This window comes from Melanotaenia boesemani, chromosome 2 (genome assembly GCF_017639745.1).
Source record: "Melanotaenia boesemani isolate fMelBoe1 chromosome 2, fMelBoe1.pri, whole genome shotgun sequence".
NCBI classification, from domain to species: domain Eukaryota; kingdom Metazoa; phylum Chordata; class Actinopteri; order Atheriniformes; family Melanotaeniidae; genus Melanotaenia; species Melanotaenia boesemani.
In genome coordinates, this window is record NC_055683.1 from 2,320,652 (window position 1) to 2,453,148 (window position 132,497).

A 132,497-nucleotide genomic window follows, 5' to 3' on the forward strand; every position below is an offset into this window, starting at 1 on the left:
TGAATGAATGATGACGTCCTGATGAAATCCTGAAAAGAGAAAGAGAACACATAAAATAATTAATAAACAAATAAAAACATTAAAATAAAATAGATGAATGAATTAAACATTAAACCAATAGAAGAGTGAAGGATACACATTGTCTTATGAGTGAATGAATGATGATGTCCTGATGAAATCCTGAAAAGAGAAAGAGAACACATAAAATAATTAATAAACAAATAAAAACATTAAAATAAAATAGATGAACAAATAAAACATCAAACCAACAGAAGAGTGAAGGATACACATCGTCTTATGAATGAATGAATGATGATGGAATCCTGATGAAATCCTGAAAAGAGACAGAGAACACATAAAATAATAAATAAACAAATAAAAAAATTAAGATTAAAACAGATGAATGAATGATGACGTCCTGATGAAATCCTGAAAAGAGAGAGAGAACACATAAAATAATAAATAAACAAATAAAAGCATTAAATTAAAACAAATTGAAAAATGATGACGTCCTGATGAAATCCTGAAAAGAGAGAGAGAACACATAAAATAATTAATAAACAAATAAAAACATTAAAATAAAATAGATGAATGACTTAAACATCAAACCAATAGAAGAGTGAAGGATGCATATTGTCTTGTGAATGAATGAATGATAAAGTCCTGATGAAATCCTGAAAAGAGACAGAGAACACATAAAATAATTAATAAACAAATAAAAACATTAAAATAAAATAGATGAATGAATTAAACATTAAACCAACGGAAGAGTGAATGATACACATCGTCTTATGAATGAATGAATGATGATGTCCTGATGAAATCCTGAAAAGAGAGAGAGAACACATAAAATAATTAATAAACAAATAAAAACATTAAAATAAAATAGATGAATTACTTAAACATCAAACCAATAGAAGAGTGAAGGATACATATTGTCTTGTGAATGAATGAATGATTACGTCCTGATGAAATCCTGAAAAGAGAGAGAGAACACATAAAATAATTAATGAACAAATAAAAACATTAAAATAAAATAGATGAATGAATTAAACATCAAGCCAATAGAAGAGTGAAGGATACATATTGTCTTGTGAATGAATGAATGATAAAGTCCTGATGAAATCCTGAAAAGAGAGAGAGAACACATAAAATAATAAATAAACAAATAAAAACATTAAAATAAAATAGATGAACAAATAAAACATCAAACCAACAGAAGAGTGAAGGATACATATCGTCTTATGAATGCATGAATGATGATGTCCTGATGAAATCCTGAAAAGAGAGAGAGAACACATAAAATAGTAAATAAACAAATAAAAGCATTAAATTAAAACAAATTTGACAAATGATGCTGTCCTGATGAAATCCTGAAAAGAGAAAGAGAACACATAAAATAATGAATAAACAAATAAAAACATTAAAATAAAAATAGATGAACAAATAAAACATCAAACCAACAGAAGAGTGAAGGATACATATCGTCTTATCAATGAATGAATGATGACGTCCTGATGAAATCCTGAAAAGAGAAAGAGAACACATAAAATAATAAATAAACAAATAAAAACATTAAAATAAAATAGATGAATGAATTAAACATTAAACCAACACAAGAGTGAATGATACACATCGTCTTATGAGTGAATGAATGATGATGTCCTGATGAAATCCTGAAACGAGAAAGAGAAGACATAAAATAATAAATAAACAAATAAAAACATAAAAATAAACATAGATGAACAAATAAAACATTAAACCAACAGAAGAGTGAAGGATACATATCGTCTTATGAATGAATGAATGATGACGTCCTGATGAAATCCTGAAAAGAGAAAGAGAACACATAAAATAATAAATAAACAAATAAAAACATTAAAATAAACATAGATGAATGAATTAAACATCAAACCAACAGAAGAGTGAAGGATACATATCGTCTTATGAATGAATGAATGATGACGTCCTGATGAAATCCTGAAAAGAGAAAGAGAACACATAAAATAATTAATAAACAAATAAAAACATTAAAATAAAATAGATGAATGAATTAAACATTAAACCAACAGAAGAGTGAATGATACATACGTCTTATGAGTGAATGAATGATGATGTCCTGATGAAATCCTGAAAAGAGAAAGAGAACACATAAAATAATAAATAAACAAATAAAAACATTAAAATAAAATAGATGAACAAATAAAACATTAAACCAACAGAAGAGTGAAGGATACATACCGTCTTATGAATGAATGAATGATGACGTCCTGATGAAATCCTGAAAAGAGAAAGAGAACACATAAAATAATAAATAAACAAATAAAAACATTAAAATAAACATAGATGAATGAATTAAACATTAAACCAACAGAAGAGTGAATGATACACATCGTCTTATGAGTGAATGAATGATGATGTCCTGATGAAATCCTGAAAAGAGAAAGAGAACACAAAAAAAATAAATGAACATATAAAAACATTAAAATTGAAACAGATGGATGGATGGATGGATGGATGGATGGATGGACGGACGGACGGATGGACGGATGGATGGGTGGATGGAGGGATGGATGGACTAATGGATGGATGGATGGATGAAGGGATGGATGGAAGGAGGGATGGATGGATGGATGGATGGATGGATCGATGGATGGATCGATGGACGGACGGACGGACGGACGGATGGATGGATGGATGGATGGAGGGATGGATGGACTAATGGATGGATGGATGGAAGGATGGATGAAGGGATGGATGGAAGGAGGGAAGGATGGATGGATGGATGGATGGATGGATGGATGGATGGATGGATGGACGGACGGACGGATGGACGGATGGATGGATGGAGGGATGGATGGACTAATGGACGGACGGACGGACGGATGGATGGATGGACTAATGGATGGATGGATGGATGGATGGATGGATGGATGAAGGGATGGATGGAAGGAGGGAAGGATGGATGGATGGATGGATGGATGGAAGGATGGATTACCACTATATAACCATTCTGTATTTGCTGTTACCGTTTAGGATCAAATTAGCAGGATTTATGTGGATGCGAAGTTTCTTCTAATTAGAGTAAAAAACAATCTATTACCCTATAATAAAAACAAATTAAATAAATAAAATAAAATAAATATATATAATAAATATACTAAATACATTATATATAATATATAATAAATATATATGAAATATTATAAAATAATATTATAATAAAAACATTAAAATAAAATAGATGAATGAATTAAACATTAAACCAACAGTAGAGTGAAGGATACATACCGTCTTCTGGTTCAAATCAAAGGTTATGGATTAAAACCATCGAAGACGTTCAGGCTTTCCTGCTCCTCTGTTCTGATGGTCAGTGACAGTTTTGGTAAAGATGGAGATGTTTTCTCTTCCACTCTGAGAGTCACTGTGGATCTGATGTTTGTGGAAAGTTAATACAGAAGATGTTGCCATAATCAGAGCTATAACCAAAGATATGGGCTAAAATCTTTTAGCATTTGTGAATTAATTTACTACACTTAAGAAAACTTTTCCACTTCCAAAATCTGCTATAAAACTAGTAAAAAGTAGTTTTTTTTCCCCACTTTTTTGGGTTCAATCTTTTGATAAAATCTGATCAAAACTATCATCTATTAAATACCTTTAAATGCCAATAATGTGGAAAACATCTAATTTTTATGTTTTTAGTCATAACTAATAGTGGCACCGAGTAACTGGCATTTATAAAGGTTACAATTTTTAATGTTAGTTTTGAGCCGAACAAATGATCCAACATATTTATGGGGAAAAAAGTATGAAAAATATGAAACTGTGAGGTTTTTTCTCACTGATCCAGCAGAAAAACTGAAACGTGAATTTAAAAATTGTCAAAAGAGACTAAAGTTTATAAAGAAGTTATGCACTGACAAAGCTAACACAATGGAAAAACTGTAAAGCATTAGATGTCTGACATTACATTATCTCTTAAAACCAGACAGACACAAACTGAACTCCACTTTCTCAGGTGGGTTTCTGACTTTTTCTTAACAATAAACTTCTGAACAAAGGCTTAAAGAGAAAGTTCCAAATGTCCTGTTTAGCTGCTGAGTTTCCACACATGAAGAGTTAAAACCGACCTAAAAAGAGGGACGTTTGACTCTCCTGCTAAAAACAATTTGGAGACAACTTCTCTCTCCGAAGGTTGAGTAAAGCTGTGTAAGGAGCCAAGGCATTGTTGCGTCACGTTCCACGTGACTGATCAAAGCGTGGGAGAGGAGGAGGCTCCGCCCACTACCCCAGCGTACGAAAGGGGCGGGTTTCAAAGTGCAGCCCGAGAAACCACGCCCATCTCCAGATAGGCACGCTATACGCAGGTGAAGGAAATACGCTATACACACACACACACACCTGTCCCGCGCGCGCACGCGCGCACGCGCGTTACGTAGCGTCATGCTAACATCAGGTTAATAGCCTCATTTAACATCAGTAGTTCTACCTGCACAGGGACTAAATCTCTTCTAGAAATGTGCAGCCACATCAAAGTTTTCATAGGATGCAAAAATAGAAACTACTACAAACTGGTGAAGTGATACTGGTGACATCTCTGTTCAGTTGATACCCCAAAGCTTCATCTAATGTTGACTTCCGAGTTCTGGGGAGGCTCCATCTCTCCATCAGAACCACAATTATGTCCTCTTCAATTAACCCTTTACTGCTGTATGTACCATATTTGATACCTGTTGAACAGTCTGATACTGGTTTCCTGCTCTCTGGTGGGTACCTTTAGCACTACAATAAATTTGACATATCACATAGTAAATATACACTTTTTTATATATACATATATAGTATACAACAATAAATATACTTTTTTTTCTTTAAAAAAAATCCAGTTCAAGGGTCAAATAAAGACTTCAGATTAAAAGATATGACTTTTCTCCCTATTTTTACTTGGGTCGGGCTATAAAGGGTATGCAAGTAATTAGAGGTCATTTATTGGATGAAACTTTGCACTTTTACCATGAGAGCTCAGTAATAGTTTAAATTACTCAGTACTACTTTTTGAAAGTACATTTTAATTTAATTTATTTGGTTGATCGATAATTCGCATATTAAGACTTTATAATTTCTGTAAGATGTTAAAAAAGAAAAAAATAATAAACTCTAATGTCCATTTTCCATCATACAAACTAAAATGTCTCAAAGATTCTCTTGTTTAGTTATCTAGTTATTTTTTAGTGTTATTTCAGACCACAGGGTCTGAAGTCTTCTACCCACACGTGCCGCAGGGTTTTTGATGGCCAAACCAAAGTCAATGACTTTGACTCTCAGAGGCTGCTTTAAATGGTCCACCATCATGATGTTTTCTGGCTTTAGATCAGCATGAACAACGCCTGCATGCTTCAGGAAGTTGAGAGCTTTGGCCAGCTGGGATGATGGAAAATAAACTGTTAGACTGTAGAAATATTTAAAAACTTCATTTCTTCATCCATTAACATGTCCCACCAATAACACGAACTGTTAACTTTGACTGTTTTAGACTCTACTGGGACTTTGTAGTATACATGCATTAGTACTTTGCATTAGAAAACTAACCTGGTGGACAATGGGGCGAATCTCCATCGCTTTAAGAGATTCAAGTTTGCTCCTCTTCAGAAAGTCTAACAGATTTATGTCCAGTTTTTCCAACTCTAGGCAGTAGAATCCTTCATAGCTGAAGGAGTCTTTCCACACGACAATGCTAAACCTCTCCGAGCCGAGTTCCTTCATGAATTTCAAGATGGCTTCCTAGGGGGTCAGTTAAGGTGTTTGAGAGGTGTCATGTCAAAGTTTCTGAATGATTGTCCAACTATGTGAAATGTGTACTGAAATAGTTTTTACTGCACCTCTTCCTTCCCATCTTGACTGCTTGTGCTGTTCCTGAGTATTTTTAAGGCCACTGTTTGATTGGTGGCCACCTTTCTGCCCTGGCTGACAGCTCCGAAGCTGCCAGAGCCCAGGAGATGCTGCACCTCGTAGTCCCAGGATGCAGATGAGATCAGTTTTCCCACCGGGATCTCAGAGTTTTTGTGACTGTACACGGTGTTAGTTTTTATTTCTGGAAGATCTGAGGTAAAAACGTAAAAACGTTCTTGCTGATTTAGAGATAAAGCTGACAATCAGTTATATAACTGATCATTTTCATCTTAAAGATGGATAAAGATACTGAATCCAGACATTAAACTACATATAGTTTAATTAAAGACCAACAAATGTTGCTCACTGATATAATCTTCTAATGAAATAAATGTTTATAGTGAACATTATTCAATAAAAATGAATTTGCATATTTAAACATGTTTAAATGTTAATTATGAATAGAAATAATATCGAAAGTATTTTTTCCACTGTTGAGCATATAAATGCTCACATACCTGCCAACACCTTAGCTTGTGTTTATTGTTGTTATTCTTTCTATATTTACAAATGCCATGTTCATGGAAAAAGAGGTTAAAGAGTTTTTTATTTTTATTTTTTTCCTCTCTCTTTTTTAGTAATAAAACTGAATTTTCTTCAGGTTTTTTTAGTTTAACTTCTGAACAAGCAACTTCTGAGCTTCACATTCAGAATTAATTGTGATTTATTTCAGCAAACATATAAATTTATGTCAACATTGTGACATTAATAAAATCTTGACTCTGGGTCTGATATTTTCCCGTGTCAGTAGGAAAAATGATTAAACTTACCGAGGTGTCAAACCAGGTCACGTGATGTAAAGTGTTAAATTAAATCAGTGTTTAATGACTGTTCTTAGTAAAAATCTGTACTGTTATCTGCGACTTAATGTGTTCACAAACAAGACTGAAATGAATAAATTATGTGTAGAACTTCTCTGTCTTATGAACTCTGCCAACATTCTATTCCGTCTTTATTTCATCACAGTCACTGAAAACGATGGAATGGAGGCTTTCCACAGGATGCAAGGTGTCATGTTTATAAAATGCACACAGAAAGACATTAATTATAAAATGTATGTAAATGATTTCTTATGCATGCCAACCTGTGATGCTTAAACACGGCAAACGCTGCAGCAATAACAAACACATTCTGATGAATCTGGGCCAAAATGTCCACCAGATGAACCCTGATTTTACTGAAATGAAATTTACACTTGTATTGTTTTATTTATGCTAAAACATGTATTGATAATCATTAATTTGCATATAACTCTGTTCATTCATTTATTCTTTCATTCATGTATTTTTTGTTTATGTACATGAATGTGTACAGTCACTGTATTGTGTAAAGACTTGTCCGTGATATTCAGCAGCTCGTGCATCACTGTTCTCTGGACAATCAGCTCCAGCAGCTCCAGAGTTATACCCAGCACAGAAACAGCCTTCTTCATGACTTTAGTATCGGCTCTGACGGATCTGTCAGCTCCATCAGGTTGGCTATGCCTATGAATAACAGCTGATAAACAACACGTCACAGTGGTTAAATAAAACGTCTGAGGACGAGTGCAGCCAGAACAGTCTCTATGTAGGAAAGAAGATTAAATAATTATTTTTCAGCCAGAAGAACCACAAGAGAAGCCAGCATTATGTATTATCTTGTATTTTTGACACAATTAACAAGGTCTGAATTCTTAATAATAAACAGCACTGAGCAGTTAAATAATTCAGTTTATTTAATAAATCACCAATAAATCATATCAATTAAACTTTACAGTCTAAACACAAGCAGCCAAAACAGTAAAGCAGCAACATGCTTGATATCGTTTCTGATTACAGCAAACCTCTTCATCTGCACTTGTAGCTAATCCGTTAAAGCACTATGTTCCAACATCATACTTCCTCTGTTAACATGGACATAATGTCAGGTGTGTGTGCTGTTATGTTGACTTGATGCTGAGAGGGACAGATCTGACCAGAAACCTAAAAAACTGAGCAAAACGGTTTTCAACTTTTGCTGCACAAACACTTCTACTCCATGAAACAGAAGAAAAACCTGCTGTGAACCAAATCTTAAGTTTTATCTGTGTTTCTTCAGCATTATTGATCCTTGCCTGTTAGTCTGAACTTATTCCCATGCATGTGGCGTGTTAAATGTTCCGTCTATACATGTGTCTGCTATTCTGAATTGATCAATTTAAGCACATTATATTCTTATGACACTTTGACTTGTATGAATAAATGCATCAACTCCAAACATCATCAGAATACTTTATTAATCCTGGAGGAAGCTGTGTGCACACAGTGGCTCCATACCAAATAAAGAATGGATAAGATAAAGATAAAAATCACAATAAGAAAAATCAATAAAATCCCAAATTAGTTACAATATCTATATAAACAGATAGAGGATAGATCCTGCCAGTGAGTAATATGTACAGTATTATCAATATGATAAACAGTAAACATGTAAATGTAGTGCAAAGTGTAAATGTATAACAGTGGATGTTGTTGCTCTATGGAGGAGTTGTACAGTTTGAAGGTAAGAAGGATTCCCTTTCTATCACGGTTCAGCAGATTGGACCCACAAAATGCCAGAGACCTTGGGATCGGATGAATAAGACTTTATTGTACATAAGAAGGTGTCTCAGGGTTGTTGAATCTGGTCCTCGGCAGTGGGCTCGTCTGTGGATGTGGGAGAACAGAGGTGAGAACTGAGTAACTGTAGAGCAATGTTTCAGCTATATTACTGACGTACCGGCAGGAGTGAAGTGATCCAGATCTGGAATCTCCACCGGGAGGCTGCGAGCACAAGCTAACGAAGTCCCACTGGATAGCAGCTAGCAGCAATAGCCAAGTGGCAGCAATGAGATTTGATTGTGTAATTCAAAGTAGTGTTTAAGATTTGACAGCATAATGAATAAGATGGCTTACCTGTATAGTGGGCTTTGTTTTGTCTGTTTGTGTCCTTGTGCAGCAGAGGGTTTGGAGCACCTTTTCATCATGCCCAGGTAAACAGGGTAAGAGGTAATTATTATACAATTATTATACAAGGTGGACCACGGCAGGTAGAACAAGGTGGACCACGGCAGGTAGAACAAGGTAGACCACGGCAGGTAGAACAAGGTGGACCACGGCAGGTAGAACAAGGTGGACCACGGCAGGTAGAACAAGGTGGACCACGGCAGGTAGAACAAGGTGGACCACGGCAGGTAGAACAAGGTGGACCACGGCAGGTAGAACAAGGTGGACCACGGCAGGTAGAACAAGGTGGACCACGGCAGGTAGAACAAGGTGGACCACGGCAGGTAGAACAAGGTGGACCACGGCAGGTAGAACAAGGTGGACCACGGCAGGTAGAACAAGGTGGACCATGGCAGGTAGAACAAGGTGGACCACGGCAGGTAGAACAAGGTGGACCACGGCAGGTAGAACAAGGTAGACCATGGCAGGTAGAACAAGGTGGACCACGGCAGGTAGAACAAATACATTATAAATACAAGTAAATAACCTTACACTAAATAGTGTAGTTATGATAATATACATTTTCTTGTGTTCATATATCTCTTGTACCTGATTTCTATTTTTCTATCAATTGCTGATTGATGTTTAGGCCCTTTAGAAATATTTAGGCTATATGCAAATTCAATAGATTTTGTGTGTTTTAAGATAAATGAAGCTACAATTGTTGTTTTAGAGTTTTTCACTGACAAGTTTAGTATTCTTAAATGAATTAACTGCTTCTAAAATATATCATTCTTTTAAGACGTTTGATATAAAAAAACAAGGCTAATCAATAACAAAGGGATACACTAAGCTAAAAATGTACCAGTGGGGAAAAAATAAATAAAAATTCCATTCTTACTTGGACAGTACACTGTCTTCAGTCATCTTTACTGGTCCAGAACAATATAAGACAGTTTCTGTTGCAGCCCAGCAATATGTGCTTCAACACGTGAAAAAAAAAACACTGATGACAATATTCTAGACCCCTCTGGTTTGTTTTTTTTACAATACCATACCATACTATATCATACCATACTATATCATACCATACCATACCATACCATACCATACCATTTTATTTCTAACACACTTTATAAACAACATAACAGCTGACCAAAGTGTTGGAACAATTAAATAAAAAAAAAAAATAAAAAAAAGAGCGAGGATAAAAATGCAAATAATGTTAAAATGGAACAATAAAACATTTGGAATTCAGTAGAATCACTAGGAAATGTATAAAATGTAAAACTATTTCATACTTTCACGGTAACATATACATGCAGAGTAAACCTGAAGCTTCGATCTACTTCTGATGTCACCATGTCATGATTTTAAAGAACAGAAAACCCACAGAGGACTTTAACTTATGAGCTAAAATATACACGAGCAGGAAAAGATGGAGACAAAAATGTTTCTTATTGCATCGATGAGATTTCTTAGAAAATGAGGTTTTGAAATGTTGGTGGATCCGTCACTCACGCTGATGGAGTAAATATAGCTGCCATACAAACATCCATCATTTTCAAGCTACTTTTACAAATGAGAGCATAACTATAATTTTTTCCTTAATATGACTGTAAGTTATTCATCAGCACACGTGAAATGATTTCTTATGCATTGACAGTTTTCAGTAGCTGCCAAAAAAAAAAAAAGTACCAGAGTTATGTTCTCAAGAAGATTTTTATGTAGTTGGCACTATGAACAGAATGGTACGTATGGTGACCCATGAGAGAAGACGTCAGAAAAGCCGAAGAAAGAAAAAGAGAAAATTACTTTAAAGTGCCCCAGTCTCCTTGTTCACTCATTGAAAACCATGATCGTGTCTTTATGTACGACATTCTGAAGAGCTTACCTAAAGTGTCCCATGTTTCAGATACCAGGCAAGTTCAGTTTTTATATCACCGTGTATCTACAAGATATCTACAAACTGTACAAATGAAGGAATAAATAAATCAGGATGACTATAACATGAAAGTAAAGTGAATGACTGTGCTAATTAAACAGTTTTCATGCAGGATGTGTGAGGAACGCCGCCTCTATAAACCGTATGGGAGTCCTCAGTTCTCAGTCCATTTGTTAGTGGTTTGCATCAACATAATTCTGCTGGTAAAGCTGTATTAAAACCAAATAAAGGTTTATATGTGATGACAACAGATCATGTCATACTGTAATTTTCAAACTGCCAACAGCTCGACCGAGACCTTTTCTCAATGGTCATTAACAGAAGACTTAGCCATGACTGAATCATAGATGTAATGATCGAGTCAAGAGCATCAATCCAAACTTAAAATATGAATCAAACCCTCATTAGTTATTAGTAACGAATTGGATTGCTGAATCCTCAATTAAATTTGTGTTTGAATTGGGGATGTCAGAAAACAGTTGTTTTTAGCTGAATTTATATAAAACCACAATTCTAAAAAAGTTGTGTAAATATGTAAATAAACGGAAAATATTAGCTCTTTAATTTGATGGCAGCAACACAGTGATTTCTGTTAGTGCTCCTGAGTCCTTGCAGTCATTTCCAGCAGAGAATTGTGTCTGTTTTTAATGCAGGGCTGCCTGAGGACCCCAGGATCACCAGCATCCAGTCTGACCTTCAGTCTTGTCCCATGCGCACAGAGATTCCTCCTGATTCTTGTAAGCTTTTGATGATGTTACACATGGTGGTGGTGGGATCTTCGAAGTCTAAAGAACATTTTTCTATAATTGTTCCACAATTTTTAGACCTAGTTTGTCTTGAACGTCCGTCCATCTTTCCATCTGAGAGACTCTGCCTCTCTGAAGTCCTCCTTTTATACCCAGTCATGTTACTGACCTGTTGCCAATTAATCCAATTAGTTGTGAAATGCTCTTCCAGTTGTTACTTTTCCAGCCTTTTGTTGCCCCTGTTCTAACTCTTTACAGATGTGTTGCTGTCATCAGCTTCAAAATGAGCTCATATTTTCCATGAAATGGTAAAATGTCTCACTTTCAACATTAGATATGTTGTTTACGTTCTACTGGGAATAAAATATGGGTTGACGAGATTTGTAAGTTATTTTATTCTGTTCTTATCTACATTTTATCCAATGTTTAAACTGGGGCTGTAATATCAGATCCTGATCAAACTTGTGATTTCTATCCCTAACTAGCAGTTTGTTTCTAAGAATGTTTTGTGGTTTTCAGGAGTTAAATCTGTCAAATGTGATAGATGTTTGAATACATGCGGTTCTTCACAGGACTCTCCAACATGGTTCAGGATTAGGCGTTCCCTTGTCTATGTCTCTTGTTTGTTATGTATGTGTGTGTGTGTATGACTACGCTGGAAAAAGAACACAACTGGATTGCTGGACTACATTTAAAAATGTCCCAGGGAACAAATAAAAGGTGAGGTTTGCTTGTCGTCGACGGCCCCCGTCATGCCTCATTTGCCACATACTAATTCACAAGTAAACAAGAGACATTGGGCTTGAATCTGCTGGATTCACCTTTATACATCTGTTTTTAAGCTGGAGCTGAGATGTTAGCTGTAAAAAATGAAGTAATAATGAGAAATGTTTATGTTTTGACTGTGTTAGAAAGAAATGGGCAGATTTCAGACGTTTAAATGTGACCGCGACGTAAACACTGACAGTCTGCTGTGGATCATCAGTAATGGCACAGGAATTTAAAAACATATAAAAGTCTGGAGTCCATGCTCCTGCATGCGCACACAGTCTTACTGAGAGGAATCTGAACTGATTAACATTCATTTCTTAGAGAATCATCTGGACCTAGAACCAGACCTTTACTCAAATGGAACATGGATTTAAAATGGGAATGTTTTTGGTCCCTGTGTGTAGATACGTATAAACACGGAGTTCTCCATGTATCCAGGTATAGATTTTCTTCTACTTCCTTCTGTCTTTTCATGTTTCCTGCACTGAAAACTAGAAGAGTCATTGAATAATGAATGTCTAATCTATTCTAAGCTGATGCTGAGGTTAGATGTCAGCGGGAACTGATGAAAATCTAGAATCTATATTTAGAGAACAAGTCATTTTCAGCACTTTTTTTTCTCAAGCAGACTCCGTCCTGCAGCCTCCAAAACCTCTTTCTAGAAGACCCAGTTTACGGGGACCCACTGGGGATTTTTAGAAACCGTTTCCAGTGCAGCTTTGACTGTGCGGTAGGTCTCGTCGAGGTTCTCGTTGATGATACTGAGGTCAAAGTAGTGACCGTAAGCTGCCTGAATTTTAGCGCTCTCGTCGCACGTCCTCTGCAGCTCCTCGTCCTGCGAAGGGAACGTACATGCGTTATCTTACTGCTCTGTGGCAGAAAAACATTGAAGGATTGAATTCTTTGTACCGTCAGAGTCTTGGTTTCCACCCCCGCCTCTACAGCTGAGCAATTCATAGCCTTGAGGACCTCAAAGTCCGGAGACTGAAGGAAGACCACGTACGGCAAGAACTCAGAGGTCCGCAGCACTTTGAGAGACTGCAAGCAACACACACACGCACGCACACACACACACACACAGTGTGATTAGATGGGTGTCACATGACTTGGCTTTTACATGTTACCATGAAAACGTTCAGAATCCACGTTTACCATGTACAAAATATGCATTTCACACGTGTTCCTCACATGCTGCAAATGTGGAGTGCATGTGAAAAGTTGTAAAAGTGCTGTAAAATTGTCCCCTTTGTATGGTCATGGTAAAACATCGTCATACAAAAACACATTGATTTCACATGTAACCCCACACCTTCCATATGCAATATGGGTTTCACGAGGGAATTTACTAAATTTCCCATCTGCTCGCTGCCGGTGACCTTGGCAGGACACAACACCAGCGTTTCTTAGGCTATGCCAATTTCTATCATCGCTTCATCCGTAGCTTTAGTTCCATGGCCGCCCCGCTCCATGCCTTGACTTCTTCCAAGATACCTTTCCAGTGGTTAGCCTCCGCTGCAGCGACCTTCCAGACCCTCGAGAAGGATTTCACCTCTTCACCCATCCACCACCTGCCTGACCCTGACCGACAGCTCATGGTGGAAGTGGACACTTCTGTTTTCAGGGTGGGTCAGCAAGTGTGGTTGTTCACTCAGAACTTGCCTTGGCGTGTGAACTCCCAGAAGCTGGTTCTGCAGTTAATCAGGCCTTACGCTATCCAGAAGATTGTGAATCTGGTGACAGTCCGGTTGGCTCAGCCACGTTCTCTGTGTGTTCATCTGACTTTCATGTGTCCAAGGTGAAGCCGGTACACGACAGTCCCTTGGTATCTGCTACATGCCCCCTCCCATGCTTGATGCTGGCCCTGTCTATACTGTTCACCACCCGCTTCGATCTCATCGACAGGGTAGGGGTCTTCAGTACATACATATATGTACATAGTTTATATATATATATTAGTGCTGGGCACGTTAACGCGTTAATCGCGCGTTAACGCAACGCTTAATTAACGCAGTTAATTTTTTTAATCGTGCGTTAATTTTTTTTTTTTTTTTGCTGGCCGCTGGCTTTGATGACAGAAACATGGCGTCCATGTCTCTCTTCCCTGCTGCAGCGGTGCGTCTGACGTGATCGGAAGAGAGCAGGTTTATTAAAATAAAGAGATGTTTTCTGTCTGGAACAGGAAGAAGAAAAAAAGAACCGACGTTTCAAAATACATGCAGATGGACAGAACATCGTCATTTTTGGACGGGAAACTTTTTCATTATTTTTTTTTAATAAATACGGTTTTAATTTATGTAAGACAGCAAAGGTAAGACGTGTTTTCTGACTTTTACAAACGTGAAGCATAAATCGGGTCTTCTTCTGCCTCTGGTTCGGTGAATCTTGGTCTTAGCGAGATGAAACTTCCAGCTGTGGAATCTGTGAGATGTGAGCTTTCAGTAGAGGAGTCGTTTGTTCGTGTTCATGCCGTGGGGTGGACACGGGGAGACGTCATTTGTGTTTACATGTTTTTCGGACTTTGTGTAGCTGCTCTTTAAATAATTTGTTGTCTTAACTGTGTTTGTTGGTGATAGAAATGGTTTTACTGAGCTGGTAGCTGAGATTCTGGACTTTCTGTGGATACCACACATGTTTATAGTTACATCTACAGACCTGAAGCTACACCCGGAAACGAGATGTTAACCCCTTAACTCCCGGTAGCGGAGGCTGAAAATGAAAGTTTAGAGAAATTATAGACCAGAAACCTGGATAATGAAGCAGTGAAGGTGCATGGATGGAAGTTATTGTGCATATTGTGAATATTTCTCTCTCCTCACCATCTAGAAGCTGTGAGATTCTCATCCTGCTTTCTGTCTGTTCACCTGATGCTGATATTCATCACATATTGTTCCTTCTGTGTTTAGAAGGAAGCAGCTTCACAGCTTTAAATTCATCCTGCTGACTTTTTACCTTTTAGTTAGTAAATCCTGAACATTTCATCCTTCTTTCTCATAAATATTTGATTTTATATGAAGAAATATTTTAACTATTGGTGTTTAAAGAGAAAACTGCTGCTAAACCTGTTTATGTGTTTAGTGCAGGGGTCTGCAGCCTTTCCAATCCAAAGAGACATTTTTCCCTCAGCCAGCTAAATAAAACTCCTTTAGAGACGCAGATGTTACCAAACTTTTCAAAAAGGAAACTTAATATATATTTTAATAAAGAGCCACCATAGGATATTTGTTATTTTTAAAGAACCCCATTTTTATTTCCATTTTTAAGGTTTTAAAATAAAGAAAAACATAAAACCTTTTTTAAAAAAAGAGGATAGACAGACTTTCTGCTAAGGAATGTAGATATTTGTGGAAAATGACGTAAAAGTCCCTGGTTTCCAACCTAATGACAAGAAAGATAGATTTAAAAAAAATATTTTAGCCACGTATTTAGAGGCTTTGTGGAAGGTCCAGAGAGACACTTGCAGCTCCAGAGTCACAGGTTGGAAAACCCCTGATGTCGTGATTGTAAACCAAAACTTACTGCATTTTCTTTTTGTAGCTGTAGGCCTTTTTTTAAAGGAAAGAGACATTTTGCACATAACAATGCGATTAATCGCGATCAAAAATTTTAATCGTTGCCCAGCACTAGTTTAAAGCTTTAAATGGACTGGCCTCCAAATACATTACTGATTGCCTCCATATTTACTGTCCAGCATGCACTGTGAGGTCCGAGGGCCAGTCCCAGCTCGTGGTGCCTAAGATGAGACTTAAAACTAGAGGGGACAGGGCCTTCTTTATAGTCGGCCCCTGACTCTACAAGGCTCTGCCCCTCCATGTCTAATCTGTCCCCACAGTGGAAGCTTTAAGTGTGGTCTAAAGACCCACTTTTATTCACTGACCTTTAACACCACGCCAGTTGTGTGGTCCTCTTTTTATTTATTTTATCTTTTCACTTCATTTATTTTATATTTTTCCTTGTTTTTATTGTTTTAGAAGAGCTGGTGGAGCTTAACAGAGAAACAGTTCGTTATTGTTTTTATTTTATTCATCATCATCAATATAATTTTTTTTCCAAATCAGAATCCCTGGGTTAACGGTGAAGTCCGTGCTAAACTTAAAGCACGGACAGACGCCTATAATCGTTGCCCAGCACTAATATATATGTATATATATATATATATATATATATATATATGTATATATATATATATATTTATACTTTGTACCTTGAAAACTCAGGTGAAAAAGGGTTTGTTGACAATAGCAACACGAATCAGCTTTAAATAACAAGAAATTCAGGTCTCTACTGACTGTTTTTGGAGAATCAAACATTCTTCCTTGTGAAAATCAAGAACCGTAGAGGAACCAGTAACTACTGTCATACCTGTGGGTTGGCGTCCAGTATGCAGACGCGTCCTGCCTCCACCACCTCATGGATGGAGTCGATCTTTAATCCGTACAGGTTGCCCTCAAATTCTCCGTATTCCAGATAACGTCCATTCTTGATGTCGGTCTCCATCTTGCTGCGGCTTGTGAAAGCGTACATTCGACTTTCACGCTCACCTTTTTTGGACTTCCTGGAGGTGTCTGAACAGAAACAACAGCACAGTCTGCCATCATGTCTCAATCATTTCAAGATTTAAAAAGAAAAAAAGTTCAAACTTTAACAGTGTCCTTTAAGCGATGATCAATTAGACAGATTTCATACATGGGATGGTGGTGCCGAAGAGTTGTGGATCCCTCAGTAGAAGCTTGGTCTTAAGTCTACGTCTGCCAACACCCTGGGCTCCAATTAAAATCAGTGTTTTCCTCTTAAAAGGAGGAACTTTGGCCACTTCTTCATACAGCAGAATCTCATGCCGGTCAAACTCTGAAAGAGGAAGGATGGATAACAAGGAGCATATTTATTTCTGTACACATGTATTGGACTGCATTGGCCTGTCTGCCTGTCTGTCGGTTAACAGATGGACAGATTTTGATAAAATTTTTAGGAAATAGGACACAAGTGATTAGATTTTGGGGTGATTCGGATCACCGCCTGGATCTAGGAATTTTTAAAAGGATGCTTTATTATAGGGAAATAGAAACTCTTATTGGCAAATCAAAACTACAATGGCTTGGTGGAGGTCTCTCTGGATGCTTATTATTGCTATTAATGCAACAGTTAACATTAACATGTAGGATGTTAACTGTTAATGTAGGACTTGCCAAACGTGAATTCCTTTACCTTTTACAGTGTTTTTCTTTCAATTTGGTTTAATTTTGTTTTGTTTAGTCTTTCTCTTGCACTACTGATTTGTGTTTTTATACACAGCTTTGTAAATACTAGCACTATGTCCAATAAAAAGCAAAATGAAAGCTTGACCGGCTCAGACAGGAAGAAACTGACCATGGAGCTACAGAGCTCGTTCAGCAACTGTGCTGTTACCTGCATTTTTTGTTGTCACATACATCATTTTCTTCTTCTTCCTCCCTCCAATACCAGAACAAAGATTTCCTGGAACAGTAAAAAAAAACAGCAGTAAGCTTCAGGATTTTATCCAGTTTATCATCAAACTGCTGCAAAGACAGAAAATAGGCAAAGGTGTCAAAAACGTTTCCTGCAACCAACGACTTAAAATGAATCAAAACTTCCTGTTGATCTTGTTTTTCTCCAATCCAATCCACTTTATTTTATAAATAATATAATTATTATAAAGTACACTTTAAAAACAAAAACATGCCTCCAAAGTGCTGCACATAAAAAAATCAGCAATATTGAATGAATGAATTTTTATTGTCATTGCACAACAGTTACATCAATAATCATTGGCAGTGAAATTCTTAGATCCCAGGCTCTCCTAAAAATGTTAAAAAGAATATAAACCACATGAAAATAGCAAGAATACTACAAATAAGTTATACAGTGAAATATATAAAAAGCAATAAGAAGATGATATTTAAAGGCGGCGTTGCTGCTGACAGCATTAAGAAGTCTTATGTCCTGCGGTATGAAGCTGCCCTGAGCTGGTGGGACGGCCTGGAATGCTGCCAAACCGTCGGCCAGACGGTAGCAGACAAAACAGTTTGTGACTGGGGTGGGTGGGGTTCTTAATGATTTTGGTGGCCTTCCTCCTACACCGCTGGGTGTAGAGGTGCTCCATGGATGGCAGGATCGTCCCGGTGATGTGCTGAGCAGTTTTCACCACCCTCTGTAGAGCCTTGCGGTGGAGGGCGGTGCAGCTGCTGTACCAGGCAGTGATGCAGCCAGTCAGGATATTCTCTATGGTGCATCTATAAAAGTTGCAGAGGATCCTTGAGCCCATGTTGAGCCTCCGTAGCCTGCAGAGGAAGAAGAGCCTCTGTCTGGCTGACTTTGTAATACAGTCAGGGTGATGAGTCCAGGTGAGGTCCTCACTGATGTGAACCCCAAGAACCTGAAGCTGTTGACTCTTTCCACCGTAGCCCCGTTGATGGAAAGGGGGCGTGGTCCTCCCTCTACCTCCTCCTTAAGTCCACAATCAGTTCCTTAGTTTTGTTGATGTTAAGATGGAGATTGTTGTCCTGACACCAAGATGCCATGCCTCTGACCTCCTCTCTGTAGGCCGGCTCGTCATTACCGGTGATCAGGCCAATGACGGTTGTATCGTCAGCAAATTTAACGATGGTATTGGAGCTGTGGGTGGCTACGCAATCATGCGTGAATAAGTAGTACAGCAGAGGACTGAGCACACAGACCCGGGAGGCGCCGGAGTTTAGAGTCAGGGTGGAGAAGGTGGTGCCGCCCGTCTGCACCGCCTGTCGTCCGCCTGTCAAGAAGTTCAGGATCCAGTCACAGAGGATGCTGTTGAGCCCGAGGTCTCTGAGCTTGGTGACGAGTTTGGAGGACAAAATGGTGTTAAATGCTGAGCTGTAGTCAATAAACAGCACTCTCACTTATGTGTCCATCTGGTCCAGGTGGGAAAGGGCTGTGTGGAGGGTGAAGGTGATGGCATCTTCATTGACCTGTTGGGCCGGTAGGCAAACTGAGGTGGGTCTAATGCAGGGGTAGCCAACATTGGTCCTCGAGGGCCCCAATCCGGCAGGTTTTCCAGAATTCTGTGCTCCAACACACCTGACTTAAACTAACGAGTCATTGTGGAGATCCTTATAGGCTGTTGGATCCATTTAATTTGAGTCAGGTGTGCTGGAGCAGGGAAATCTGGAAAACCTGCCGGATTGGGGCCCTCGAGGACCAATGTTGGCTACCCCTGGTCTAATGAATCTGGGACGGAGGAAGTGATGAATGATTTGACTAACCACTCAAAGCACTTCATGATGGTGGAAGTGAGTGCTACTGGGCGGTAGTCATTCAGGGAAAGGATTTTGGTTTTCTTGGGGAAAGGGACAGCGATGGTCTTTTTGAAGCATGTGGGAACTACAAACTGGAGCAGTGACATATTGAAAATGTCTGAAAAGACATCTGCCAGCTGGTCTGCATGCACCTTGAGAGCTCTGCTGGGGATGCAGCCAGGTCCAGTAGCCTTATGTGTGTTTATCCTTTTTAAAGTTCTGCACACGTCTGCCCTGGTTATCACAGGTGGGCAGTGGTCCTCCTGAGCCTTTTGTACCTCTGTATCTGTAGAGGTGCTCTCAAAGAGGCAGAAAAGGTGTTCAGATCTTCAGGCAGAAATACAGATATCCCCTCAGTACTGCTGGTCTTCTTTTTGTTTTCAGTAAGAGTCTTTAATCTGGCCCACATGCTCCTGGTGTTGGAGCCCTTGTAATAAGACTCTACTTTGTCCTTTTACTGTCTCTTTGCATTACATATAGCTCTCCAAAGCGCGTACCTGGACTTCCTGTACTCATCCAAGTCACCTGAGTTATAGGCGTCTGTCCGTGCTTTAAGTTTAGCACGGACTTCACCGTTAACCCAGGGATTCTGATTTGGAAAAAAAAATTATATTGATGATGATGAATAAAATAAAAACAATAACCAACTGTTTCTCTGTTAAGCTCCACCAGCTCTTCTAAAACAATAAAAACAAGAAAAAATATAAAATAAATGAAGTGAAAAGATAAAATAAATAAAAAGAGGACCACACAACTGACGTGGTGTTAAAGGTCAGTGAATAAAAGTGGGTCTTTAGACCACACTTAAAGCCTCCACTGTGGGGACAGATTAGACATGGAGGGGCAGAGCCTTGTAGAGTCAGGGGCCGACTATAAAGAAGGCCCTGTCCCCTCTAGTTTTAAGTCTCATCTTAGGCACCACGAGCTGGGACTGGCCCTCGGACCTCACAGTGCATGCTGGACAGTAAATATGGAGGCAATCAGTAATGTATTTGGAGGCCGGTCCATTTAAAGCTTTAAACTAGTGCTGGGCAACGATTAAAATTTTTGATCGCGATTAATCGCATTGTTATGTGCAAAATGTCTCTTTCCCTTTAAAAGAAGGCCTACGGTTATATAAAGAAACTGAAGTAAATTCTGGTTTACAAACACTACATCAGGGGTCTCCAACCTGCGACTCTGGAGATGCAAGTGTCTCTCTAGACCAGGGGTGCCCAAGTCCGGTCCTTGAGATCTAACATCCTGCAACCCTTGTCCAACACACCTGAATCAAATGACTGGCTCGTTACCAGGCCACTGCAGAGCTGAATAACATGCAGGTGACATTTGATTCAGGTGTGTTGGAGAAGGGTTGCATCTAAAAGTTGCAGGTTGGTAGATCTCGAGGACCGGACTTGGGCACCCCTGTCCTAAACTGAACAAAATGATAGAAAAAGTGTTATTTGTCACCATGCTGAATTATCACTTAAAACAACACCATGCACATGTAGAGTATAAAGCTAGTTGCATCTAAATTTTAAGAAAGGATTCATGAACTGATCTCTTTCGGGTGTACAAATCTTTCTTTTCAGGTGACTTTAGATTCGATTGAGATGAAGTCCCTGTTACTGCAGATTATGAAGCTTTTTACTGGAGCCTGAGTTTTTGTTTTGCTATGTTTTGAATCATTGTCCATGTGTGAAGCTCCATCTCAGGAGCTTTGTTGCATCTGTGTGGATCTGAGGAGAATATGGAGCCCTGTACGCTCATTTCACCTGTCTGTCATGTTATCACCAACACACACGCCACCCTTTAAAGCCAGACATATGTGTCCTGTGATATTAATTATTGTCTTTTACAAAACAAACACATATAATCATACTGGGCATCTCTGTGAGAACGTTTTATACTATTTACTCAAACTATGATGGTTATTTTCTCTGTGTGAGAATTATAATTTAAGATGTTTTTTGTGCTAATTTTTGTTCTTTGGTTTCTGTTTTTGTCTTCTGTACTCATTGCATATTTGTTAGTGGTTGCATTTCTTTATTTTCATTTTAGATGATATATATATATTATATAATTTTGTGTTCATTTTTTAGTGTGTGCTTATGTCTCTTGTAGCTGTTGCATGTGTGTTACTGGTTGATTTTATTTTATTTGTTTTATGTTAATTTTACATGTTTTGGAGGTTATGCTTCCGGGTTACCAAGGGATGGTGGCATAAAACGTAATCTCCCGACCAAAAGCAAGAAAATACACCGAAAGTCAAGATAACATAAGTAAAATCTGTGGTTTTAAACTTCTAGAAAGGGGAGAGGATGGCATCAAAACAGAAAAATAGGAAACCCGCTCTGGTAGCAGCTAAAAACAGCGATGTGCTGCAACACAAGGAGGCTAATGCTAGCAATAATAATAATAATAATAATAATAATAATAATAATGGATTAGATTTATATAGCTCTTTTCAAGGCACCCAAAGCGCTTTACATTGTGAATCCATTATTCATCCACTCCTCACTCATACCTGGTGATGGTAAGCTACGTGTGTAGCCACAGCTGCCCTGGGGCAGGCTGACGGAAAAGTGGCTGCCAGTCTGTGCCTACGGCCTCTCCGAGGACACGGCAAATGATAAGGAGGACCCGGCGAGCCTGACGCTAATACTAAAAGAATTACGGTAATTAAGGCAAGATAATAACCAAAAACTTGAAGACATCAGAGAGGAGATTGCAAAGACCAACTCGAGACTTGATGATGCAGAAGAAAGAATTGTGGGGAACGAGGAGAAGATGCAAAGTGTTGAGGAGGTGCTAGCCAAAATGCTAAAAATACAAGAACAACTCCAGCTAAAGTTAATAGAGTAAGAAAGCCGTTCGAGGAGAGAAAACGTGAGGATATATGGCATTCCTGAAGGAGCAGAAGGGAGCCCAAAGGCACTGATTCCTTTCAAAGAGAAGTTACTCAGAGAAAACCTTGGTATTCCCACAACGAAGGATCTGCAGATAGAAAGAGCCCACCGGGCGCTTGCACCGCAACCCCCACCTGATGCTCAACCCAGAGCCATCCTAGTTAGATTCCTGAGCTTCAGAATGAAGGAAGAAGTGATTCGTTTGGCATGGCAGAAGAAAGGCTTTATTCTGGAAAATAATAAGATCAGCCTTGATCATGACTACGCTCCGGGAATACTAATCAGAAGAAGAGAATATGCTGAGGCCAGGAGAGTACTAAAAGAAAACAAACTATGGTTCCAGACCCTCTACCCAGCTCGTTTAAAGGTTTTCTACGAAGAGGGGACAACGACCTAAGAGACGGTGGAGGAGGCGACTGCGGACGTTGCGAGGCGAGGCCTGCTGGTGAAAGTGATCACGCAACCGTCATCGCTAATGGAGAGGATTCAGCGAGGAACGTGGCAACCACTGCGGGCCAGGCGGACAACCGGGGCCAGGAAAACAATGAGCTACAAGGAAAGGCTGCAAGTATAGACGTCCAGAAGCAGACATTACAGACTAAAATTCTCATTGCAGGGTCAAATACCTACACTGGCCTTAGGGGTTATAAAATAAATAAATAAGCCGGATTTAATAATTTCATCATAAAAGACTTTGGTCAAACAGTGAAGAGGAATGACCAGGGGAAATTGTTCCTCTATGGCTGCCTTCACGGTAGAGGGCCCCCTAGCCCCCACGGGGGGCAGAGGCGATCCCTCAGATTTGGAACAGGTCAGTAAAGAGACCTTGAGGTTGGAGGTTGGGAAAGATGGTCACTGTGCTTTGTTCTTCTTACTGTTTTTTGTGGTTTTGGTATCATTGTTCAGTTACCACGATAAAAGGGATTTGCTTACAGTCTATCAGGAGAGGAAAATTAACACATATTGTTATTAAGTTAAAATAACATGCAAGGGGAACCAGTTGAAATCATTTCATTCAATGTAAATGGAGTCTTGAATCCCATCAAGAGGAGCAAGATCTTGTCAAAATTAAAAAAGTAAAGGGCTCAGGTAGCCTTTCTCCAGGAAACCCATTTGAGTCAAGCTGAACACACAAAATTGAAAAAGAGAGGCTTCAAGCATGTATTTTCATCCTCCTATAAACTAGGTCATAAGAGAGGGGTCGCTATATTAATATCGAGCACACTTAATTACGAACATATGTCAGAACTAAAGGATGATGAGGGTCGATTTATAAAGATCACAGGGAAAATAGAGGGATTTGAAATAACTTTTATAAATGTCTATATTCCCCCTGGTAATAATTGGCAAATTTATAGACATATATTTGACCTAATGGTAAATTCCCAAGGGGTTGTGATCTGTGGAGGAGATTTCAACATCAGGTTGAACCCTAACCTAGATGCATCAGGAACGCCCCAACAAGAAACTCCATTAATTAAGAAGGTGAAATCCTTAATGACAGAGCTAGGCATAATAGATGTCTGGAGGGAGCTATATCCCAAATGCAGAGATTATACACATTATTCTTATGCACACTGTCTATTCCAGAATAGATTACTTCTTTATGTTTAGTACTGACAGGTTTAGAATAAGAGAGTGTAATATTAAGACAGTTGACCTTTCTGACCACAGCCCAATCTCTATAACCATTAATTTGTAAAAAAAAATTAGGAGGGTATTATGGAAACTAAATGCAAATATACTAAATGATAAAAAAAATAAAAGAGGGATTAAAGAAAGAAATGAAAGACTTTCTAGAATTTAACGACTCAGGTGAAGTGTCCCAGACAATTCTATGGGACACGTTGAAAGCAGTAATGAGGGGGAAAATTATATCGGTAACCTCTCATTTAAAGAAACTAAAGGGACAACGATTGGCCGACCTTCAGGGAAGACTAAAACGACTACAGTTAATTGATAGTAATAAAGTAAATCTGAAGGTAAACGAAGAAATTAAGAAAATATGAGGTGAAATTGACAATATTTATACCCAAGACATTCAGAAAAAATAGTCTTCTTGAAACAAAAATATTATGAAATTGGCAGCAAATCAGCGAAACTATTAGCATATAAATTATGTAAACAGAGAGTAGAAAATACTATTCACAAAATAAAAAACCCCCAGACCAGGGCTGTGGAAAGTAAACTGGAGAAAATCCAGGAGAGTTTTGAGCTATTCTATCAGGCTCTATACTCACAACCTCAGGAGCCGAATGAGGCTCAGATTGAAACCTTTCTAAAATCATTAGATCTACCTGTGCTAACAAGCTCACAAGGTGAGAAATTAGTGCAACCAATAACAACCAGGGAACTACAATTGGCGATCTCTAAATTAAAGGTGAGAAAGTCTCCAGGCCCTGATGGTTATACCGCAGAATGGTATAGAGCCCTAAAGGAAGAACTCTCCCCTCTTTTATTAAACACGTTTAACTGCATTATACAAAAAGGTGAAATCCCCCCATCATGGAGAGACGCAATTATTTCGGTTATCCCTAAAGAGGGCAAAGACAAACAAGATTGCAGCAACTACAGACCCATTAGCGTCCTTAACCTAGATTATAAATTGTTCACATAGATACTAGCGCGTAGATTAGAAAAGGTTTTACCTGACCTGATACACTTAGACCAAACTGGTTTTATTCAACAAAGACAAACACTAGACAATATCAGGAGATCACTACATGTAATAGGACAAACAGCTAAAGATAAAACTAAGTCTATAATTGTGGGATTAGATGCCGAGAAGGCGTTCGACTCAGTCAGATGGCTATTTCTCTACAAAGCACTGGAAAAATTTGGATTTAAAGACAATTTTATATCATTAATAAAGTCTCTGTACCATAAGCCAAGAGCCCGCATAAAGATAAATGGGGATCTCTCGGACTCTTTTATCCTGGAGAGGGGAACACGGCAGGGCTGCCCAATCTCTCCCCTCCTTTTTGCCCTATACATTGAACCCCTCGGTCAGTTAATACGGCAGTGTGGAAATGTTAAAGGTATTACGGTATCTGGTAAAGAACAAAAGGTCGCAATGTTTGCGGATGATGTCTTGGTCTTCTTGGAGGAGCCTGAAAACTCGTTTACAGAGCTGATGTCATTGCTGTCTGATTTTGGGAAGCTGTCAGGCTATAAATTAAACACAATTGAACTACAATGGCCCTGAATCTCTACAAATTAAATTTAACCTTAACTGGGGAGCAGATTCCCTAAAATACTTAGGAATAACCCTGCCAAAAGATCTTACTAAATTGTCTGAAGTAAACTATGGACCACTGTCCTCCATTATAAAATCTGATTTGCATAGATGGAACCTTGTCCCCTTCCTTAACTTAAATTCAAGGATAAATGCAGTAAAAATGAATATCCTCCCGAGATTATTATATTTATTTAGGACCTTACCAGTTGGGGAATGGGATAAATGGATATCACGTTTCATATGGCAGGGAAAGAGACCTAGAGTCCGCTTCTCTGTCTTACAATTAAAAAAAAGAAGTAGAGGAACAACCCTGCCATGTTTAAGATATTACTACTATGCTGCACAACTAATTCCCATGTTACACTGGTGTAATCAAGAATACGTAGCTAATTGGAAGATGTTGGAATCTGGGGTGACTTCTAATTTCCCTTTACAGGCTGCAATTGCAGATAAAGGGCTTGCGGACCAATTGACAGGCCTGAATCCATGGATAAACCACACTCTAGAAATATGGCACAAAGTGGTCAAAACATGTGGAATTGGTAATATGCTGAAAATCTTTAGGTGGTGCGCATACGACACGGACTTCCAACCAAATAAAAGCGACAGAAAATTTAAATCTTGGATAAGTAAAGAACTAACGACATACCTCTCATTTACACACAAAAACACACTACAGAGTTTTCAGTCCTTACAAACCAAACATGACTTTTTCAGGTTCCTCCAGATGCAAACTTATTTTAATAAACATTGCAAAAATATAAATTTAACATCAAATGAATCCAGTTTTTTCAAAATCCTAAAACTTGCCTATAGTTCAACTATAAATAAAGGTATTTCAAGGTTATACAAGGCTCTGCTTCATGCCAGAAAAGATGACACTCTACATATAAAGAAAAAGTGGGAAAGTGAAGCAGGAATCAGCATAGGGGAGGTAGAGTGGGAGGAAATCTGTGACTTCCAGTGGACATCTACTAATTCACTGGAGTGGAGAGAACATTGCTGGAAAAATATCATCAGGTTCTTTAAAAATCCTCTTCAGGGTAAATACAGAAATGCGACTTCAGAGTGTTGGAGACAGTGTGGCTCAGTGGAAGCTAACCATTACCATGTGTTTTGGGACTGCACTAGACTGTACCGTTACTGGAGTGAGATTCATAAAACTCTGAATTCAGTGTTTAAGGTACAAATAACTTTTGACTTTGTAAATCTAAACCTTGGACATGTAACAACTCTGGAGAGGAGGACAGACACAAAGCTGCTGCAGGCCCTTCTAGCTGCCAGTAAAAAATCTATCATGAGAAGGTGGTTAAACCCAGCCCCACCAACATTAGAGGATTGGTATGGAACGACGCTTGAAATTTTTAAAATGGAAAAATGACATATGCTCTCAGAACTCAGAAGGATAAGTTTTACCAAATTTGGAACAAATGGATCACCTATATACAGTGATGCCACAGATTACTTGAAAAAGTAATCTGACCACTGATTACTGATTACTTCTTTAAAAAGTAATCTAGTTACTTTACTGATTACTAAGGTTTAGAAGTAACTAAGTTAGATTACTAGTTACTTTATTAGTTAAAACCCCCCAAACAAAAAAATGACAATCGATTTTTTTTCGCATATACTTTACTGAAAGTGCATTAGTTACGAATGGTGACTTTACAATGTTTTGCAACTTGTAACTTTTAATTGTTTTTCACCTTCTATGAACATAGTCAGTCTCTTATTAACTTTGTAAATCATTCAGTGCTTCTTCCCTACCATCATATACATTAATTCAAATGAATAACAATAAAATAAAGCAACATCTCTCGTTAAGCATAAGACAAATCTGCATTATGTTTTACGTTTACACATGAGAAAATAATGAAATAGTAACGGACTTATTAAAAAAAAAAAAATCAATTCGGTTTGGAATAGGTTCTGATGAGGGAAGTGGAGAGGCGGACCTCCCATCATGCACCAGGGTAATAAGTTTCTATATCATATTTTTTTCTAAAGTCATGTGCAGTGAATGATTTGTGTTTGTCGATTTAAAAAAGGTCAAGTTTCAGCGAAGAAAGGTAGCTGCATGCTTACGAGTACATACAATTTCTGTACCACCGTTAATGAGAAGGTGTGTTGAGTTAGATAAATACACTTTCGTCCACGGCGCTTGATTTCAAATCATATGTGAAAGGAGTGGGGAGTGCCGAAGTAACGCAGGACGAATATGAAGAGTAACGGTAATTTGATTACATTGTAGGACATCCTAACGCGTTAGATTATATTTTGTTAAAATATGTAGTCAGATTACTACTGGCATCTCTGCCTATATATCCCCCCACCAAGTGAACTTTGCGTGACTCCTCCAGAGTATCTCTTCTCTCCATTTATGGCACAACCCATGTTTTTGTTTTCCTTCTTTCTTCTCTCTTTTTCTTGTCCAGTGGAAAATGGAAAAACTGTAAGCACCCTAGTTCATATGTTTTGTTATTTTATGATTAAAAATGTAAGTACGAAAAAGTATAAAAACTGTAAAAGGATTTAGTTTGAATTTTTAGAAGAATACTGTATTGTTTTGTACTTTGTATCCTTTTCCAATAAAAAAAAATTAAAAAAAACTTTTTTTTACATGTTTTAGTATTTCATTTTACATTTGTATAAAGCCATTTAATATCTTAGCTGTATTTTGCATGCCTTCTTGTGAATGGCTTGTGCCTTATTCTCTTACATATTTTTATTTATTTATTTAGTCCAGGGGTGCCCAAAGTCGGTCCTCGAGGGCAGCTGTCCTGCAGATTTTTCATTGTTTCCTGCTTCAACACACCCATCTCAAATGAAATAGATCCAACAGCCTATTATGTTTTTCACAATGACTCATCAATTTGAGTCAGGTGGTTTTGGAGCAGGGACACATCGAAATCCTGCAGGATGGTGGCCCTTGAGGACCGGAGCTGGACACCCCTGCTCTAGACCTTCCACAATGCCTCTAAATACGTGGCTAAAATATTTTTTTAAATCTATCTTTCTTGTCATCAGGTTGGAAACCAGGGACTTTTTTTCTTTACATCATTTCCCACAAATATCTACATCCCTTTGAAGAAAGTCTGTTTATCCTCTTTTTATAAAGGTTTGATGTTTTTATTTATTTTAAAACCTAAAAATGGAAATAAAAATGTGGTTCTTTAAGAATAACAAATATCCTAAATATAAAAAATATATATATTAAGTTGTCTTTTTGAAAAGTTTGGTAACATTTGCATCTCTAAAGTAGTTTTATTTAGCTGGCTGAGGGGAAAATGGCTCTTTGGATTGGAAAGGCTGCAGACCCCTGCACTAAACACAAAACAGGTTTAGCAGCAGTTTTCTCTTTAAACAGCAACAGTTAAAATATTTTATCATATATATTTATAAAATCAAATATTTATGAGAAAGAAGGATGAAATGTTCAGGATTTACTAACTAAAAGGTAAAAAGTCAGCAGGATGAATTTAAAGCTGTGAAGCTGCTTCCTTCTAAACACAGAAGGAACAATATGTGATGAATATCAGCATCAGGTGAACAGACAGAAAGCAGGATGAGAATCTCACAGCTTCTAGATGGTGAGGAGAGAGAAATATTCACAATATAAACAATAACTTCCATCCATGCACCTTCAGTGTTTCATTATCCACATTTCTGGCCTATATATTCTCTAATGTTTCATTTTTAGCTTGACTGTTTAGATTAAAAAAAGTTAACAGCATTAATTAAACGTTGTGTTAACGCGTGATTAACGTGTGATTAATGCATAACCACTGCCAAGGCAGAGGTTATGTTTTCGGCTGCATCTGTCTGCCTGTTAGCAACGTAACTCAAAAACTTATGGAGAGATTTTAGTTCAAATTTAAGGAAATATCAGAAATAGAATAAGTGTTTACATTTTTGGGGTAATCGAGATCACCGCCTGGATCTAAGAATTTTTTTAAAAATTCTTTACTATGGGGAGATGGGGATAATTTTGCCATTAGAGCTTCTAACTAAAAATTAATGTCCACAATTGTTGGCTATAAATAAATAAATAAATATTAAAATGGCTTGGTGGAGGTCTGTGTTGTCAGTCCTTCTAGTTTCCAATGAATTCTTTAGAGGCTCATTTGTGTTGGAATATTAATTCCTCGCCATGACCACATAACCATAAATTCATGGTTCTACAGTTCTGACATGTGTGAGCTTTATTACTTAGTTCATTATTTCAGATGCAGCCTTGGTGGAGCTAAACGGACTTGGAAACAAGTCAAGAACAAGGACCAAAACATACTTCAAAGCGCTCAGTGACGAGGCTTTATTTCTTCATCTAAAGGATGCATCTATTCCTTAAAACTCTTTTTCTCCTAAACGCTGCTCTTACAATCAGGATCTTCTAAAAATGGGCCGGCCATTTTCCAAGTGATCTGATTGGTCAGGAGGTGGCACTTTTATACTTCTTGAGCTCCTATCCAGTTAGCCATTCAGCACAGGTTACCATGGTGATTGACCCTGGTAAGAAATTAACCAGCTTTGAATTACAGAAAACCCCAGGTTAACCCTGAAGTTACCTGGATAAGAGAAAATCCAGCTTTGTCGTGCACACCTCAGGTGTGTACTGAACAGAAAGTAGAGAGAACAGAACATACAAGATTTTACCTGCATCATGTGATTTTATTGTAGATAATTTTAACAATAGACTAAAATCAGCTATTGACTTAGCAGCTCCACTTAAAACTAAAACCTTAAAAAGAACATCCAAAACACCATGGAGAAATGAGGAAATTGTGAAGCTGAAAAGAAATTGCAGGAGTGGAGAGGGAAATGTAGAAAAACTAAACTAACAATCCATTTTGAAATTTTATGTGAACAACTCAATAATAATACACTTAAAAGGGCCAGAACGCTCCACTTCTCAAACCTCACCACAGAAAACAGAAATAACCCCAAATTTCTTTAAAAACCTTTGATGTTTTAATAAATGCTGATTTTAACAAGTCCTCCATGCCTGCATCAGATGCTGGATGTGAGGACTTTGGAGACCACTTCAGAGGTAAAATCGATATTATCAGATCCAGTCTTTTATCTTAACATGTTGTTGATTTTAACAGATCTGAACCTCTGCTTTTATCTGAGGAAACACTGCAGAGTTTTGTCCTGGTTGATGCGAATGTGCTTGGTTGAGTTTTCTCCAACTAAACCCAACAACCTGCCTTTTAGATCCAATTCCCACATTTCTTTAAAAACATTTCATGGTTTCTTTGAGTATGAACTTTTAAATATTGTGAATTACTCTCTTCAGACGGGTGTTTTCCCATCTGGGGTCTAAAGAGTAACTTAGACTCCACTGTTTTTAATAATTACTGACCTGTACCCAACCTCCCATTTTTAAGTCAAATCATCGAAAAAGTTGTTTTTATTCAGTTAAATGACTTCTTGGATGAAAACAATATTGTGGAAAAATGTAAATCTGGTTTTAGGAGGAGCCACAGTACTGAGACGGCCCTTTTTGTTAATGACCTCAGGTGTAATTTTGATGAATGGAAACTTTTAGTTCTGGTTCTACTGGATCTAACCGCTGCCTTTGACATAGTAGATCACCAGATTTTATTAAACAGACACAGAAGTCTGCTGGGCCTCTCAGGTACTGGTCTTAAATGTTTTTACTCATATCTCACAGATTGTCAGTTTTATTTAAATATGGATACATCCTTTTCAACAATCCATAAAATGCAGTGTGGGATTCCCCAAGGATCAATTCTAGGCCCACTTCTTTGTAATCTGTCCATGTTGCCTTTTGGGGATGTCATCAGGAGACACAGCATTGATCAGCTATGCTGGTGATAAGCAACTTTACATCGCTGTGTCTCCTGATGACCTGGAGGCAGTTAACATCCTTTTAAACTGTATTTTAGATATTAAATTATGGATGGATGGAAACTTCATACAGCTCAATCAGTACAAAACTGAAGTTTTAATTATTGGTCCTGAAGATAAGAGAGAGATCATTTTATCAAAATTACAAAACGTTAAACATTCTCAGTGTGGGAGAAATCTGGGTGTCCTTTTTGACTCTGAACTGGATTTTATTCCACATATTAGAAATGTCACAAAGACAGGATTTTATCATCTTAAAACATCACCAGAGTCCGCCCTTTGCTCTCTCTTGCCATCACTGAGGTGCTGATGCTTTTATTTCTAGTTACTGCAATGCCATGCGCTCTGGTCTTCCCAAAAAGTCTGTCACTAACCTGCAATTACTCCAGAACTCAGCAGCACGTGTTCTGACGAGGACCAGAGGGCGGGAACACATTACACCCATTTTAAAATTGCTGCATTTGTGTGTTTCAGGATTGAATTTAAGGTTATTACAGTTATTTATAAATGTCTTAATGGTCTTGGGCCTTCTTATTTTACCAAACCTGCTTTTAAATTATGAACCCTAGCGGACCCTGAGGTCCTCTGGTACCGGCCTCTTGGTTGTTCCCAAAGTCAGAACCAAGACTTATGGCGAGGCCTCGTTCCACCACTGCAGGCCTCGACTGTGGACCAGCCTACCAGAGAAAACAGGCTTAAGACCTTTTTTTTCAGTCTAGCTTATAGCTGAATTTTATTTGCTATTGTTTAGAATTTTACTTATTTAATCATATATTCTTATATTTTTATTGCCTATTTATATGGCTTTCTGATTTTGTTTAAACCAAAGTAGTTTTTATAAATACTTTTATTTATTTATTTTTTTATCTCACTTTATTTTATATTTTTCCTGAACTCCTTTATTTATATCTTTATTTTTGTCACTCTTATCAGTTCTTAGTGTTTCTAAGTGTATTTATTCTTGTTTTTACTGTTTAACTCCAGTGTTTCCTCCTGGGGATCCTTCACACTGGTAGCTCTACCTGCTCTGTCTGCGGGGTTGTTGCCATGGTGACTGCCCTTGTCTACGTGGCTGGGGGTCCTGCACTGCAGCCCTGTGGCTGTGGTTTGGACCCCTGCCCTGGCCTGGGTGGTTCCTGTGGTGGCGCCCTCTGTGGTCATGGGTGGGCTGGCTTCTGGTGGGACTGGATCCCCAAGATATCGTTTCCTCAAAGCTTAGTTTGTATGTGTGTGACTGTGTGTGAACATTTATGAGGTGTGCCTTTTTATTTTTTGTTATAATTTTGATGCGAAGGCTTTCGAATCTTGTTTTAAATATGCATGATTTATAAAATGTGATTGATTGAACTTGATTTGATAAAACCTGAGGAACTTATCATTTTGCAGCGGTCTTTTATTTGTCATCCAGACTTGTATATTTGTAGATGTGGAATTTGTGGCAGTGATTCGCCCTCATCTAACACTTCCTGTGTGGGTTACCTGCAGGTGCCAGCTCCACATCTCTCTTGACAAAAGCTTTCCTTTTCTCCTCCAAGAGCTGACTGGGAATCAGCCCTGTATTCCCTCCCTCTACATGACGGGCCTGCACAACATTTGCAAACGCAAAACAAACATCAAAGAAGGTTTTGTTACTCTTTTAATATTATTATCTAAATAAGTTGCCACCTGCTGTGTGATCAGCAAAAACAAAGAAAACATAGTCAGACATGTTTCTGTCACCTGCCACCAGTTGACATCGTCCTGGTTGACTATCTGCAGGATGTCTCCTGTTTCAAACCTCAGTCCCGCCTGCTTACATGGAATCAGGTTATCATTGGCTGGATCGTAGTCGTAGTGACACTTGAAGTACACCTGGAGGAATGCAACATGTCTTTATCACACTGAGCCTTCAGTATTGGAGCTGGCTTGGTTTCTTTCTTACTAATTAGAATTTTCTGCCACTTCAGTTCCCCAAATAACCATATTTAGTGTTGCTATGTATCACCTGTCTTGGAGGAATGGCCTCGTGGTAGCTGGGCAGAATCTTCAGAAACACAATGCCGCTGGCTGCCTGCAGCTCCTCCTGCAACACTCTGGGGTCCTGGCCCACCTCTCGCCCGTTTATCTGACAGCCAAAGGATAAGAAAACATTACAACCTTTAATCTAAATAACTCTTCCTGTAACAGAGCTATTACCTGTTTCAAAAGTGTATGAACACATAAAATAAATGTTTATTTGGATGCATTGCAAACTGTACAAACAGTATTTTACACAGATTTTTACCCTCAGGGACATTATCGTTCCTGAGCTCAAAAGCTTCTATGGGGACACATGGCCCGACACAGTGCTGAGACCACCCTGAGTTTTAAGACTCCTTTAACAGCTCCTTACACTTCCACGAAGACACAACGCATTTAAGTGCTGGAGGAAAGCTGGATCATCTGGACGTTAATCACAAGTGAGTGCCATTTCTCTCTACAGTTAGTTTTTCTTCGTCGCTCTGGTGCATTTCTCACATCAGAATTAACATCTGCACAGCAGTTAATACGATTCTCAAAACAATTAGTTCAAACTGCAGAACCTGGAGGATAACCTGCAAAAGCGTGTCACTTGCTAAAAATAAAGCTCATTCTTTAAAAGTAAACTGTCAGAGCCCTCAAAATGAAGGGTCCTGTCACCACTGAGTATGAACAAGACACTCAAACGGCATGGTCCCATTTTTATTATGACATCTTACATCTGTAAGTGTTTTTAAATACTAAAAGTCAGATCTTTGAGACACGTCATAAAAATGCCCAAGAAAGCACTACACACCAGATTTTACAGCCATTTGAAAACGACAGGAAATTCCACGTTACTGTTGTTAGTAGGATTACTGAATACATGACAGAGAACACATTTGGTTCATATTTTCCATCTTTTTTGCCATCTTACAGTAATTTGTTCACAGTATTATGCACAAAAGCATGCCCTTCAGTCACATATACAACAAACTCGAAGGAAGAATCAACACTAGCGTAAGACAGACAGACAGACAGACAGACAGACAGACAGATAGACAGATAGATAGATAGATAGATAGATAGATAGATAGATAGATAGATAGATAGATAGATAGATAGATAGATAGATAGATAGATAGATAGATAGATAGATAGATAGATAGATAGATAGATAGATCTTCTTCACTAGCATATCTGCTGTATTGGGAGTGTGTGTAGGTCAACATTAGCACACACACCAAGTTCTTAAATTGTCTCTTTTCATGATCTGTTTATTTTTTGTTTATAAAAGCTACAAAGTCCTGGAGCCCTGAAGGTTATCCTGTCTGCAAGTGTGTCTCAGACTCACACCTGGTTGTGTTCTGCAGGTGTTTTATGTGAAAATGATGTAATAGTGCATCAGTTTGGTGTCTTGTCTTGTTTTGACTTTCCCACCACAGCTTGGTTTCAATTCCTCTTGAAGTATTTTTAAGCCTTTCCTGCATAGGTGTCACTACAGTGGACAACTACTTAAAATGAGTTAAAAAGCTAAAATATGCAGACTGAGGATGGTGTATTTACAGATTAGTCATTTCATTGGGCATCACTGAATCACCCACTACACTCCACTCAGTGAAAAATAAATATAAGAATATCTATATATATATATATATATATATAATCTATTGGCCCTGTGACAGACTGGTGACCTGTCCAGGGTGTACCCTGCCTCTCACCTGCTAAAAATGCTGGGATAGGCTCCAGCTCACCCGCAACCCGTAATGGAATAAGCGGTCAAGATAATGGATGGATGGATGGATATCTATCTATTTATCTATATACATATACATACATACATACATATATATATGTATATACATACATACATACATATATATATATATATATATATATATATATGTATATATATATATATATATATATATATATCTACATATGTATATATAGTTTATATAAATCCAAACATTATAATTACCAAGTTCGCCTTGATGATAATCAGGAAGAAGATATATTTTATAGAATAGACACATTATATAAAATTCTACATATTTTTATAAACACTTATATAGAAGAGATAAAAATAAATAATGTTTGTCACATCTGTGAGGTTGAGGGTAAAAAACTACTTTTTTGTGCAGTTTGTGAGCATGTGTATTTTCATGTGTTAAAACAGCTTGAGATTGATTTGAACATGTATCTGCACACATCTGTTTATCATGTAAGACACATTTTATATTATTTTAACACCACATCTCAGCAGGTTTTTGTCTCGGTCCAGAAGAAACTAAAACCACCTAGCAATGCCTTTAAATCAAACTCTGGAAAACTGTTTTTGTCCAAACTAGAACTATAAATGTCATTTTATACTCTGATGAAAGCATGTGTCTTTACATTTATTACAACGATGTTCTTACATCTCAGTCTTAGCTTTTACCCCAAACTGAACAATTTCTTCATGAAATGATCTAAACCTCCAGTTAAATGAAGAAAGAAGCGGAAACATAGCGTACTTCTTTGATGATGTCTCCAACATGCAGCAGGCCCTGCTGGTCTATCATCCCACCGTGGAGGATGCGGGCTATCACCAGCTCCCCACTCTCCACCTTGAACGTCACACCCTGCAAAGCAATACACAATCATCACTTCAAAAAAACTTACTAAATCTTCATCTTCATTTGTAAGTTAGGTCTTTTAGACAGGTTTATGTATACAGCACATTAAGAGCAGCCCCATGTGCTTTTTTACATAACAGAAGATAAAGAGAAATACAAACTGTGAAACAATAAATTTCATATTAAGACATAAATAAAAAGGTGTGCAAAAATAATACAATTGTATAAAATAACTAAATTAAAATGATTGTCTAGATTAGTTAAAAGCTGCCGTGCAGATTTCATGCATAGGCCCATGAGAAAATAAAGTTTTTAACCAGGATTTAATAGTTTCTACACGTGAAAGTTTAATCTCCACTGGAAGTTTAATCAGCTAAATGCTGCTTCTCCAGGTTTAGTCTGGCCTCAGGTCTGGACTCTGGTCTGGCCTCAGGTCTGGCCTCAGGCCTGGACTCTGGTCTGGACTAGCTGGCCTGAGCCCTTGGATCTAAGAATTCTGCTTGGTTTATCCAGATAAACCATGACACAGTTGTATTCTGGGATCTGAAGGTTTTACAGGGCTAAACAGAGCAGCACGTCGGCTGTTTCAAACTACGTTCGTTAGAAGACAGATGAAACACTATAAACACGGGTACTCTGCAAGACTACGAATACCACCGAAAGACCAGGGGACACATGTTTAATCTCTGCTGCCACCTACAGGACAACCACAAGGTGCTGTAGACGAATCCAGCCGGCGTTTTGTGTGTTTACTGCGAGGACAAGGACAGCGCTGTGGACATCTGGACTGATGACGTTAGACAGTCCACCGTTACTGATGCGAGCATCTCATCTGCCGTTATTACAGTTATTCTGCTCTTCTAAAAACTCTGCTTCATCTGACAGAAACACTGGAAAATAAAAGAAATCTACTTTATCATTTATCAAGAGCTGCTAAAGAAACATCTTCAAACATTTGCAAAGGCTGTCAATTTTCGATTTTATCTCTAGTCTTTAGACTGAAGGACACCACGGTACATGATCTGTTTGTGTTTCTGACCAAATTATTTTTATTAAGAACAGTTACTAACATCTGGCATTAGCTAAAACACGCTGCGAGTGTTATTACAGCACAAGCTACACGACATCATGAGAGTTTTGCCAGTGGAGCTTCAATGCTGTTATTGCATAGCGCACGTTTTCCTGATATCGTTCAGATCCCAGAGTCCTGGTTAAAACTCCAGCAGCAGCTTCTGGATGAGCTGCAGATGTGTGAGCTGAATGCATGGAGGAGATTCTCCTGGTCTTTCTGGGAGACTAAACTTACCAGCTTGTTCGGTGATTTTTAGGATTCTCGAGGTGTTTACTGATGCTGACCCTCTGTTACGAAACAGAATAATCTCAGTTTTGTCTTCATTCAATTGTGGAAAATTCTCCCATCCAGATTTTAATTTGCTTCCCACCCTGACACATTTGACAGACACAGAAAGCTGTAACATCTGGATTCTGTGGTCTACAGTATCAAACGCAGCACTGAGATCCAGCAGAACCAGGACTGATAAATGAACAGAATCAGTCATGTTTCAGTGCTGTGATCAGGTTAGAAGCTCGATTTTAAATGATCAGGATCCATAAAGTTAATAAAAAATTAAATAAAAAAAGGTGTTGAAGGCTGACTGAAGGGGTCTTACCAGATGCTCTCCGGCCACTTTGCGTATGCCCACCATGCGGACCGCGTCAGGGGGCAGGTGGGGGTTGCTTGTGTGGCTGTTTTCTGGTTCATGATCCACAAAATCACACGGACTGGGCGGTGGGCTGTCACAGGTCTGGGAGGCCACTGAATCATGAGTCTCCAGCAGAGACTGAGACACAGAACAGAACGTATGTGACATGGTTTTGACTTCTTTGTAAATACCAAGATTATCCATTTAACAAACTGAACACACTAAAAGTACAACTGCAGACCCAAGATGCTGGATTTTCTGAGCTCATTTTGAATCACATGGCAGTAAAACATCTGTAAAACGTAGTTCCAGGGTGAAGTTTAGCATCTGAATCCTCCATGTACTTTTCAGCATTGATGGAGCTTCACAGATGTGGAAGCTGCCCACGCCATAGGCACTAATGCAGCCCCATCCCATCAGAGATGCAGCTTTTCACCTGTCCACTGATAACAAGCTGGATGCTCCCTCTCCTCTTTAGTCTTTCTGGTTCCTGTTCACATCTGGCTCCTTCTCTGCATGATGGAGCTTTAACCTGCATTCGTGGGTTTCAGGGTGAACTGTGTTCACAGACAGTGGTTTCTGGAAGTCTTCCTGAGTCCATGCAGTGGTTTCCAGTTTCATGTCTGCTTTGAATGCAGTACTGAGGGCTCCAAGCTCACCAGAATCCAGTTTCCCTCTCAGCCACATGCACACAGAGATTCCTCCTGATTCTCTGGATAATGTTATACACTGTAGATGGTGGAATCTTCAAAAGCTTCACAATTTTACATTAAAGAACATTTTTCTGAAATTGTTCCAGTTTTAGATCCAGTTTGTCTCAGATTGGTGAACCTCTGTCCAGCTTTCCATCTGAGAGACTCTGCCTCTCTGAAATGCTCCTTTTATACCCAGTCATGTTACTGACCTGTTGCCAGGTAACCTGATTAGTTGTTAAATGCTCCTCCAGGTGTTTTTAATTTGTACAAATTACTTTTCCAGCATTTCGTTGCTCCTGTTCCAACTTTTTACAGACATGTTGCTGCCATCAGATTCTAAATGAGCTCATATATTTCATGAAATGGTAAAATGTCTCAGTTTCCCAGTTCCAGCTGTTAAGGATTGTGGTTTTGTAAGAGTAAATGATAACTGTCAGAAAGCAGGAATGAGTGTGTGTGATTCCACACCTGGAAGTGAGGCTGTGTGAGTATGCGGGCGAGCTCAGCGGCGGTGTCGGAGCGATGTGTAAACGGGTCCAGGTCTCTTAGGATCTCCTGCAGGAGCTCCACGTTGTTCTCCCTCACCGGTGACAGTCGCGGCTCCTTCAGGCTCTCCTCCTGCTCCTGACACACAGTTAACGACAGCAGTGTGTTTCTGAGGTGTTGTTTTCAAGCATGAGTCACACACACAGTCATCAAGAGCTGCTTGTACCCACCAGAGGGCTCTCCATGATGCCTTTGAGGTAGATGAGGTCCAGGTCGTTGGCAATGGTGGAGCTGGTGGTGCTGTCACTCATCGCGTCCAGCACCTGGGGCGCTGCAGCACAGTGTGAATGAGGAAAAACTCAGTAATAATTATCACATGGTGATATTTGTGAATATGAAGAATGGCGTCGGGTCTCACCAGGTTCTGTCCTGGTGGAGGCCACAGGCATGGCAGAGCTTCAGCTGATCGGAGACAGAGAGCAGATGCAGTAGTCGACAAGCAGAAAGTAGGTGACGTTTATAGTGAAGAAGTGCTGAAAACAGGAAAATGAATCTGAATTTAACCTCCACTTTCAATTAAACCCAAACCCCTGAACAGCTTTACCACAAGTCTGAGCTGCAACCTTTTCTGATGATTCAGTTTTAGCTTAATCATAGTTAAATCACACATGTACACATAATAAAGGAGAAAAGATATTTATTAGCGTTGGGAATAGATTTGTTAAAATGAAAGCTCTGTTTTTATTTGGTTATTCACTTGGTTGAGTTCAGTCACCCTCATTTATAAACCGCTTGTAGCTGGCACAGCCCTAAATAACCTCACTGACCTGTGCAAGATGAGGTCAGTGAGTCAAGCCAGAAAGATCCTGTGACCGGTTCAGGCCGCTGCCTTCCAGATGCAAGCACTTGTTGCCGAGGTGTAGGACTAACAGACTAAAAGATTCTATCGTTCCTGCAGCAGTTAGGTTTTAAAACAACCTGTTGTGAGGTGATGTGTTTATTTTATTAAACATGCTTTTATACTGGCTGTAAAACCAATTGCCCCAGGGAAGAATAAAGGTTCTTGAATTTGAATGAAAAAAAATCTGTATTTCTCTGACCCTGAAATATGACATGAAAAATATGTATTTATTTTAAGATCGGAGGCAGTCAAAGGCAGTAAGTGATCAGCTGTTGATAAATCCAACATGTATTTCTGTCCATTTGCTTTCAGAAACTCCCCAGTTAACCAGGTGTGGTCACAACGCATCTCTTTAGAAATCGACTGTGTTCCTCCTTGGACAGATGAAGAAAAAAAATCATTTCTACTGTGTGTAAAGCCAGCCAAACACCTCTGTTTAGTTCACTCGTTGAAGTTACAGGATGCAGCATGAGGTATGTGCAGAAGATGCTTACACACATTAGGAAGTAACAATCCGAACATGTAGCATGTGTCATGATCTGAGGTTTTAGTTTAGGTCTTTCTGGTCCTAAACTTTTCTTTTTTTTTTTAACTACACAACATTAAAGGCAAAATAAGTAGCGTTGACACCTAGTGTTGCAAATCAGAACTGCAGTCGAAAGAGAAAAACACGGAGAGCGTTCTTCCCTCCTCCTCGGAGAGTTTCTGCAGGTTGGGGGTTTGTGAGAGGACGGTTCTTTTATACGGTCTATGAAGGACGGAGAACATGCCAGCAAACATCATGATGAGGAGTGAAGATGATTCACACACAGTAAGCTGCTATGCTTTGCAATGCTAGCGCTAATTCCACACGCTAATTTACGTTAGCATAAAATAGAGTGTAAACAAAAGCTACATTAATCAACAAATGTTTTCCCTTAGTCTCACTTAATGAATTAATTTAAAAGTAATTTAATAAGTTTATAAGGACAAACACAGTATTCACTCGGCCCAAACATCATTACATTTGTTGTTGTAAACTAACAGGCCACCAGTTTACTCCACTAATACGTCCATACAGTCACACACATTCATTTATTAAGCGCCGAGAAATAAATTACAGTAAAATCTTTGGAAATCAAGATAAACTTTTCGGTTAATTTAAGCAAAATTCCGGGGTTTACCTGTGGAGGAGAAACTTTGCCAGCTCAGACTTCTCCACCTTTAAAAGATTCTCCAATAATGATCCTCGTTTTATTCCGTTTTTGGTGGTTTGCTTTTTTAGCAGGATGCCGAGGCTTTTTAGGTTTTTCTGAAACTATTTCTGGTCGCTTCTTTTACCAGCTTCCATACCTGCAGGCTGCTGCTCTTTAACCGACATAAAATACCAAACGCTGCCTTGTTGTTGTTAGGCAACCATGGGCAGTCGCATATGATTGGATAAGGAACCAGGAAGTAAGAAAGAGCAACACGGTGCACCCAATTTATTCCAGCACAGAACTCTTATTTTGAAGGAGAAAATTTGACAAAGACATTGTTGATGTAGGAGACAGATTGTTCATAGGGAAGCTTTCTTTTATCCATCGCAGCAAATGAGAACATTTTAAATTATTTTTAAGGAAAAAATCCCAATTATTCAGCCTTTAAAAACATGTTTGTTATTTGGTGACATTAAAATGATGTAATATTTTATATTTGTGGATTTTAAGGAGTTAATGAAGTGTGTACCGGCTAGAAAACAGCAGAGCCTGAGACCCGGTCAGTGTTAACATTCACTAAAGTGTCCCATCGCATGCAGTCATTTCAGAGGTTTGAGTAATTCAACCTCCTATGTTGTAGCTATGGGAAATTCTTGTTGGCTGGGTAGGCTGTCCCATTTCACAAACGTTTGAAGTGTGCGGACTACGTAGGACACTCCGTAGCCTACAGTCTGCACACTGCGGAGTGAATTGGGACACAGCTGTAGCCTATCTGTAACTGGAGGACAAAACCCAGCAGAACCTCCACCTTGGATGTTGTATTTTATTTACAGTCAACCTCGTGGTTTTAACTGTTCTGTAGAAATAAATGTGATGGTAAAAAACCTGAGTTTTAGATTTGATCATAACCGGCAGTTTGCTCTTGTTTCAGGGTCCGTGCTAAGCTAAGCTACGCTCATTTACCACTGATGGCACATTTACTATAAGAACAAGGGTGGATGTCGGTTGATGCAGCTGCACCGGAGCATCGTGAAGATGGTCAGTGTTTCTTTTCCTAACCATCTATCCAGACTGAAGTAATCATACAGAAAAGAAAATCTATTTATTGATGCATCTGAATGATCTGATTTTGAAAAAACGGCATGGAGGATCACTGTGTTTGTGTTGTGCTTTGCACATGCCTCCTTTTCCCCACCATAATACAGCAGAACAGACCCAGATGGCAGGCGGTGATGTCAGTGAGGTGGGGCGGAGCTTCTGTGATTGTTCTGGAATCAAACATCCATAGATAAAGAAGAAGAAACAGCTATGAAAAGTGAAAAGGAGGAAGAAGGGGGGGCATGTGGGTGTGACTAATCTACACACCACCACGACAACACAAACAAAAGAGTGGCAGTGGCATCCCTTTTACTTTCCACCTATCTACATATCTACCATTGTTTCTATGACAAGCTGCTGTTAAAGCTCATAGCTGCCATGGAAACATGTCCTCCCTCATTTTTAGAGGCACACATTCATATTGCTGCTTATTGCTGGAGTAAGCATTACACAACACCTCACACAAGAGGAGGATCGACTGAAAGAGAAAACTACGGGGAAAAAAGCTTGAAAACACGTGTATAAATAAGGACGCTGACATATTCATCGTATCAGAAATATTTCTATTATGGTTTGATACGCGAGCTGGGGTCAGAATATTAACAGGAAACATTAAAACATCCAAACTATGAGTCCAATAAATGTGAGATTTGTCTGACGAGAACTGAGCTTCATTAAAGATTCAGTCTGTTCAGAAACAACCTGCTCTCAGGTTGAAAAGAAATGTTCAAAACCATTTTATAATGTAGTTTCCAGAAAAAAAGTCTTTTAAGTCCAGGTAGAAGTCCTGTAGCCTTTCCATCTGTTTTCTCTGAGAGAAATCCAGAGTTTACATGTAGGATTTAGGTTTAGTTTACAGAGCAGAGGGGATTTAGTTGGAACAAGACTTCTTGGCTACTTTATATTAATTTTATGTTGGCATCAAAAGATAGAAATAAATTAGACTTAACCCTTATGCACACATATGACCATTTATGTGTTTTTACATTTTAATTTCTAGAATATTTAACATTTCCCCTCACTGATTTTAAAGATGAGGGTTGCAAAAAAAATGCATTTTTTATGATCTAAGTTTTTTTTTTTTAAGGCTATTGTAAACAATGTTATCTTAATTACTCCCCACTTGCACCCTAAGCACAAAAATATATACATTGAAACCCATTTAAATTACTATTTTTGATCCCGCTTAAATAAGAAGTATAAAGTGTGCATTTTTTAATTTATCCACTTCATTTGAAGCTAGGGGCTTTCTGTCCGTGCTCGAAGGAATTTCCCCTCCAATGACGTCATTTTCCAAAGTTATGCCAAGCATGGAAAATACCCACTTTATCTGCTAAGGAGAGCTTGCGCTGTATACCATGTTGAAGAGGGGACCACCACCCCAGTCTGCCAGTCCAGGGGAACTGTCCCGGATGTCCACGCGATGCTGCAGAGGCGTGTCAGCCAAGACAGCCCTACAGCATCCAGAGCCTTAAGGAACTCTGGTTACTTGACAAAAAAAAAAAAACAAAAAAACAAAAACATACATTATATATATATATATATATATATATAATGTATGTTTTTGTATATATATATATATATATATATATATATATATATATATATATATATATATATATATATTGTATATTGTGATTCAGGTTAATAAAATCTAAATAGAGATTTGAAATCAGGTTCATATTGCCCAGCCTTAGTTGATATAATCCAAAGTCCTGACCAGCATAAGAGAAACTTTCTGTGGGGGTTTCTACAGAAACGTACCCCAAGAAATGTCAGAGAACTGCAGCAGTCACACAGACAAGGGTTACCTCAGTGTTCCTACAACCGGGTGGATCCTCGAGTAGACACACACTGATGCTGCATTTTTGGTTTAGTTTCAATAAATAAAATATATTTAAATAACACCAATAACATGGTGTGACATAACTCAACATTCCTTTGAGGTTTTTATTTACCTAACTTTAGAACCTGGTCAGGACCAGATTATTATCTGATAAGTAAAGCCTTAGAATTGACAGAGGATGTACTTTCTGTACACAGACAACATATTGTATAAAATCATGGTATTTAGTACTCAAGTACTTTCATTCTAGCTTAATTCTTAAGTACTCGCAAAACTCTAAACCATAATACCAGTGCTGGTTAATCCTGCAGGACAATCCCGTCCCACAGCACACACAAACTACTGATTTCAAAATGCAGTAAAATTCTTTTCTCCTTCCTTTTTTTTTTATTTTTCTTATTACTTCCACATAGTGCACCTCCCCTGTGTTCCCATCCCCTCTCCTCTCCATCCTCAGCTACCTGCACGGATCCATTGTCCCCCTCTACTCTCCCCGTTTGCTTTCTCTTGCTTAATGAACCCCCTTTCTTCTTGTCCAGATACCCGCCCCTCTCCATCACCCTGTTATTTATGCGCACACGCCCCTAGCCCCCTCATCACCGCCCCTCCTCCCTTCATCTCCCACCGCCATCCATCTGCTGAGCAGCCAGATCCAGAAACAATGTTCTCATACACACTTGCATCGCCTGCTCAGGAAGTGTTGCTGTACCACGACCTGGCAGGGCTGCTTTAATTTACGTTGTTAAATGATTTTTAGAGATGTGCTTTAAATGGTTATTATTCTATACTTTTTAAGGCGGTTATTTACACATTCACATAGGAAATTAATCTACAGCGTGAAATAACACTAATGATGCACCGAGGCTCCTAGACATTTACTTTTCCTTCTCATTGAACTTATCCAACACCGTGTCTTACGTCTAACAAAAGGTGCGCGCGGAGAGGTCTTCTAATTAAACTCAGGTGTCACTTATGACAGCACGACACACGCGCGCGCGCACACCTCACAGAAAAACAAAGAAAGCAAAACATGCGACGTTAGCTTAACTACTGCCTTTCCGACGAGCTCGCGCACTGACGTTACAGCACTCTTCTCACTCACGCACCTTTGTGAGACCTGCCGTACCACACCGTGTAACGGCTGCCTCACTGTAAACATTACAAAGACGAGGAGCGAGACAGACGCACGCGCGGGCGACGCTTACCGTCCAGGTTTACAGCACGTAGCCAGCTACCTGCGCGGTTCCTTCAGAAGCCGTCCGCCTCCCTTTCCACACAATGACACGAGCTTCCCGCTGTCTGCGGTGTCTAGTGCGCGTCTTGTTGTCGTCTCGTTTATTGTGAACGTGAACAAGGCAAAGATGGTGTTAATACCACGAAAAATACACGCGATATCCGGGAAAATTAAAAAATAAAACTGTTTTACGTAGTATTTTCATAAATCGGTAATATTACTGACGTGATTTGTTGCCATTTTACGTCCATCAGTTTTAATCCTAATCAATACACTATACACATAAATAAGCAGGTAAAAGTTTAACTTTTAAAATATTAATTTCTAACGTCTATTATTGCTTCCGGTTTCACTGACCACATTTCTTGGACTTTGCCATCAGTGCACCCACTACAGGAGAAATATTAGGCCAGCACGTTGTTTTGTTGGTCGGTTTTTGTTAATCTTGTTCTGTTATGAGTTATATGTTCTATTTTCTGCCATGCTAGCCTTTCTATTTCAGAAATTCCCCCAAAAGGCGCAAAAAGAGACTAAAACTATCCAAGTAATACAGCGATGCTGTGGCAAAGGTACGAATAGAAGCGGCGCAACAGCGCCACCCAGTGGAGATGTTTGAGTACTACACCTGCATTAATCAGCATCTGAATCAGATTTAGCTCCTGGATTAATCCCAGACTGAGAAATTAGCGTTACCGTCGTGTTATAGCACAAATAGAATAAAGAACAGAATGAGTTCAATTGTATAATGCAAAAATATGATATAAAATGTCCAGATAAAGAAAAAAAAAAGAAAAAAATATAATTTGCAACGTACAATTAAGAAATAAATATCCCGGTAAAAAGAAAAAAAAAAAAGGGACTCAAGATGTACAAATAAGGGTAATTTTGGGATCTGTACAAAAACATCACAAGATAATAATTACATCCAGAATATTATATATAAAACTTAGATCTTTAAAATAAAAATTTGTATGTCTCTTTGAGCATTTCCAGAAATGTAAGTTCAGTTTTAACAAGACAAGTTAAAAAAAACTTTAAATTTCCTTTTGACCCATACCATTCATGCCATCTAACAAGATAACCAAGCTCACTTTTCTTCAGTGCTCTCTGATAACAGAATATTAGAGGAACACTCAATTTTTCACATAACATAACATAATATAATAGTTATAATAACACTTTACCAGGTCCACCTGTTAAATTGTTTCTCCACACAAATAGCTAATTAGCTATTTACATGGCAGATATATACTGCAAAAGAAATTACTGCCAAGAACAGTGTCATTTATTTTATACATGGAGAGTAAAGGGAGAAAAATCGCGGGAAGTGCTCAGTGCATCATGGGATATCCCCCAGCAGCCTCGGCTGCTTCCTGAAGCCAAACTGGGAGCTGGTTCCACAGAGCGGGGTCTGATAACTGAAGGTTTTGCCTCCCATTCTACTTTTAGAACCACTTGGACCCACAAGTAAACCTGCAGTCTGAGAGTCAAGATCTCTCTCTGGAAAATCTGGAGCTCTAAAATCTCTAAGATTCAGTGAAGTTGGTCACTAAGAGCTCTATATGTGAGAAGAAGAATTTTAAACTATTTTGCATTTAAAAGGGAGCTGATTAAGTTGAAATTGGAGAAATATGATCTCTGCTGGTAATTCTCATCAGAATCCTTGCTGCAGCATTTTGGATTAAATAGAGACATTTTAGAACAATAATCAGGAATTACATCAGTCCTGGAAGTAAATAAATTCATGGACTAGTTTAACTGCATCACTCTGAGGCAGAATTGTCCTCATTTTGGAAATATTATGGAGGTGGAAGAAAGTGGTCCGAGAGACCCGTTTTATACTGTATGTGAGTCAAAGGTCAAATCTTGGCCCAAAATAACGCAAAACTTCGCTCCAAATCAGAAGGTTGGTAGAATTATAGAGTTATCCATGGGGGAGCTGCAGCCAAGCCGGCCGCATATCTGTGGTCAAACTAGCCAAGGTATTTCAAGTGCGCATTTACTCTCAACTTTGTGGTAAAAGCGAAGGAACAGCCCTGGAACGCTTTTGTAAATTACTGTTGATTCACTAAGTCTCACATACATGTGGTGGAATTAAGGGATGCATTTAACAGTAAATAAATATCGATTCAATCAAATTAAGTTCCACAGGGTCAATATTAAAGTCTCGATAATCTTAAAACTGAGGCCAACATGACTCCTTTCAGATTTCCTTTTAACTCTTTTACTGTGTTAAGTAGTATAGGAACAAGAGTACAGGTTTCATAAACTACTTATGGAAGAAAGCAATTTTATTTGACCCCAAAATTAGACAATAATGCTTCTTTTTGCTATCTGTAAAGTAGTTTGACAATGAATTACTGGAAAAATACACAGTAAAATATTTAATATTATTTGTGTAGATAGTATAGGAAGTACTTAAGATAAGATAAGATGTACTTTATTAATCCCGAAGAAAATTAAGACACCAGTTGCTCATGCCCCATACAAAGCGTACATATATTACAAAATGAATGACTGAAAATGACTTAGTAGAACAGTACAGGTTTTGTGGACTACTTTTGAAAGAATGTAATTTTATTCCACTTCAGATTTAGACGATAATGCTACTTTTGCGATCTATAAGGGACTTTGACATTAAATTACTAGAAAAGTACACAGTAAGAGTGTTTCACATTATTTGTGTAAGTAGTATAGGAAGTACTTAGTGCAACAGTACAGGTTTCATAAACTACTTATTAAAGAAATTGATTTTATTCCACTTCAAAGTTAGATAACGGTTATATTATATATATATATATATAAATTGTCCCCTCGCCCTCCGTGGGCAGTCTCTCATCCATCCAAGCTCGGGTCCTCTACCAGAGGCCTGGGAGCTTGAGTGTTCTGCGCAGTATCTTTGCTGTTCCTAGAACTGCACTCTTCTGGACCGAGATGTCTGAGGTTTGTCCTGGGATCTGCTGTAGCCACTCTTCCAGTTTGGGGGTTACTGCCCCAAGTGCTCCGATGACCACAGGCTCAAGTTCATCTTCAGCTTATTATTCCCGCAGGGTATCTGATGACCGGCAGGGCATAGCTGTTAATTGCCCAGACCTTGTTCTTGCCATTGAGATGACTCCTTAGGACTTGCCTTACTCATTGGAGGTGATTTTGCTGTGGCTGCTTTTCTTGTGGCCTGTTCGAGGTTGCTGTCCTCAATGTCTGCTATTCTGCCGTCTGGGAGTGAGACCCCTTCTGTATGGACTACCTTCCCTCTCTTTGTCACCGTCCGCCCACACTTCTCAAGTCCAGCTGACGTTCCGATGTCATTGCTATAGATCCTGGTTGTGTGGATCAGTGAGTCAATGCTCTTGGCGTATAGCTTGATGTCATCCATGTAGAGGAGGTGACTGATGGTGGAGCCATTCCTGAGTCGTATCCATAGCCAGTCTTGGTGATTATTTGGCTGAGGGGGTTCAGACCTATGCAGAAGAGCACAAGGGACAGAGTATCTCCTTGGTATTTGCCTCATTTGATGGACACTTGTGCAATTGGCTTCCAGTTGGCCTCAAGGGTGGTCTTCCACTGTTGCATTGAGTTTGCAATGAAGGCTCTTAGAGTCCCGTTTATGTTATACATCTCCAAGCATTCCATGATACATGTACACACACATATATATGTGTACATATGTACATATATATGCGTATGTATATATAAGGTTATACATATTTATACCATGGTCTGGGTGAATACTCAATTCTGATTGGCTGAGGGGTGTCCATTAAAAAGTGATAATGGACACTAGAACCTGTGAGTTCCAGAATATATATATATATATATATATATATATATATATATATATATATATATATAGAGAGAGAGAGAGAGAGAGAGAGAGAGAGAGAGAGAGAGAGAGAATAGAATAGAATAGAATAGAATAGAATAGAAATACTTTATTAATTCCTTTGTAGAGTCCTAAGGGAAATTTGGGTACCACCAAAGCAGTACCCAAAAAAAACCAGTAAAGCAGGACAAGCACAAGACACAATATATACAGGTACAAAGCAAAATAGAGGCAACAAGGTGTAAAAAAAACACAAAAAGAATGCAATAATAACAATAAGATAAATTAAATAAAACAATATAAACAAGCACTGCACACAGTAGAGGTGGTACAGATCCCCAGTTCACTATTGCACGTATAAGTTATAGCAACTGTTTGTATGGGTTATTGTGCATGTGTTGTACCAGGCGGACTGCACACCTCCCTCTCCCCCCTCCTTCTCCCCCTCCTGCCTAATGCAGAGTTGTACAGTTTGATGGCTCTGGGGACAAAGGAGTCTCTGAGCCGGTTGGTCCTAGTCTTGGGGAGGAGCAGCCTGTTACTGGTCAGGCTTCTCTGTGCACTGATGACAGTGTGCAGAGGGTGACTGGCATCATTCACAATAGCCAGTAGTTTTTTTAGTGTTCTCCTCTCTGCCACTGTCACCAGGGAGTCCAGCTTCATGCCAACCACAGAGCCCGCCCGCCTGATGAGTTTTTCCAGCCTGTTAGCACACCTTTTTGTCATATTACGCCCCCCCCCCCCCCAGGCAGACAACAGCATAAAAAAGCGTACTAGCCACCACAGACTGATAGAACATCCACAGGAGTTTCCTGCTGATGTTAAAAGATCCCAGTCTTCGCAGGAAGTACAGACGGCTTTGGCCCTTCTTGTACAGGTGATCTGTACAGCATGTCCAGTCCAGCTTGTTATCCAGCCACAACCCGAGGTACCTGTAGTTGTCTACAATCTCCACCTTGTCGTCCCTGATGGTCACTGGACGTGGTTGTGGGCTGGACTTCCTGAAGTCAATAACCAGCTCCTTAGTCTTTGAGGTGTTAAGCTGGAGATGGTTCATCTGACTCCAGGTGACAAAGTCACTGACCAGATTCCTGTACTCATCCTCTCCATCATCCCTGATACACCCCACGATGGCTGTGTCATCTGCAAACTTCTGGATGTGACACAGCTCTGAGTTGTAACAGAAGTCTGAGGTGTAGAGTGTGAAGAGGAGGGGGGCCAGCACCGTCCCCTGGGGTGCTCCTGTGCTGCTAATAACAGTGTCAGATGTGGTGTCCTTTAGCCTGACGTACTGCGGTCTCTCTGTGAGGTAGTTACCAATCCAGGACACCAAGCAGGGGTCCACCTGCATCTCCCTCAGTTTGTCCAGAAGCATCAGGGGCTGGATTGTGTTGAAGGCACTTGAAAAATCCAAGAAGAGGATCCTCACTGTGCCCCTCCCCTTATCCAGATGTACTTGGACACGGTGTAGGAGGTAGAGAATAGCATCCTCCACACCCACACCTGCGCGATAGGCAAACTGTAGGGGGTCCTGGGCCTGTTGCACTTGGGGCTTGAGGAGGTTGAGGATGAGCCTCTCCATCGTCTTCATCAGCTGGGATGTAAGTGCCACCGGTCTGTAATCATTCAGCTCACCAGGACGGTTTTTCTTTGGAACTGGAACAATACAGTATACTATATTTGTATATATACACACACATATATATATACATACATACACCCTGTGCTACGTGTCCCAGTGGGCAAGGCCTGCCCATTCACAAGTCACGCCCTCCCATCCTGCCTTTTCATTTTAATATATATATATACTTTTCAATATAATGTTCATTTATAACTGTTCAACAGTTGTTTTTATAGTGGTACTCAATGATCAAAAGTAGAATCAGTTCCCAGATGTGCTTTTCTGCATTTAGAAAACTTTTCTCTCAACAAATTTGCAAGCTGTGTGTGTGTGCTTATATATTTATTCTATGTGTGTGTGTAATTACCAAATCTCACAATAACTTAAAGAACATAATAAATTCTTTAAGTTATTGTGAGTTTTGGCACAGAGTCATTAACTACCTTCATAGCAGACCAATACCTTTGGACGATGGACATAAGAACGAGGTCTACTGATAGTGTGAAGAAAAGAACATGTCAGGTGTCACACAGCAAGAATCAACCACTTCCAGCAGTTTGGATGATTCCAACAATGTGACAAGACCTAGAAAGACAGCAACCATAGCAACCACAGGTGCATGTGTTCCGTCTTCTCCTCTTCCTCTGAAGGCATCGTCTGCAGCTTGATAAAAGGCTCGTCCCTACTAAGTGTAGTAAATCGCAATTACATGTTTAGTATGTCCAGTTTATGTCTGCTGCAGATGTTTCCTGATGTTTTACAGAGTTGAAGTTGCACAAAGTAAATCAGGATTAGTTAGGTTGATCTTTAGAAGACAAACTTATGTAAACTTGTGCAGGTTAGTAGCTTGCAGACTGTTCCACCACGGTTCCTTTTTGGCTGGGATGTTAAACTTTGTTGAGTGGCCAGATTGGACTAATGTAATTCCTTATTTGTTGAATATCCTAAAATTGCTCTAAACAGCCTCCAAAATGCTGCTGGAAGGGTTCTGACAAGGACCGGTAGAGAACACATCACCCAACCCTGGCTTCTCTTCACTGGCTTCCTGTAAGTTCCAGGATCAAATTTAAAGTTTCACTATTCACATATGAAGCGCTAAACAACCTTGCTCCATCATACCTTAAAAAAAACAGCGAGCCAACTTTGGTTCTCTGTGTTTCCAGAAGTAGATGTGGAGGCAGGGCCTTCCGTCATCAGGCTCTTCTCTGGTGGAACCACTTCCCAGTCAGTGTAGACTCTACTTTTAAGACCAGGCCAATGTTTAGACTTAGCTTGAGTCAGAGTTTACTTTGTGTTTTTTGCAGCATTATTGTGAATAATGTTGTACTCTTTGCTCTAAATCCATTGCGACTCTGGTTCAGTAATTTAGGAAGTTTTTTAGTCTTTTGTTAAAAACACAGAAGCTTCGTACTTCGTGCTCCTGTTAGCTACCTTCTACCTACATCACCAACATCTGGGCTGCAGTTCATGGACCTGCATCCTAATAAAACATTTTACCTGATTACTGACAGAATTTTACCAGCTCTTCCTTGTTTGTTTCCTTGTTTGTCTCAATTCAACCAGTGAATCCACTGTTTGAAGTATTTGCTGTGATCAGTGATTGACAGGTGGGATGAACCAGAGTGTCTTTAAAATCCTGGCATGTTCATGACCTGGTTTGTTATGAAAAATGAAACTGAATTTTGAATATACATTTTAGTTGATAAATGTACATTTATTGATATTTAATTTTTTTAAATATAAATTTTCCATTATTTTTACCTCCTGAAGATTCTCTCAGTACCCCAACGGGTACGTGTGCCCTCATTAGAGAAGCAGTGGTTTCGGGTACCAGCTCAGTGACAAGTCCTTGTACCCTTGAAGGTGCAACTGATTCCTTTTTTTTCTGGCTTCACAAGAATAAATGTGGTACTGAATGAATATTTCCCAGCATCTCATCCATCCTGGCTGGATTTCATTACTTGTACACACCCTCAACCTCCCACCTTTGTTTCTAAAGCTCTGAAATGTCTAATTTTTCCTTCATATTTGTCCCTGCAGTGATGCAACTCCATACTGTTAGGTATCACATTCATCTGCAGCATATATCAACCATTTCTAACAGTATATGCAAACACCCAGCCTCTAATCTCATCTCTCGTATTTCCCTTCAAACACACAAAAAAAAGCTTGTGGACAAAATTGAATCTCACAGAAAACAGTTTTATTCACGTGCTCTGATGTTATAGCCGCAACAGTGATACAAGAATTTCTAAACAATAGTAGACATTAGAAGGACATTAACGCTCTCTCTCACACACACACACACACACACCCACTCACATGCACATGACGACGTTCCACTTTCTGATTGGTTGCTCTGATCTCAGGTGTGTTTAGTTTCATTAATAAATTATGTACAGCTTTGTTGTGACGACAGAGATGTGAGACGTGATGAGACCCGGTCGGTGATGCTCATATTGTTGGCCTCAGGGGGGTGGGGTGAGAGGCACATGTTGGCCCCTCCAGGTGCATGCTGGGATGCACCCAAAGGGAATGCCCGATGAGGAGGTAGAAGGGCGGCGGCTTCACCACATGTATAAGTCATCATATCTGTAGGATGGAGGACAAACAGATGAGACTGTGTCACAGCTGGTAAGGTCACATGACTTCTTCACGGTGGGGGGGTCATTACCTTGATCTCTGATCTCTGTTGCTATCGCCACCAAACAGCAGCTCTGCAACCACGTCCTCCTGAGCCGAACGCTTTCCGTACCTAGAAGACGGAAAACAGGCATCATCTTAACAGAAGTCAGGATGTCTTTAACCCTCGTAGGTCATGAAGGATGTTTACCACCAAATTTACCATTTCAGATCATTACAGAACAAATTCAGCCTCCACAAAACTGTTATAAAACATTACAGATTAATATTTTTGATTCACTTTTTCACTCAAATCTTTCAGTCAACTTCAGTTTAAATATGTGATTATTGAAAGTATTGACTTTAACCCTGCAAACCTGATGGTTTAAAAAGAGAGAGAGAGAGAGAGAGAGAGATAATGTATCATATGGAAAAATTATGGAAGCTGAGAGCGACCAATTTCATTACGTTATCTTTTTTTAATTATTATCTCGAGATAACAAGTTAATTTATCTCATTATCTCGACAAAACAAAGTTTGTTTAATAAAGGTAACGAGATGTTTAAGGTGGGCTCAAAAGTAAGTGTGTGACACCTGAATTCATTGATCAAAACAGACCCAATGACAGCTGGTGGGCGGGGCTACAGTCATAGATGTGTAAGTATGTGCCAGTCAGACACGTCACAAGTTTAGCCTTTGCCAGACTTGATAGAAGTAAAATTGGACATATTGATCAGTGATGGACGTTGCTGTACTGAGGCGTCAGAAACGTGCATGTTAGTCTGTTTGAGTCTCTAAATTCTCTTCAGAGACTCAAGGTCCTGATCTCGGCTACCTTAAAAAATAACTAATTTGATGCGTATAATTTTTCATAACAACTCCAAAACTGTGTCATTAATTGGTAATTAAAGGGTTCAAATAATTGGAACAAGTGCATATTTCGTAGTTTTCAGGAGAACTGAAGTTGACTGAAAGATTTGGACAAACAACAAAGACCCCAAAATTATTCATCTGTAATGATTTTGAAGCTGTTTTGCTATAAGATTTTTTATGTCCTCCAATGATGCAAAAGACATAAAATTTAAAACCTAAAGCTACAAGAAACACTAACAATACATGAAAATTAATGCTGTCAGCAATTTTTTTTTACTGATCTTTAAAAAACATGGAAATATCCAGCTATCCAGCATGTTTTCAATGGAAAATAACTTCTTTTATGTGCATAATTTTCCTTAAAAATAATGACATCATGTAAATGAATTGGCATTAAAAAGCTTAAAATAATTTAAATAATTACATATTTCAAAGTTTTCATGAGAACATGAGAAGATTTAAGGGGAAAAAAGGAAAAAAAAATCTGTAATGTTTTATAGCTGTTTTGGGGAAAGGTCCTGCATTTACTAGAATGATCTAAAAGGATAATTAATTGAATTTCCACCTCAGTTCTGACACCTTTTCATGGCTTTTATGTCAACAACAGACTTTAAACTCCATATCAAGTTATTCCATCATCTCTGACGTCTGACAGGAAGCATGAAAGGTTCACTTTCTTTGATCCTGATGCTCAAATTTCCCAGATTTAAGATACAAGGGTGTCAGTTCCAGGTCTGGATGAGTCAGGACACTGAGGAAACCTGAAAATGGAAAATAACTCTGCCGTCTAACAGAAGACGTGGTGGGAATAAAAGTGTGTGTGTGAAAGATTGGACTGAAATCCAGCTGAATGACTTGCAGTTCCACCTCTCGTCATGAAACAAATCTCAAGCTTCGCTGCTTCTTCTGTGTGTTTCAGTGTGTTTCTCTGTGTGTGTGCATGCTGTCATGTAGGGCAACAATCAAACAAGCAACATCTTCAGTCACAGCTGGCGACGTTTCCCCTCTAATAACAGCATCGTATCATCCGTGAATCTCTGCGCTCGTCTCTGCTTTTATTGTCTGTCTGCATGGCTGGATGTCTTCCTCTTCTTTCCCTCTGTGTTTCCTCAATTCTTCATTTCCTTTTTGCCCTTCCCCCTTTCCAAAAGTCTTGTTTAACTCTGCTTTTTCAAAGAAATCAAATCTGTATGTAAATAAAAAGTACCAAAAGTAAAAATACTTCCTCAGATGGATCAGATCCTCATTTTCAGTTTTTATTAATACACTGAGTATTTTCTAAAGTAACTGATAGCTACAGCCAGGAGTGTTTACCGGATGTTTCTGTCATAAAAACTCTGACGTGATGAGAAATCAGAGGAAGAATTGTTATTGCCCAGAATGCAGATTTGATGGGATAAAAACAAAGCTGGTCTAATTATCAGAGACGTTCCTTCTGAGGTTAGAACATCATTCATGGTGTAACTTTCTGCGCTTTTAAAATTCAGATACTTTTCCAGCCTTATGTTGTAAATATGAAGATTTGTGTTTTGTAAACTTAATGTAAAAGTTCTGCACATCCACACGTTGATGAAGATGGATGGAAATCATGTGACATGCAGCTTGTGGCTTTTGAGTAGGAGTCTCCGTCTCCGTGCAGAGCATGAACCTTCCTGATCTTGTTTTTCTGATCATTTTCAGCAGATAATGTGGGTTCTTCCTGCAGACTGTGGATATGTCATGCAGGAGCTGCAGTTTGAGTCTTAAAAATGCAGGTTGGCCATTTAAAAAGCTGAATTGTCTGAAGCAGCTGAAAATAGTTGACGCTTTGGTTTGCAGATGTGAAAGAATGTGGATGAGAAACTACAGAGAAGTAGAAGTTCTGAGCCTCAACAAATGTTCCTAAATCCTTTAAATCTCCCATCATCCACTGCCCTGACTTCCACATCTCCAGTAATCACACCTGTCATTTCATATTGCAGTAAACTGCTATATGCAGCTGTGTCATTGGGCACCTATAATCGGGGATGTGATCCAGACTCTGGACGCTCAGATCCATCCGTGGTACCTGGAACTCTTTGGCCAAACAAGAGTAACCTTTATCAGCATGCAATGTGTCTCCATTAGCTGAAACTCTCTCAAAACAAATGGACTTTTGATGGCATTCCTTCTGCCACACCGTTCAAATATCAATGAGCTATTTGACTTTCATGAGTAAGAGCAGACGGCTCATGAGCCAGATGGCTTCAAATAAAAAGACTCCACATATTCCACTCTCACACCTGGAAGCAGCGGACCTCGACTCGGACACTAACTGGATTTGGGATTCTTTCTGGGTCCATCTGTGCTGCTGTTATTGCTCTGATCCTGTTGATTTGGAGGCCTGGAGGTTTTGGAGAGAGGGCGGTAATCTAATCTGTGGAGCTTCAGCTGGGTGAGGGCTTCAGTGGCATCACCCACTAACAGAGCTGTGGGCTTTAGTGTGAATGTGGTCACTGACTGACAAGAGAAAATAAAATCTGGACTTAAAGCACTGAGAGGAAAATTAGTTTGTGGTTATTTAGTTTCTAGAGGGACTCTTTAAGATCCACTTATGGAGCCACTTAAGGATTATGTAGAACTACAAACCTTAAGAACCTAAAAGCTTCAGGATGGTCAGGAGAGGTTTGTCCTTCCTGTCTTTCCAAACCAAATGAGGAACAGGCCTGCTGTTGTTTGGGTTTACCTCTGCCTGGTGATCAGGTTGATGTAGTGTCTCAGGGCCGTGTAGTACTTGGCCAGCTCTTCAGGTGGTGCATCCTCACCGGGGTTTTCTGGTTTTGGAGGGTAGGCATCTGCCAGTGCTCCCAGACACACCAGCACACACAGCGCGATGGCCACCAGGATCGTCCACGGCTTCAGAATCACAACCATCTGCATCAGGACACATTTTATTTACAATCCAGAAATCTGGTATTTGGACTCGTTTTAACAGATTTTTTCTAAGCTATTCATTTATTTTTTCCGCTGGCTTGTATAAAAGCTCAGAAACTGCTGACTTTGGACACTTTTGAGCAGACAGTCATTGTTTTTTCTTTCTAAAGACAAACTTGTAGTGGCACACCTCTCCTGAGGCAGCAGGGTGGAATTAGTGTTGTTTTCTGAGGAAATGTCTGCTGGGTTCGAGTTGTCTGACAAGCACGGAGGTGTGTAGGCAGCTAAAGAAGTCAATATATATAATGTAAAGAGGAAAAATGGCTTCGGGCCGTAGATTGACTTTTTGTCAGGTTGCTGCTCTGCTCTCGAGGGAAATGAGGAAAAAAGGTTTTCTACGAGACATTTTCAACGTCATTAGAGAGGCTGTGGGTTATGAAACAGGAATAATTTGTACCCTGTAACAGTTGTGTTGATATAGACATACCTGGTTGCTTTCAGTCCTGCTTTGTGTAAACAGAAAATATTCAAACGCCTCTCGTGTCAGAAACGACTCAAACTGGAAGTTTGCCCTTGTTATCAATCACTTTCTTTTTCTTTCTTCCTTTTTTTCTTTGGGACTGTGTTTTTTCCTCTGAATGCCAACTTCTATTTTTCATCTGGAGCATGAAAAATTTCATATTTTTCCTTGTTTTTTTTCTTTTTAATAACTTTATTTAATAACTTTGGAGTTATTAGAGTGAGAGAAAAAACTGCAAAACAAACATTACAAATTAAACTTCCTTTTTTTAAACATCTTATATAGAAAAATAACTCATTTTATGTGTATTTTTCTCTATAAAACAGTGACATCATGTCATTGTTTGGGAGAGTACGTTTGTATCCTTGAATAAAAGGGTAGCAAATTTGTTCCTGGTGTCCACTTCTTAAAGAAAAATTAAAACTGGAATTAAAAAGTTTTTCTAGAGAAAAAAAATCACCCTCTATGGGGTTACACAACCAAAATAATGAGCGAAAACACAAAGTCTGTAAAGAGCTGCGGATGGAAGCTGCGCCGCAGGTCGCGCGCAATCTGCCGCAAAGAGGCGGAACGCAAAACACGCACATTTAAAACTGAGAATCACACATTTTAAGTTAACTTCTGTCTCATTGTGTAGTTTTTGGTGTTTTACTGAAGCAGGTTTCGTATCACGGCCAGGTGAGTTTAATTTATCATTCATATCCATTTATATGACAAAATTAGTCGTTTCATAGGAAAAATCATGCAGCGAATCTTCAGATCTGACATTCTGATACCAGACAAGAAAATACCAGATTATTAAAATACCTCAGTTATAAAAACCCTCGTTTTAAAGCAGCCGTTGGTTTCTGGCTGATTCAGGGTGGATCTGAAAGTCCCACCAGCTACAAACTTCATCTAACTGAATTATTTCCACAGAGCTTAGCAGAGGAAGACTTTATTGATTGACTAATTGATTGATTCTCAGTCTAATCCCTTCAGCTGCATAAATAAACTTTTATTAACACGCCGCAAAATTGCAGCACTTCTCTGCGGTACCGCAGATGTCAGGCCTCGCTGCTGTGTCCCTCTTTGCAAAATACTTATAGAAGGAGGGAAAATAGCAGCAGCAACTACTGTAGGAATGCAATAAATAAACAACGTGAGCAACAACAAACAGGACACAGAAACATCCGCAGACCGCGGCGCTGTCCGTGGTAACAAAGCTTCCCCTGAACTGCGTTTAACTTCAGTTTGCGGGAAATTTCAGGCAACACGCAGAAGTTAAAAGAATAATCCCAACGGCATTGGAAGCCTTTATATTTTAATCTATCTAGCCTACAAAATAAAATAAATCAATAAAGTGTGGCATCGATATTCTGTTGTTGTAAACTAACGGGAGGAATCAGACTTACTTTGCGCAGATTTGTTGTTGCAGGAAGAAGTCGCAGCCACAGGTGGTGTCTAACAGCAGCGGGTTTTCTCTCCTCGTCGATCAGGATTTCCTCTGCAGGTCGCTGCACCTTGGTTCAAACACCGACACAGCTCATTTATATAGTTTAGAGAAAGCAGGGGAGGGAGGGGTTACACCATAAGAAAGTCTTTGCAAAGGAAAGGAAGGAAAGGAGAGAAGGAGGGAGGAGGAGGGATGCGTCAGATGGTGGTGATGATGGAGGAATTAGTAATGCATCGGTCACACAGTTGTGTGTGCTGATCTACTCAACAGATGACATTTTGGGCCACGACACTCAGAAAACAGCATCAGTGTAAAAACAGACTGTTTATTAGGAATTTCAACTAGAAAACATCCACATGGTCAAACTGGGTCATCAGGGCATCATGAAGGTTTTAACATCTATAAAACAGGACTATCACGTGCCAACAAGCATTTGAACATACAGTCTCTGTTAAGAAGGCTAAATTAGCATCGTCCTCGTGGGGAGCCAATCAGAAACCACTTCTTGCTCTTTCACTGATGGTGAAGAAAGCACTTGTACAGAAACTGTGTTTTTGGGTAAATTATGTTAACTGTAAGATAAGAAAGACATCTTAATGGATAGACAGAGATGTGATGGAGGCATCAGCAGTGTATTCATCATTTATAATTAAAGTTTAACATTTAAGTAACATCCATTTTATGTCAAGTTATTAATCAGACTGCAGTGATTTGACATGTTGAACTGAACTTGGCTGCTTGGAAGTAATGAGACAGACAAGCTCACTGAAAACTAGTGTGTTGACGTTAGTAAAGAAGTGTGACGAGTGTCTCAGTCGTCCACAGCTGTGACGCACAAACACCTGAATGATCTGGCTGAACGTATTACTCTGTTTCTGTGCAGGCGCTTTTCCTCCATCCCCTCCCGTCCTCTGTGAGTTTTCTTTAGATATTAATGACATCAGTGTTTTGCTTGGAGGGCGTGTTTCTGCTCAGGCGTAGACCTGCAACAGCTTCATGTCCACCCAGATCCACTACAAACATGTTTCCTGGAGGGACTTTAAAATTTAATCTGTGTTGTTCATCTGGATGACAACATTCATGATGTATGGTGCAATATGATGTGATATGATCCGATGCAACATATTTCAAGATGTGACACATTACTATACCATGCAATACATTATGATGTGATTCCATCTATGCCATGAGACATAATACAATGCAACATGATGCAATATATAATATGTGATACGATATAGTACCAATACAGATACAATACATTATGATATGATGCCTTTCATGCTATGTCATACGATATGATATGATTAGTGTTGGGCATGTTCCTTTAAAAAAGTATTTAATTATAGTTACTTTTGCAAAAAGTAACGGAGTTAGTAACGGAGTTACAGCTTTATAAAATTCTCTGTTACTTTTAAATGTTCAGTTATGTTCCCTTTAATGGAATTTCAAATCCATCTGCATGCTCATTTATAATAAAACCGAATATTAGATCTGACTATGAATGAAATGGAAACATATAACGGAAGAAGTTACTAATAGAAAAATTATGGACACTAATCTCGGGCTGCTGGATGTTGAGGCTCTGTCTCCTCCTCAGGTGGAGCTTCAACTGATTCTACCTGCTTAATAAAAAAAAAAAAACAAACAAAAAAATAAAAAAACCACATAAAAACAACAACAGGAAAAAAAAAACATTTATTCTGGCTACAATGAACATTACTTATAACATTCTTGTCTTTTATCTCAGTGAGGGAAAATGTTTGTGGTTCCAGATTAAAGCGTTTCTACTGTTTTCTCTGGATCCCGGGAGAAGTGGGTCCGCTCCTTTACCAACAGCCGGGCGGGGACCGTGGGAGAAGTGGGTCCGCTCCTTTACCAACAGCCGGGCGGGGACCGTGGGAGAAGTGGGTCCGCTCCTTTACCAACAGCCGGGCGGGGACCGTGGGAGCAGTGGGTCCGCTCCTTTACCAACAGCAGGGCGGGGACCGTGGGAGAAGTGGGTCCGCTCCTTTACCAACAGCCGGGCGGGGACCGTGGGAGCAGTGGGTCCGCTCCTTTACCAACAGCCGGGCGGGGACCGTGGGAGCAGTGGGTCCGCTCCTTTACCAACAGCCGGGCGGGGACCGTGGGAGAAGTGGACCCGCAGAATTTCTCTGCATAGTGCAGCTGAAAGAATAATAAAATCAGCAGAAGTTGTTTGAGGAATCATAATAATGCAAAGTTCTCTACTGAGCAAATAAAAGCCACATATCAACATTATGAGTTTTGAAAATTTTCTAAGTTCCTCGGAAAACCGAGAAACTTTTTTTGTGCCATCTGTGTGGTTAAAAGGAACGTTCTCGCCAAACAAGCCGTTGGTTTTGAGCGGATCATTCAGCTGATGCACCATTTAAATAGAATGAAAACTCTATTTAAGGTGTGGACCCACTTCTCTTGTACGTGGTCACAACACAGCAACTATTCTGCTATTACATTGAGTGGATTCTCCAGTTTCAGTTCCATCACTCACCCAAAACCAATGTGGTCTTACAGAAGTAAGGCTCTGTCAGTAACGTTTTATCCTCAGTAACGGTAACGGCATTGTAACAATGGAAAGAGTAACTAGTTAAGATTACTCATTACTGCAATGCAAAAACAATACCATACGATGATATGGTCATCATATAATACAAAACGATACGATCTGATATAAAATATATTCTATTCTGACTTTGGGGAAATACATTTTGGCCACAATAGCTACATTTAAAAAGATCAACAAACACAAAACAGAAACAAACAATGATCCACCTACAACCAGAAGCACCAACCAGACAGAAGATATGTATCATACTGGTTTGAGAAAGACAACAAAAAGAGCATAGGAAGTTTGTGTCATTATTCTGTCAGTAGTTTACCAGACAGTCCTGCTGTCAACCTGTTATTGGTTCCTCATCCTTAACAGGGTTGCAGGCGCTGAATCACTGAGAGGAAACCTCACAGGAACAGGGGGAATATAAAAATCCCCACAGAAAGAACCTCATCCAATCACCAGGTTCAAACCAGAGATTTCCATTCATATATTTATTTTCATACAGAACACTTTTCTATCCCGAAATAGTCTCTTTATTGTCTTTTTCACACCTGCACATCAGGGGAAACGAGCATCCTGTAACCTGATTACGTCTTTTGTTTTTTTTTTTAATGTTCCCAGTCGAACTAGTTTGTGAACAGGATGTGAACACACGCTGGCCTGGAGGTCTCTGAACTGAGAGTGAATAAATTTCCCAAGACTGCCACATTCAATGAGAAGCATTGCTGGTACTCGGCTGAAGTATTTAGACTGCGTCATTTCCATTGCATCAGAATTGGTGAAGGGCAGTTGGGGATTTTTAGCACAGGTTCAATAAACATCAGTGCCACTGACTGATGGCTGTTATTTACTCTTTCATTTCCTTTTATAGATTTAAAAGAAGTAAAAATGCCAAAATCTTCTGGTTGTACTTTAGGTGTTTCCCCACATGTCTTCTATCCACAAATCCTTTGGATTCATCCACTAAGAGATGTGGGGCTGTTTCTGATTGAATCTGAAGGCATGGTTAAAGGTTATTAAAATAATACGGTAACTCATCTGAAAAACTAACAATTAAAACTTTTAAATGGGACTGAACTTCAGTATCAAACACTGTTTTGTTTTAAACCATATTTAAAGCTGTTTTTATGTAAAGCTCTACTGTTACACATCCAACACACAGGATCTGACCAAAACACAATAATTCCAAAAGCAATCGTGGAGCTGACTACTTCCTTATCCAGATCAATAACTCTGATTGATCTTCTCTGCTTCTCCTCTGCAGAGCAGTTCATTTGCAGTCATTATTGCACCAATTAAGCTGATCATAATTTGAACAGAGACGATGCACACGAGAGCTGAAAAGGCTGAGAAGGAGACACAGAGTGATGCTGAAGGTTGTGTTTCAGCTTCACACACTGTCCTACAAACCAAAATGAGTTTTTACACAAGAACATTCCCTTCATTGTTAAAGATCTAATCAAGCCTGGCTCATATTGCTGGTCATGTCTCTAATAAAGAAAAAAATGACAGCGGTGTGCCAAGAGACTCATTCATAAACAGTTAACCCCCAGCCCTTTTCAGTTTTAAAGATGCAGTGTACTTTGCTTGGAGAATATCAGCCTGACAAGATAAATAACACTTTTAGAGAATTCTATAAAACATTATATACATCACAACTAAACACAACAGATGAGAATATTGATAAATTTCTCAGTAACATCAATCTACCAGAATGAAAACATGAAAATAAAACAGCCTTGGATTCACCTCTTTAAGTCGATGAACTCCATGAAGCTCTCCAGCATATGCCCAACAATAAAGCCCCAGTCCACATGGTCCAGGTCCACATGGTCCAGGTCCACATGGTCCAGGTTCACATGGTCCAGGTCCACATGGTCCAGATCCAGATGGTCCAGGTTCACATGGTCCAGTTCCAGATGGTCCAGGTCCTGATGACCCAGGTCCAGATGGTCCAGATCCAGATGACCTAGGTCCATATGATCCAGATCGAGATGGTCCAGGTCCAGATGGTCCAGATTCAGATGACCTAGGTCCAGATGACCCAGATCCAGATGGTCCAGGTCCAGATGGTCCAGTTCCAGATGGTCCAGGTCCTGATGACCCAGGTCCAGATGGTCCAGATCCAGATGACCTAGGTCCATATGATCCAGATAGAGATGGTCCAGGTCCAGATGGTCCAGATTCAGATGACCTAGGTCCAGATGACCCAGATCCAGATGGTCCAGGTCCAGATGGTTCAGGTCCAGATGGTCCAGGTGCAGATGGTTATCCAGCAGAATTCTACAAAGAATTCTGGACAATGCTGGCACCCACTTTCTACAATATGATATTAGAAATAAAGGAAAAAACAAACAAAAAAAACCTTCAAATATGAACCTAGCTAATATTACTCTACTATTAAAACCAGGAAAAGATCCAACACTTCCATCTTGTTACCGTCCAATTTATTAATAAACATAGATCTTAAAATAATCAGCAAAGCTTTGGCCAGAAGGATAGAAAAAATAACCCCTCTAATAATACATCCTGACCAAACAGGCTTTAATAATGGTAGACATTCTAACAACCACATTAATTAACATCATAGATTATTCTACTCTACATAATCTGGAATCGACAGTCATTTCTTTAGACTCAGAAAAAGCATTTGACCGAGTAAACTGCAAATTTACATTTGTAACATTAAATAAATGTGGGTTTTTTTTTCATAGACTGGATAAAAATATTATATAACAACCCAAATGCATGTGTGAAGGCCAATGATCAAACTTCTCCAAGCATCTGTTTGCAGAGAGGAACCAGACAGGGCTGCCGGCTTTCTCCATCACTCTTTGCTATTTTTATTGAACCCCTAGCTGCTGCCATAAGACAAAATAAAGAGATTAAAGAAATCCATGCCAAAAATATAGAACACAAGATAAGTCTTTATGCTGATGATACTTACTTTTCCTCCAGAACTCACCGACATCTCTCCCCCAGACAATCACACTTATTAACACATTCTCATCAATATCTGACTACTCTATTAACTGGTCTAAGACTTTTATTATGCCCATCAACTGTGACCTACAAAACATCCCAATACTACAATACAGTCTGGAAACATTAGATAACTAGGCATAAACATTTCCCCCAGGTTATCAGAACTAACAAAGCTAAATTATGTCCAGCTACTTAAAGCAATAGAGGATGATCTCTCACGGTGAAGGCGCTTACCCATATCACTCATGGGGAGGGTTGCCTCAATTAAAATGATGGTTCAGTGTTTTAAAAGCATCAATATTAGTTCCTCTTTAATTAGTTGGTGGGAATTTCTAAAATTAACCAAGTCTTCACTTTTCCATGTAAGCTGACACCATCTGGAACAACCCTGACATCCTGCAAAACAAAAAGCTCATTAACTTCATTCAACGGAAAAATAAAGGAATAAAACAGAACATATAATAGAAAATGGAAACTTCCTGTCATTTAATATTCTCACATCATAATATGGAATCAGCAGCACTATATTTTTTTATTAGAATATCAATGTCCCAAAGCTGTTATCAAAAACATGTAGACTATTATCTAAACTAAAGACTCAATCTCTCTTCCAACTTCAAAATGAAAGGCTGACTTATCCAGTAACTTTAAACAAAATGAATGGTCACAAATATGTTTAAACAACTTTAAAATAACTGAGAATTCTAATACAATTGAAAATTCTTCATAGAACTCACTGTACAAGACAACGGATGTTCCAGATGGGTCTGTCACAATTAAATATCTGCTCACACTGCACCGACAACACAGCTGATAACTATTCTGATGTCTTGTGGTCCTGCACAACTGTCCGCAGATTCTGGCTTCAGGTATATGAAGACAGGTCAGCTGGGGTTAAATGTAATATTCCTGCAAACCCCACACTGTGTCTACTAGGTGACTTGGGTGAAATGAGCACGGTAATTAACGCTGCACACATGATCCTCACACTCTTATGCATCGCAAAGCAAACTATCCTTGTGTACTGGAAAACCAAAAAAATCTGTGTATGAGTTAATCTGTGTATGTGTAGGAACCTCTTACTAAACCACATCAATAATGAGACAATGTCTGCCTCTTCAAAGAACCAGCTGAATTTCACTCCCTCTGGTCCCCTGTGATTGGTTCCATTATCTGGCTCTTGAGGCTCTGGGCCCTGCGCTGTGGCTGCCCTGGATGGTCTGTGCCTGGCCGGGTCAGCAGCTACCGACATTGGCCTGCTGGAGCCTGTGCTCCATGACCGCAGGGGGCTCTGGCTAGGACCTTCCTCTGCTGCCCTCTGGGTGGGTCTGGGGTGATCATCATGGTGGGGTGGCTTGGGTTCAGGCTCCAGGATTGTTGCTGATCACCCAGGTCTCTGGGCTGCCCTGGTCTGCCTGTAGCCTGTGTGGTCACATTTGCACAATCACACCCGTCACCACCCACTGGACATTGAGTTGTCCAGTGGAAGGAGATGGGGTGGTGATGTGGAGGATATTGGACAGATATGGAGAGGTGAGGTTTTGGAGGTATATAGGAGGATTTTGAGCTGGATACAGTACAATGCTGGGAGCCAGTGGAGTTGTTGTAGGATGGGTGTGATATGGTGATATGAGAGGGTTTAGTGATGATCCGAGCAGCTGAATTCTGAACCAGTTGAAGCTTATAGAGCAGAGTTATTCAATTTGGTCCTACAAGGTCCGCAATCCAGCAGGTTTTCCATGTATCCCTGCTTCAACACACCTAATTCAAATTAATTAGTCATTGTGCAGAACTTGATTGGCTGTTAGATCAATTTAATTTGATGAAGGTGCATTGAAGCAGGGATACATGGTAAACCTGCTGGATTGCGGCCCTTGTAGGACCTAACTGAATAACCCTGTTATAGAGGGTCTTTTGAGGAAGGCCAAACAAGAGAGACTTGCAGTAATGGGAGGTAACAAGACTGTGAACACGGATAGCGGCAGAATGGAGGGTGAGGGAGGGGCGGACTCTATTGATGCTTTATCGATGGAAATACACAGACTGGGTAACGTTATTGATGTGAGATTGAAATGACAATGTACTGTCGAGGATGACAATCCCCCCAAAAAATTAATGGGTCATTGTGCAGAACTTGGAGACAAGTTGTTGGATCCATTTAATTTGAATCAGGTGAGCTGGAGCAGGGAAGCATCTAAAGCTGAAGGACCGAAGTTAGAGATCCCTGGTTTAAATCATGCTTAGTGAAAATGAGATAGGGATCACAAAACACATTTATATTAATCCTTTTTGGAGTTGCTTTAATCTTCGTCGGCTCTAAATTATGGTAGTAATTATGGACCTAGTTCATATGCAACACAAAACCATTTTAATATTAATAAATGAAGATGCAATCAGGTGTATGTTGCTGCTGCAAAGGGTGAAATATAATCCTTTAAATGTAATTGTTCTGCTCTGAAATGTCACCCTGTGTTGAAAGAAAAACCCAAATAATTTAAGATAAATTATGTTTATCTGAATTAAAAATACCTGCATTTAACTTTCATGCTGCATTTGCATGTAGTGAAGCAAATTGCTGCCTGGAAGATAAGAATTTAATCTTTTATACTAAATATTCTCCTACTCTGGCAAATGGATAGAAAGGGAATACATCAGGTATCTTTTCACATAACTTATCAATGCAATAAAATGCTGTTTTTTCTTTAAGTCTAGCTGTAAGCTACAGTGTGTGTTTTGAGTCTGCTGCCTATTTTAAGGCCTCTATTCAAAACTGCATCACCATAATGAAATGAGTATATCTCTCTAAAACACAAGGTCTAGGAGATTAGTAAAGATGTATGAAGACGGCACATAGCACAAATGAAAAAAGATTCAGGTTCGCCTAAAAACAAAACAAAAAAAAAAAAATAACACTTTCATGATGATATGAAGGCCTTACCTCTGCAGAGACCAACTCTGAAAGTGAAGCAGAACTAAATTAGAGAGGTTTCAGTACAGACAGTTCAGGAAGGTGAACAAAATGGACACTTTGGGATGATCTGTTCAGTGTCTCTAACTTGGAGGACCTCTGGTTTTAATAAGTTAAAATGGATTAAAGCTAATACCAAAAGTAATATTGACTTGTGATGATGTTGTGAGCACTTGTGGAAAGATATGTTCTTATTTATTGTGGCAGCACATAGATTACACTTTTCTTTTTTCCTTGATAAAATAAAGATGGGTGGTGAGACGATGACACCCATGGGCTTAGAATTGGGTAGGGATGGTAGGGACATGTCTCTACCAGTGTCCAGAAAGTTCCAAGTTGTCTCTTTGTTTTTCATCAAACAAACAGCTGGTATATCAGCTGTTTCTGTCTCCATCTACACCAACTGCTGTAAGTGCTGCCTTATAACCTATTCAGCTCTACTCTTTTGTTTCTTGTGAACATGATTGGCTGTCCCCACTGTCACTCACTCTGTAGCGCTTCTGGCTGACAAAAAATTTTTTTTCTTTATTTCGATTAAGTCATCTATAATGGTGATAATAATAGTAGCTGTTAGTAAAAAAAAAGAAAACTTGTTTCTTAGCATGCATCATTGTGTTATTATATCAGGTGACAGATTCAGTGCAGCCAGGTAGCTCAGAGAGAGCAGGAGATGCTAAGCGGAGAGGAAGAGGAGTTTTGTACTTACACTTGTGACTTGTTCTACATAATTAATGGAAATGTAATCAGTCATAATATGGCAGCTGTTTACCCGACTTTCATATCATATTGTACAGACTTTAAAAGATATTTTGGTTGGTACAGGTCCCTGCAAAAAAATGGACCACAATGATTTTAACATGTTTTCAAATCAAATTATGATAATAATGATGCAAAACATTTCAGCTTTGTAAACATTTAGATGTTCTTTTTCAAAATTAGAAATATAAAGGTGATGATGTACTATGTAACAATGGTTTTTCACTGTGTTTGCAATAATTATAATTATGGAGTTTTATTTCTATAGCTGTTTTCCAGGCACTCAAAGCACTTTGCATTGTGCCATTATTCATCCACTCCTCATTCACACCTGGTGATGATAGTTGTAGCTACATGTGTAGCCTCTACTACCCTGGACCAGAATGATGGAAACACGACAGCCGGGTGTATCTGGGCCAAGTCCGAGGGGCAACCAGCGAGCTGAATTCCCAAACTTTCTGGGCCAACTTCACTGACAAAGATAATAATAAAAAGAAGATGAAGAAAGATGAAGGATAGGATGTGCATGAAAAGAAAAAACATAATTGCAGTTTGGACTCCAACTGGACTTTATATTTCCTTCCTTTTTCCACACAACCATTTACTCATTCATCCGGCTTAATCTCTCTGTCTCCCACTGTTTCTTCCTCTATTACGCCAAAAAAGCCTCTCCAACGTGTCAACCTCTGTTTATTCCCTGAGCAAACACAGCGGCCAAAAGCTTATTGTGGGGGTGTAAATGTGTTTGGAGAAGTCAAAGCGCTGTACTTCCTTCCTCAAATAATACCTGTAATAATGTTTTGCTAAAAGGGCAATTACGACAATGGTGCAGGCGTTAATGTGTGTGTGGCTCTGTATGTGTCTTCCTACGAGGACCCGTTTATTTGGTCAATGACCATTTTTACTGGGTTCCATCTTAATCTCTGAAATGAGACCAATTAGAAAAGCTAAAAAAAAAACACTAAAGGCAAAATAATAGAATGACAGAAAAAAACCTGAAATGAGCTGGAAAACCATGAAAGCATACAGGTTCATGCAAAGAAAGGCTCAAGGATATTGACAAAAACCAAAAGAGCCAATTGGAAAGTAGGTGTAAGATTGAACCTGATCAAGATGAATTGCCTTTTACTATAATCTAATATTGATTCTCTTTAACCTTAGCATAATTTATATGGTTAAGTTTAGCTGTGGAATAATCAATCCAAGTTGGAATAGCTGTCATCAATATTTCTGCACTAACAAAGCTGCACAGCTCTTCTTCTACATTTAAAAGCTGCTTATAATAACACCTTTATCAACCGTTCCTCCAACATGGAGTCACCGTACAGGCCTAACGTTCCCAGAAAAATGATTCGTGTTAAAAAATCTTAACTCAAACACGCTGAAATCACCAGAAAGCAGTAGTTTGCCAAACAGAGACCTCGGGAGTGTGTGCAGGTCACAGTCGCAATACAGGGGAGCAATAAATTATTGCTAAATCTATCTGCAAAAAAATGTATGCTAAACATTAAACAATTGCAGCAAACATAAAAACAAACACTAAGATAAAAGAGAAACAATCACCCTGCAGTGAAAACAGTGAATTTACTGCCCTGGATGTTCAAATGCACAACTGTGCTTTATTATTTCTTAGTTACACTCCCATTCTCTCTTTATACTTTAGAATACTGAGCAGAGACCACAATAGATCCTATTCAATGCTGGAGCATTTTTTAACTGTTTTTTTTTTTATCTAAATAAGTTTTTAACCAGTTGGTGTGCCCCTGAACTAAAGAAGCTTCTTGCTATAAGCTATAAGCCAGGGGTGCCCAGCTCCGGTTCTCAAGGGCTGCAATCCTGCAGACAAAATCAAGAAATAACACCAGATAAAATATAATAAAATAATTAATAAATAAGCAGAAGTCATAAAAAATAAGAACCTTGATCTGTAATTGACATAGGGACAAATGAGTGTTTGAACCTGTTCAACCTGCATGGAGAGACTCTGTATCTCCCTGTAGAACATCGGTCATGTCATTGATTATTTTATGGGCTGCGTGGACACGTGATCTCCAATGCCTGTGATTTTCCATGCAGTTTTTAAGTGTAGCAGCTTATTTTTCATTTGCACAGCAAGATTTCCGAACCAAGCTGTGGCGCTGTATCTCACAAGGCAACAAACAACGTGACCTTTTTATTCACTCCATGAATCCTAAGTCTACGCAGAAAGAATAATCACTGCTGCAGTCCTCTACAGAGGTAGCAACATGAGTGGTCCATGTTAAAGAAGTATCAAGGAATAGTCCCAGGTATTCATAGGAGCTGACCTGTTCAGTTTGCTTTGTTTGTATTAAGAATCAGATTGTTATCGTCACACCAGCTGACGAACCTCTGAATTTCTAAAAATAACTTGATAGGTCTTTGCCCCATTCCAGTAACGATAAAACAGCTGTGTCATCAGAGAATTTAATGATGTGATTGCCTGTGTTGAAGGTGAATTTTCACTAAATGTGCAGTGTGAAAATGACATCCATGGAGGTTGTAGCCCTTACCAGGTATAACCAGAGCGTTGCTCTGTCCCAAATAAAGTACTCTGAAACCACTCCTCAAGGTCCAAATTAAACCGAAGAAGAACAAATCAAAACCAAAAACTGGTGAAGGAAAAGCAGCAATGACAGAAACAAGGCAATAAATGCAAGAGCAAATAATGAAACAGATGCTAATGACCACGACTGCGCCATGGAAACGAACACAGCTGGCAACAGGAAAGATGCGGCACCTGCCACTCCGAAGATCAAAGATCAAAATTCAAAACATGACAGAAAATTTGATGAACAGTTCATAGAACAACAGAGAACAAACTAAATGATAGCTAACTTAGCTAAAGCTGTCCAGTTGATCAACGAAGAGATCAAGGAATGCGAATTAAAGATGCCAAATCAGAAAAACAAAATGAACCTTTAAGCAAGGAAAACAAAGAGCTCAGAGCGGGTCAAAGAATAAGAAAGATACAACATGAGGTGGCGCCTGAAAGTCAACGGTGTGGTAAGGTCAAGAGAAAGAAAGACACCACCTGTTTTAGCAACCTTGAGGAAAGAAGACAGATAAAGCTGTGACAGGTCAGTGGAGTGGAGTGAAATGATGGTTGTAAAACAGAAAAAGAGGTTTCTAAGTTTTACAGCACACTACACAACTACTTCCACCCAGACCCTGTATGATGACCATTGGAGATTATATACCAAAAATTGATAGTGTATTCAAACAAAGCTGTGAATTCAAGCTAAAACTGGAAGAGATACAGTTAGATACAGTGAAATTGGCATCTAACAATGTGTTGACAACTGAGCTGCTCTTCGAGGACAAAACACATCCTGGAAATGTCCGTACTCAGGAGGGATGTTATGGACAGAACCAACATCTGGACTTTCTATAGAGGTGGACCCTAGCATGAGCTCGGTTACCTGCTTTGGTTGTGGTAGCCGGGGAAAACAGGTTGGATAACAGGTGGGACCCCAGCGCAATATTTCCCCGGTTGTCCAAGAGAGGATTGGAGCATGTAGTTGTAACCATGGCAGGCCCAGGATGATGCCGGCCCTGGACTGCTCCAATACCAACAAGGAAATCTGTTCCTGATGTAAACAACCCACATTAATGGTTAAAAGCGGTGTTAAAAGCGGTGTTTAAAGCGGTGTTTAAAGCGGTGTTAAAAGTGGTGTTTAAAGCTGTGTTAAAAGCGGTGTTAAAAGCGGTGTTTTAAGCGGTGTTAAAAGTGGTGTTTAAAGCTGTGTTAAAAGCGGTGTTAAAAGCGGTGTTTAAAGCTGTGTTAAAAGCGGTGTTTAAAGCGGTGTTAAAAGCGGTGTTAAAAGCGGTGTTTAAAGCGGTGTTTAAAGCGGTGTTAAAAGCGGTGTTAAAAGCGGTGTTAAAAGCGGTGTTTTAAGCGGTGTTAAAAGTGGTGTTTAAAGCTGTGTTAAAAGCGGTGTTTAAAGCGGTGTTTAAAGCTGTGTTAAAAGCGGTGTTTAAAGCGGTGTTAAAAGCGGTGTTTAAAGCGGTGTTAAAAGCGGTGTTAAAAGCGGTGTTTAAAGCGGTGTTTAAAGCGGTGTTAAAAGCGGTGTTTAAAGCGGTGTTTAAAGCGGTGTTAAAAGTGGTGTTAAAAGCGGTGTTTAAAGTGGTGTTTAAAGCGGTGTTAAAAGCGGTGTTTAAAGCGGTGTTAAAAGTGGTGTTTAAAGCTGTGTTTAAAGCGGTGTTTAAAGCGGTGTTAAAAGCGGTGTTAAAACCGGTGTTAAAAGCGGTGTTTAAAGCGGTGTTAAAAGCGGTGTTAAAAGCGGTGTTTAAAGCGGTGTTTAAAGCGGTGTTAAAAGCGGTGTTAAAAGGGGTGTTAAAAGCAGTGTTTAAAGCGGTGTTTAAAGCGGTGTTAAAAGCGGTGTTTAAAGCTGTGTTAAAAGCCGTGTTAAAAGCGGTGTTAAAAGCGGTGTTTAAAGCGGTGTTTAAAGCGGTGTTAAAAGCGGTGTTTAAAGCTGTGTTAAAAGCGGTGTTAAAAGCGGTGTTTAAAGCTGTGTTAAAAGCGGTGTTAAAAGCGGTGTTTAAAGCCGTGTTAAAAGCGGTGTTAATAGCGGTGTTTAAAGCGGTGTTTAAAGCGGTGTTAAAAGCGGTGTTTAAAGCGGTGTTAAAAGCGGTGTTAAAAGCGGTGTTAAAAGCGGTGTTTAAAGCGGTGTTTAAAGCCGTGTTAAAGGCGGTGTTAATAGCGGTGTTTAAAGCGGTGTTTAAAGCGGTGTTTAAAGCGGTGTTAAAAGCGGTGTTAAAAGCGGTGTTTAAAGCGGTGTTTAAAGCTGTGTTTAAAGCGGTGTTTAAAGCGGTGTTAAAAGCGGTGTTTAAAGCGGTGTTTAAAGCGGTGTTAAAAGCTGTGTTTAAAGCGGTGTTAAAAGCGGTGTTTAAAGCGGTGTTAAAAGCGGTGTTTATAGCGGTGTTAAAAGCGGTGTTTAAAGCGGTGTTTAAAGCGGTGTTAAAAGCGGTGTTAAAAGCGGTGTTTAAAGCGGTGTTAAAAGCAGTGTTTAAAGCGGTGTTTAAAGCGGTGTTTAAAGTGGTGTTTAAAGCAGTGTTTAAAGCGATGTTTAAAGCGGTGTTTAAAGTGGTCTTTAAAGCGGTGTTAAAAGCGGTGTTTAAAGCCATGTTAAAAGCGGTGTTAATAGCGGTGTTTAAAGCGGTGTTAAAAGCGGTGTTTAAAGCGGTGTTTAAAGCGGTGTTAAAAGCAGTGTTTAAAGCGATGTTTAAAGCGGTGTTTAAAGCGGTGTTTAAAGCAGTGTTTAAAGCGATGTTTAAAGCGGTGTTTAAAGCGGTGTTTAAAGCAGTGTTAAAAGCGGTGTTTAAAGCGGTGTTTAAAGCGGTGTTAAAAGCAGTGTTTAAAGCGATGTTTAAAGCGGTGTTTAAAGTGGTGTTTAAAGTGGTGTTTAAAGCGGTGTTTAAAGCGATGTTTAAAGCGGTGTTTAAAGTGGTCTTTAAAGCGGTGTTAAAAGCGGTGTTAATAGCGGTGTTTAAAGCGGTGTTAATAGCGGTGTTTAAAGCGGTGAACAGTACGTTGAGTGAGAATCTTGCCCGTGATGGACTGAATACTGAGGGGTGTTGGGCAGCGTTGGCACCGGAGCTATAGACGGTGTCTTGGGGAGATGAAGTTCCCCGCGGAGCCAGAATCGATGAGAGCCGTGACTGTTAGGGAACCAACAGGTAGGTTGTGGGGAGGGGATCAGACGGAAGAGAAGAAACAGTAGCCAAAACTCACCCGAGGATGTGGAGGCTGTTTTGAACCTTGTTTGCTGTAGATTTAAAGACACTTTGGCTTTTTGTTTCCTTTATGTGTTTGCTACCTGCTATTGTGGACCTTTTGCTCCTGTCACAGGATGCTTTGTGTTGAATACTATTTTTGCTGAGATTGTGTTTAGTTATTTAGTAATAGGGGGATACTTTATTTAGCAATTGTGTTCTTTTATTATATGTATCCGTCTCCGATAGTTTGTTTTGCCACCCTCTTTTCCCCCTGGACCCTGTAGAGGTTGTAACACCTTTAACGTATATTTCTTTTTATTTGTTTTGTGATGTTAAGCACCTTGATCAGCTTGAGTGTTGTTGTAAGGTGCTATAGAAATAAACTGTGATCGAACACATGTGGATTCTGTAAAACAGAAATTGAAATGACAGAGCATTCATTTTTGTTCAGAATTTCCAGGCTTCTTTTGAGTAATATCTCAATGCACCCAATATGTGTTTTATTAAAAGTGGTATAATATTATAGGAGAAGAACCTAGGATTTATTTTGAACAACCTGATCCTGTTGTTGTTACTCTGTTAGTTTCCCTTCTATTTTAATGTTTTTCTGTGAAGACCTACCTCAACACCTGGAAAAGTGTCTTTGCTTACATTGAATTTTGCCATACACATGGACCAATAAAGGTTTGGGAAAAAAAACAAAAACATTTTGTTTTACACGGACACCTCACTGCTTCAGGCTCTTCCGGGAGTATTTATTTACCTTTTAAAATACTTTCTCCTCTTTCGTTTGGCTTCTCCTGATGTCAATAGAAAATTCCATAGAAAAGCTGTAATTTACAGAACCTTTAGCAAGAATATCTGAATTAAACCTACATTACTTTTGCTCGTGATAGATAATTTATTAACTGAATAATTACCAGATTAGCTGTACAATATATTGGAAATACGAAGCAAGAATGTGATTTTACACCCTAATACGACTGGAAAACTGGAAGATGTACCAACTTAACTCAACTCAACTCAACTCAACTTTATTTATATAGCCCTTTAAAACAACCACAGCTGAAACAAAGTGCTGTACATAAATGGACAAAGCAACACAACGTACAAAAATCAACCAGGAAATAAATAATATCATAAAATATAATAAAATAATTGTTCATTGTTTTAAAAATGGTTTTAAAACAATAAGCAATTTTAAAAGAACAAATATAAACAAATAAAACCAATAAATAAAACAAACCACACACATTAAAACAGGAACAGTCTCATACTGGGCTGAAAGTCAAAGAATAAAAATGGGTTTTAAGATGAGTTTTAAAAATACACAATGAAGAAGCTTGTCTAATGTGGAGAGGGAGCTCATTCCACAGTTTTGGACCAGTGACTGAAAAAAACTCGATCCCCCCTGAGCTTCCGTTTGGACCTCGGTACGTTCAGGAGCAGCAGGTCAGCTGACCTGAGGCACCGAGCAGGAGCGTAGGGGCGGAGTAGCTCCGAGAGGTAAGGAGGCGCCAGACCATTTAAAGATTTAAAAACAAATGAAAGAATCTTAAAATGAACTCTGTAGTGCACTGGCAGCCAGTGGAGGGAGGCCAGGATGGGGTTATGTGCTCCCTCTTACGTACTCCAGCTAGGAGGCGTGCAGCTGCATTTTGCACCAACTGGAGATGTGCGAGGGAGGACTGGCTAACCCCAAAATAAAGAGCATTACAATAATCCAGCCGAGATGTAATGAAGGCATGGATTACTGTTTCAAAGTGTTGTTTATTAAGAAAAGGTTTGACCTTAGCAAGCTGCCTGATGTGGAAAAAGCTGGACTTCACTACAGAGCTGATTTGACAATCCAGTTTAAAATCGCTGTCCATCTTAAAACCCAAGTTTGAGACTGGTGGCTTTAAAAAACCTGCCAAAGGACCCAAATCAATGGTGCAGGGTTCACAAAAGCCACTGGGACCAAACACCATCACTTCACTTTTTTCCTCATTCAGGAATAAAAAGTTTAGGGCAAACCAGGCTTTTATGTCTTTGAGACATGCCAGAAGAGGGGCAAGGGAGAAAGACTGTTTCTTTTTAAGGGGCATATATATCTGACTGTCGTCAGCATAAAAGTGATAAGAGATGCCATGCCTTCTCAAGATTGAGCCCAGGGGCAGTAAATACAAAGAGAAGAGCAGAGGCCCTAAAATCGACCCCTGGGGAATCCCATAAGGAAGTGGAGCAGAGCTGGATTCAAAGTTTCCAGAGGTCACACTCATGCTTCTGTTGAAGAGATAAGACTTGAACCACTCCAATGCAGTACCACCAATACCCACTAGGTGGCACAACCGAGTCACTAAAGTGTTGTGGTCCACAGTGTCAAAAGCTGCTGTTAAATCTAATAAAAGAAGAATAATATGTTCACCAGAGTCATTTGCTAAGAGGATGTCGTTGAACACTCTTAGTTAAGCTGACTCGGTGCTGTGCAGAGTTTTAAAACCAGACTGAAACACCTCCAGGACATCATGATCATCTAAAAACAGCTTGAGTTGAGTGTGGACAACTTTTTCTAAGATTTTAGAAATAAAAGGCAGCCTCGAAATAGGTCTGAAATTGGCCAGCACGCTGCCATCAAGGCCAGGTTTTTTAAGTAAGGGCTGGACCACAGCATGTTTAAAACTCAACGGAACAACTCCAGATGACAAACTACTGTTAGAACTGCCTGCCCTAGACTAGGAAAACATTTTTTCAAGAAACCAGGAGGGACAACATCATGGGGAGAGCCTGACGGCTTCATATGGCCAATCAGATCTTCTAGGCTACACTATTTATTAAAATATTATATCTCTCTCTCTCTCCGTGGAGGCGAGGTCGCATTTGCATGATCTCACTCACCACTCTTCATCACTGATCACTCCTTGTTTCTCATGCTCTGCATGCTGACACAGTCACTGAGTTGTCTAGTGGGTTTTTAATATTAAGCGATAATTATTAAAGAAGGAAAGAGAGGAGAAAGGAAAAAAAAAAAAAAAAATTTGTATTTTTCCTGTGAGTTAGTATCTGGTTGCTGTTATGTCTTTTTGATTTGATTTGGTTATTATTTAAAAAACTCTTAATGACTGGCAGCCCTGTTTTTTTTTTTGTTTTTTTTTTTCTGTGTGTGTGTTTCTGCTTTTGTAAAAGTCGTAGGAAATTTTCTGGTGTGTTCATGTACAGGTGTAACAGTTTGTTGTCTGGTGATGAAGTGGCTTGAAGGGTCTTTGTCTGTCTGTGATCTTTTTGTCTCCTTTCTTCTTTCCCTTTTGCTCTTTTTGCTATTTTCCATCTTTTTTCTGTCCCCCTCCGGTCAGGTCCAGCAAGATTACATAGATTCCGTGATTCAAAGTAAATAAATAAATAAATTAATCACATTATCAAGAGGAGCCTTACCCATAGGCCTCCCCTTGGCAGAGCAAATTTGTTCAGCACGATACAGCAACCAGATTATCATTTTGCTGCTATGATGCTGGACAGGACAGGTTAAAAAAAAAAAAAAAAAAAAAAAAATTATATCTCTCAAAGAAACCTGCAATATTTAGCTTTTATCAAAATATCTCATTTATATGTGGTGTGTGTAGGGTGACATGACCCCCACAAGAAACCTGCAGAATGGCCGTAGGGGTCCGGGTGCAGTGTGAGCTGGGCGGCTGCAGGCAGGGACCCTGGTGGTCTGATCCTCGGCTGCAGAAGCTAGCTCTAGGGACGTGGAAGTCACGTCTCTGGTGGGGAAGGAACCTGAACTGGTGCAAGGTTGAGCGGTTCCGGCTAGATATAGTTGGACTCACCTCAATGCACGGCTTGGGCTCTGGAACTACTGTCCTCGAGAGGGGCTGGACCCTCTTCCATTCTGGAGTTGCTGCCGGTTAGAGGCGCCGAGCCGGTGTGGACATACTCATTGCCCCCCCCGGACTTAGTGCTGTACATTGGGCTTTACCTTGGGTGGACAAGAGGGCAGCCTCCCTCCACCATCGGGTGGGGGGACGGCTCCTGACCCCTGTTTGGATGGGTTTTGTACTGGAAAAAATCTTGTTGCAACCTGTTGCAATGACAAATAAAGTTTTTCATTCATTTAATTTCATTCATTCATTTGTGCTTATGCACCACACAGCAGTTCAGAGTACCCACCATTTTTTGAGTTTTTGGAAGGGGTGTTGCAGAGCAACTCCTTTGTTCTGCTGAGGGACTTAAATGCTTGCATGGGCAATGACCTGGAGGTGTGATTGGGAGGAATGGCCCCCCTGATCTGAATCCTGATCTGAGTTGCGACATCCATTGATTTCGCTGTAAAAGCGGTCACGTGGGTCATGGAGCCTCCAGTAGTTCCAAACAAACCCCGCGCTACTAGACTCTACTACAGTTATGTTTGATAATAGACTAAATAAGTGTAAACCAGCCACAATAATTTCATACATTTTTGGAGGGAAATATTCATCTCAACCAACAAGCTAGCAATTTATTAAAGACGCAGACATGATGGTCCTCATTAGCCTCTATATTTCTTACTTATAACCACCCTTTACACTTTTGTAAGGGTAAATTATTAGGTTGGTAGGGCTTACTTCATCTATTAAGCCAGCTGTGTGGTAGCATGTAATGTCCCAGCAGTATGGACTTAAAGTCAAAGGACACAATGCAGACAATATCGAAGACCCCTTCAGACAGACTCTGTCTCTCAGCTGCATTTCAGTGGTTTGTATTTAAAAGTCCAAATCTGCACCGTCTCTTAAGCTGGATTTTTTTTTACTTGATCATGCTTAGGTTTATGTTCTTCCCTTTTTGTCTTTTTTATTTTAAATTATGCTTCATATATTCTTATGTTTTGAGTGTCTTTGTAAAGCCCTTTAAATCACCATGTTGTTGAATTGTGCTGTACTAATAAAGTTGCTTTGCTTTGAATGTAAAAGGAAAAGTCTCACTAAGTAACAACTTGTTTAACTAAAAACTGACCTACTGGTGGGACTGGCAACGACAGGACAAGAAAACAAGTGAAACCTTTCAAAAAAACAATGACATAAGACGATAAAGTAAATCAACCAGTTTCAGTCTGCATAATGAATGATAAAAATAAACCGTGCATCCTTATAAAGTCTGCTGACTCGTTACGTTTCATGATCCCATCTGCACGAAATAGACAAAGCAAACTGAGTAGAAATATGGAAAGGCAGAAACATGTTGATGTGGTCTCCACTAGCAATGCTAGTATAATACAAACCATCTCAGCAAATGTTAATCATGGTAGACATTTTTTTTTAAACTTCTTTCCAGCATCATAGCAGCAAGACAGTCGGCAGTTTTCACACGTGTCTCAACAATGTTCACTTTTTCAGAACTCATCCTATTTAATTTACTAACACACGGGAGCACAACAGTAAACATTAACTGGCTAGCTCGCTAATAGCCTGAAAGTGTAGTTTGACCAAGTCGCTTTTTTGCGTCTGCTAAATGCAGACATGTAAATGTATTTTTAGACTCTGGTCAGTGTTTTTCAGGATTTATTCCAATTCAATTTCAACACCGAAGGGAAGAGCTGTATGACAGTTGTAGCCAGAGCAGGTTTTAGGTAGTTTAAGACAACAAAAGTGAAAACACCTGACATTATAAATACCCGATTACACAGAAAATGAAGTTGACTGAACTCACCTTCAACTTCTGAGCAGATCACTGGATGAAGTGAGAACAGTTGCTGCTTCAGCTAAAGCATCAGCCGTAGAACTGCAGGCCGACGCACTGCTGCCAACTCCCCATTGGAAGAAAAGTAGCTACTGGCTGTCCTAACCAGTCGCTAAATAATGGGCCTTAGGCCCAGTGTGGAGATGCCTTTTTTTTATCCTCTCCAGCTATCTTACTCCCCTAATGTTACCTTTCACCTATATCTAAGACAAGGAGCGCTGTATGAAACGGCTGCTGCCTCAGACTGCCTGATCCTGTTTGTGTTATATGTTGTTATTGTCTAGTCTTGGATGGGTTGTACTGGAAACACAAATTTCCCTGCAAGGGATTAATAAAGTATTTCTGATAAATGGTGTCATCATCTAATTTGCATAATCAGCCAACATGTAGTTGTAATGGATGCTGCCTAGAGAGGGATGTCTTGGGAAAGGCAAAAACTGATGAAGACAACATAAAAATGTTTAGAACAGCAAAATAAATAAATAAGTAATAAAATAATAATTCTGTCAATATTTTCTTTGTTGTTTATAAGATTTTTTTTAAGTGTAGTTTGTTTATTAATTAGGGCTCCACAACATTTCACAACACTTTTAACTTTTTAAATATTTTTGTCCACACTCTTCATCAGAGCCGGCTTTAGACCTCAGGGGGCCCTAAGCAGAATAAGTTTTGGGGGCCCTGCCCCTTCATGCCATGAACAGAGGTGTTGGGTAGATGTGACACCCTAAGTCATGGTGTATTGTATGTTTACTTTTTCAAAACACTCTAGGCACATAGTAACTAAAAATATGAATACACTTAACAGACAGAAAGAGACAAAAATTTGTGCGATTTATTTTGTTTGTTTAAAGTCCATCCTTATGTCCAGATTATATTGTAACAAAGAGTCAACCAAAACACAAGACATGTTTCAGCATCTGGCCTACAAACACTGTGTTCTACAAACAACTCCACCACCAGTTGAGCTTTATCCAGCTTGTCCAGTTTTACCTGCCTCAGATAGATGTCACTTGTGTAAATGAAAACTTCTACTGGAAAGTAACAATGATTGATAAATTACTGCAGTAAATGGTATTTATACAGCGCTTTACCTTTACCTGGAATGATACCCCAAGCTTTACATATACATTACATACATCCATTCACACACCCATTCACACACTGCAGCAGTAAATAAGTATGAAGTTTACATGTTTATTTCAGATAATTCTAGGTTTCCGCTAACTTTCAGAAGTGAAAATAAGTGACGCCAACCACAGCTCCTGAGGGCCATGACCACCACAGCCCGACTCCTTCATTCATTCATTCATTCATTCATTCATTCATTATCTTGACCGCTTATTCCATTACGGGTCGCGGGTGAGCTGGAGCCTATCCCAGCATTTTAACAGGTGAGAGGCAGGTACACCTGGACAGGTCACCAGTCTGTCGCAGGGCCAACACAGATAGACAAACAACCATTCACACACACACTCATATTATATTTATATAATATACATTATACTACATATATATATATATATATATTATATATATATATAATACTAATACTAGTATAATAAATATTTATAATGGCTATATCTGTATATTAAATAAACAACATTCATTCGACTTACATCAAAGATGATCAAATCACATTTATATAGGGATCTTAAATTGTAGTCTATATGGGCATCACAATCCTTGACAATTATGTTAAAATACATAAAGTTTTGTTGAAGTAAAAACTATTTACAGAAGGCAATGTATTTTTTTAAAACTGGACATAACATTTTTCAGTATTTGCTTGTGCATAAGTAATTAAATGATGCACCACTGGGGTTTTAATGCAATGCAGTTTTAATCGTAATATGGTGTGGCCTGAGGGACAAGATAGAACATGAAGTAATTGACAAACGCTAAATGGGGAATTCAGCCCCAGTAAATATGAAAGGATGTCATGTGCAACAATGCACCAGACAAAGATGGATTTTGTCTAAAAATACTCAAGATTTATTAACAAAGTTTAAAATCATAATAAAACCCACATGTATTAAAATGCCACTAGTTCTCCCCTCCAGCTACCAAAGCAGGGGGCCCTGAATGTAATCAACACAAACAACCTGTTAACAATAAGCAAACTGAACATGTGCTAACAAACTAAATAATAAAGTCCAAAACAACAACTCAAAATGCAAAAAAAAAAAAAAAACAACACCCCCTGACGTGCAAGTCCATTAAACACAGACATTGGTCTGGAACTCAGCAGAATCCCAGCCATGCACTGGTCCAGGCGGGGTGAAGTCCAACGGGGAGGAAGTCTCCAATAAATAGGCTGTGCAGAACAATATAAGGTGCATAAGGTAAGTTTATCCATATTAAAAACATCTGGCATCAAGGGCTAGATGTCCTACCAGTAAGTAAAGCCTCCCCTACCCGAAGGAGGAACAGAACAGCAGCCAGACACCAAAAGCTGGATGATGGAGAAGGAAATTTGATATGATGCCAAGTTAATGCAGCAATTGAGAGAGAGAGAGAGAGAGAGAGAGAGAGAGAGAGAGAGAGAGAGAGAGTGGGAGAGAGAGAGAGAGAACCAGTTCACCTGAAAAAGGCTGAACCAGGGCCCCCCAACCAGGGCCAGCAAACTTTCACGCTGCAGACAAAATGAAACAGATGTAATATCCAACAAGGAACAAGAAAGTCGCAAGAAGCCGCATGCATCGTAATGCTGGCTTGTACAAGGCTGGGCTAAGTCTTCGGTCAGAAAAACTGCAGCCTCCTGGAGCTTGGTCAACAGTTCTTTATTAAATCCAACAGATGCACTCATGTACAGTTCTCTTTGTGGGTCTGGACGTGTGAGGATGTGTATGTGTGTGGTTGACTGAAAAGACAAACAATACCATTTCCAGTAAGGTTGAATGCAGTTACTCTTGATCATTATGTAGATATGTATCACATGTAATAGATAACAACTCTGACAGTACAGAACAGTAAGTTAAATAAATACTCAAAGTGTCCACTAGAGGTCTCTGTACACCATGACATGGGTGGTAACAAGTGCTTCAAACAGAAACTTAAAACATTAACGTTTTATAATTAAAATGAGGTTACAGCAACATAGTGACTCAGTAGCTGTACACAGTGTTACCCCAGAACAAACAAGAGAACTACTAAAGCCAGACCTAGAGTTATATATTTCAATAACTACGAACCATTTAAACCGAACTACACACATTAGCAATAAGGCTTCCTGAGGACAAGATTAATAATCGGTTTCAACGGATAAATAAGCAACACTTACATCTTCATTCACGCACACTTAACAGAAGTCTCAGACCTGCCGAACCAACAAACTCTCACATGCTTTACACGGAGTCCGGAGCATTAGAATAAAGTTTTAACCACTACAGAGCAAAGTTTTGAGACACGGCATTACTAAGTAAAGTATAAAAAGTTTGAGTCCAATCAGAAGCTTTGTCAGTGTTTATTCAGAATTCAAGAATAACAATATTTCCACCGTATCTTCGGTAACATATAGTACAAAAAATGTGTTGTGCAAAAACAGTTTAAAATATCCAAATATGAACATTTGGATGTTACACTGTTACATGCACTGAACACAGCATTTTTCTCTGTATAAAAAACTTTATCTACCCCTTTAAAATGGGCAAATACTCTTAGCAAAAACTGGCCAATGAAGATTTTGACACACAAGACATAAAACTTTAAGATAAGATAATCTTTATTGATCCCACAGTGGGGAAAGTTCACTGTTACAGCAACTCAAAAGAGATAAAACAAGAATTAAATAAAAACAATTAAATGAAAGAAACATTATATACACAATACAAAAGATTATGTCATTATGTCGGTCATACTGTCATGTGAGTGCGGGTTCTAGTGATGCAGTAGATTGTAATGCAGCATTATACAGTCTGATTGCTGTGGGAATGAAGGGACCTGCGGAAGCGTTCCCTTTTACACTTTGGGTGTAGAAGTCTACCACTGATGGAGCTGCCTGAAGGCCCCCATAGTCTGATGCAGAGGGTGAGAGGTGTTGTCCATGATGGCGGACAGTTTTGCCAGAACTCTCCTCTCCACCACCACCTGAATGGAGCCAGGGGGCAGCCACAGACTGAGCCAGCTCTTTTTACCAGTCTATTGAGTCTGTTCTTGTCCTGCTCAGAACACCCCCTCACCAACACACCACAGCATAAAAAACCACCGATGCCACCACGGTCTCATAAAAAGTTCTCAGCAGTTGCCTGCTCACGCCGAAGGATCCCAGCCTCCTCAGCAGGTATAGACGACACTGACCTTTCTTATAAAGCGAGTCGGTGTTATCTGTCCAGTCCAGTTTATTATTTAGGTGGACACCCAGGTACTTGTATGTCCTCACTCTCTCAATGTCAAGTCCCTGGATGTTTAACGATGCTGTAGAGGAGGGTTTTCTCTGATATTACCAGACTTTTCAAAAAGGAAACTTAATATATATTTTAATGAAGAGCCACCGTTGGATGTTTGTTATTTTTGGAGAACCACATTTTAATTTCTATTTTTAGGTTTCCAACCTAATGACAAGACAGAAAGATTTAAAAAAATATTTTAGCCACGTATTTAGCGTCATTGTGGAAGGTCCAGAGCCGCAGGTTAGAGACCCCTGATGTTTGTAAACCAAAATTTACTGTATTTTCTTTATATAGCTGTAGGCCTTCTTTTAAAGAAAAGAGACATTTTGTGCGTAACAATGCGATTAATTGCGATTAAAAATGTCAATGGTTTCCCAGCACTAGCTGTAACATAACAACATGTGGAAAAAAGTGAAGAGCTGTGAATACTTTCCAGATGCACTGTAGAAAGAACAACATTTTCAGGATAACATGTGGTAGGGCTGGCAAAGTGATGTAGCAGTACCAGCTTGTCAGGTTGGCCTCGTAGATCTGCCTGGCAGCTCGAGGGCCTGATTGGAGGGGTCCACCACCACCGGGCCACCCTGAGGTCCCTAGCAGAAGCAGACACCAGGCAAACTATAAAGCTGTCCACTCCGACCTGCGAAGTACCACTGATGGGTCACACCAGATGAGTGCAATTGGAAGAAGAGTGCAAAAGCCTTTCCCACCACACATGCATAACTTAGTGACTGCGATGAAGACAGGAAAACATGTGAAACAATAGGAAGAAATAATAATACTAATATATAATAATTAATAATAATAAATATAAAAATAATTGATGTTATGGAAAAACTTTGTAAGTTGTGTATTGGAATAAAAAATGTGTAATCATAATTACATTTTGTAGTTTTAATTATTGAAGTTGTAACTTTTTTAATCATGTGTTCACAGACAAAATACAGAACATTTTATGTGATTTTACACAGACGAGAAGTTACAAATTTATGCACAACTTTAGATGAATATGCACGGATGTGTTCTTGTGCACACAAATTCTAACTGACAGCTATTTTACACCATAAATACACTTCAGATTTTGCCTGAAAAACTATAACCCCAGACCAATTTTATTTAACATTTATTCCCAATAGAACACAAAGAACAATATTAGCTCATTTTCAATTTAATGGCAGCAACACATCTCTATTCAGTTTTGACTTTTCAGCCCTGTCCCAGCCACACAGAGATTCCTCCTGATTCTCTGAATCTTGTGATGATATAATACCCTGTAGATTGTAGATCTAAAGTCTGCACAATTTTACATTGAGGCCAATTTTTCTGAATTTTTTCCACACTTTTGATCCAATAGGTGAACCTCTGCCCTTCGTTCCAGCTGAGAGACTCTGCCTCTCTGAAATGCTCGTTTTATACCCAGTCATGTTACTGACCTGTTGCTAATTAACCTAATTAGTTTTTGAATGCTCCTCAGGTTGTTTTTGATTTAGTCCTATTACTTTTCCAGCCTTTTGTTTCTCCTGTTCCAATTTCTAAATGTATGTTGCTGCCATCAGATTCACAGTGTTCTCATATTTTACATGAAATGGTAAAATGTCCCAGTTTCAACATCTGATGTGTTGTTTATGATCTGTTCAGAACAAAATTTATAAAAAAAAAATCATGAAATCAATTTACATTTTACATAGCATCTTAACATTTTGGTATTGCTGTTGTAAAAACTGTTAAGATGTTTTGGGCTCATTAGCCTGTTCGAATATTTAGAGCCAAAGTTTCACATTAGCAACAAAGATCAAATGGATTCAATCTAAACAGACACTCATCAAATCAAAGGCGGCGTTCTTGTGATGGAACCTGTTAGAAATCAAGTCATTCTTCTAGATGGCATGAACACCTTTTTAAAAAAGGTAAATAGGTCACTGTCAGTTTTTATGTAATTTTCTTTCTGGTACTTTACTCGTGTGCAGGCATTATGAAGTAAACATGAGTATTTTATACATACAGGGTATGAAGAGGATGGCACAATAATGAGTGTTTAACAACGATTAGTTAAAGGTGAGGAAATGACATTTAAAGCTCAGTGGGATTGATCAGCACTCCGTTTGATGAGAAAGACTCTGTGATATGACTGAAAGCTTTAAAAGAAGAAGCAGCTTTATCTCGATTTAAAAAAATGTTGTTTTTTAGGTATTTTTATATTTTGATATTTTAGAATTTGGTTTCCTTGGAAAATAAATATAGTTCATGGTAATTAAAAAAAAAAAAAACACTTTCAGGGGCACATACCGAATTTCTGCTTAGCTTACCCACTCAGATTATGAAAAACCAACCAAATGTTTCCATAATTATGCTGATGACACACAAATCTACAAGACCATCTCACAGGAAATTAGAATCCAATCAAAACACTGATCAGATGCATTAATCAACTTAACAACTGGACATGTCAGAACTTCCTTCAGTTAAATGAAGACAAAACTGAAATAATAGTTTATGGAGCCAAAGAATGTAGATTGAGTTGTCACTCAGCTCTAAACAATGACGATAAAAGCCAACAACAACCAAGCCAGAAATCTTGGAGTAGTCATGGACTCAGACCTGAATTTCAGCACCACATTAAGATGGTAGTGACGTCAGCCTGTTATCACCTAAAGAACATCTGGAGGATTAAAGTGCTGATGTATCAGCAGGATTTATGCTTTTATCTTTAGTTAGTTTATCTGTAGTAGATTTCCATACAGGGGTCCCTAAAAATCCTACAGAGAGATGCAGTTAGCTGAGGGGCAGCTTGCTAACAAGCAAATGCTTGGGCCCCTGAGCCAGAAGGGAGCACCTGAGGGCCAACCGACTTTGAACAATGGGGAGTGACAATGTGGAGAGTTTGCAAAGACAGCAGTGGACCAGAGCAGAACTCCCCAAAGGGGCCCCGCCTTCACATCTGCTCCGTTAGCAAATAGAGGAAACAAACATATGAGAACGAGTTTAAACAGGGAGACGAGACAGTGGTAAGTAATGCAGATAATAGAGAAGTCATCTAGCTCAGAGCAGCCCAGTCTGTCAGGAGGTTGAAAAAAAACAAACAACTTGGACAAAAGCTATTTTAGTTATTAAGTTGAAGCTGTGTCCAGTTAAGTTAAACTGGCATACTAATAATGCTGAGTTACAGAATTTATAGAAAATAAACGTGATGTTACTGTGTAATGTTTGCAGGTGGTGTTTATATATTATTGTTTCCATGGTCCAGTAGGCTTTAAACTTATGAAAACTGCATTTATCTATGTGCTGTATTATCCTATAAATGTAATCCTGAGGAGTCCTAATGCAGATTGCAGCACATAGTTTAATCTTCTGTATTGGAACCATGTTAAATCATCCATTCAGCCATCCAAAATAATCCAAAAGCCCAAAACGCTGCTCACTAAGACCAAGAAAGTGGATCACATAACTCCAGTCTTCTGTCTGTTAAAGAATCAACTTCTAAATCCTGCTGTTTACAAAGCATTGAATGGTTTAAGGCCAAAAAACAATCAGAATCTTCTGGTTCATCACGAATCAACCAGATCATTCAGGTCATTGGGTTCTACCTTCTGTTCCCAGAGTCAAACTGAACATGGAGAGGCGGTGTTCAGTTTCATGAACAAACTTCCAGAAAACTGCAGGTCTGCTGAAACTCTCATCTGTTTGAAACTAAGTTTAAAAACTTTTCTATTTGACATCTTTATCAAACAACTGTTTTTGCTTTTTATGTACATTTACTCTGTAATGTTTTTAATGTTTTATGTAAAGCACTTTGAATGGTCTTGTACATGAAATGTGACGCAGAAATAAACTTGCCTAAGCTACAATTAAAAGGTGGCCAGCTCAACCTGGCACCTGTAATCAGTTTCTCTGGAATGAGCAAGTAGTAAGCAAATGTCAGTATGTCCCCAAAGGTCAACACTCACTGTGAATATTTACCTCACCAAATTCACTATAAATAGTCTGTTTTAATGACCCTGCTGATATCAGCCCAGTTTGCATAATGAAACTGTTATATTTCATTCTTCTGCAAAGCATCAAAGCAAATTTAATTTTCTATCATGAAAAGCTCTAGCTGAACACATAAACATTTTCTTGTCCCCAAACATAAACTTAATTTTTGTTGCCTCAGTTTGGTTTGAATATTCCAGCATATATCAGAAGGAGCGTTTCAGTGTGTCTCCATCCGTGTGTAAATGTGTGTAGTTGTGTCTGATCGTATCAACAGCGGCGTCATAAAGGTTGTAATGACAGAAAGCGGAGAAGAAGAGTGGCAGCAAACATTTACCAGCTCTGATAAAACAGGTGATACATTTCCTGTCACTGCTCATCATTCAGCATCAGTACACACATTTACCAAACCTTCAAAGATTTACACACTTTTATCTGCATCTCTGCTCTGTCAAGACAATATGCCAGCCGCTTGATAACCAACCCTATCAGCACAAAGACCAACACATCACTCTAATGGACCCTGCTGCTGGCTGCCTCTGTGGGCATGCATGTCACTCATTTCGCCTCTAGATTTTTTCATTTTTCTGCATGTTTTCCTGCCGGACAAGAAAACACACCCTCTTTCAACTCTAACACATAACACATCATCTGGTCTTAACCAGATTCAGATCAAAACAATATGTAGTCAATCGTCTTTAAAGGAGAGGACGTCCCAGCATGTTCAACCTGAACGCAGATGCAGTGCAGAAAAGTCCTTTCTTGCAGGTCCAAGTTAAGTGTCATGACCTCAAGTTCAAGCCAAGTCTCAAGTCTTATGGCTCAAGTCCAAATCAAGTTGCAAGTCACTTTTAGTAGTAATGAGTAATCCACCATGCGCCGCCTGCCGTCTAGTCTGCTTAGAAGACTGCATTATAATATCTAGTTAGTTTAAAATCTGTGCTCAGCTTTTCTCTAACAGCATTTAGTAACAGCACTGATCTGTAGCTTAAACTGACAAGTTTTCTGTCCCTCCTCTCTGGATAATTTCTTTGCTATGCATAAGTTAAAAAACCTATAGATGAACATGGAAATGTATTTAGATTAGTAAATATGTTGTTAGCATAACTTATCCACATGTTTTTAATGTGAAGCAAACACAATCTGGACTGACAGAGAAATGTAAAAATACTAATACTGCAGTTCACCCCCTGAATGAAGAGAGGAAGACCGATGTGCTGCTTTAGTTCAGGTTCACCACCTGTCCTGCAGGCTTTAGACGTTTCCAGCAACACCCTGGGGCCTTTTCCAGAAAGCAGGTTATGTCAGCACTCTCGAGTATGTTTAACCCTGAATTGAGGGAAACTCCAAGTTAGGTAAGTCTTATCCCAATTCCGTTACCATGGTAACTGACTCAATGACGTAAACCTCCTCGCTATAAAAAAACACTTTCTGTGTCCTCCCCCCTGAAGCAGCTGTCAGACATGGTTTTCCATACAATGCAGTTCCAGATGTTTTACAAGCTGAATTAAATTACGCAATGATTTATGCAGGAATATTTTCAGAACTCAAACATTTGTGATATAATTTCCTTATCAACATCGAATCAAACGGTACTGTTTGGCAGTCACTCTGGTTCTCCTGACGTACATATCCAACAAGACACGTCGTGATTATAAGATTATAAGTACTGTGCGTTGCAATACTTTTTAAAATTGTCTCTTGAAAATTGGACCTTTATTTATAATGTTGGCAACAGAAAACATTTTAAAAAAGGCAGCAGTATGTCGAGATGTCAGGAAAGTCCTCCAAGGTCTGAAATCATAATCCTATAAATGTGTGATAGTAGAGATCTACTGTCTGGATCTCAGCAGACAAGATGAGTACAGAAAATATTCATTCTAAACTTTTCATTTTAAATAATTTAGATCCAGTACGTGCAGACCCAATAAATATTTCTTGCATTCCTAATCAGCAACAGCTGTGCTTTCTGATAAACAGACCCAGTAAAACCGCGTTGTTTACAGCTGGTTCTGGTCCCAGTTTAACGTGATCATGGTGTAGCAGGTGGCACCGCAGGGTGTCGCTCTGTCCTTCGGGCTGTTCTTATTATAAATGGGGAAGTGGCATTTCAGTGGGAGTTCCAGTTTCCTGTGGCAGTGGCCATGGTGTTGCTGGCCATGTCAGCCACTGTACATGTTGACCTGGCAGTGATCTGTAAATATGGTTTTTATATGTAAATTTGATATATCTTGGGATGAGTTTTCAAGTGTATGTTGTAATGCAGGATTGGGGTCTGGTAGACATCAATCCGTGGAATGAGTGTGACTGGCCGTGGGAATTCAACCACTGCAGGTATGGTGTCTATTAATGTATGTTTTTAGAGATTAAATTAAATGTTTTTTGTAGTAATTTTGTGTTTCTGTTTGCAGTTTTGGGGGTCCAGCTACCTGCTGTCCTTCTAAGATTTAAAGACTTAGTTTGTTTTCAAGTTAGTCTGCTCCTGGTCTGAGCTGTATGTGGTGACTGTTGTAAGAGCGGACTAACTATTTAATCATTTTGTTTTGTATGTTTTGTTCTCTGGTCACTTTACCTCTGTTATCCTGTCCGTAGCTACTCAGAACGTGTTTACACCTGATCCTTGTTGGATGAAGCAAGTGGTGTTTATTTTGCAGTGGTTGAAGTGCAGTCGTGTGAGGTTAAAGTTGGCACCGTCACCGGGTGCCGGTTATTTAAGTGGATCCTCCTCCTGTGTGGTGGGTGATGGATTTCAGGTTAGGGTAAACTGGTTCTGAGTAGGACGACAGGTGGAGAAACGGGGATGGCCCTTTAACTGTTTTGTAAAAAAATAAATTGAGTTAAAAGCTTTATTTTGTTCTGTCTTTGTGTACTTTTATATACGTTACCCCTTTGTAACCAATGGCACAGTCCACAGTTTATGGAAACTGGTTCAGTAAATGTCTCATTCTTCTTCTGAACACAATCAATGGAGCCAATCTGATTGAGTTAATTTCTTTTTGTACAAAAAGTAGTAACAAGCTAATGTTTACACGCTGTGGCTCGAAGCTTGTTTGCTAACATAGACGTTAACATTAGTGTTATTATTACAGTGACTAACCTCTGCAGGTTGTTTCAAGGTGGATGGATTTTTATTCCACAGACGTGCCAGTTAGCTGCTCTTACACTTTTTATTATGTTTTTAATACTCTAAAGTTACAATGGCGCTGCAGCAGCAGCTGCCTTTACCAGTGCTGTCAATGTTTTGATTAATCGTGCGTCCTCTGGGTGACATTACGTAAGTGTTACGTCTGGAGAAATGACAGCAAACAGGAGATCAGACAGAGAAAAGATCATGAAAAAAAAAATAAGATCATTCGTGAGTATCCAGTACTGAGTGTGAGCTCAATTTGAGTTCTCAGTCAATGGAAATGTGACTTAAGTGCAACTCGAATCCGAGTCCCAGACTAAGTGTACCCATCTCTGATGCTTTGAGAAACTGCCAGTATGCAAGAGCAACTGGGTGTATGCAGCTCGGTGCAATGAGGAATGCCATGAGCATTATACTGAGCAAACCAGACAACCAGCACAACAGGACTGATGACACAGAAGAGCCAGCTCATCAGCCAGGACTCAGCTGATTTCCTTAACCTTAGTGATAAAAAAATACACTTTGACAATCACAATGTCAAAATTCGTGGACAGTCATGAAAGTGGTTGAGGGGGAAATAAGACAACCAAATACCGTCTCCTCCACCCCAATAACGTCCTTTGTCAGATCTCACAAGGAGACCTTGACAACCCCTATTCATACAAACTACAGGCAACAAGTGGCTCAAATCTGACTTTTTGGCCATTTGTGACCCATTATCAGATCTTGTTATTACAGTCAGGAAACTAATCAGATGTTTTTTCAAACCAGCCCAGACCACTTTCCTATGTGTTACTAAATCAGATACCTATCCATTCTTTTTCATAGCATATTTGTGTTTATTCAACTTTTAATTGTTCATTAAAAGTGAGACAGATGTCAGGAAATCTGTAACCAGGTTTTAACTACCACAGAGGTACAAGCGGTAGCAGCCACTGCTGCACAAAAGGCCATTTTTAGACTTGTGCTCTCTTTTGTCTCAATGTCTTTCCCTTATTAGTTGGTCATAGGTTTGTTGTTTCAACTTCACAAGAACTTCCAAATGAATCCATAAATATGTGTATCATTCATGTTTACTTTGTAAACACACCTGTGCATGTAGGTCACTTCAGGGCCGTGTATAGTTTACATTGAAATCTGATAGGGGGCATCTAAATAATGATCTAAACAGCCATAAAAAAAAATCTGATTTCTGTAAAAAAAAGAAAAAGAAAAAACAATCAGTTTTGAGCAGCGAGACCTGCAGGTGTGAATGTAGTCTTGAGCTGAAGTAAAACTATGGACCAGGGTCACTCTGTTGAGACTTAATGACCTGTCCCTTAATGATATTGCGCCATCTACTGTGCCAAGTGACGGATAGCTAAGGCTCCCTGAAAACAGGCCAAATTACATGCATAACCGACGCAGAAGACGAACAAAACTGTCCTTCTGTCTGCGTATCTGTCTTCTGCGTCGAGCATAAATGGGCCTAAAACCTTGTGACATACTCTGTAAGAACAGAGAATTTTGTTCTTGTTCTCAAGGTAGCAGGAACTAGCGCAAAGTTTGTTGTATTTCATACTTCATGAGAAATGTTGTTTCCATGTCTTTCTACACCACGTGTTGTATAGATTTTCATTACTTCTGTCTCCACCAGCTGTTCGTTAAAACGATCCATTCAACTGTGTTGAATCTTTCACATCAGTGGAAACCTGAAAATGAAAAACTTTTTTACTTCACACTTTTCTGCATTAACTCCTCCCACTTCACATTTCTGACCAATAACAATTGTTTGCAGATATCTCATGAGAAAAAAGGTCCTCCTCAGCTAAAGAACAAACTGCAAGAACTCCGAAACCAGTGTAATAAAAAAACAAGGTGGTGTCATTTTGGTTTTGCTACCTTGGAAAAAAGAAAATAAATGATCTGTTCTTGTGGGGTATATAACGGACATAGAACATCTGTGTTTCACAGTGTTTGTACAGGTTCTACTTAAATGTAACCCTTCCACCATCTCCATCAGAACAGAAGAAACTCTTCTGGATAAGAGTAAAAACATTGTTAAGAACGTAACCAAGTCCAGTTGCGCATGACTGCACTGACGCTATGCCCTGGATGAAAGAGAACCATCACACACCTACATCTCAGACCCTACATAGTTCAGGTAACATGTTACAAAGGAGTGGACATGGTCCAAAAGATCCAGACATCAACCTAATTGAAAAACTGTGGTGAGACCTTTAGAGAGCTGCAGAAACCAGTGCTGCAAACCTGGATGAACTGAAGCAATGCTGGAAAGAAGAGTGGACCATGTGTTGTTGTTCATTTGAGGTAAGACTGTAAGGACCAGGTGATCTTTCATTATGTCCTGATACAAAACCTTAGAAATGAAACTGTCTTCTTCTGTGCACTCTGTTCTTTTCTCTGAACAGGTCTGTCTGACAGCTGTGTTGGGGAGGATATTCTAATCTGAAAACACACCTTTAGCCATTCATTACACATAAGGACAGATAATGTAATAGCTGAGATTAAGCAGCTCAATTTTCATAGCTATCTTATTAAACCTTTTGTTTGTCTACCAAGGAGTAAATTAATTTATCTAGAAGCCAACTTCATTATCTGTTACTGCTGATTAACAGTGTGATATATTATATATATATATATATATATATATATATATATATATATATATATATATATATATAGCTGGGTAGCTCAGCTAAGCGGCTGGGAAGCTCAGTGAGTCTGTCTTCCGACTTTCACGTAGGGGACCCAGGAGACAAGGGAACACGAGACATACCGGCTCAGACGTCGCTCTGTCAAACAAATTCTGCATCAGGTGCTGGGAAGTCCACAGCACCCTGGCGAGAAGTGGGCTACTGGAACAAGATGTAAATGGACGAGAGCCTTACCTGGCTCATCTGTGCTCAACCTCACATTAGTCTTTTAATATGTGCAAGTATGTGTGTGTGTGTTTGTGTATGTGTATGCTTGCTTGTACATACTGGTATGTGAGAGGACGCGGGGAGGGAGGGGGTTTGTGTGTGTGTGTGGTGTGTGTGTGTGTGTGCGTGGTTGGGGGGGGGGGGGGGGGGGTGGGGGGGCATTGCTTTAACCATGGAACGCACTTTGTGCTGCAGTTATGTATGAAAAGTGCTCTATAAATAAAGACTGATTGATTGATTGAACAAGGCTCTGTTGGAATGCTACTACTCCAGTAACCCTAGTTAATAGTAGCAGATCCAGGTTACATGCAGAGAATGTGGGAAACAACTCACAAACAACGAGTAGCTCAATGTTCCAACATCCACAGACAAACTACTATCACAGCTTGACAGATTGTCGAGGTAAAACACAAATGCTTATGGCAAAGGGGAGCCAGGACCACCAGGTCAGGGGGGAGTTACAACAACTCCCCATCCAGAGATTGGGTACGAAGCCCCAGTAATCACAGTCACGCTGAGCGAGGCAGGGACTGACCTAAGAGATAAGATCATGGCAAAAAAATGAACAACCCCTGACGCCAATTACAGAGGCTGGTGAAGCACCATCTTAAGTCTCCTGGAAGATGTGAATGCAGCTTTGAGAATGATTCCTACAATGACCATCACTGAAACCAATGAGGTGATCTACACCTCAGCAGCAGTGATCCTTGAGGTGCTTGGCTATCAACCAAAGAGCAACCATAAAGATACATATCCACCATGGGAGAGGAGTTGGAGGCTAAAATCAAGGCAGCTTGGAGAGAAGTTGAGCCAACTATCAGAGCTCCAGAAAGGTGCAATGAAAAAACAGGTACCCAGGAGGTACAGCCAGATGCCCATACCTGAAGCACTAGAAACTGCCAAACAACGACTCCAAGCCTTGGCCACCCGCCTAAAGAGGTACACAAGAGAAATTGAAGCAAGGCGAATAAACCGGCTGGTCTCAACTCAACCAGCTAAAGTGTACTCTCAGTGGCAGGGTAATAACAACAGGGCAGACCCGCCAAGGCTGGAGACTGAACAATACTGGAAAGCATATGGGAGAAGGAGGCATCACACAACAGCGGTGCACAGTGGCTGATGGATCTAAGAGCAGACCACAGCAATCTCCCTGAACAAGAACCAGTAACCATCACAGTGGCAGACATTCAACAAAGAGTTTCAGGTATGAAAACTGGACAGCACCAGGGCTACTACTGGCCACCTACTGGCTGAAGAAGTTAACTGCACTCCATAAGTGCAGCACAAATGACCCAGCTGCTAAAGGATGTGACCCCCCCCTGAATGGCTAACTGAAGGCCGGACAATCCTGATCCAGAAAGGAAAAAATACCAGAGGAGCAAAACACCAGCTGCTAGTCGATAGAACAGTCACTCGTGACTGCAGAACCAGGAATACCAATCTGTGCACCGCCTGGATTGATTACAAGAAAGCCTATGACTCAATGCCACACACATGGATCATGGAATGCTTGGAGATGTATAACATCAACAGGACTCTAAGAGCCTTCATTGCAAACTCAATGCGGCAGTGGAAGACCACCCTTGAGGCCAACTGCAAGCCAATTGCACAAGTGTCCATCAAATGTGGCATATACCAAGGAGATACCCTGTCACTGTGCTGTTCTGTATAGGTCTGAACCCCCTCAGCCAAATAATCACCAAGACTGGCTATGGATACCGACTCAGGAATCAGTCCACCATCAGTCACCTCCTCTACATGGATGACATCAAGCTGTACGCCAAGAGCGAGCGAGACATTGACTCACTGATCCACACAACCAGGATCTACAGCAATGACATCGGAATGTCAGTCGGACTTGAGAAGTGTGGGCGGATGGTGACAAAAAGAGGGAAGGTAGTCCATACAGAAGGGGTCTCACTCCTAGTCAGCAGAATTGCAGACATTGAGGACAGCTACAAGTACCTTGGAATCCCACAAGCAAATGGCAACCTCAAACAGGCCACAAGAAAAGCAGCCACAGCCAAATACCTCCAACAGATAAGGCAAGTCCTAAGGAGTCAGCTCAATGGCAAGAACAAGGTCTGGGCAATTAACAGCTATGCCCTGCCGGTCATCAGATACCCTGCGGGAATAATAAGCTAGCCAAAGTAAGAGATTCAGACCACAGATGTGAAAACATGAAAGCTCCTGACCATGCATGGAGGGTTCCACCCCAAATCCAGCACCCTGAAACTGTACACTAAGCACAAGAAAAGAGGCAGAGGACTAGTGAGTGTCAGAACCACTATCCAGGATGAAACATCCAACATCCTCGAATACATCAGGAAGATGGCCTCAACAGACTTAGTGCTTGGTGAATGTCTCAGGCAGTGGAAAACAGATCATGTGGTGATGGAGGACCCGTCATGGGAGGAAAAGCCCCTTAATGGGATGTACCACCGACAGATAACTGAAGTGGCTGATATCGAGAAATCCTACCAATGGCTAGAAAGGGCTGGACTGAAAGACAGCACAGAGGCACTGATCACAGCTGGACAGGGCAGGCCTTGAGCACCAGAGCAATAGAGGCCCAGATCTACCATACAAGACAAGACCCCAGGTGCAGACTGTGCAAAGAGGCCCCTGAGACAATCCAGCACATAACTGCAGGGTGTAAGATGCTGGCAGGGAAAGCTTACAAGGAGAGTCTTAACCAAGTGGCTGGTATAGTGTACAGGAACATCTGTGCAGAGTACAGACTGGAAGCCCCGAGGTCAAGGTGGGAAACACCTCCGAAGGTGGTAGAGAATAACCGAGCTAAGATCCTGTGGGACTTCCAGATCCAGACCGACAAAATGGTAATGGCAAACCAGCCGGACATTGTGGTGATGGACAAAAAGCAGAGGAAAGCCATTGTGGTTGACATCGCAATACCAAGCGATTGCAACATCAGGAAAAAGGAACATAAGAAACGGGAGAAATACCAAGGCCTGAAAGAAGAACTTGAGAAGGCCTAGAAAGTGAAGGCAACAGTGGTGCCCGTGGTCATCAGAGCACTCGGGGCAGTAACCCCCAAACTGGAAGAGTGGCTACAGCAGATCCCAGGACAAACCTCAGACATCTCGGTCCAGAAGAGTGCAGTTCTAGGAACAGCAAAGATACTGCACAGAACCCTCAAGCTCCCAGGCCTCTGGTAGAGGACCCGAGCTTGGATGGATGAGACCGCCCACGGAAGGCGAGGGCAGGGACGCCCCCAAGTGGTGGCCAGGTGTGGCTAGTGCCACCCTGAACAAAAAGCTGGCCACCCCAGAAAATATTGTATTTCTATTTTTATTTTTATTACTATTAACACGGGACAGCACACTTTGTTTATATTTGAATATCAAACTATTTTAAAAGCTAATAAAAAAAAAGATAAATAAAAAGTATTTTAATCAGGCACACAGAGGGCACCTCACATGTAGGATCCTACTGAAAGGGCCTTAGAGCGAGGACACCAAAGCGGGAAGATCAAAGAGCAATGTTGCCACTGGTAATAGAAAGGACACAATCAGCTCTAAAAAAGGCTTGTCAGTAAGTATTTGATAAAACCACAAGCACTTCAATTTCATGGTTTTCTGCCAACTGTTGGTGGGGTTTAAATAATTACATGGATGATGGCTAGCGCTAACATGTGGATGTAGATGACCTGGAATGAATGGCAATATAGTTACCGTTACATGCGCTAATGCTACGAAGCTAATGTTAGCCAATGTTCGTGAAATCAAGCCATTCATAAGTTAACTTTTGCACAGGTTAGCTAGTTAATAACATTATTAACCTTATCTTCGTTAGATGGAGAACATTTCTAACAACCTTGTGAACTTGTCTTTGATGATAGTTAACGTTAGCTGTCTGAATGCTACTGCCCAGCAAGCTAACATTATACAGAAGTTGCTATAATAGCGTCATGATTTAATTAGTTACTGTGTGCTAACATTATGTCATTTTGCAGACAATGAAGAGAAAGTCTTCCAAAGATATTGCCTCCTTCTTCTCTAAGAGACAGACAGTTACAGGAGAGCAGCACAGGCCAAATGCTAGTCAGCCAGAGAAAGAATCAGAGACAGAGAATGACAGTGTGGTTACACCTGAAGGCAACTTAAGCCAACCGCAAATGTTTCCCTGACTTCTACGAACGTCAGTTGTACTAGATTTATTTCTCAGAACAATATCACAGAGTTGGTCGAATCCTAGACCTTTTCTTGGAGTGTAATATTACCATCCTTGTGCTTCTTCCATAACTGTTATTTGTTTATTACTCCAGCCTTAGCTATAGTGTAATGTTGAGAGTTTAGTGCTGTGCTGACAAGAATTTCTCCTCTGGAGATGAATAGTAATAGTTACAAATGATATCCTGATGTTGTAATCTGGGGGCTGTAGTAACACTCGAAGACTAAATCATCTTATAGAAAAAACAGGCTCTGTTTATTTGCATATGATGATCAATTTCTTTTACAGTAGAGGGCACAGAACAGCTGGATCCCGACCAGCGCAGGCCTCCAGGTAGTGGACCTGCTCATGGACCAGCAGGTGAGGAAGATGTTTTCCTGGTGGTAAAATTGGTGTTTAGAAGATCAATTCTGAAAGAAGGCCCTGTCATTATATTTTTATAATAATGACAGCTTTTCTCTGTTATTCTAGATATGTCCCAGTCACGAGCAGATGGATCAAAACAGCCATATCTAAAGGTTTACCCTCGGACCGTGTACAACGACAGGAGATGGGGCTTCAACTACAAGTGGTTCTCCATTCATAAGTGGTTGGAGTATAATAATTTCCATGTTTACTGCTTGTTGGTCACACAGATCCCTGAGTGAGTGAGTTAATTTTTGCCCTCTCTTTGCCATTTTGCCCCTCTAATTTTGTCTTTGGTCACAAATATCGATTAAATAAACACATGAGAAAATAAATAAATGCAAATTGATAATAAATGTACAATCTAAGGGAGAGAAGAGTCAGTGTGCTGATGTTTATTAAGGTTGTTTGAGTAGTTCAACGCTGTAGTTGTCATGATCTGTGGTGTGAGGCTCAGTTTTTCCAGCCGCCCTGAATGCCTCATCTCCGCCAGCTCTTGATTAGGGCTGATGCGTTCCACCTGTCCCAAGCACTATTCATACAGCTCTGTAACATCCCTTCAGTGCCAGATCGTCTTGGTTCTTCCCTGCACGTATCCAGCCTGTATTATCCTGCCTGCCCGCCTGACGTTGATCTGACTTTGGACCTGGATTCTGATTCTGCCTGCTCCCCGTCTGGTACTCTGCTTTGGTTGTTTATTTGGATTACTTGGCTTTTTGACCACTGGCTTGTCTAACAGGATTGGATTTCGGATCACGGACCGATTTATCTGCCCCCATCAGGATCATTCAAACCCTGCCTCTGGGGTCCCCTCATTCAGGCGCTCCTGCCAGCAATCTGTATCCCTCCATTAACCTCTCCTCTGTTCAGCAGCTCTCCTCCCGCAGTCTTCCTCCTGGCGGCCCTTCTCCAGTCACTGGATTCAACACTCTGCGCCCCGTTGGATACCCACTGCTGGTACGTGAACTCTCAATCCCTCTCAGAGTTCCTGCCTGCCTCCTAACTTCCTTCTTGTGTGTCCACAGACCTCTGAGCGGAGAAAGACCGGATTGCACAATCTCATTATTCCACTCTGTACAATAAAGATCTTAAACCTATCCCTGGGAAACTGAGTATCTTTTGAGTCCAATCATCTGAAACATGACAGTAGTTGCCATACACATTGAGAGGAACAAGTCTGTTCAGATACGCCCAAAATGTCCATTTGCTGGAAACATGTCTGTTTTGGAAGCACACAATATCCACAATACTTTAATTATTTTTGCGATCCAGGAAGGCTCAGTCTAAATCCAACAATCCAATTTTTAAGGCCCCTGAAGTTACATTTCAGTTTTTGGTTTTGTAGAATGAGGGAAAGGATTGAGATTTAATGCATTTTAATCTGCAATGTTCACATTAAAAAAAAAAAACCCTAGCTGAATTTGGTCCCCCACCCACACAACCAAGGCTGTAATCATGAATATAGCCTTCCCTAGATAATGGCAGATAATTTCATTTAGTATTTTTCTAGGAACACTCATGATCAGGAGTTCTTCTGTACCATAAGCTCACACTGACCCATTTCATGTTTTTGTTCAGTAGACTACATGGACTTGTGTAGTTATGCATCATAGACTTAATAACCTTTGGCCACCCTGCTATTTTCTCTGGCCACCATATGGCCACCCCTAAAAAAAGTCTATGTGGGCATCCCTGGGTGAGGAGAAAATTTTTTATTTTATTTATATATATATATATATTAGTGGAGTAAATTGGTGGCCTGTTAGTTTACAACAACAAATGTAATGATGTTTGGGCCAAGTGAATACTGTATTTGTCCTTATAAACTTATGAAATTACTATCAAATTAATTTATTAAGTGAGACTAAGGGAAAACTGCCGCTGTGTGGCATTTGTTGATTAATGTAGCTTTTCTTTACACTCTATTTTATGCTAATGTAAATTAGCGTGTGAAATTAGCGCTAATCCTGGCGAAGTTACCTACTGAACTTAAATCAGGCTATATTCACACTGCAGGCTGAAGTGACCCAAATCCGACTTTTTGCCCCTATGCGACCTGTATCTGATCTTTTCATAACAGTCTGAACAACACAGATCCATGTTTTCAAATGCCACCCAGGCCACTTGGAAATGTCGTCCTATATCCAATACGTATCTGATCTTTTGCTATGCGACTTCAGTCTGAATGGCCAGGTTGCATTAATCCGACCTACACGTCATACACATCATTGTTTATAAACTCTTATCTGTAAAGTCGTCCACACCACTCTCCACCACTCCTGACTGCGACTCCTTACCCACGTTTCTCTGTACAGACGTTGCTGCAGCTGCTCCACAAAATGCCGTGGCCACAAATCTGCCTCTCCTCTTTTATAATCTCCTCCCTAAAATGATGCCATTGAAAATGTGCTGGCGACGGTTGGACAATAACTTTAAAACAGCAACATACGCTCCGCTGTTACCATCCATGTTTACTTCTGCAAACACAAAGACCTCACTGTCACGTCTTCGTGTCTTCTATACATGCGGGACACTTTTGGTGCGCATAAGGTTCATACAGGAGATCACGTAAAAGTCGCATTTAATTGGAAATGTGAACGAACTCTCAAAAAAATCGGATTTCACAAAAGAATCCAAATTGAGCATTATGCCCAGCAGTGTGAACCTAGCCTAAAGGCCACACATCATTTTTTATCAATTTGGAACATTTTCTAAGTTTATCTGCAAACTGACTCTTATTTTTTAAAAGGAAACTGTCGCCGAACAAGTTACCGGGTCTGAGCAGGTCTGTGCATCTTTATTTTATCTTCCGGCCCCCCTCCCAGGGTCGTAATAATGTCCACAATGAGCCATTTTCTGATGGCTACTTTCGGCAGGATCATGTCACAAAAACTCAAAAAATTCCAACTGGTTTATTGAACATGACAGTGAGTTTACTGTACAAATCTGCATCAACTGTAATGCTGTCATCTCAGAATTTCTGAGGAATGTTTCCAGCACCTTGTTGAATCTATGTCACCAAGGATAACTTGCTAAAGCAGCATACACCTTTGCACTTGAAAGCAGCTGCTGGCTATTCTATCACACGCTGGGATTTCTGTTGTTGAATTGGTTTTTTGCAGAGGTAAGACCTTGTTTGTCCAGGGAGAATTTAGCATGACCCAAACTCAATGCAATCTATTCCATTTTCTTACAGACAGGGCTTAAACACCACAAGCTAAATGGCACTGTCCCAGTGGGAGCATGCTCCTGCAGTTCCATCAATGATTTTTCTCTCTTTTTTTTGTTATGTTCGTTCAGATATCTTGTATTTTTTATTTTACCTTTACTTTGTGTTTGTTAGGAGGCACTAGCTCCCTCCTGCATTTTGTTATTCTTGTGTGCAAAGGTGAATCGTGGGCTCCTTACATTCACTGTTTTTTTCTTGTTTGTATCAGTCATTTCCTGTCAAAGTGTTGTTCTTCTAAGTGAAGAATTTGTCGTTGTTCAATGAGGAGGCTTGTCTACCATGGAGTTTCCTTACAGATTGCATGTGTGTGGGTGCGTTCTCAGTTTTAATTGAATAATTGAATGGATGTAATGAGAAGCTGAAGGGAAAGGATTGTACTAAATATGTTTGATTTTCTAAAATTCTGTTCTGAATTGTTAATGTGTATACTGCAGAATTAAGCTCATGAGCACATAAGAATATGTTTCATGATGGACCATGATGTTTGTTAATCAGCTTGTTACCTTATTTTTCAGAAGTCTGCTGTGATAGGTCTGTTGGAATTGAGAGGGTGGGGCCTGGGCAATAAATAGGAAGTGCTGCCAAGCAGACTGGTTGGACTGCCCAGAGGGATGAAGGTTGTTTGGTGCCAGAATGGCCTAATAAATTATGTTTTTTTCCATACCAACTGAAAATGGACTTATTCTTCCCATGCTCACACATCGTCTTGCCACAGTGTTACCTGAATGTATGCTGCTGGAACAGTCCAATCTCATGTGATTTATTTCCTCATGTGAGACAAAACTTCACAGGATTCTTACATTAGTGGATAGTGGGAAATTTATTTTTTATCTATTTTTTTTTTTTTAAAGCTAGATCATGTAAAAACAAAATTCTTTTAAAAAGGCACACAGAAAAGCAGGAAATAACTTTTCAAAGAAGAAAAAAAAGAGGAAATCAGGTAGAAATGAGAAAAGGTAAAGAGGTGGACAAGGAGCCCCGGGGCTTTTGGCAGCCCTTCCTTCGATCAATAAAGCTCATTTCAGCCATTGATCTCCCAACATCCTGAACACACGTGTTTAAGAGAGGACAGAAAACGAGGAATGAGCAACAACAGGAAAGGCTTGGTCTTCATTAACACACAAAAGCTTAAACATGGTTTATTTATCACTTTCACACCGACTGCTCAGCCTGTTCTTGTGGTAAAACAACATGCAGGCTCAAGGTAAAAAGTATTATATCTTAATGCTGTAATTATTGCCTGCTGCTTGAATACTTTGTTAAAACTTGGTTAAACATTTTAACTATTTCCAAATCCTCAAAATTGATTCTATATATTGAATTATAGAGTCCATCGTGATGCAACATAAAATTGGTTAAATACCAAATGGTGCTGTTTTTAAATCCATTTATACATATTTGTAAGGCAGCAAATAAAGTAATACAACTCTTAATAAACTTGAACTTGTACCTATACAGGAAAAGTAAAGACAGCTTCCTGAAGACCTGTGGGACTTCTTTGCTGCTTTGTATTACTCCTTTTTTAACTAGTGCCTTAGCAAAGAAAAGACAATGTGCGCTTGTTGTATTAGAGTAGTGTTTCTCAAACTTTATTCAGTAACATACCCCGTGTTTAATCATTTATCAAGTACCCAACAGAGGTAAGCGACCCTGTACCATCAGTGCCCGATTTATTAAAAGTTGTGAATGAAAACACACATTAAAATAACACATTTAAAACATATCATTGCTGTCGGGCAAAAACGTCCTTTGTCCAAAATGTGTGATTTTTGTTTTCCTTCATAAATCAGTACTATTGGTCAGCCTCTATCTCTGTCTGTTGTCTTACAAATATTTAACCAAAGATACATGATGTAAAACACAATACCAAGATTGATGACATTATGTCCAGTTATTACAAAACCATACAGTGTTTTTTCATTTTTTGAAAAATGAGAGTTTTAGAGACAGGAGGTTTACGCCCAGCAGCAGCGATATGTAAAAAATGTGAATAATCCATGACCAAATTCATACCTTTTCTCATACTAAAAACTCAGATGCTGTCATTGAAATGTGTTAACAACATTAAAGATGTTACAAAGCCGAGAGTAGCCATGCGCACGGTCTTTTTTAACTGTTTTCTTGTGACAATGGGATAATTTATCTCATTATCTCGAGAAAAGAAAATTGTTTTCTCAATGCAACAGTTTATTCAAACACAGAATCATGAGGGGACTGGAGCTTTTCTTAGTCCATCAAAGAACCAACACAGAGAGACAAACAATCAGATGACATTTAATCCTAACGAGAATTTAAAACTCAGCCCAGTGCCCTTCAACATGGATGAGCGCTGAGGTAAAAGCTGTTTTTAAAAAGTCGGATGGTATAATGCCAAACTGTTTCTTGTAGGATATTTAAATCGACCATATTAAACTGCGACATAACAGAAATATTTCCGGGTTTTAGACACAGACTAGTTTTCTTTTTGACTGTGGTGGAATTAATATTTTGTCTGATTGTTTTAATTTTTTGACTAAAAAAGTTGGCAAATTGGTTGCATCTCTCAGTGGAAAGGAGCTCTGGGCTTATCTGTTTAGGAGGATTTGTAAGTTTTTCAATCATAGCAAACAGAGAGAATTGTTGACGTTCCTGTTAATCATTTCAGATAATGCAGCTCTCTGGCCTTCACAGCTCATTGTTATAGTTACGCAGGCTTTGTTTGTACAGCTCAGAGTAAATTTGAAGTTTATTTTTCCACCATTTCCGCTCAGTTTTTCTGCTTTCTCTTTTTAGACTGGTAACCACAGTGGTGTTTCTCCATGGTGTTTTCTGTTTGCTCAAGTTGCTCTTGATTCTTATCGGTGCAACAGCATCCATTACATTCAAGACTTTCAGAATGAAATGATCCAGGAGTCCATCAACTGACTCTGCACTGGTTGTTGGTAACATAGCTATGGCCTCCACAAACTTAGCACTTGTTCTTTCATTAATGTTCCTCTTCCTAACCGAGGAGCAGGTTGGTTGGACATTTTGAATGATCAGTAAATCAAACAAAATACAAAAATGGTCAGACAAGGTCCAGAATGTGACCTCGAATGTGGGTCGGTTCTTTTACATGGATTTACCTCTGCATCAAACAACATCAGACCAGGTTCTGGCCGGGGTTGATGACTTTGGTCTGGCACCAACAGTGTTCCAGAAGGAGGGATCAGTCTGATGGTCCGGTTTGGGATTTTCCAGCTATTCCAGTGTCATTTGAACACATCGAGGGAAGTGTATCAGCCAGTGTATCTGTAGCCGGAGGCTCCACATTCGACATGCCTTCGTATATGAAGATTTGACTCAATCCATTTGACAACTCAGTAGCTTGTACAGAAGCTGCAATAGAGTCAATAAATTCTTCATTCACACGAATGTCTTGCAGTGTTTCAATCCTCTTCTCCAGCTGTGTTATCCTCAAAGAAAGTTGCTCACATCCGTGCAGCTCACTGATACTGCAGGGTTAGGAGACATCATTCCATCAAACACAGCACGAACAGAGAATAGGATTTTATTTGCAACATGAGTCATCAGAATACACAACAATTATCAGTTTTCCATGTGCAGTGGAAAAAGTTATGGGAGGAGGACAAAAAAAGAAGAGCATACTTTGCATTGCAAGGGAAAATAAGGAATACTAAATGTCAAATTACTAAAAACTCAAAAGTTATCACTAGATTGAGACTTGGTCACTGTGGACTCAGGAGTGGGCTGGCTCTGATAAGAAAGCATCCAGATGGAAAATGTGAGTGTGGAAGTGAAGGAACAGTAAAACATGTTCTTATATAATGCAAGAATTATAACCTTCACAGAAGGAGAATGTTCAGGGTGCTGGGAGTGACCGGAAGAAGAGTTTTTAGTGTGGAAACACTGTTGAACCTGGATAGCTGGGATAAAATCAAGAACTATTTGCATCAGATTGACATATATAAGTTGGCGTAAAATGTGGAAGTACCTGGGTGTGACACAAGACAGAGTCCGACTGAGACAACACCAAACAGTAGATGGCAGCTCTACAACACGTCTAGCCTGCTGAACCAAGGGAAGAAGGAGAAGGCATAAATTCCCCCCAGTCATGACATCCAACCTGGGAAGTGCTGGTATTCAACCCTGATTTGCTTTGTCTTCCCGTCTTCAGCCAGCAGAAAGCAACTGTGCATGTGAAATGTTCTGTATTAAAAATTGTATTAAAAAGCCACTTAAGCTAAACTCCCAGAATCGGAGGAATTACAAGCTGCCTGGATCAACTTCATTTTTAAGGGCAACACTCCAGAAAAATCAGCAAATACCTGATGGTCGGCAGCACCCACTTCGAACTGGACTACAAACCTCTGGCTGCAGGTCTCCACAAAATGAAAACATGAAGTGTGGTCAGTTAACTCAATCATACTGAAATCACACCGACAAACCGTCCATGGACAGTAGTGATCACAGTTCATTCAGTATAATTAAATACAGGGCTTGAATACAGTATATATTAGTGTATGTCACTGGTCAAAAACATTCAGCTACCACTGCATGCAGCTGATTTAATCAAAAACATCTTGTATAGAGACAAAAAGTTCTGTTGACAACCACAAAAAGCAGCAAATGAAGTGTTTATGTGGCTCACAACGCACAAACAATGCTGCCGTCTACGGTGATGAAATAAACTGATCACCAAGTTTGAAAATTTAATATGTTAAATTGTAAGAAAACGAACACACAAGGAGGACAAATGTTATTCTTTTAATTTAGGAAACATCAGGAATATTATGGAAAATTAAATATAACCAGAGAGTAGACCATTTTTAGAGCTCCTCTGTTATTCCAACCCTGATTAAATATATTTTAACTCAACATCAACCAGTCTGTCAGTTAATAAGGCTTTGTGGTCACATCAGGGTTTCCCTGGCAACCAGGATCTTCACCTGCACCTCATCCGTGATCAGCAGCAGTATTTAAACCCGTTTGGCCTTCCAGTCATTGCCAGATTGTTGGTTTACCCAGTGGTAGCACTCGGCCATTACTACATTCAGTTTGTCAGTCATTTCCCTCAGCCTATGTATAACCGTTGTTTGTTTGCTCCTCTCAGGAGTCCAGACCTGCCTGCCTGCCGCTCTGCCTGCCCACCTTCCACACCATCATCAGTCCTCTGCTCATCTCCGCTCTTTTTCCCCTGCCAGTGGATCTCAATAAACCTTTTTTAATTATACTCTTCTCTGTGTCCATGCCTGGATTCTGGTCTTATCCTGAATACACAACAAACAGAACTTTGTAGAAATAACACACAGATCAACAGTGACCAAACCTTTTCTCATCTCATCGTTCTCTCAAGTCTTGGCTTTCAGGAGAAAAAATATTGTTATTGAAACAAACACACAACAGAAACTATTTCCATGTTTCCACTTTTTCCTCATTTCCAGTTATTCCTGTTACTATTTACCTGCTATCCTCACTTCTTGGCTTTATTCCAGCCTTAGAGGAGCATTATTTTTCTTCTTTTTATATAAACGATGGGTGGAGCCTCCATGACGTCACCCACAGGTTTCTGAAGAGCAAAAGTGAAGCTTGTTGGGCGTTCCCACTGTCGCCGTCTTGGTAGCGTCATGCGTGTCGTTAGTCTTGAAAAATCCAAAAATGGGCAAAGAAGTCGAACTGAGAGGGGGACTGTAAAGGTGGGGGTGGATAACCATCAAACTCCGAGCAGCCTGTAGCTAAGAGTTAACCGAGCTAACCCTGAACAATGGTAGCTAACCAGCTAACAGAGGTAGGCAGGCTAAAGCTAAGGTGCGCTGTTGGCTGGCTAAAAACTGCGGTTGTGCTGCACTCTCCTGTCTTTCCACTTATATTGGATACCTGTCAATCAAAAGGACACGCCCCAATTATGCCGAATTTCAAAATTAAATAACATCCAAATAGGTGAGTTAGAAAAAAAATCACCCCCTCACAGTTGTCATGAAGGTAAACTTGACCTATTAATCCTAAAATGGGTTTTTGTACCAGGCTTTAAACATGTTTATTTCTGCTGTGAAGTTGGTCTTTTTAACATGGGAGTCTATGGGGATTTGCTCTGTTTTGGAGCCTCTAGTGGACGAGGGGGGAACTGCAACTTTTTGCACTTTCACATAGGCTTCGTATTTCGCAGGCAGAGGCTGCTGCTTGTTTCAGAAACACATAGAACTTTCTATCACTGGTTGATCTTTGGCTGGTCTTTATTGCTCATACTCTCAATTTAAAGTGTAACTCCACCCCCTGCTTTTTGCGTAACTGCCAAATTTGAAAAATGCCTGAAACTGCAAGGGTTGGGGTGGGGGGGTGGAGGGTGATCAGGGGGTGGAGAGTGGGCGGGTCAGATACGCAGGCAGAAATGATTGACAGACAGCAGCTCAGCTCACTGGCAAGATGCAAAGTAATATTTCACAAAGCAGCTACGCCACAGAGCGTCTTTGAGGTGGAAGATTTTCCCTCCTGAATCTGCTCACCTACACATGAACCAGGTGGTCCTGAACGTACCAGTCTGAGCCGTTAGCGCTGTTAGCTGTTAGCTGCCGGTCAGCAGCTCCAGCAGCTCTGGAAAGCTGTGGAGACTCGCGGCAGGTTGTGGCAGCTGCAGGAAGAGCTGCTGGAAGTTGCTGCTGCTACGATTTGAGCTGCTGTCTGTTGCCAGATGAGGATCAGCAGGTAAAGAATAAAGTCCGGTTTTACTTTTACACCCTCAGAAGCACAAATCCGTCCCATTGCAGGAACATTTCATCAGAAACTCTGTGAAAGAACAGAAGTCTGAAACTTCTGAAACGCGTCTATCTGCATCGGGAGGGAGGGGCTGTGGGGTTTTAAAATTTTCTCGTGACATTAAGAAGTATCATGTACAGGTCTACATCATGAAAAACAAAACCTGGTTTTCCCTGTAGAGGGCGTTATGAGATATTCTTTGCCCACAAAAGCCTGTTTTTAAAATAAATTTAAATAATATAAATTTTATTAACAATATAGGTGTTTTTTTTATCACACTTAGACTGTGTTGTTTACACATTTTTGGGTGCACTACCCCTTTAAACTCTCTGATTGGTTGAAAGTTTGACAGGAAGTGGCTTCCTCATCATTTCCTGGCTGAAATGAAAATGAATGGAAAACCCTTTTTATCCAGAGGGAAATTGTAATGTTGTAGTAGGATTTTTTTCTTTTGTTTTTTAATAATGATAAACAATTAGAAGATAGTGTCTTATAGAGGGTCATGGCTGCTAGCAGGAACCGTCTCCGGTACCTTTCTGTCCTTCTTTAGACTAGAAGAACTTGTGTCGTGTAAAGGATGTGATGAATCTTATGAAGCATTCTGTTCTGGACAATCAGCTCCAGCAGCTCCAGCGTTATCTCCAGTACAGAACCAGCCTTCTTGATCAGCTTTTTTAAGTCTCTGGCCCTGATGCTGCAAACCTCTTTGCACTTATAGGAGATATGCAGCATCTTGGCACAGACACTGAATGATTTTAGCTTTCTTAAGAAGTAGAGTCTGCTCTGTTCTTCCTGCATGCTTCTGTGCTGCATTTCTAGCCCACCAACGTAACTCCAAGGTACTTGTATTCCTCCACCATCCTGAATGTAAACAGTGCTTTGTTTATTCCCGAAGAAAATAGAGGTCTCTTAGCAACATAGCAGTAACAGTAATCTTTTTTATTGTGAAAATGTTTCATAATAAACATTACATTTTGCAGCTGGATTGTAAACCTCCTGGATGGGATATTAATGTCTGGAAAATGTCCATTGATCACCTAAAGGGTAAAACATCCATCACAATTCACCCCAGAGAGCTACACACTACCGTTGCGGAGACATTGCTGACAATATAAGAGATAGCGCTCAGGGGCATGAGCAATCTGCCTAAGTTTTAAGAGTTAATATAAATTTACTATGAGATTTCACTTCATGTGATCAGGTGATGCAGTTTTAGTTCATTAATTCACTTTTCTCTTTACCTATTTTATGTCAGGGTGTTGCATGCAGTATCAGGATCGAAGGATGGAAGATGGCCAAGCGCCTTCAATCAGTGCAGACCAAACAGTAATTGATATTATGTATTGTCTTCATATCAGAACAGAAAAAAGACCCAAGGCAAATATTTTACTTGAAGCTGCCAATCTTTACAGTTTAAAGAGAAAAGGCAGAATGAAAAATTTTAAGTGATTTTTGCTCCACTTTTAATCCCTTTTACAATTTTCCATTTATAAAAGATGGATGATTTGATGTTTTATATGTCAATATTTAAAGACCTTAATAAATATTTAAGCTGTATCATTAAAAACAAATTACTATAATGTGTTACACAGAAAGCTTTTGCCTTCTGGGAACATTAGTAAGAAGAAATTATCCAGGTGGTGATGACAAATACGTCTAATATCTGCTGGCGCTCGTTACAAAAACAACAGACTTGAATAATTGTTCACAGTTTTGTCTGCCTCCTGCCTCTTATGTTCTGGGATCATTTCCAACAAACAGAAATCACTGTTATAATATAAAATGTCTTCATTTCTTACTGTAGAAGCAAACCAAAAATATCATTCTTAAAGTCTTCTTTAAGTGTTACCCCACCCCACACACACACACACACACACACGCACACACCCCAGAAATAATATTAATAATAATAAAAAAAAAGAAGAAAGACCTGCCTCTAGCACTACATGACAGCACCTGGGTCCAACTGGACTCAAAAGCGGTCTGACTACCACTTAATGATGACGTCCCATCTTGTTTGAATTCATGCTTGTGTTGTTCTTCCTCTCAAATGTAAGTCACTTTGGATAAAGCGTCTGCTAAATGACTGTAGAATAGAATAGAATAGAATAGAATAGAATAGAACAAAATAGAATAGAATAGAACAAAATAGAATAGAATAGAATAGAATAGTAATGCCACATTTGTCATCTTGTGTGAATAATATGCCATCATGACATAATCTCATTACCAGTTGGTGAACTACTTGATCCAAAGTGAGTCATAATAACTGCCACTGTCTATCCCCTCCTTGGCATCGCAGGTTAAAAGGGAAACTTGTTGTTTTAGTCTTTTTTGTTTTGTTCTTACAAAGCCTTGTAAATAAAACAGTATCTACAAGACAAGGTTAGAAAGACAGGTTTTATTTTTATTTATGTCATCGCTCAGACGTTGGCAGTTCGTTGTGGAGCAGCACAGGGTTGTAAGGGTTGGAGAGCGCTCGTCTAACTGTTCAGATAAAGAGAGGGGACGGCATCACGAATGAAGCCAGCAGAATGAATCAGCCGCCGTGTTATGGAGCTTTCTCCATCTAAAGACTCTCTATGGGTTCAGGTCTGGGATCTGTGGAGGGCAGTCCATGTGTGAAAATGATGTCTCCTGTTCCCTGAACCCCTCTTTCACTATCTGAGCCCCATGAATCCTGGTGTCGTCATCTCATATGGTTGAGCCAGCAGGGAAGATGGAATAACCTGCTCGTTCAGTATATTCAGGTATCAGCTGACCTCATTCTTTGGACACATAATGTTGCTGAACCTGCTTGATGTCAGTAAGTTGACCCTTCTGAAACAGATGAACATCTTTTCCATGACCACAGGATGTTTCTTCCCACTGAACTCACTATAGCATTCATTCATCCATCCATTCCCTGTACTGCTTGGTCCATTAAGGGTCACGGGTAAGCTGGATTACCTGTTTGCTTAATTAAATCCAGGTGGTGACTCATTTTTGGATAGCAATGTTTTTGTTTGGAGTAAACAGTTTAATTTCAAATAGGACACATGCAATTTATATCAATAATAATAATAATAATAATAAGTATTGTAAAAGGCAGTTTTCTCCTTTTTTAAATGTGTAGATTAGGACATACATACAGTAGCTAAAGTTAAGCACAAACTGATATAAATATTGTTGTTAAGCATGTAATACATATTTAGATGTTTTATATATATATATATATAAAACAAAGTAAAAAAATATATATATGAATAATTACCAAGAATATTTTATTGTGAGGTAAAATTAAGTAAAAAAAAGTGAGAAGCTTTTAAAATCTTAAAATAGGATGGTGTATGATTTTCAAAGTTTTGAATAGTCGTTTGTAAAAAAAAAACAATTCATGCAACTTTTGTCTCCACTAAACCAGGACCAGGTAGTGATGTGTTACATCCACCACAAGGTGGCGTCAGCTTACCAAGCTGTTTGCCAAATACCACAAAAAAAGCAACATAAGAAGCTTAACTGTTGCTCAGCTCAAGAAAATAACAAGAATCACCAAAAAGTTCTGTATGGAACCGTTTGTGTTAATTTAACGTCTGTGGGTAAAATTCAAGATCTTTGTCATTATGCGAGCATAACAAAATTTTGAGGAGTCTCTTGGCTGAAGCACAGATAAGTAAAAAATAAAGATATAAAATATACAAAACATACAAGAATGCCTTTATATTTACAGAAAATGAGAAAATTCATAGCGGACAGAGTATATTAATATATTGCTGAAACACTTTTAGCAACGATAAAGTAACTTTACATTAACACAAAACACTTTTACAAGTTCAGGAAACACAAATACAGAGACATGACCCGGTGTTTCACCAAAATCTGTGACCCATCAGAATCTGTGAGCGCCGGGGGCGAAAGTGTGCATTTCTCTGCATGTATGTCTGAGAAAATGAGCAATGTCTTGAAGACTCGTATGAGCTCTGAGGTGCAGGTAAGGTCACACATTGTATGACTTTGCTGTTACAAATGTAAACATGGTTTCTATGTTGTTGAACAAAGCTTTGCATCTTCAACTTTGCTGGTGTCTGAACAAAATATTATTTCTCAAGTTAACAAATTATTTGTAAAATATCTATGCGGTACCAGGTCCAGATGGTCCAAGTGGATCATGAGGTGGAAGTTACAAAGTCTTTTACACTCTCTGGTCAACTAGGGTGGGATTCCCTCTCTCTCTCTCTCTCTCTCTCTCTCTCTCTCTCTCTCTCTCTCTCTCTCTCTCTCTCTCGTTCTCTCTCAAGACATGCTTCCCATCACTTCAGTTAAAGCTGAAGGTTGAGGCTACATCCACATACAAAGGACCAATTTTGTTTTACAAAGGTTTTCTGTAATGAATGCATCCACATGCTGTAGCTATATGCCCGGCCTAAATGTGCATAAACCTGTGCAATGCAAACAATATGTAGAAGAAAATGGTGCAGAAATGGGCTTAAAATGAGACATTTCTGTGGGAATCTTTCTAAACAGATTTTTGCTGTAAAAGCCGTATCATGCTCAGTAACTTCTGCAGAAGGAACATAACACTGTAATCTACCATTGTTGTAGCTGTAGTGGGTCATGCAAATGAACACAATACTACATAACTTTCCAACATTAAAACTCTGTGCTTCTGACTGGTTTTAATGGTACACTGATATTTGCATATTTATAGCTGTTTCCCTACAGCACCCTGAGGCTGGAAAAATACATTTAACATTTTTATTGAGCTGAGTTTTGCTTTACAGACCAGGAGGAGAGGCCAAAATCCCACAAACAGGAGGACTAGAGAAGCTATCGGCGCTTCTACACAAAAACAAATAGACACAATTCTGATTGGGGACTCTATAACACAGCATGTCAGGATGGCAAAGACGGAAAATTTAACACTTTTTGATACATCAGTCAGGGAACTGACAGAGATGTTGCCGACCATTCTGTCTTCACATCCAGATGGTATGAAGATTATTGTCCACACAGGGTCTTTTGATATTCTGAGGAGGAAAATTGGCTCTGAGATCCTTAAAAAAGACTTTTCTCTGCTGTTGGAGAGACTGTGTCAGTTGGGAGCACCATGTTTACATTTCAGGACCCATTCCTACAGCGGGTAAAGGAATTGAACTTTTCAGTAGACTTCTTGGCCTGAACACATGGTTATCAAACGCATGTATCACCCATGGGATAAAGTTCATTGATAACTTCAATATCTTTTGGAACTGTAAGGAGCGATTCAGACCTGATGGTGTGCATCCAAATCTAACTGGATGCAGATTACTTGGTGCACACTTGCGTCATGCTGTTGGGACGGCAAACCCAAACATGAGTGTACAGATAAGAGCGAAGGACACAGCAGAGAGGCGATCAACTCCCAGCTCTCCCCCCTCACCAGACCCTCTTCTCCACATCACCCAAGGTCTTAAAAGGATGTCTCTATCCAGGTCTGAATCCCAGCGACCACCATCTACCAAGAAATACAGGGCTCCCCCCCCTCCCCCTCCTCATCCTCCTATTAGATCATCTGTCCTGACCGAGCAGGGCATGGGAGGAGGTTCCCAGAGCAGCAGAATTCACAACAAAGATAACATGCCATGATGCGTTCAGGGTCCTTGCTGTAGTTTTGCTACTACTGACAGCTGTTCTGAGATCAAGCCTGGACCCAGTAGGATTCCTGTGTTAGTAAAATAAGGAATCGAACACGGTCAGTTTGTGGGGTGAATCGATCTAATCTGTTAACTGTACCTTGTATAACTCAGAATACAACAGAGACCAGTGTAAACTTCATAAAGCTGCTGTACTTAATGTTAGATCTCTGTCCAACAAGTCACTGTTAGTTAATGACTTCATCATTTCTCACAGTTTAGATTTTCTTTTTCTGACAGAAACATGGTTAACAGAAGACACAAGTGCTACCGTTCTTAATGAAACAGCACCCCCTCATTTTAGTTTCATGAATAAATGTCGAAACAGGAGGAAAGGGGGAGGAGAAGCTGCCTTATTTAAAGATTCATTCCAGTGTAAAGAAATTTCATTTGGTGATTTTACTTCTTTTGAATATCTTAGTTTTATTTTAAGGGGCATTCCTAAAATCCTATTTCTAATCATCTACAGACGTCCAGGACACTGTGTAAATTTTATTGATGAATTTTCTGAATTATTGTCGGTTATCTCTACTGATTTTAACCATTTCATCTTAACTGGGGATTTTAACATTCACATAGATAACATGACGGATGGTAATGTCAAGGAATTTTGTTCCATATTGGATGTTTGGTTTGTGGCAACATGTTAAACAACCGACCCACATTCGAGGTCACATTCTGGACCTGGTTATTTCAGGGTGTTGATATTTCTTCTGTTGCGGTCACTGACTTGGCCTTGTCTGACCATTTTTGTATTTTGTTTGATTTACTGATCACTCAGAATGTTCAACCAACCTGCTTCTCCGTTAGGAAGAGGTACATTAATGAAAGAACAAGTGCTAAGTTTGTGGAGGCCATAGCTATGTTACCAACAACCAGTGCAGAGTCAGTTGATAGACTCCTGGATAATTTCAATCTGAAAATCTTGAATGTAATGGATGCTGTTGCACCGATAAGAATCAAGAGCAACTTGAGCAAACAGAAAACACCATGGAGAAACACCACTGTGGTTACCAGCCTAAAAAGAGAAAGCAGAAAAACTGAGCGGAAATGGCGGAAAAATAAACTTCAAATTTACTATGAGCTGTACAAACAAAGCCTGCGTAACTATAACAATGAGTTGTGCAAGGCCAGAGAGCTGCATTTATCTGAAATGATTAACAGGAATGTCAACAATTCTCGCACTCTGTTTGCTATGATTGAAAAACTTACAAATCCTCCTAAACAGATAAGCCCAGAGCTCCTTTCCACTGAGAAATGCAACCAATTTGCAAACTTTTTTAGCCAAAAAATTAAAACAATTAGGCAAAATATTAATTCCACACAGTCAAACAAGAAAATTAGTCTGTGTCTAAAACCCGGAAATAATTCTGATGTCATGTCACAATTTAAAATGGTGAATTTAAAAGTCCTACAAGAAACAGTTTGGCATTTGAAATCAACAACATGCACTCTGGACATGATACCATCCGACTTTTTAAAAACAGTTTTTACCTCAGTAGAAAGTGATCTCCTACTGATAGTTAACAGCTCGCTGGCATCAGGCATTTTTCCCAAGTCACTAAAGATAGCTGCTATTAAGCCACTCCTAAAGAAAAGGACTCTAGACGCCTCTATAATGAACAACTATAGACCTGTCTCTAACCTCTCTTTTATTTCCAAGATTATTGAAAAAGTTGTATTTCACCAGCTTCATGACTTTTTAAATGAAAGTGGAAATCTTGATAAATTTCAGTCCGGCTTCCGACCTCATCACAGCACTGAAACAGCTCTGGTCAAAGTGTTAAATGACATTAGGTTGAATACCGATTCTGGTCAAGTATCAGTCCTGGTTCTGTTGGATCTCAGTGCTGCGTTTGATACTGTAGATCACAGAATCCTGTTGCACAGGCTGGAAAACTGGGTTGGACTTTCTGGAGCGGTCCTTAACTGGTTCAGGTCCTATTTAGAAGGCCGGAGTTATTTGTTACGATCGGCAGCTATGAATCCGAGCGAGTGGCCATGACTTGTGGAGTCCCCCAGGGGTCAGTCCTTGGACCTCTTCTGATTCAACTTGTATATGCTCCCTTTGGGTAAAATATTACAAAACTATAGCATTAGTTATCAAAGTTATGCAGATGATACACAACTTTATGTGTCTCTGTCACCAGATGACTGCAGTCCAATAGACTTAATGTGTCAGTGTCTGGAGCAAATAAACACCTGGATGAGGGAGAATTTCCTACAATTAAAATGAAGACAAAACTGAGATTATTCTGTTTGGTAGCAAAGAGAAGAGGGTCAGCATTGGCAAACACCTGGAGACTCGGGCTCTTAAAATTACCAACCAAGTTCGTAACCTGGGAGTGTTGATAGACTCAGATCTGACTTTCAGCAGCCACATCAAAGCTTCACTAAGAAGCTTTTTACCAGCTCAGAAACATCAACAGAATTAAAAGTTTAGTCTCCCAGAAAGACCAATAGGAACGTATCCATGCATTCATCTCCAGTAGACTGGATTACTGTAATGGTCTTTTAACAGGACTTCCTAAAAAGAGCATTAAACATCTGCAGCTCATCCAGAACGCTGCTGCTAGAGTTTTAACCAGGACTAAGAGATCTGAACACATCACACCAGTTTTGAAATCTTACACTGGCTTCCAGTCAGTCACAGAATAGATTTTAAAACCCTTCTGATCATTTACAAATCCCAGAATGGTTTAGGCCCAGAATACATCTGTGATATGTTCAGAGAATATAAACCTAGCAGAGCTCTTAGATCCAAAGACTCTGGTCAACTAGTCCAGACCAGAGTCCAGACCAGAGTCCAGACTAAACATGGAGAAGCAGCATTTAGCTGTTATGCTGCAAACAAATGGAACAAACTGCCAGTGGAGATTAAACTTTCCCCAAATGTAGACATTTTTAAATCCAGGTTAAAAACTTTTCTTTTCTCATGCGCCTATGCATGAAATCTGCACAGTAACTTTTTTTTTTAACTTATCTTGCTTTTAATCATTTTAATGTAATTTATTATTTTATTGTGATTATGTGTTGATTATGTGTTGATGCCTTTTACTATTCTAAATATCTGTAATGTCTTTGTTTTATGTAAAGCACTTTGAATTGTCCTGTACATGAAATGTGCTATACAAATAAACTGCCTTGCCTTGCCTTGCCTTACAGTGACACGTCTCACGGCAGCAAATGAATATCAACACACTGGCCGATTTGGACCATCATGGCTGTTTCAGCAAAGCAAGAGATAAGAGACCGACTTTTACCGGCTTGAGAGAGTTCAGAGAAGAGACAAGAGGAAGACAGAAGCTGAATTAGCTGTCATTAGTGGGTACCAAAGAACGAAAATCTGCCAAAATTCAGTAATACTTGTGGAAAAGGTGAGGCTGTGGCATCATCGATTCAGGAACATATTGGTTATACACAGTAGAATAAAATGGTGGCATTTAAGATTCATTCACTGTGGGACCCAGTTTTAAAAATCTGGGTCTTTAGGCTCCTGAAAAAAAGTACAGGCAAAAAATTTAAATGATTTAAAAATAAATAAATAAATAAAAAACAAAACAAAGCACACATATATAAATGTATATATATATATATTTATATATATTTATATATGTTAAAATAAAAAAAACCTTTGGTGGATATTAGGGCTGCACATTATCAGGAAAACATGCAGTAACACCAGTGAATGTTTATCTGCGATAAAATAAATGAAGCTGCTGCTTGGCTGTTTTCTCATACGGAGCTCCACTCTCAAAATTCTCATGCCCAGACTTCTGTTAAACGTTTGCCTGGAGCTATAATAATGCTAGTAGCTTATTTTTAGCTATATTTTAGTAACTCTTAAAAAAAGTTTGGTCAACCATCACAATGGTTCCTTCAGCCAACTTATGATAAATTATGAAGAGATTTGTGTTTTAAATTCAAATGTAAACTGTTAGCTTGTCAGATGAAATATAGTTTACATTAATGCAGGAATGTCTGATATGAGAAACAGAGTAACTTAGAGATCTCCAGATAAGATGCCCTCATCAGTAACTCGCTAACTCTGCCAGTCCAGATATTTATGCTGCCGCCCATGTCAACAGATATAAGGTAATTGGGGCAGTAATGGTGGTGCAAGATGGCGCAACACACAAAATGACAGTTAAATTCATCTACAGCTCCATGCAGTTGTCCTGGAGGTGGCGGTGGAGATTTAACCTGTCCCCTGGTACTTGGCTGAAGTTACCAACATGCCCTGCAGAGTTCCTGTTTGTAGTGCCTCATCTCTCTAAACAACGTAGTTCTAAATAGCGACATGTTCTGTTTAGCGTGAGTGAGTTAAGAGTGAGTGGAGTGAGGCTTCATAGATACTGGCTTGATTGGAGCTGGTGAGCAAGTGACGGCAGCAGGTGGAAGCAGTTTAGCTGATGAGGGGTGTGGCAGAGCAGCTGTGACACTACACTCGTTACCTTCCACCATTGCACCGCTCACTCCATGTGCTCTACTGCCACAGCCGTTAGCATCTTCATGGAGCATCCAGCACAGTAAGAGTCTGTTTGATTTGATGACGCACACAGAGCATGAATGCTCAGCAGGGTTTGGAACACATCATTTCCTTAAAATATGCAAACAGGAATGAATAATTATTGCTGTTAAGGCAGTTGCTGCAGTATGTTTACCGTGCAGGCCAAATTAGATACATTTTCCATATATTAATAATAATAATAATAATAATAATAATAATAATAATACATTTTATTTCTTGGCACCTTTCCACACCCAAGGTCACCTTACACACAAAGAAAAAAGGAATTACATAAGTTTGTGCAGCCCTAGTGGAGACATCTAAACCCATCCCCCTATGGACATGACCTGACTTTACAGACCCATCAAGAAAAACCATCAGTACCAGTCTGAAACAGTGTCTGATGATAATGCTGAAAAACTGTCTCTCACCACAGATTCATGCACAGAGTCTTATGTAACATGTCATTATGGACTCAACTGACTCAACAGACCAAAAGTCATGACAGAGAGCCAAATTAATAAAACCTTGTAAATGTGCTGCTGGACACTGGGAACTAAATAACAGCATGTATACAGGACAATAATACAATGCTAGAAACATAGTGTTAGCATTAGGGTCTGGTATAGGGTATGTGAACAGTGTTTATGCTTAACCCCCCCCCCCCCCCCCCCAAAAAAAAAACGAAAAGACAACTGTCACCTTCTATGTCTAAAACTAAGAAAAAAGAAGCTTCTACGTTGACTCATATTTTTTTTATATCCCACATTTAGTCAGAAATCATCTAAAAGACTGCAGGCACACACAAGAACACAAATCAGATTATTGAGAGGAGAGTGGTGTTTGTTTAAGTGGAAGTGACTGTCGGAGTAAACAGCATCCTCCTCCTCTGAGGAAGTCTGTCTTCAGAAGAAACAGTTTCCTGCCTCACCGGACTGAAGAATCCATCATCATTATGACCTCATAGCTGCTGGCCATGAAAACGTGCAGTCATTTCCCTCAGCACTCTGCTCGTGGCTGTGTCCAGGAATTCATTGTCATTCGGTTTAGTTTGCATGCTTTTTCTCCACACACACTTACATCTGTATTACTCTGTTGGCAGCAGCATGCCGTCACTCTTTATGGTGTTATGTGCATGAGCACATTTGGTACACTAGAGCTTTAGAAAAACAAGAACTTACGCACATTCACACAGAAATACATGTACAGTCACAATCACATTCACCCACACATAGCAAAGCCCTGTGGCGCCTGTGAAGACATTTTAATCGGGGAGGACAATTGTGAAAAATTTTGAGGTGAGATAGAAACAGCAAGAATGACAGAATTTCTTTATAGAATCACAAATCAACATGTTCTTAAGTCATCGGCTCTGCAAAGTCTAATGAGATGAGATTGATTGATTTAATTGTCAAATATGTTGAGAATAGGGTGTAGAAAATAGTTTATTTACAAAGCTGGACAAGAATAGAATTTTTTTTTTTTTAATGACAGTACAGCATCTAACAGTTGTAGATTTGTCGGCTGCACAGCCTTGATTAGAATCTGTTGTTCCACCACTTCCCAAAGCTGAAGGCCAAAGCTGGAGGCTAGTCCAGTGAACTCATCGTCATGTTCTAGAAAGCAGGTGGAGATGATCTGAGCTTTGTGACATGGTGCATTATCCTGCTGGAAGTAGCATCAGAAGATGCTCCACTGTGGTCATAAAGGGATGGACATGGTCAGCAACAATACTCAGGTAGGCTGTGCTGGTTAAACCAGGACACGTTGGTACTAAGGGGCCCAAAGTGGACCAAGAAAATCTCCCCCCACCATTACACCAGCAGCAGCCTGAAGCGTTGATCCAAGGCAGAATGAATCCATGTTTTCATGATGTTTCCAGCAGTTTCTCATCAGACCAGCAACGTTTCTCCATCTTCTATTGTCCAGTGTTGGTGAGTGTGTGTGAATTGTAGCCTCAGTTTCCTGTTCTTAGCTGGCAGGAGGCACCCGGTGTGTCTTCTGCTGCTGGAGCCCATCTGTTCAAGGCTGGACGTGTTGAGTGTTCAGAGATGCTGTTCTGCAGACCTTGGTAGGAACCAGTACTTATTTGACTTCCTGTTGCTTTTCTATCATCTCCAACCAGTCTGCCCATGTCTACATGACTAAATGCTTTGGCTTTCTGCCATAGGTGGCAACAGTAAGTTGAACATGTGGACCTGATAAAGGCTGGTAAGAATATTTCCCAGCTTAATTTTTTTTGCTTCACAATGGTCTTTTCCTGAGTCCTAAGTCCTCCTTCCCATCTTTCCTCTTTCTCAGTGTATGCTATATTGGGCCAATTAAAAAGTGTTTAAGAAAAGAGTTTTTTTTTTCTTTTTTTTTTCAACCATACCCCACTTCATCTATCAAACATGGTGGAGGCATTGTGGTGGTACGACTATCGGTGGAAGTTGGTCACCGCTGTTTACAGTTGATGTGACTGCAGGTAGAAGTAGCAGGGGGGATTTTAAAGGAAAGAAACTTATTGCTTACATTCAGTCGAATGCTGCTGAAGTCGACGCTTCATATTACACATGGATCATGACCCAAAACACTTCAAAGGCAGTGCAACAGTTGCCTGTCGAAATGATGGGGGAGAACATACTGTATGTTAACAGTTTATTTAGAACTGACTGCAGCTGATTTACATAGCCACGTCTGTGGATTGAACATAAGACACGAGACCATGAGACTGGGCAGAGACTAAAGAGCATGCGCACTTCTCCTAAGTACGGCATCTGTCATGGTCCACACATAGTGTAAACACAAATCATTTACTAGAATGATCTACATCCTCTCCTTTTAGCTTGTGCCTCCTATAAAAATGAAAAAATGCTATATGCATGAAAGTAATTACACCAATCTTAATATTACAAAACTTACTTCAAAATAAACTATCAGTTGTCTCAATTATTAAATTGTAATGAACCAGCAAGATTATCCTCATATAAAAACAAAATAACATTCACCTTTTATACCCTTCAGTAAACAATCTGCAAATTTAATACTCAATAAAGGTTTTTTTTAGCTTTGCAATCTAAATATCTTGAAAATACCTGTTATTTCTTGTCTTGTAATAAACACAAAACTTAAACAAACATTCCAACTGAAAATGTTGGACCAATAGGGCAAAAGTCCAATACGTTAATATATCAACTCAGGCCGTTTGTTTTGTTTGTTTGTTTGTTTTGTTTTTTGTTTTTTTTTAGTTCAGTCACTGTACTTGGGGTTAGGCTTACTAATGCGACCAGAACGTGTCACATACAGGGCATTACTGTGTGGTACACAGTGTGTGTGTGAGGTAGAGCAAGCTGTAGGGGTCTGCTGCTCACTAGAAAGCTGGGTAGGCACCTGTGTTTGTCGGGGTACCTGCTGGGGCTGTAGTGTAGAGGGAAGAGTGTCCGGTGCAGCAGTGTCGGTTGGGAACTAAGGACAGTGGGGCTGACTTGTTGTGGTGGTTTGGCAACAGGCAGGATGTAGCAACAATTTCTCCTGTAGACTTCTCCGCTGGATTAGATCAGGGCTACTCAATTCGGTCCTACGAGGGCCGCAATCCAGCAGGTTTTCCATGTATTCCTGTACCAACACACCTGAGTGAAATTAATGAGTTATTGTGTAGAACCTGATTGGCTGTTAGAGCCACCTAATTTGACTCAGGTGTGTTGGTGCAGGGATACATGGAAAACCTGCTGGATTGCGGCCCTCGTAGGACCTAATTGAGTAGCCCTGGATTAGATGATGTAGGAGCGTGGCTCTCTGCATACCTGCTGTACCGTGCCAAGGCGGTCGTGTCCTTTTGTTGTCTGCAACCTGACAACTTGTCCTTCTGCAAGCGGCTTTAGTGGGCGGCTTGTTGTGTTGTAGTATTGCTTTTGAATAAGTCTTTTCTTTTTTAGTTGCGTGGAGATTTGCTCGGTGTTCCTTTGGGCTGGCGCTAACAGTGTGGTGTTGACAGGAAAAGCTGAGCGTTTGTCTGGACATTAGGCGTTGTGCAGCTGAGCCTAACGTTTTATCACAAGGAACATTCCTGATGTTTAGGAGGTTGAGAAAAACATCGGTCCTTTCTATGTGAGACTTTTCCATTAGTTGTTGGCGCTGCGGACAGCCTGTTCGGCTAGTCCATTCGACTGTGGGTATTTGGGGCTGCTAGTGACATGAACAAAGTCCCAGGTCCAGGACTGTAGAGCAGCTAAAATCCTGAACATCAGCCAGGAATTACTTTTTACAGATGTGTTGCTGCTATTAGATTCACAGTCAGCTCATATTTTCCATCAAAGAGCAAAATGTCTCAGTTTTAACATCTAATATGTTGTTTACCCTCTACTGGGAATAAAATATAAGTTGATGAGATTTTAAAATACCATTAAATTCTGTTTTTTTAAATATAAGACCTGACTTTGTTTGGAATTATGGTTTTATCCATGAAGTCCTGAGGGCTGTTCAAACAGGGAAACTGAACCATTAACTGAACTAAAAGTCATGAGTATGAACCTACGTGTCGTGTAAAATGTCTCTGAATGTTTCATAATCCTGAACTTGTGCTGGTGTGACATCATCACGTCAGATAATCTCAGGTTACTGCACCTGGCAGGCTGGAGGCTGAAGCCTCTAATGTCGTCTGGCCGGATGGGCTTCATCAGCTCCTCAGCCGTGGGCAGCTCTAGATGCACACACACACACACACACATCCTTGTTTTTATTAACATAGAATCCATCATGGGAACACAGAGAGTTCAGTGGTGCTTCAGGCTGGTTGTCTGACCTGACTCAGTGGTGGAAGCAGGTTGAAGAGACTGTGGAGGATGAGGAGGAGGGGAGGATGGAGAGGAAGACCTGGTGATCTTCCTCCTGTCTTCTTCAGAGAAGTAATGATCACTTGAACTCTGCACAGTCTGAATCTGTCTGTAAGCCTCCTGAAGCGCCTCCATGTCCGACCCTCCGCTCTGTCTATACGACTGGCCTGGACAGAAACACCAGTTCACCCGGGACTTACGGAACCAGAATGATGATGATAGCTGTACACAAAATCTGATCATATCCAGTTAATCCGTTACAATACAACAATTAGCTGGATTTAAAACACACAATATTCTGCACTGAAATATGATTTAGATTTTTAACCAGAAAACAACTGGACCAACAGTCCGACTGTTCATATGGATCAGGAGGCAAAAAACTTAACATGACTTAAAAAATCAAAAATCAAACATCCTATCAAGTTCATAATATACTAGTGTCTGAAACTGGTGTGACGTCACCTTTATGTCCATTACCTCTGTCCAGAGAGCCGGCCATGTCCTTCCTGTCCTGTCCACCGGTCTCATCCAAGGAATCATACAGAGACACTGACAGCAGAAGTCAGATGTCAGCTCAGTAACTGCAGCTGTTCTCAGTTCAAAACACTGAATGCAACCAACACAACTAACAACTGCTTTCAGGACTGAGATTCAGATCGTTTTCTTTCCTCATGAAAATCAGACAGAATTTTCATAAACTCAGACTATTGAAACTGGTCTGGAGAGAAAAGATGCTTCCTTTAACTTCTGCACCTGTCCAGGTATTTCTGCTCCAGCTGCCTCCAGGTTGAAGGGATTTTATCTCCAGACTGCTGGTTTCAGCTGCTTCTACACATCAGTTCAGATCACGGTCCAGTGTTTGCTTCTGATCTGTTCTTGGCTGGTTTCAGCTTTTTGGGTCAGGGTCCGGTAGAACAGTGGTTTTCAAATGTTCTGAGCCATGACCCCCAAGATAAGTTGGTGTTCGCGACCTCCACCCCCTCACAACTAGACTTGGTTAATTAATGGGTCATCGTGCAGCCTCCTCTACATGTACGGCTGGAAAACTGTCAGACTCTTCATACATACGGAGGACAAAGTGGTTTTTGGTGGTTTCCCGCTGTAATAAAGCACCTACACACCCAAAATCAACTTCTCTCATGGGGAGAATGTCAGATTCAGATTTTTAATATGGCCGGTTTACTAACTTTGTTGTTTATGTGTTAATGTGTTAAACAATTTTAAAATTTAAAAGATTTATCTCCTCATAAACGGCTTAATTTGAACAGCCCTTCTAAAATTCCAAATTTGTTAGATAAATGTAGGCTATGCACTTTTTACAATTATCTTACAACCCCTATGGGGGTCCCGACCCCCAGACTGAGAACCACTGCAGAGGACCTGTGACCAAGACCAAGACCAAGACCAAACTCTGATACGAAGCAGCACATCTGGCTCTAGATCAGGGGTCTCCAACTCCAGTCCTTGTGAGCTAATGTCCTGCAGGTTTTAGATGTCTCCTACAACAACACACCCCTGCACAAGCCTGTTAATGACCCAGTGATTTGAGTCAAGTGTGTTGAATCAGGGTAGAATCCAAAACCTGCAGGACAGTAGCTCACGAGGACTGGAGTTGGAGATCCCTGCTCTAGAATGCTTTGATAGTCTTGAGATCTTGTTGCACTCTGGGCAGACTGAAGACACCTGAGCCAGAAGCAGCTCCAGAACAGAACCGAGCCTCCTCCAGGTTTCGCAGTGTGACGGCCTTGTGCATGTTAATCTTTTTCTTTACTTTTATTGCAGGGCTGCTGATTGGTCGTCCACCCTGATTTGGAGCACCTGGAGCCTGGGAGCCTTAGAACATAATAATTTCCAGGTTCCCAGGCCCAAAGTGTCCCGTTGACTTCCACTGAAAATACACATTTTAGTCTCACAGTTATTAGTTTAAAACCATTTCATTTGGAAAAAAAGTTGTGATAGTTGACATTTTTACTGGATTTCACCAGATTTACTGGTTTCCCATTAAAGGCATGTTCAGGAAATTCTGGTGTTTTTGCAGTTATGATATGGAGCCATGGGACCACCAGGGGGCGCTGATAGGGGTTCATTTATGATATCATTTCTGATTATTAAAACGCTGAGCAGATGTTTCATAGAGAAAATATTTCTCTATTTAATGCATCTCTGTGGTAAATTATTTCAGCCGTTCTGTCCCGTTTCATTGTTAAATGATCTGTTGAACCGTGACTCAAACACACTGAATGTCATGAGTTCTTTTCATGTTTTACCGCTGCAGTCACTTTCAGGTCATTTCAGTGAAATTTGTGCATTTCATGTTAGATTAAGTCTTCCTCAGCATGAACGATGAAGATGTTCTGACATTTTCCTCGATGTTTGTTTTTTAGCCACATTTATCTTTAAAACTACTTCTGGGTTTATCAGCAGACGTGGTCGTTATTCCTGCTGCTCAGAGGTTTTTATTCTTTTCTCTTAGTTAGAAAAATGTCAGAGGAATTTTCGGTACGACACCTGATAACTTACTGTTTGAAACATGATGCAGATAAACTGCCCACAGGTCTTACACTGACCCATAAGTCGTTGGGTTAACTGGAAACCTTGTTTCAAGCCTGTATTTGGCAGTGATCCAGTTTTTAAAAATCTGGTTTCCAAATAAAATGGTGGTGTACTTGGTTTTGTTGTAGATAATTTTTGTGTATTAATATCAAACCATTTCAGTCCTGAAGATGCCAACGTCACAGTTCAATCCGTCCATGTTTTTCTTACCTCCTGCCAGAATTCAAGACGTTTTAGGTTCCTGAAAAACAGACAGAAGAGGAGCAGCAGGATGAAAGGTAGACAACGTTATCGTGTTTTCACGGGTGACAAGATGTCAGGTTTGCCACATTCGTTCCCTTCAGAGATTCCTCCTGAATCTTCTGGTGTTATTATCGACTGTAGTTGGTGGGATCTTCAAAATCTTCAGTTGTATGTTCAGGAACATTTTTCTAAATTTTTGTTCTCTAATGTTTAGAGCCAGTTTTCTCATATTGGTCAACCTCCATCAATCTTTCCATCTGAGAGACTCTGCCTCTCTGAAATGCTCCTTTTACTTTGATTAATTGGAGTTTTTTTTATTTCAAATATGTAAGAAAAAATAAATAACAAAACACTATTTTAGTAACATGTTTAATATGTGGAATAAAACCAAGCTCAGAGTCAAAAATAACGCCCAGGTTTTTTACTTGTGATGATGGATTTAATGCAAATGCCTATAATTTAGCTAAGAGTTTCTCTCTCTGAGCCTCAGGACCAATGACTAAAACTTCAGTCTTGTCCTGGTTAAGCTGTAAAAAGTTTTCTGTCATCCAGGATTTGATATCTAAAATACAGTTGAAAAGGGCATCCATTGGTCTTGTGTCATCAGGAGACATGGAGATGTACAGCTGAGTATCATCAGCATAACTGTGGAAGTTTACTCCATGCCTCCTGATGACACTGCCAAGAGGGAGCATATACAAATTAAAAAGAACAGGGCCTAAAACTGACCCTTGAGGCACACCACATGTAATTTTATGGATCTTAGAGAAGCATGTATCCAAACTTACCATATAAGTACTGTCTGTGAGATAGGAAGTGAACCAGTTGTGAACAGCACCAGAGAGGCCCACCAGGTGTTTTAGTCTGTTTAAAAGAATAGTGTGGTCTACTGTGTCAAAGGCTGCGCTAAGATCCAGTATCACCAAGACTGAGAGGTTCTGTGAGTCACAGTTAATCCTAAAATCATTTAAAGCCTTCAGGAGAGCAGTCTCTGTGCTGTGGTTCACCCTAAATCCAGACTGATATATCTCAAGGATATTTCTACTATTTAAAAAATCATTAAGCTGAATAAAAACCAGTTTTTCTAAAATTTTACTTACAAATGGTAAGTTGGATACAGATCTGTAGTTATTAAGATCATTACAATCCAAATTGCTTTTCTTCAGAAGGGGCCTCACCACCGCCGTTTTAAAGGCTGCAGGGAAGACGCCCATCTGAAGAGAGCAATTTATCATGCATAAAAGCTCGTCTTTAAAAAGTCCATAAAAAAGTGAAGTGGGAATTGGGTCTAAAAGACATGTGGTGGGTTTTACTGTGGAGAAAACTTTATCAAGGATCTCAGCATTAACCAGGACAAAACTGTCCAGTGTTTCCTCGGGTAAAACCAAGCACTCAGATGTGTTTGTGTTCTGGTTGGATAAAATACCACATCTGATGGCACTGATTTTACCTCTGAAGTGGTCTGCAAACTGTTCACAGAGAGAGTCTGTTGGGGTTCCCTGGGAGCTGTTAAAGTCAGGGTTACATAGGTGATCGATTTACATACCATCTGTAAAACTTTCTGCTGGGATCTCAAAATTAACCAAATGCTAATTAATAAAATGTATTTATTTGTAATAACAGGTAGAAGTCATATTAATGGACATGTTCACATAACTATGCAAGGTTATAGTCAACTAATTTTGATCTTTGGTCCCTGGGCAAGTAGTCTTTTTCCATTGTCACCATGTTTACAATCTACACATTCAGCAACTCTACCCGGAGAGTCGGAGAGCTCTGATGAGCCCCTAGTGGAGCCCTCTGGTACCGAGTGCAGTAAACAAGCAAACAGATAAAAAGTTCCACTCCTAACAGAGCTGTTTGCTTAGGGGAACGCAAGGTTAAAAAGCAGGGATATTCTTGGGCTTAGTCTCCATTGGACATGCCTATTGAAATAAAGATTAAATTAAATTAAAGAAAAATAATAAATAATATAATTATTAAATAATAAAATAAAGAATTTTTTAATTCACCAAGAGTTAGAAAAAAAACATTTTATGATTGAAAAAGTTCCATTTATTTAAAAAAAAAATGGTGAAAAAAAATTCCATCAAGAATAATAATGAAAATTATGTTGACATTTTTTTTTATGTCAATTTGGAAAAAGCAAATCACAATCTTATGGTAAATTGTTATTTCAGAAAAACTAATTTTTAAAAAATTTCCAAGGTAAAGGGGGTGTTTTCTAAAGAAATGAAACCAGCTCGAACTAAAAGAACCGATTCTGACGGAGCTTTAAAACACATAATGATCTGGGATCAGCCGGTCTTTGTTATCAGAGGTTAATCTTATGGCTATCTGCAGGACAGCAATCACTGCTTTACACTTTTAATTTCTCAAAGTACTACACAATCCTTAAATCAGTGTTCATTTACATAACAGACCTTAAGTCATCTTATTGTTCAATGTCCCTCAGAATCAAATGTCTGCCTTATTCATTTTTCAGATTTGGAAGATGACAGGAAAGACTGCCCTGGGTGTCAGAAAAACAGCAATTCCAAGTAATTTCCCAATCAGAGCCATTCGGTTCCTGGAGAGTTCTCTACAGTCATTTAGCAGACGCTTTTATCCAATAAAGTTTAGCATTTGACTACAAATTTGACTACAAATGCTAAACTTTATTGACAAACTCTCCAAACCAGTATTTTCACTTCTTCTCTCATCCTACATAATTAATCCAATCATTCTAGTATCACATTTATCACCCATATGTCGAAGACAGAACGTCTTTTTTTTCTATTACATGAATTTCATTAACTATCCCAACCATTCATCCATAGTTGTGCTCTCTACTCAACCATTTACTGGTTATTGATTTGTTACGAGCCCCCAGCAATATTTGTAATAAGTATCTTTTCCTTCCTGTCATGTTTTTTGGTAGATTGCCCAAATAAATAACAATAAAATTCACATCCAATTCAGATCCTATAGCTTTGTTAATTTCCCCCACCACCTGTACCCAGGATGTCATGATGCTTGGACATTCCCAAAAGATGTGAACATGGTTTGCAGATAAATCACCACACATTCTCCAACATTGACCAAATTATACCTTCTTGTACATTTTTTTTTTTTCATTTGTGGAGTCAGGAAATATCTGATAATGTTCTCGCAACCAAATTTCTTCCAGAAATCTGAGCTTGAACTAGAAAATTGGGATTTCCATATATTTTCCCAGTCTTCACTTCCTGCTTCTCTTTCTTCTGTTCATCAAAAGGACTTCATCTCCCTCTTTATACCCCACATTTCTGTACTTTATAGACTCTTTTTGCAAATGCCTCAGTCATTTTTTGCTGAGACAAGTCAATGTTTTCTTGATCTTTTCTCTTGTGATGTCTTGAGCTTTGTGACCACAGTCTTCAGGGAGTATAATTGTTGACAGCTACAACAACAAAATAGATCATTTGTGCATTGTACTGCATAGACTATTACATAAAATTGGTAATTTTAATGGTAACGTAATCTATAATAATAAAGAGTAATTTATAAATTTGAAATAAGGCTAAGTGATGTGGGCAATGTGTTGTTGATATATGAATATGTGTGGAAGACAGACAGAGAGACCTACCGTCAGTTTAAAAGGCACCTCTAATGGAAATCAGGCCATCCAACATCCAACAGACGCCTCCCACACATTAACATAAAGGGTAAGAATTTTGTGGTGGTGCGCATTTTGGATCACAGTGAAAAAAGAGTTGTATCAAGGTACAGGTGTCAGTCATCCTGCTGTTTGTTCACAAGCTTTTTAAGTGCTCTAGGAAGAATATTTCAATATATTTCTTATTAATAATACAGGAAATTGGGTTGACTCAATAGTAAATACTAAACAATTTTTCACAACCTAAAGAGAATTCTTTCTTTTCAAAATTATGAATTACAAACCACAAACTTTCTCAATTTTGTGTACGCTGATATCAATACAAGAAGAGCTACCAAATAAGCAAAAGCCAAAATATGAATTAAAAACAAACAACCTATATCATTTCATGCTTACCATTTGATGTTATCATTAGTTTTTTTATCAAGCCCATTTGTTTGTGGGTGGTGGTTTGTGGTTTTTTTTTTAAAAAAAAATTAGGAGCTGAAGATGTGTTGGAAACCCCCCAAACCACATATTTATTCATTCATTCATTCATTCATTCATTCATTTATTTGTTTATTTATTAACCTGTCATAGCAAGCCAAATGATCATCTGGTTGCCGTATCGCGCTGAAAAAATTTGCTCAGCCAAGGGGAGACTTATGAGTATAAGGCTCCTCTTGATAATCTGATTCAAAACAACAGATTTATGATCTAACTAGAAAACCTCCCTTCCTCAACAGATGGTCAAAATGCTCATCAAGACTTTCTCTGTCTGGTACCGTCAGCTTCAAAGAAACCTAAAGGCTCATTTCCACCATTTTAGCCAGAAGCGCCTTGTCGAGGCTCTCCTCTAAAAATACGCACTAAGTCTATTTTTAACAGAACACGTGTCCAGAACGTGTCAAACTCAGCAGTTCAGATAGGGGCAGACAGGAAATCCGACACTAGAGCAGTGTAAAAGCTTTTGGTAAATTTCAAAATAAAAGTCCCCGCGTAGACTTGTGCTCGCTGAGCCATGTAAACATCGATCAGGGGGTCTCAGTGGGTTTTTTTTTTTTTATCATGGGCGATGAGACGTTCATCCTGGAAGTGGACAATCACAAGATTCCCCAATTCTCCTAAAGATTTCTGATCTCTCGGATCTAGCTAGGAGGACTGCACTCGTAGGTGCTCCGCACCTGACGCTTCCAGTGTGGACTGATGCACCATGGAGGTTGGAACAAGACCACAGCACAGCCGTAACACAGCACACACGCACCCAGTGGAAACAGTATAACCTTAATGGTATAACCTTTAGGGGGTCCGCCCCAAATAGGATTAAGTCCAGATGTTGAAGTGCAGTTCCGCACACAGAGGTTTAAAATACAAAGGGACCTTTTGGATTTCAAAGAAGTCTTCCCTCACCATTGCAACGTTCACTCTATCAGAGTCGGTCATTTTAGTTGGCCATAATGAAGGATCGCTGAATTTAAGTGTCTGATTAGTGTCTGATCCATCCTGCCCAGACTGACTGGGCAGTGAACTCCTCCCTCTCCTCTGTATCACTCTCTCATCGTTAGTCCTACTCTTTCCCTCCATGGCTGCCAGTGTTGGGAGTAACACGTTACAGTAACAATATTCCTTTTTTATGTAACGAAGTAAAGTGTTACACTTAAAGTATTGGTAACAAAATGACTTTACTGGACTACAGTAACGTGTTTTTCTGCGTTACTCGAGCTGTGTTTGCCTATGTGTAAAGTTCTGATCTGTTTTAAGTGGTACACACATGCTGCTGCCTGTGTGTGTGCTCGTCTGGGAATGTTGCCATAGAGATCAATTTGAGTGATGTAGCTGGTTTTGTGCCAACTAAAGAGAAAGAAAAATTAAACTGGAGAGTCGGAGATACAGACTTTTGGTCAGTGGTGATATTCACATTATTTTCAGTTCAGTCCAGTTTCAGTCCAAACTTGTGGTGAAAGATCCTGCTCGCCGGTCAGTGGAAGGAGTCCTTCAGCAGCCGACCCGCCTAAACAAGGCACCGACCCGCCTAAACAAGCAGCCGACCCGCCTAAACAAGCAGCCGACCCGCCTAAACAGCAGCCGACCCGCCTAAACAAGTAGCCGACCCGCCTAAACAGCAGCCGACCCGCCTTTAAAAACTAAGGTTTTTTCAACATTTCCTGGAGCGCAGCAGCCGGTTAGACAAAAATTAACAGACCCAGGTTTAGAAAAATACTAGAATAGAATAGAATAGAATAGAATAGAATAGAATAGAATAGCCT

General features: G+C 39.6%; 2 protein-coding genes across 2 annotated transcripts; both read right to left on the reverse strand.

The window, feature by feature from the left end:
- Positions 1 to 11,143: 11,143 nt before the first annotated feature.
- On the reverse strand, positions 11,144 to 45,511 carry mpp2a (membrane palmitoylated protein 2a). Its single transcript, XM_041974717.1, has 14 exons — positions 45,347 to 45,511; positions 39,537 to 39,651; positions 39,349 to 39,449; positions 39,101 to 39,256; positions 37,905 to 38,075; positions 36,133 to 36,240; positions 33,624 to 33,743; positions 33,359 to 33,490; positions 33,119 to 33,221; positions 17,760 to 17,828; positions 17,040 to 17,201; positions 16,716 to 16,918; positions 13,266 to 13,394; positions 11,144 to 13,191 (listed from the first exon to the last, which is right to left on the reverse strand). Exons 2-14 carry the CDS (start codon positions 39,565 to 39,567, stop codon positions 13,015 to 13,017), a joined length of 1,662 nt encoding a protein of 553 aa, XP_041830651.1. The 5' UTR covers positions 39,568 to 39,651; positions 45,347 to 45,511; the 3' UTR covers positions 11,144 to 13,014.
- A 7,489-nt stretch (positions 45,512 to 53,000) lies between these two features.
- pyya (peptide YYa) lies at positions 53,001 to 59,257 on the reverse strand. The gene is made up of 4 exons (XM_041977383.1): positions 59,121 to 59,257; positions 57,019 to 57,206; positions 53,494 to 53,574; positions 53,001 to 53,411 (listed from the first exon to the last, which is right to left on the reverse strand). Exons 2-4 carry the CDS (start codon positions 57,204 to 57,206, stop codon positions 53,387 to 53,389), a joined length of 294 nt encoding a protein of 97 aa, XP_041833317.1. The 5' UTR covers positions 59,121 to 59,257; the 3' UTR covers positions 53,001 to 53,386.
- Between the last annotated feature and the right edge of the window lie 73,240 nt (positions 59,258 to 132,497).

Bases quoted from the DNA above. Each gene is read 5' to 3' on its own strand.
- mpp2a (XM_041974717.1), bottom strand. From the start codon at position 39,567: ATGCCTGTGGCCTCCACCAGGACAGAACCTG. The intron at 33,491-33,623 runs GTGATACATAGC...GCATTCCTCCAG, and splicing joins AGGCCATTCCTCCAAGACAG to GTGTACTTCAAGTGTCACTA. The intron at 13,395-16,715 runs GTATGACAGTAG...TGTTGCTTGCAG, and splicing joins TACTGGACGCCAACCCACAG to TCTCTCAAAGTGCTGCGGAC.
- pyya (XM_041977383.1), bottom strand. From the start codon at position 57,206: ATGGTTGTGATTCTGAAGCCGTGGACGATCCTGGTGGCCATCGCGCTG. The intron at 53,575-57,018 runs GTAAACCCAAAC...TCCGTCTTCTAG, and splicing joins AACCTGATCACCAGGCAGAG to GTACGGAAAGCGTTCGGCTC. The intron at 53,412-53,493 runs GTAATGACCCCC...TCCATCCTACAG, and splicing joins AACAGAGATCAGAGATCAAG to ATATGATGACTTATACATGT.